General features: G+C 35.3%; 6 protein-coding genes across 10 annotated transcripts in view; 2 read left to right on the top strand and 4 right to left on the bottom strand.

The window, feature by feature from the left end:
- Positions 1-31,281: 31,281 nt before the first annotated feature.
- Positions 31,282-77,685, bottom strand: cnbd1 (cyclic nucleotide binding domain containing 1). Its single transcript, XM_079409796.1, has 13 exons — positions 77,595-77,685; positions 77,282-77,345; positions 77,041-77,142; positions 73,436-73,555; positions 56,582-56,727; positions 54,166-54,257; positions 53,350-53,487; positions 52,047-52,179; positions 39,103-39,209; positions 38,831-38,981; positions 38,556-38,623; positions 37,753-37,812; positions 31,282-33,082 (listed from the first exon to the last, which is right to left on the bottom strand). Exons 1-13 carry the CDS (start codon positions 77,641-77,643, stop codon positions 32,969-32,971), a joined length of 1,344 nt encoding a protein of 447 aa, XP_079265922.1. The 5' UTR covers positions 77,644-77,685; the 3' UTR covers positions 31,282-32,968.
- A 1,169-nt stretch (positions 77,686-78,854) lies between these two features.
- LOC306865314 (uncharacterized protein) lies at positions 78,855-101,337 on the top strand. Its single transcript, XM_079409863.1, has 34 exons — positions 78,855-79,001; positions 79,565-79,619; positions 79,891-80,014; positions 82,023-82,183; positions 82,290-82,640; positions 83,181-83,389; positions 83,573-83,623; positions 83,712-83,798; positions 83,943-84,007; positions 84,542-84,664; positions 85,486-85,627; positions 86,600-86,759; positions 86,853-86,950; positions 87,036-87,119; positions 87,189-87,307; positions 87,382-87,534; positions 88,006-88,165; positions 90,648-90,714; positions 91,086-91,221; positions 93,808-93,968; positions 94,385-94,684; positions 94,761-94,969; positions 95,073-95,123; positions 96,372-96,458; positions 96,869-96,933; positions 97,248-97,370; positions 97,557-97,698; positions 97,786-97,945; positions 98,351-98,448; positions 99,791-99,874; positions 99,976-100,094; positions 100,411-100,563; positions 100,669-100,822; positions 100,936-101,337. The coding sequence occupies exons 1-34, from the start codon at positions 78,894-78,896 to the stop codon at positions 100,960-100,962; spliced, it is 4,386 nt and encodes a 1,461-aa protein (XP_079265989.1). The 5' UTR covers positions 78,855-78,893; the 3' UTR covers positions 100,963-101,337.
- A 27-nt stretch (positions 101,338-101,364) lies between these two features.
- Positions 101,365-117,722, bottom strand: LOC306864733 (copine-3-like). The gene is made up of 16 exons (XM_079408932.1): positions 117,465-117,722; positions 112,699-112,839; positions 112,435-112,614; positions 112,266-112,340; positions 111,645-111,716; positions 111,484-111,564; positions 111,289-111,378; positions 109,421-109,519; positions 109,245-109,331; positions 109,096-109,155; positions 106,899-107,032; positions 106,757-106,811; positions 106,536-106,587; positions 106,323-106,456; positions 106,008-106,244; positions 101,365-102,838 (listed from the first exon to the last, which is right to left on the bottom strand). Exons 2-16 carry the CDS (start codon positions 112,828-112,830, stop codon positions 102,701-102,703), a joined length of 1,626 nt encoding a protein of 541 aa, XP_079265058.1. The 5' UTR covers positions 112,831-112,839; positions 117,465-117,722; the 3' UTR covers positions 101,365-102,700.
- Positions 117,723-117,931: 209 nt separating this feature from the next.
- On the bottom strand, positions 117,932-126,486 carry LOC306864732 (cAMP-responsive element modulator-like). 2 transcript variants are annotated; one of them, XM_079408931.1, is made up of 6 exons: positions 126,195-126,465; positions 125,797-125,854; positions 124,844-125,006; positions 124,223-124,369; positions 120,587-120,737; positions 117,932-119,185 (listed from the first exon to the last, which is right to left on the bottom strand). In XM_079408931.1, the coding sequence occupies exons 2-6, from the start codon at positions 125,848-125,850 to the stop codon at positions 119,041-119,043; spliced, it is 660 nt and encodes a 219-aa protein (XP_079265057.1). In that variant the 5' UTR covers positions 125,851-125,854; positions 126,195-126,465; the 3' UTR covers positions 117,932-119,040. The 2 variants fall into 2 exon arrangements, with proteins under 2 accessions (XP_079265057.1, XP_079265056.1); XM_079408930.1 differs by having other exon boundaries at positions 117,946-118,804; positions 126,195-126,486.
- A 317-nt stretch (positions 126,487-126,803) lies between these two features.
- LOC306865300 (myelin-associated neurite-outgrowth inhibitor-like) lies at positions 126,804-132,838 on the bottom strand. 3 transcript variants are annotated; one of them, XM_079409842.1, is made up of 7 exons: positions 132,687-132,838; positions 131,394-131,482; positions 131,175-131,252; positions 129,226-129,368; positions 128,936-129,140; positions 128,736-128,855; positions 126,804-127,916 (listed from the first exon to the last, which is right to left on the bottom strand). In XM_079409842.1, the coding sequence occupies exons 2-6, from the start codon at positions 131,461-131,463 to the stop codon at positions 128,746-128,748; spliced, it is 606 nt and encodes a 201-aa protein (XP_079265968.1). In that variant the 5' UTR covers positions 131,464-131,482; positions 132,687-132,838; the 3' UTR covers positions 126,804-127,916; positions 128,736-128,745. The 3 variants fall into 3 exon arrangements, with proteins under 3 accessions (XP_079265968.1, XP_079265969.1, XP_079265970.1); XM_079409843.1 differs by having other exon boundaries at positions 128,936-129,137; XM_079409844.1 differs by having other exon boundaries at positions 129,226-129,320; positions 132,687-132,822.
- A 1,634-nt stretch (positions 132,839-134,472) lies between these two features.
- The window catches only part of abcd3a (ATP-binding cassette, sub-family D (ALD), member 3a), a 9,538-nt gene continuing 2,090 nt past the window's right edge, over positions 134,473-141,920 (top strand). Inside the window, exons 1-20 of one of the 2 annotated variants that reach the window (XM_079408751.1) lie at positions 134,473-134,610; positions 134,995-135,028; positions 135,216-135,317; positions 136,439-136,527; positions 137,001-137,070; positions 137,332-137,429; positions 137,814-137,937; positions 138,029-138,085; positions 138,168-138,310; positions 138,398-138,467; positions 138,969-139,038; positions 139,126-139,223; positions 139,309-139,400; positions 139,502-139,593; positions 139,685-139,751; positions 139,836-139,899; positions 140,665-140,742; positions 140,844-140,909; positions 141,017-141,106; positions 141,252-141,371. In XM_079408751.1, coding sequence (XP_079264877.1) covers positions 134,501-134,610; positions 134,995-135,028; positions 135,216-135,317; positions 136,439-136,527; positions 137,001-137,070; positions 137,332-137,429; positions 137,814-137,937; positions 138,029-138,085; positions 138,168-138,310; positions 138,398-138,467; positions 138,969-139,038; positions 139,126-139,223; positions 139,309-139,400; positions 139,502-139,593; positions 139,685-139,751; positions 139,836-139,899; positions 140,665-140,742; positions 140,844-140,909; positions 141,017-141,106; positions 141,252-141,371 — 1,734 coding nt within the window. In that variant the 5' untranslated portion in view covers positions 134,473-134,500. The remainder of the gene's footprint in view (positions 134,611-134,994; positions 135,029-135,215; positions 135,318-136,438; positions 136,528-137,000; positions 137,071-137,331; positions 137,430-137,813; positions 137,938-138,028; positions 138,086-138,167; positions 138,311-138,397; positions 138,468-138,968; positions 139,039-139,125; positions 139,224-139,308; positions 139,401-139,501; positions 139,594-139,684; positions 139,752-139,835; positions 139,900-140,664; positions 140,743-140,843; positions 140,910-141,016; positions 141,107-141,251; positions 141,372-141,920) is intronic. The other variant, XM_079408752.1, reaches the window with a different exon arrangement.

Below are 141,920 nucleotides of genomic sequence, written 5' to 3'. Positions count from 1 at the left end.
AATTTTACCATGGGACTTCTATGTACAGTACATTTTGTAAGTGTTCTATCCTCTCTCTTTCTCACTGTGTATATGTGTGTATGTGCGCATTCGCATCTGAACGTTTCCCACAATCCCAGCCGATCAAACAAAAGTCAGCTTTGAACAGCTGAGAGGAAACGGCAATCATTAAATAATCCAGAAAATCGAGTATCATAAAGGTGGTGTGTATCATGTGGTTATATTTAGCTAGTATGATAAGAATCAGAGCATAAAATATGAGACGGCGGTGGGAAAAAGGCATTTAGAACTCGCCAACTGCAAAAGTAAACAGAGACAGCCGTGGCCCATGAACATTCTGATTGGCCGTCGGAGCGCTGGCATTGTGGATGAGGTCAGGCCGGGCATCCAACTGCCATCTAGGTTCCAATTCAAATCTAGCTCAGCAAAATGACTGCGGCCATGGTTACTGCAAGCATAACGGCTGAGATGAGAGATTAAAGCGGTAAATGATCCGAATTACTGTCTGTGACTGTTTTTTAAACGTTAATCACTCTAAACCGACCAGCAATGTTGATAATAGGGATGTGCGGAACTACATATTTTCAAATTCAAGAACTCGGTGGGTCGTCTGAATAACTAGTCAACTAGTTAGGATCAAATTTAAGGCCAAAAATATCTGATTGCATGTACACTACTATTCAAAAGTCTTGGGTTGGTAAGACTTTTTTGTGATGATTATGAAAGCTGTTTCTTCTGCTCACCAAGGCTGCATTTATATGATAGTGAAAACTCTAATATTGTGAAATAGTATTACATTTTAAAATAAATGTAATACTATTTAAATATATATTAAAATGTCATTTATTCCTGTGATGCAAAGCTGAATTTTCAGTATTACTGTAGTCTTCCGTGTCACATGATCCTTCAGAAATCTTTCCGATATGCTGATTCGCTGCTGCTCAAGAAACATTTCTTATTATTACCAATGCTTAAAACAGTTGTGCTGCTGAAACCATGAGATTTTGTTCCTGAATTCCTGAATTCTTCTGAAAAATTGTGACATTATGTTTTTACTGTCACTTTTGATCAAATTAATATGGAAGGCAGTTTCTGCCACTAAATAAATAAAAAATATAAAGGTAATTGCAACTTTTTAGCGTGCAATTCTGACTTTCTCAGAAAAGTCTGGATTGTGAGATTAAAAGTCGTACATTACATTTTTACAATTTGTTTAGTGTGTGGCGCAAAAAAAAAAAAAATGGAATTGTGAAATGTAAACGTAGGATTCTGAGAAAAGAAAAACGTCAGAATTGTGAGATTTAAACTCAAACTTGAGAGAAAAATTGGAATTACGAGTTTACATTTCACAATTTAGACTTTTTTCCTCAAAATTGCAAGAAACAAAGTCCAAATTATGAGATATAAACAGTTTTTTTATTCAGTGGTGTAAAAATAAATAAATAAAATAAATAATAAATAAATAAAACAAAACAAACCCTACACTTTTAAATGGCAGTGTACATAAATATAAAAATAATAATATTTCTAATATTAAATTAGTAAACTAATATATTCATCTGACTATAATTTTCTTAAAAGTGGTGAATTAGTTTTTTCGATGGAATCGGTGGAATGAATGCAACTAAAGACAATTCCTCAGAGAGAGCGTTTTATGCTGAAAATCTAATGATCAAGCCAAAGCTCAGTGTTCTAAACGTTCACTGTGAAGTTGTGTCTCTAAATTCATCCCCTTTAAACTGCAACAAAAATATTTATGCATAAAAAAGAAAAAAAAATCTACTATCTGACAAGTTGATCATAAACGGACGAGCGTGCGACGCATGTGTTAATTCACTAAGAAGCTAATCTGTCGTTGTGTTTGAACAGTGAGTCTGGTCTCTCTCTGAAAGTTTTGTGTCGAGCCGACAGAACTTGTGGTGCTAACTGGACCTACACTGGTGAGCGTCATCCTGTAATCTTTTGGTGCTGTTATTATTTTAGACATTATGGATTTACACTTGATTTGATGATGGTCCGTGCAGGAGTAATGTATTTGCGCTCATGTAGCACTAGTCGTGGTGGTGCATGGATTGGTAGTTTAGCGTGTTAAAGGCTCGCGTATATTTCCTGTGTGTTCTGTGAAGGCCTTAAGCTTCAGCTAAGTCAGGTGTCAAAGGTCGTGCCGCCCATCGGCTACATGTTGGTGCTAGACCCTGATTCATGTTTACAGTTTCTGTAACTTTAGCAAAGATGTGGTTTTCTGTTTGCTTTGCGACATGGTATCATTTATTCTCCAGACTAACGCCTCAGTTCCTCCAACTCATTTGCATCTGTGCTAATCTCAATCATCCTCATTGTCATGTGTATCGTCTTGCCATCCTTATTATGTTAAACGATTCCAAATGAAGGAAACAAACAAAGTCTGAAAAACATGTTTATACTTTTTTCATTCTGTCTGTAGCCCTGTATTTGTGATGTATTTTTTGACGATCCATTTCATTGATCAATAAACTCATTTGAACATATTTCCCCTGAGCGTTTTTGTGTACATCTACCTGTATCATCATCATGCATCCTCATTTTCACTCTTTTGTGGTTGATTCATTACGGATCATTCCAAGTCCAAACATCACTGTCTCTGAAAAAAAAAAAAAAAAAATACAGTAAATTAAATCAAAAAGACAATTGACAAATAAAATACACATAAAAAACTAGACTCAAAACTATAAAATACTTTATATGAGAAGTAGAAAATATTTGCATTCCAACAAAAATATTCACCAAAAAAGGAAATAAAAAAACTGAACTAAAACTAAAACAGATGAACTTTTTTAACACTAACTTTAAATACAAAAACAAATTGACAAATCAAATAGAAATAAAAACTCAGAAAGTATACAAAACGATAAATTCAGAAAGTATAAAATGTACAAACAAAAACGCTAAAATATTAATTTAAAAATATTTACACACACACAAAAAACTAAATATACAGAAACCTGAAACAAAACTAAAACAGATTAAAACGTACTATAACTGAACTAAATAAAAACAAACAGAAATAAAAACTAAATAAAAAATTCAAAACTATTTTATATGAGAATGTATTAAAAAACAACAAAAAATTGGCAAAAAAAATTGTATCAAACATATTTACATACACACAAAACAATACACAGAAACAAGAAAACTCTAAAACAAACTAAAACAGATTACAACATAAAACTAACTAGACTAAAAAAAGTTTTATAACGTATAAAATATGAATATAAAGCATTATCTCAAATAAATGCATTAAAAAATATGCGCACACACCCACACACTCAAAACTAATAATTCTGAATAAAGAAATTAAGGCAATAAGCCTTTAAAGATATTGTCAAATCATTTCCAGGGTATTTTTATGAAAACCTTCTATGTCGTAAAGCGATAGACTTAAATAGGCTGTAACTATGTTGCCATAATTACAAAGTCCTTTTAATTAAAGCACTTAGTGTTCTTTTAAGTAACATTATATATGAGATTTTTGCAAACATTGATTCATAAAGTCTTTATTAGTGTCTCCAGGCAGATGTGCATGGATGCAGCCCAGCTAGGAGCCACAACTGCAGTGAGAGCTCATTATCCTCATTAGTCAGACTGTGCTAAAGTGATTCGAACTGCAGGAAGAAATTAGCTCCATTTCACAGAATATTGACTTGCTCGTGGGGTTCATTCTACTCTCCATGCCTTACTGTCTTTTCTGAAATATCACACTATCGCTAAGAAACAGCAAACACCCACGCACACTATACCAACAGACAACATAACCTATAGACTCCAAACACAAACATAACATACAGGCTGTCAAACTCTTACCAAAAACTCAGTTTTTTGTTTGAATAGAATGAATCGCATGACCTACTACTTTTTCCGAAATATGCAGTACAATAAAGAGATTACTGTGTGGAATACTGCAATTCTGGAGTTCAAACAAATTGATCTCTTTAATTTCCAGATAAGTAATAATGTACTCATTATTTAGAGAGCCAAATGTTCAGACTTTTTTTTTTTTTACCAAACAGGATAAAAATGCAAAATAACCATTTTGAATCATTTCAGCAAAAACATTTGTTCACTGGCCCTTTTAGCAGGTTCCTTTATTTCACCAGTAGGTGGCGACAAGTGAATTTTGCGGTAGTTTTTAATGCCACAATTCTCTCACTGAATCATTTGTTAAAACGATTTGAAAACACTCCACATTTACGTACAAAACAAGTCTATAAAATGTATTTGTGTGATTAAAAATCTACCAAGACTCCAGAAAATGGGTTTAAACATCCTGCGAATGACAACAAAAACACTTAACTCAGTTTTCGTCGTGCGATTTGTTCGCTTAAAAGATTTGCGATAAAACACAGAATCATTCACAAATGGAAGTATTTAATGTCACTCTTGACAAGTTCAGATTTTTGAAACGGCAACCTGATCTCATGGCAATTCGCACATATTTTATGAGGTGGCCAATTCGTACAAATTCGTAAGACCTGGCTCATATGAATTCGTACATTTTGTGAAAAATCGTACGTGTTTTATAAGGTGGCAAATTCGTACGAATGTCCCCCCCTTACCCCACCCCTAAACCTACCCCTCACAGAAATCGTACAAGTGAGGACATGCGATTTGGTACAAATTAGCCACCTCATAAAATACGTACAAATTGGTCGTGAGTGTTGGAATTGCACACAATAAAACGTACGTAAAGTTTCCGATCTGAACCTGATGGTATTTTCATTCATATACTTCCCCTTTTTGTCATACCGGCTTCGTAGATTCAGTTATTATTTTAAATGTATTAATTAAAATATACCTTTATCCATGATCATGTTGCAGAATAAGTTTAATCCCTGCTAACAGGGAGCGTTCTCAGAATTTGGCTAACTGGCAAGGTTCCCTCAAACTTCTTTCCAGAAACGTCTTTCTGTTATCAGTGTAATAAGTTGTCTGTGTATTAAAAAAAAAATTCTCAAAATGTTATTAAATTAAAAATCACAAATACATAATTTATGCAAAATTATAAAATGGAATGTTCTCTTACAATTCACATAATGCAGGGAAAAGTTTTTAAAAACTGGACATTTTGAATAATCAGACAACATTCAGATACGTTTTATAGCTTATAATGGGAACATTAATAATGCAATTAATAGCACTCAATGCAGTCAGCATTTCTGAATAAAAGGCAGAATGATATTTCTGAATATTTTCACTCTTTGAACAAAGCTACTATCTCGTCCAAAAATAAGAAAGAAAACGAGTTTACAAATAACTTTCTTAAAAAACACAATGTAAGGAAGGAACAAAAAGATATCCAAAGCATAAAATAGCACTTTATATTACTTATTTAGTTATGTTAGTAAGTACATTAGTAGGGTTTTCAAACTTTTTGATCCCAGGGGTTCCCAAGTGAGAAAGTGTGAGGAAGAAAATAAGTATTGTAGATATGTTGTTTCCTGAATTAAATACTTGGCTTTTATATTGTAATTGTATTTGTATTGTATATTTACTAAAACAATATAGCTTAAAGGGAACAGTACCAAAAGATCTTAGAACATATTTTTGTTAGCTGAGATGAATATTTTCTCTATTATTTACTATAATTCTACATTCGTTCAGCAGTCAAGTCATTGCTTTCCCTAAACATGCATTAAAACAGAATCCACTCACTGATTCCCCCTTTAAGTTAAAACACAACAAGCATTTTGCACTCAATGACACCTTCTACATCTGAACATCCTAAATATCTGGTGACTTACTCAATGCATTAAAAAAGAAAACCTGATTAAACCAGTAACTGATTAGTCCATTCAGAGACTTGTGCAATATTGCATGTGGCCCTGCTAATGGTTCTAACCTTTGTTGTAGCTTTAATGATCAGCATTTAACTGAAGGCCTGCAGGCTGGAAACATGTTCTCTGGGAACTAATCAATACACGGCATGGTTCACTTGACGGCAAGACATTAATCAGCGGCACACAGCCAAACACAAATACTATATAATGGTGATGTTTTTAGTACTACATTTAATACCTACGTCAGCTGTCTTTCTAGAGAACCGGGCATGTGTTTCCAGGTACTGGGATTCTTCCTCCGTCTGTTTAACACATCCTGCCACATCCCCTCAGCTCCCACGAGTGATCATTTCTGCCTAATTTAACCTGCCACAGAGACGGTAGCTGCTGAAACATTTAGCTTACTTAGAACAGAGAGAGAGAGAGAGGGGAAGAATGAAAAAAGTGAGAATTATAGATGAATGAAAGGACAGAATACAAAGTAATACGAGTTTCAGGACCAATGAGGTGATCTAAAAGTACTAACAGAAATCAAGAACCCTCAAGCAGTTTCAAACTTGTGTGACCCTCTTTCTTCTATACATAAGGAGAATTTTGAGAATTTTGCCAACAACATATAAGACACTCACTGAAAAACGTACCTTAGATACATGTACTGTATCTGAGTCAGTTTCATCTTCAGCTGAAGTTCTCAGCAGGTGTGTTTCTCGTCATTTCCCTGATGGCTCTGAACCAACTGGGGGTAAAACACACAAAGAGTTCATGCACTTGTAAGTTCATGATCTCTAAACACTTTCCAAACATGTCAGAGGTGTTTTGGAAATAACTGGGCTGAGTGATCGCCTGTGGTTTCCAACCTGAAGGGACAAAAAAATGCTACAAGACAGCTGTTTAGTGTTTGAGGCTGCACTGCATGTGGGAAAAACATCAACATCTCATTCATCTTTATAATAATATTATTTAAAAATGATTTTTTTTTTTTTTTGTACTGCCGTAGAGTGTCTATACAGGCCCTAAACAGGTTAATACGTTTCACTTCTAATGCACAATATGCCCAGAGCTCTTATTGTATTTCAGATGAATCTCTCAGAAATATAATTTCCTTCACTGAAATTGAAGTGGAATGATAATTAATAACATGGCCGTCTGACAAAGCGTTACAATCTAATCTTCGGGAGATCAGCAGAACGAATGCGAAAGCAATTAATAGCACTCAATGGAGTCAGCATTTCCTTTGGTTTATAGCAGAGTAGAATAAAATTTCGAAATATTTTCACTCTTAGAACAGAGAAACAACTTAGAAAGCTATTGTAAACAAATAAAATAAATTAAATCTGTCCTCTGGAACACAGTTGGAAAACACACACACACACATACAGTGCCCTCCAAAAGTATTGGAACAGTAAAGACAAAAATGCTCTGTTGGCTGTGGAGTCAAATATGATTAAAAGATAAATATGAGACAAAACTACAGAATGTCATATTTTATTATTGGGTGATTCAACACATAGATGTTTTACCAGCTAAGAAGTTCAGCACTTTTAGAGTTTCATCCCTCTATCTGATGTGAGCATAAGTATTGAAACAGTTGCCTCACAGGTCTTTCTAAGTGATCAGCTGTGTCCTGTTGCATTAATTCTTCAGATATTAAAAGCAGGGAATGTGTCGTATCAGTTATATCCATTACTTCTGTATTCTGAATCTTGCATTCGATGATGACCCACACAAACCAGGATGAAGATGAGGGAGCTGACTTTGAGAGAAAAGCAAGAAATTTGGATGCTAAAAGAAAAGAGGAAGTCAGTTAGAGCTATAGCAAAAACAAAGGGCATGGAGAAATCAAGAGTTTGGAAACCACCAGCAACACCAGCAACCAACAACGACCTCATCGGCTGAGAAAACAAAAGTAGTTAGTAGTTGATGACAGACAAATAATAAAAGCTGTGAAAATGAATCCTAAAAGACATGTCTGTAAAATCACCAAAAACTTCCAGAAAGCTGGGGTGATGCTCTGACAATCTACTGTCCTCAGGAGACTTTGACACAGAATTACAGATGCTACACAGCAAGATGCAAACCTCTGACCGGCACCAAAAATAGAAAGGCAAGATTAGAGTTTGCAAAAAAGCACAAAGGTGAGCCAGAAGAGTTTTGGAACTGTGTTTATGGACCGATGAGACAAAGATGAACCTTTATCTAAGTGATGGGAAAGCAAAAATGTGGATAAAAAAGGGAACTGCAATGATCCCAAGCATACAGCCTCATCTGTAAAGCATGGTGGAGGTGGTGTCATGGTATGGGCATGCATGGCTGCCTCTGGAACAGACCCTCTCAACTGATCCCTGGGAAGTATTTGAACATGTAGGTAACAGTTTAGAAATGTCATAGCATTATATAGGCAATAACATTTCAAAGCAAGTACAATTTTACTGAAGTATACTGAAAAACTTCCTGGTTGTTAAATGCTTGTTGCACATACTCAGTCATTGCAAAAATGTCTCAGAGAAATTCTAGCATCAGTTGTTTGCAGATATGTGTTATCTAACACAATGACATTCATGTAATTTCAAGTGATGCTTAAGTGTTAAAATACTTGAACATTGGGTCATCGCCCTGTGCTTTATTTAGAAAAGATGAAAAAAATTAAATAAAGCAGAAAAATATTTTATGTACAAGGGATTTATTGAAGCTGACCTAGAACTCTTGATGCGCAATGGTCTGTGAAGGATCCATGGCTTCAGAAGTGGCTATACTTTTAAGCATATTAGTTCAAGGAGTGTAGAGATGACTCCAAAGACCTGGAGGGAACAAACAGTACTGACAGGATGTAGACTTTTCTTTAGCTGGTGATTTAAAAGTTTCAGGAGTATACATTTTGAAAATGCATGAATATAGAAAACCTATCCTTCAAAATGGTTACATAAGTTACATTAAACTCCAACTAACTACTTCAGAAAAGTCTATAAAATAGATCTGCATCAACAGACTATGGAAGATTGTCGCAGAAATAAATAAATGGCATTACAAAGTTTTATTTCACAATTCAGTTTTTTTAAGACTTAAGACTGCAAATAATAATAATTATTTTTTTTTTTTTATTATTATTATTGGAATTCTGACTGAATTCCAAATTCTGACCATTTTTCCTTCAGTTGCAAGGTTATATCTCCCAATTCAGACTTTTCTTAAAATTGCAAGTGTATATTTTACAATTCAGGCTCTTTAAATCTTAAAAATTCTTAAAAAAAGTTCATATCACACAATTCTGAGTTTATATCTGAGTTAGAATTGTGAGATAAAAACTCCCCTTTTTATCGAATGGTGGAAAGAAGCTTCCATAACAGACAGACACAATTCTGGTAATTATTTAATCATTTGAAATCTAGCAGTCAAGGCTACCACAGACTCGATGCTAATCCGTAGCCAGAAATATCCGTACAATTAGAGTCAGGGGAGCAGATACAGAGAGAGAAGACCTTGGAAGAGACAGCAATTAAAGGACAGAGAGAGAGAAAAATGATAGAGATGAAACTAAATGAGCAGTTTTAGACCTGTGGGGCACTAGACTGCTGTAACTCCTAATGAGCAAATCTCATCTGAGAGTCATGTGAACTCTTTATTCTGGAATGTATGGACATAAAGTAAATAGGCAGGGATAAAATTGATCACAGTATAAAAGAGGAGAGCGAACAGATGGATGGAATGCTTTTTAGGAACTCTTCCTTCCTGTTTTTTTTTTTTAACTTGCTGTGACACAATGTTTAATGGGACGTTTTTGCTGGGCGCAATGCTAATTATAGTACATAATCAACTGTGAATAAATGAACTACATTTTTATATTTTTGTGTAGGGAAAAAAAAAATGATGCCTACCCTATAAAAGCTGGCACTTGATGCTAAGGTGTTTGCCAGAGTGTTGCTATACAGTTTCTAGGGCATTCTGGGTGTTTTGGGAGGCATCTTACTGGGTTGAGTTAAAATACCCAGCCATCAAGTCTTTATGGCCCACCTTAACATGCATTTCATTTCCGGATAGTATGATGGTTTGTGTTTACATCTGCATTTAAAACACTTCTCACACAGAAATGCAAAAAGTCACTTATATATTAGCTAAAACACTGCATTAAATTAAGCAAGCATATCACAAGATCATAATTTCTGTTGTGTTTTACTACAATTAAAATTATAAGAGCAGAATAAAAATAAAAAGCTTTATAGATCCAAAATTTGGGGTCTGTAAGATTTTTAATATTTTATAAATATTAAGCAAATCCGCATTTGACCCTGGACCACAAAACCAGTCATAAGGTTCGATTTTTTTTTTTGCATCATCTGAAAGCAGAATAAATAAGCTTCATTGGTGTATGCTTTGTTTGATATGACAATATTTGGTCGAGATACAATTATTTGAAAATCTGGAATCTGAAGGTGCAAACAAATCTAAATATTAAGAAAATCGTCTAAGTTGTCCAAATGAAGCCCTTAGCTATGCATATTAGTAATCAAAAATTAAGTTTTGATACCTTTACAGTAGGAAATTTACTAAATATATTCATGGATCATGATCTTTACTTAATACCCTAATGATTTTTGGCATAAATACCTGTGCTACTTATGACTGTTTTTGTGGTCCAGGGTCACACACAAACACACAATAGACAGACAGACAGACAGACAGTCAGACAGACACAGACAGACAGACAGACAGACAGATCATCCCAGGGCTTTGTTCAAATCCTTAACCCCAAGTATGAGTAACTGTAATAGTGATTTTCCCAATAGTGCACGGATCATGTACTGTTTGCTCCTTGAGTTCACTGAGAATCCTTCAGAGGACCAGGATAAACACTGTATTAGCTGGAATGAGTTTTCTTTAGGATAATGTGATCAGTTAATTGCACCTCTTGTGAGCTCAAGCAAACGTTACATCATTGATTTTCAATGACAGCAGGGTGGATCTGGGACTCAATAGCATCATTTTGATGGTAGGGAGTAATTGTAAATTAAAATGGGACATTATCATGTTAATTTAATGAGACCTGGCCAGCAATCTCCTGTGATGCTCATGTAAATTACGTTAATACATCTACCCAGGCCGCCTGACGTTCAGACGAGCGGCTTAATTTATTTCTAATTTGTTTCACAACAGGAGAAAAAGACAATATCTCAGTCAAGACTTATTGTTTGGCTGTAGATGTGGGTCAAACTGAAACAGATTATGTTGATTGGAGCGCAGGGGCCTCTGATGGGGAATAAATGAGAGCTGGTCAGAGGGTAAAATGAGGGAGAAATTAAGTTGGCTTTTGATTTTCATGCTGTGAAGGTTGCAAAATTCTACTGTTGACTTTTCATTAACAATTCCCATAGCTAATGAAAAAAAAAACCTTGTGTTTAGTGGAAATATGGAAATATTACTGCTGTCAATTGTAATTTGTTGTATACCTGATTCCTGGTGTTCACGTTGGTGAACCAGATTCTCGAACAAGAAGGAACTGAACTGTTGTTCATCAGGATTATAAAGTTGATTAGGCCACAACACACAGAAACGTGAACTGGAATCTGAACTGAAACGATAGGAACAAAAAAATTACTATATTGCAATTCAGAAGAACTTACAGGAAATGCATTCTAGGGAATTCTAAATAAGATAAAATATATAAACTAAACAGAATTCTTATCCATCCATCCATCCATCCATCCATCCATCCATCTCTCTCTCTCTCTCTCTCTATCCATCCCATCCATCTCTCCATCTGTTTATCAATATATTTATAAATACAGCTTGGTTATTTTTAGAATATTTTCTAATTTTCCTTATTTTTCCACTCTAATTTTTCTAAATAAAGTCATGAGCAATTTTGCATTACGTATGACAGGCATCGCCAATTACCTCATGCAAATCAGAGCAGATAATGAACCACGCTAGGTAACGTTTATGGGGCACTGAGGAGCTGCGCTCTGATTGGCTGCGGCCTCTGAAGGCTTCTTCATCAGCCAAGTTGACTTCAGGTTGTCTTGTTGATCGGAAATACACTAATTGCAAGTTCTGAGAGGAAGGATGATAAATCAGGAAAGTGTTTCACACACATCAGACACCTGACAAGACGAGAAACGCAACAATGATCACAGGAAACACATTTTTCCACTGATTAAATAACTGTTTGCTTAGCAGCAGATGTGATAAGTCAGCACATTGTCCTCGACCTTGTCCCCCTGTCGGTGCTGATAAATATTAGTAAATTGTGTGGGAGTATCCTGACATATTTGTCAGTTTGTGGGAACACAGCATGTCCGATAAATAAGAATTGACTCAACGCCTCATTAGTCATTGATTAAATATATTAATAGAGTGACGAGCCTGTTTATCAATCAGACAATTTGCTGCTTTCTCTTTTCTGAAGTTCAATCATTATTGATTTACGTGTTTGTTTTTTAATTATTAAAGATATAATTCTTATTATTTGATCATAAAAACTCAAATAATCAATGGTTAAATAAAATTTTTAATAAAATACTTTATTATTATTTTAGTTCTTTATACTTTAAATGTTGATATCATAGTTATTAAAGGGCCCCTATTAAATGTAATGACATAAAAAAAAGATTGCACCTCTAAAGACCCCTCTGTCAAGCTCCTGAAGTTTGCAGACGACACCACACTGATCGGCCTCATCCAGGACGGTGACGAGTCTGCTTACAGACAGGAGGTTAAGGAGCTGGCTGTATGGTGCAGTCTTAACAACCTGGAGCTTAACACGCTCAAAACTGTGGAGATGATCATGGACTTCAGGAGAAACCCCCCTGCTCTCCCCCCACTCACCATCATGAACAGCACCGTGACTGCAGTGGAGTCATTCAGATTCCTGGGCACCACCATCTCTCAGGACCTGAAGTGGGATATTCACATTGACTCCATTGTCAGGAAGGCCCAACAGAGGTTGTACTTTCTTCGCCAGCTCAGTAAGTTCAATCTGCCACAGGACTTACTGAAAGAGTTCAACTCTGCCATCATTGAATCCATCCTCTGCACTTCAATAACTGTCTGGTTCAGCTCAGCTACCAAATCTGACCTCAGAAGACTATACTCTTTGATCTGTTACCGTCTGGTCGACGCTACAGAGCTCTGTGCACCAGAACGACCAGACATAGGAACAGTTTCTTCCCTCAGGCAATCCATCTCATGAACACTCAACAATAAACGTGGAACACACAACTATAATACATTATCCATTCACCACACTCACTTATTTTATCTTTATTTTCTCATTTCTAATTTGCACCTGACCTGTACATACATAGTTGTCTATATTATATATTGTGTTTTTGCTGCGTTGTACATTGCCTTTTGGTTAATTGTTGTTATTCTTTTATTATCTGTGTCCTGTCCTGTTGCTGTCTTTCTGTTGCACTGTGGAGCTTCTGTCACTACAACAAATTCCTTGTATGTGTAAACATACTTGGCCAATAAAGCTCATTCTGATTCTGATACATATATGTATATATATATATACACACACATATTTAAGAATATTCAGAATCATTAAAAAATGAATTGCTCAAAGGAGAAAATAAATGGAATTTATACTTTTCTGCACTACACATATTCAGCAATGGGTGGGTGTCAACTATACACCTGAAACACCTACAGTCACTGCTTCAGGGCTCATGTTCAAACTGTCTCTCAGCATCTGTAGCTACGGCCATCACAGTCAGTCATTTTAATTGACACTTGTTGCGTGTATAAAAAGGTCTAAATTGCTTCCCCCGAGATGCTGCCAAAGATGGATGATATCACTCTTACAATTATTAATTTAATTTGCTGATTTTCCCCATCAGTCAGCTTGTAGTTAATTAGCTTCAAGTCCCGTTGAGAGAAAGTACAAATCAGTTTTTAAAAAATCAGCTGCAAATGGGACAGCTGTCTGTTTCTGCATGCATATAGACCATCTCACTCACCGACACAAGCACACAGGAGAACGTTTCTCATTTCACACTGAATTTGCCACAGCAAATGAGAGCTTCAGAGATCAGCCACTGTAAGACAGCAGGTCAGAAAAGACTGAACAAAACTCATAAGATGAGGCCACAAACAGGTCATATGCAGTCATTCACTAACCCACTGCATACTACATACTGTGTCTAAACTAAAATTATGTGGTGACACTTTACAATAAGGTCCCATTTGTAAATATTAGTTAATGCATTAACTAAAATGAACTAACAATGAATATTATATTTTTACAGCACAATGACATACTCATGTTATATCATGAGAAATCGAATTGGCCTTGGTCTTGTGAAATAAAAGCACCAGATATACTATGAGAACATGATGCAACTTTCAGACGCAAAACCTGCAAACCCACAGCAAAATAGTGTTTATCTCAAAGAGAGTGTTTACTCAGAAGCAACAACAAAAAAGGGCATATTTAAGTCAGAGAAAGGATAGAAAATATTAATGAAAAACTAAATGATGCAATAAACTTGACTAATATGCAAATAAACTTTACCTCAGGAAGAAAAAGTGAAAGAAATGCGTGATATGACCCCAGTAACACACAAGCACAACCACATTTCTAACAATCCCAGAGCATAATTAAGCTGAAATTTCCAGAAGAACAAACTGCTGGCATGATTTTTGATCTCTTGACCTAGAAGGAGGTCACTTCAGTTCATGGAAAATTGTATTCTTTATATTTGTTTTATGTGAAATGTCTACAACAAATAACTTTGAACAATCTGAAAACTCTTCTAACTTAATTAATTTTTAAGGACATTTTCACTTAGGGGTGTACTCACTTTTGTGGCCAGCGGTTTAGACATTAATGGCTGTGTGTTGAGTTATTTTGAGGGGACAGCAAATTTACAATGTTATACAAGCTGTACACTCACTACTTTACATTGTAGCAAAGTGTCATTTCTTCAGTGTTGTCACATGAAAAGATATAATAAAATATTTACAAAAATGTGAGGGGTGTACTCACTTCTGTGAAATACTGTATATATATACAGTATATATATATTTTTTTTAAGTGAAATTTGAGGTGAAGTGACATTTTTTAAGGGTCAAGCACATATACACAGTACATAAATTACAACAAGCATGTGAATTAAAAAAAAAAACCCTGAATACATTATTTAATACATCTTAATACATTATGGTAATGCTATCTCTTTGAATGCATCTGAACAACAGTACAGAAATTTACTGATAAATCAAGAGAACTTCCAGAACTTTACAAAGATACCAACAAAAATAAACACTGTACTGATAAACAGAGAGACTACATGCTGTAACTACGTTTGCTTTGGTCTCTGCAGGCGGTCACATCAACACTGATGGCCCCCTTGAGAAGCATAATGATAATTCTTCAATAACTCAATCTTCATCAGCTTTACAAGAAACTCCCACATGACCCATTTTCCTGTACGCCTGTTCTGCACACCTCTGGATTCATTATCGTCCACCACTTACAAGCCTTTTGTGTTTCCAAATTTCCTCTAAAATCCCTCCGACACTCCCCTCGCCTCCCTCCACTTCCTTTCCGGCTACAGAAGGAAAGATAACTCAGCTCATGGAAGCAGGACGTTCCCAGTCGTGCGCTGTTGGCAGGCCAAAGAGACGGCAAACAGTCATCTGTGTTTGTGTGCACTACAGAAGCAGACAGAATGAACACATCGGCCAAGGCCCAACAATATTTTCCAAAGGAGATGATTTTGTTTTCGTTTTGTGGCCTCTGAACCATTTTGCTGAGTCAACAGAATGGGAGGATGGACACGCTGGCCCGGTTTGGAAGGTGTGATGTGGAAATGAGCAAGAAGAGAAAGATGAATAAAGAGAGGAACAAAGAAACAAAGGCGGTGTGGCGTTGTCAGACTGGAAAAGATGAGTCAAGCTGGGAAACGGGTCAAATGTTCCTGCAAATTAAACAAGGGAACTCCGGACAGACGTTCACTTTGACAACCTCACATAGTGCACAGGAAACATGGATAGTTCTTGGATACTTCTCTCACAGAGATATTGATCTGCGTTGATAAAATGATAATATATTAAAGTGCCCCATTTCGAATAGTGACTGTAGCTATATGTGAATGTAAATAATTTACTGTGCCAAAACTGCACAATAAAGTTATTGTCTCCAAAAAGAAAGAATCAACAGCCTAAACGAGTCATCAATAATTCTAATCGCTAATGCATTTGCATAATGCCCGCCTATGTTCTACATTGTCCGGTTGCAACAACTTGACCCGCCCTCAAATGCTGTAGCTTGTCCGTGTGGTTAAGTGAAGTGAAGTGAAGTGAAGTGAAGTGACATACTGCCAAGTATGGTGACCCATACTCGGAATTCGTGCTCTGCATTGAACCCATCCAACGTGCACACACACAGCAGTGAACACACACACACACACCGTGAACACACAGTTAACATCATATTGAGAAGACGATGTATCCAATGTTGTTAAAGTAAATTTGTTTCATTTTTGTAAGCGCAGGTCACACATGAACATTCAATTATTTTTGGAGTAATCAGTTTTTCCACAAGGTGGCGACACTGTCCTGGGCCATTGTTTTACAGTTGAAAACGAAACTAAAGAGAAGGAACAACAAAAACTAAATAGTGGAGACTGCAACAACAACAGACGCTTACATTGACAAGCACTCATTAGCGAAAGGCTATAGCCCAGCTTTGGTTTAAAAGAGTTCAAAAATATGTGTTATCGGCCATGTCTTATGGGGAAAAATAGAGCAGACACATGTGTCAAATGCCAGCGTTCGCATACAACATCAAATAGAGTATAGTTTGAAAGGCTATGCATTCAACTGTACGCATACAGAATTTTTTTTGTTACCGTCATTTTACTGATGACTGCTTTTCTAATCTCAAGGAGTTCAACGTGAGATTCATAAAACACTAGCTCTTGAAAGATGGCTTAGTTCCCAGTTTATTTGGACCAGCTTGCTCCACTGAATCACAACATGGCTGTAAGTATGATAAATGTTTATATTAAGTATGATAGACGTATGATAGATAGACAATACTAAGTATGATAGACTAAGTATGATAGACGTTTATATTTTCTATCGAGCATTCGAAATACAGAACTATGGCAATGGACGTATCATTTCCGACACGTACTGTACGTGGTAGACCAATCACAACAGACTGGGCCATCCGACCAATCAGAGCAGAGTAGGTTCACAGAAAGGAGGGGTTTAGAGAGAATCTTAGAACTGCTTTGAACGAATCGTTGGGAAATGAAGTAATATTAAACGTATATTTTGAGAAAACAAACGTGTTTTTGACCTTGCATACAAATAAACCTATTGTACGAGGTATATATTTATTACAGGGTGAAATTTTATCATCAGTTTCTGTGCCTTAATATTACATTTATATCAAAGTCTTCATAGTATAACCACATGCTGACCAATTGAGTTTAGCTCTCTCTAAATGCTTAAAGAAAAAACCTATATATCAGTAGACCTACTTTATTGCCGTATATCCTCAGTACAAACACCTTATCATGCGATGTGTTTCATCTCTTCACTACCGGCACAACAACGGCAAAATAAGTGGCAAAACACAATCAGTCAATGCGTAATAAGAGACAGCTCAGTTTATTGATTTTATAGATGGTTACCCAGTCAGAGGACAGTTTTAGATGTCATTAGCAACAAATAAATCATTAATTCAGACATAACAAACCCTTCTCTCAAGGGTGGGATTGCATGTCCTACTCAGAGAGCACATAGAAGGTGGTGGAGGGGCTTCTGGTGAAGGAAAGGTAGACTTCGAGGAAAAAACCTGGTACAGTATGAAATAAGCTTTGCTACAAAACCTAATAAGCTGCTTCACTGTAAGGCAGCTGCCTTCTAAGACAGCATCCTAACATGAAACAAAGCTAGTGACTGATTTTAAATGATCTATATTGGTACAACAACAAAAAGCACCACTCATGTGATGCACACAGGAGACTTGGCTCACAATTGGTGTAACTTTATACATTTATTGAATGTATGTATGTTCCACTAGGTTTTGGTGCATAGCAATGAAGTCTGATGATATTCCAACTTTACAAGATTTCTGAAAAGGAAAGCGTATTTAGTGTACATTTGCGTCCTGTAAGTGTCTCTGTAAGGTTTCTCAGAATGTGCCTGATTTGAAAATTACCTAGCAGAAACGTGATTGGTGCGAAAAGATGACAACATAACAGATGTTCTGATAAACATCAGAACATGTCACCTTGTGATACAGCAACAAATGCCAACTGATCCATATTTAAAACCTCAGTGAACCCTGAGGGCTTTTCTGTCTCTCAGCCTGGCGGATGCCTCGATGGCGCAGCCCATATGTGAGGTGGACAGCTGAACTCTTTACTCAAAACAATGGAGGTATCGATCATTTTGAACAAGTATAAAATATTCATGCACACCTGCTGACCTTAAGATGGAGAAATTAAAGCTCTGGGTTACTGCCGCTCTGACATTTGTAAGGCGCTTTATATTTAAAGTAATAGTTTAACCAAAAATGAACCATTTACTCACCATCAAGTTAGCCAAGATGTAGATTTAGTGGAGTTTGTTTCTTCATCAGAACAGATTTGGAGAAATTTAGCATTACATCACTTGCTCACAAATGGATCCTATGCAGTGAATGGGTGCCGTCAGAATAAGAGTCCAAACAGCTGATAAAAACATCATAATAATCCACAAGTAATCCACATGACTCCAGTCCATCAGTTAATGCCTTGTGAAGCAAACAAATCCATAATTTAAACCATTACTGCAGGCCAAAATAAAAGTCCATAATCCATAATAATGTTCCTTAGCTGGAAGCAATGGTGGATTATTGAGATGTTTTTATCAGCTGTTTGGACTCTCATTCTGACGGCACCCATTCACTGCAGAGGATCCATTGGTGAGCAAGCGATACTAAATTTCTCCAAATCTGTTTCCATGAAGAAACAAATTCATCTACATCTTGTATTACCTGAGGGTGAGAATTTTTTTAGCTAAATTTCATTTTTGGTTGAACTATTCCTCTAATGTGACTGTAAGCTGTTTTGACTCAGCATCTCCAACAGCCTGATGCGAGTCACAAAGAGTCGCAAGTTACGAGTCTAAATGAGTCAGGAGGACGATTTACAACAGGTGGTCTGTTTGTTTATGTGGGATTCATAGTCATGTCATGACAGGTTGGAAATACATGACTACATCGAGCACGTGAAAAAGTTCCAGCCTGTAGATGCACTTCATCAAGTGAGAGAGAAAGCGAGAAAAGGAAGGAAAAGTGGCAAAGACAGATATGGATGAAACTCAGCATGGTGAAATGTACACAATATCGTGCATTTCATTTCACGTCTTCCCTTCTTGATAAATGTCTCTCGCATACATTCGTCTCTTAAAGAGGGTGTAATGTTGTGGAACAAACCTTTACAGGCGGCACAAAGTGCCCAGTGCACTGTCTCTGGTATATCTGCTGGGGCTGGGTGGCAGATGGATTGATTGTCTGAATGCAACTGGCCAGCTGCTCGCAGACACCAGACGCTTTAAATCAACTTGATGCCCTCTGTCAGATTTCTGCCCTCATATTTGAAGCTCAAAATCAACCACGGAGCTGTAAAGATCTGCACTGCTGCCTATGAATGTGTTCATATGAGGTCAGCTGCAGAATTCTGAGAAAAAATACAGAATGATAAAAAAAAAGAAAAAGAAATCATTAGGTTGATGATCCAACAAGCTCAAGCAATATTTTCAATACATATCGAAAATTAGAAGCCAGCACAACTAGGGTGTAAACTTGAAATTTGAATGAAATATTGCTGCCTCTTTTTACTGTGAAGTCCAAACCTGATGACCAACATAAACTAATATAACACTATATTATACATATTTTCCATGTTTTGAAGTATCACTGTTATGGTTTTAAAAATTCTGAACTTACACTACAGTTCAAATGTTTGGGGTTGGTCTCTTATGCTCACCAAGGCTGCATGTATTTGTAAAATTAATTATACAGTAAAATCAGTAAAATTTTGAAATATTATTACAATTAAAAATAACTGTTTTCTATTTTAATATGTTTTAATATTTGCAATTTATTCCTGTGATGGTAAAGCTGCATTTTCAGCATCATTACTTCCATCTTCAGTGTCTTTTATGCTTAATAATTGTTTTTTTATATATATTTTTTGATATTTTTTATATTGTAAATTTTTCAGGATCCTTTGATTAACAGAAAGTTCAAAAGAACAGTATTTATTTGAAATAAAACATCATAAACATGATAAATTTCTCTTTCACTTTTAACTAATAATTCATCATCGCTGAATAAAAGTATTAATCTTATCTTTTTTGAAAATGTACTGAAAATTATAGCTTTGTTTTATTTAATAAAATAGCTTTATTTATTTAATAATCATTTTTTATGAATTAAACAGGGACAGTTCCTACATGAAAAATGATACATTTTACTTCTGTATGAATTTGGAAGGATGTCAAAACTACATAGAAAAACAGCATTTTAGAAGATAATGGCTTTGTTGCACATACCTACTTTTTACTGCATACTAATCAGTATAGTGAATACTATCCATCCATCCATTTATTCATTCATTCATTTATTGTGACATTTTTTGCTAAATGCTACAAAACATTTTTCGAAAGTCAACAGCAAACAATAATGGTTGTTATTGCTTCCAGTTCATTGATCACACTGGAAACTGACAAACACTTCTGGTTCCACACAGCACATTTTGGCAAATGTAATACATATTTATTGTATGCATGCAGAAAATGTTATACACTGTGCACAAAACAATACAGCATACTGCTAAAATAGTGTGACAGCATGCTATTTCTGATTGCAGGGTTTAAGGGTGATGTGTAGTATTTGAGGATAGCCTGTTGCGCATGATAGCAGTGCAGTGTGTGAAGTTAGTGGTTAGTGGGTTAGTACAGTGTGTGGAGTGCAGATGGCTTCATAACAGGAGGGTTAAAGGTTCTGGCAAAAGCGTGAGGAGTATAAGCTTTACAACGTCTCATATAAACTGGTACAGTATCTTATAAAGTCCATTCTTTTTCCTGTGAGATTTATAGATGGGATTTTATATCTCGCCAGATGTGCGTGGTTGTTTTAGAAGCGAGTGGTGCTGAGCACACAGATGAAAGCCAAAGATGAGCTCACTGACAGATCTGGATGTTAAAGAGAGGCAGGGTATAGAGCTCTGGCCCGGTTCAGCCCGTTGGGAGAGAGACAGAGAGTTGGATCTGTAACAGGTGGCTAATCTTCAATGTGCTTCGAGAGAGTAAAAAACATCACAGCGTTTCCCAAACATTTCACCTCGTACAACCCTAACTACAAAACACAATTATTCATTAGTCATTTTAATTTTCCTGCAAGCCAAGTTATTGTTTTTAAACCATGTAACTTCATCATAATTGTGGCAAAAGTAACTAACTTTACTAATAACTGTTTTATTTAAATTTAGTGATTTTATTCGAATTTATTCATATTTTCAATTAGCTGTTATAGTTATATTTTCAGTTTTTAGTTAATTCACAGTTTACATTTTTGTAATTGTGTTGTTTTTAATTCGTTTTTTTATATATTTCAATTTGTTAAAAATTACGTTTTAGTCATTTTAACTTGTTTACTTCAGTTAGTTGCCAACAATTGAAATTTCAGGTTTTTCATCAAATTTGTAAATATTATAATGGAATTGTATTTTTCCTGCAAGCCAAGTTCAGACATCTTATTGTTTGTTAGTTTGTTTTTTTAACCGTGTCATTTTGTCATAACTGTGGCAAAACTAGCTTCAATAATCATAACAAACATCTTGTTTGTGTATATATATATATATATATATATATATATATATATATATATATATACACACACACACACACACACACATATACACACAACCAAACCCCCCCCCCCCCCCCCCCCCAAACAAAAATGTCATTTAAAATAACATATGTATTATATTTAATTATAATTTATAATAAATATAATAAATTATCATTTAAAATAATAAGGATGCGTTATAATTGATGAAAAGTGATAGTAAAGATATTCATATTTTACAAAAGATTTCTATTTCTAAATAAATGCTGTTCTTTTGGACAATATTAAGCAGCAAAACAGTTTTTAACATTGATTTGACATATTTACCATTGAAATGAGCAGCAAAACAACATTTTACAATGATTTCTGAAAGATCATGTGACACTGCAGACTGGAATAATAATGTTGAAAATTCACATTTGCATCACAGAAATAAATTAGGCTACATTTGAAAATATATTTAAATAGAAACAGTTATTATAAGTTGTAATAATTCTCCAGAATATTACTGGTTTTACTGTATTTTTTATCAAACAAATGCAGCCTTGGTGAGCGTAAGATTCTTTCAAAAACATTTTGAACGGTATACCATCTAAAACAATTCTGAGGTAAAATGAGATTTTCAGGGTTGTAATTTGTGTTTCATATTTGTGAGCCTGATGTAAATTTGTACCCACTATTATGGAAAAACGACAGAAATTGTTTACCTAAATGGCTGCCAGCCTCCAGCCAATCACGGAAAGCATTCAAAGTGCTTCAAGGTCTTTTGCATTCAAAGTACTTCAAGGCCAATTGCAAACAAATACTGTATGTTTGCATTACGGAGCAATTTGTCCTTGGTTGCCATAGGGACAGCAGATCCCTGAGTCTCATGGATGACCTCATGCGATGCAGTGAATGGCAGAATTAGGTCAGAATTATTAGCACATGCTCTGGTCTCCTGACAGAGCCCTTAAAATGGCCTGGGACTCTGACAAGAGCTTCAGTACGGCATCCTTCAAGCTAGTTATGAATAATTACTGGACAGAACACCATTCTAGTTATCATTTATGAAGGTCTACATAAGAAATAAAGCCCAGAGAGGAGGAAAAAATAACACTAAAGACTAAAATAGCGGCAGCTGTGATGGTCTGACTGATTTGGAGAGTTAGTTTGTCAAACTCAATCAGTCCTCCTGCCAACATTTCAGTGGGCAAAAAGCATCTTTCTACATTGACGACCATTGAAATATATGTTTGACATATAAAACATGCATTCATTATATAAAATATAGGCTAAAACGCTAATTCATTCTTTGCCACTAGGTGCTGCTCAAAAATGCGTTAAATGAAATCGTCCAATCACCGCTGATTAGCGTCTCGCAAAGGAGGGGTTTGGAAAAATGAATCGTTGAGCAAAGTCGTTGAGCAAATAAGTTAAAAATAAATGCATATATAAGAAAATTAAAGTGTTTTTTGACCTTGAATGCATGTCAACCTGTTGTTGGGGACTTCCAAAACCAAAATATGAACTTTTCATAACCTTTCATGGGGCAGTCGTGGCCTAATAGATAGAGAGTTGGACTTGTAACCCGAAGGTCGCGAGTTCGAGGTGGGGGAGTGAATAACCAGCGTTCTCTCCACCTTCAATACCACGACTGAGGTGCCTTTGAGCAAGGCATCGAACCCCCAACTGCTCCGCAGCGTAAATAGCTGCCCACTGCTCTGGGTGTGTGTTCATGGTGTGTGTGTGCACTTGGATGAGTTAAATGCAGAGCACAAATTCTGAGTATGGACTGCCACACGTCACTTCACTTTAACCCATAATAGGGGCACTTTAATAAAAAAAGCAATACCAAACGGTGACGTCAAAACCGAGGTACGTACCGAACTATCATATTTGTGTACCGTTACACCCCTTGTAAATATACATGACTGTAACGCAAGAGAAAACTAGGAAACTCGGGTATTACAATTATTGATTTAATTGAGTTTCCAAGTTGGAAATAAGATTTGAGAAGCCGATCATTTGCAACAATTCTGAAAGACTGAAGGCAGCAAAAGTTTGTCTACCATCACAGAAAACTAAGTTAAGCGTCCGATTGGCTGACACACTCCAGCTAATCAAAAAACAGAAAACCTTTTTGTTATTTTATTATGCTTTTTGTTATTTTATATACAGGTCCTTTAAAAAAAATTAGCATATTGTGATAAAGTTCATTATTTTCTGTAATGTACTGATAAACATTAGACTTTCATATATTTTAGATTCATTTGTTTGATTAGACAGTCAAAATTTTTTTGAAAACTAATAAATAGTTCCAAAATTGTTGCAAAATAAAGTTATTTCAAATTTACTATTGAAATAATAACATTTATACATAATACTGACTCTGATTGCTAGCATATAAAACACATTTAGGCAAATGAGCTTTCCAAGGTTGAGATGTTATGCCTCTGATTGGCTTCAAAGCACTTCAAGGTCTTTATCTTTGGTCTTTCTATGAATCTAAACACCATCAGTCCACAAAAGAACAAACTGCGTGAGAGAAAAATGGAATTCTAGAAACATTCTCAGTGGTGAAGCACAGAGTTTGAAGGGAGGAGAGCATAGATGCCTTTTTCATTCTTGGAAAGCAATCCTTTATCACACCATTCCTCCTGCTTCTAACACCTGCGATGGTGGAATCTCCATGTCTCCATGCAATAATCATCCCCCAGCCCTCCTGAAGCTGGCCAGTGTCCAGACTCGCAACAGTGGCTAAGAGTAGACGAGCGTAAATGGAACATTGCTGGCAACTCATGATGAGCCGCACCTGGTGCCCATTGAGCCTCATCACCGTTGCCATAAATCCACTATTGTGACACTCCTCCAGTGAAACTACTGTGAGTGCATGAGGTGTACTTGAGGTTTTGGAGCAGATGATGATGATGATCATCATCTTCATCAGTTTCTAAATGTCATTAAACATTTAGAACAAACATTCTACTCATGCTATTATTGCAGCATGCATACTGCGCACAGTACACACATGTTAGTGTAGAAAACTATTTGCGTTTGTAGTATGCATCCAGAACAGTATAGTTTGCAAATTGTATAGACTGCTGTTAAGAATAGTACATATACAAAATCCTACAATGCAACGGGTTGGATTTTACATTGCATTTTTAATTTGATGAATTAAGCTATGTCATTTCTGCATCACTAGTGCCACCTATCAGAACTGCAGAATGAATGGCTTAATTACAGCTGTCTTTGCATATTAAGCTGCAATAGGAGACAGTGTTGAAGACCAAAAAAGTTACATACATCATTTCAGCCTCAACCTGATGGATTTGATTACACAGTCGGGGGGGGGGGGTACATATTGTTCATCCAGTTTTGTTGTGCTTTTTTGTTACTTACTATTATTTTTTATTTTTTATATATTTCTATATTACTTTAATTTTTCAGTTTTGGTTTTAGGAATTTAAGTATTTTAACTCATTTGATTAGTCTGAGACTTGGGAAAACGAATGCAAAGTAATCAGTTATAATATTTATTACTGAAATAAAATTTATATTGCATATCGTTCATGCAATTTTGTGTTATGTTTTTAGTTTAATTTTCTTGATATATTTCTAAATAGCTTTATTTCATGTTTTAGTTGTATTTTTACTACTTTACTTTTGATAGATTTGGGAAAACTGAATATAAAACAAATGCAAAATAATGATCTATTTCTAATAACATTTATATTGCATACCGTTCATAGTACACTTCATAGTAAATACATGCAATCACCTGTACACCACACTCACGTGCTTGTTAACATTAATTTGACATTTTAAAATGTCTTTTGGTGCTATAACCACTGTTGCTAACTAAAACTATTAAAAATGATTTTTCACACAATTGAAATGAAGCCGAAATTTCATTGCATTTTCATTCCCTCATTTAATATTTATGGATACAAGCTTTTGTTTCTATGCTTGTTCCTGTGGGATCTGCTCAATTCAAATGTACATTAAGAAAATATCTGCTGTGTAGATCATGCAGGCCTTTCAGGCTTTACGGGCACTCTTACCTGAATCATTGCTGGACACATGCCTTTAATAGAAGCAACATGAGGTAGTAATGAAGACCAGACATCTTCCTTCAGGAAAGAGCACCTGATCCATGAAGAAGTACAGAGTGACAAACTGTCCTGCCGACAAAAAGTCATGCGTCTGTCAGACTGGAGAGGGATGCTGTTACAAACATAGAACAGCTTCATATCAGAACACAGACAAAACACAGGAACTGTTCCCACAGTACAACTTTTCTTATGATAAAATATTCAATGTTACAAGCACAACTTACATAAACAACCGTAATCAGGACAATGTCATAAAAGTTTCTTTAAAACGTCTCTAAAAAAGTAAGCTTACCTGTGAAAAACTTGGTTTCAATTTTTATTTTTATTTTATTCATTTTTAATATTTCTATATAGCTATGTTTCTATTTCAGTTTTAGTAATTTTAGTATTTTAAGTTGTTTATCCAGGCGAAAAAAAAGTGCACTTCCCTTATGTACTTAACATGCTCTATTTTCACACACTTATTTTGTACTTAATATACTAAACATTATTCTTTAGTACTTCTTAGGATAATCTTAAGCACCCATCTTTCATATACTAGTGGGTTCAAGTGTACTACAAGTGGTAACTAAATAAATGTTAAATACAGAGATAGTATGGTATGTTGAAAGCACCTTTTAGTTCATATTCATGGTATCTCAAAATAGCACATTTAAGTACACATATATGTTCGTAAGATTCTCTTAAGAAATAATTTTTAGTATATTAAATACAAAAGTGAATCAAAATAGAGCACTTTAAGTACATTATGGAAGTGCACTTTTTTATTCGCCTGAGTACTTCAGTTAGTTACCAACACTTTTCATTTAATTAGAATTTTTCGAGTTTTTCATGTAATTTATCGGCGCAAAATGGAGTATTTTAGTTTTCGTAAACAATAACAACGCTTCAGTCAATTCTCTATGATATTTTGTCACAGTGTAAGCCTAAAGAAACAAACTTCATAAATCTAACCGCTTTAAAATAAAAAAGTAATATCATAACTCCCATTAATAACTTCCATAATGTACTTAAAGGGAAGTCATGGCCTAATGGTTACAGAGTCGGACTCGTAATGCAAAGGTTGCAGGTTCGAGTCTCGGGCCGGCAGGGATTGTAGGTGGGGGGAGTGAATGTCCAGCGCTCTCTCCACCCTCAATACCACGACTGAGGTGCCCTTGAGCAAGACACCGAACCCCCAACTGCTCCCTGGGCGCCGCAGCATAAATGGCTGCCCACTGCTCTGGGTGTGTGTTCACGGTGTGTGTGTGTTCACTGCTGTGTGTGTGCACGTTGGCTTTGGATATGGGTTAAACCATACTTGTCACCATACTTGGCCGTATGTCACTTCACTATTAATAAGCATCATGATTAGAGGTCTCATGGCGTGGGATGGTTTAATATTTGAGAATAGGCTTGTTTAAATCCCTAACCTTCAAAGTATGAGCAATAATAATATAATATAAAATAACAGCTCTCTTAACAAGTATAACTAATGAAGCTAAACAAAAAAAAGAGGAAATAATCAAATCAGATAGTTTTGATTGCTTCCAGCTAGGCATTTTAATATGACTGCACCAGTACACACAAGCTGAGGGATGTTTCCTAGGAACAAAATTAAGTTTGAGATTAAAGTATATTTCCAATGAAGAATCACCATTGAGTATATAAATGTAGGAAAAGAGCCAAGAGTGAAAGCAAATACTCCTTTATCTTTAGCTAATTCTACATTACTTTCCCCCTCCTCTTGCTATTTATTGACTCAGAGGGACAACAACAAATGTGTATGGAGAAAATTAACACAATGGCGGGTTATTAAGATTTTTGTTTTATTATTTTTTAATCCTTCAACGGATTTGATCAGTGGGGCCGCTGGTAAAGCAATATCTTTCTCTGTCCTTTTTTTCTAATTTGTAGGCCCTGGTGCATTAACCACTGCTTCTCATACAAGCTCCTAAATGACTGCCTGACTTTGCATTTCAGACTTGAACAAAGAAAATGTTGAATTGGGAACGTTTGTCTGCGACACAATGGCAATTCTACACCAACCCCGACCCATATTGCTCATAAAATGTGGCAGATTTCTCCTTCAAAGTACAGACATAGAAATTTTGAATAAACAAAGAGCTTAATGATCCCTCCAAGAAATTATTCTCTTTGAATATTGCATTTTGTGTGTTTATCAGTGGGCAAAAAGCTGTTTACATTCATCTTTTATTACAAGACATTTCTAATGGCGTGTGCCTTTTTACACAATTAATCAGATTTAGTTGGTTCAGTATCAGCCATAACCCATGATGTGCTGCTCTTTTGCATATTGTATGAGGGGGAGGGGCATTCACATTATAGAAAGTATCTGATTGGACAGAACTCTGTGTAGTGCAGGATGAGTCATCAGTATTTTCCCGGAAGAGACAGACAGGAAATTTTAAAGCATATATTCGCAAATAAAATAATTTTGTCAATATGTAGATTACACTAGCAAAATGACTTAACAGACTTTAACTACAAAGCAACTAAACTCTATTTTAGGGCATTTTAAACATCATGAAGATAAACTTTGTATTCTTTTAATGAGCTTAAATACAAACCAAAATGTTTTTGAAAAAAAAAGATTTTTTTTTAAGTCTCTTATACTCAACAATGCTGCATTTAATTGAATCAAAATTACAGTCATATTGTGAAATATTATTACAAAACTATTATATTTTAATATATTTTAAATAGTGCTGACAAACGATTAATCGCGATTAATCCAAAATGTTTATTTATTTATTTTGTATATATAAATACACACACATACAATATATATTTTAAAATATATTTACATGTATATACATTTATATTATTATGTTTTATATTATATATAAATATATTTGATATATAAACATAACATATTTTTCTAAAATATATACATGCATGTGTTTGTATTTACATATACATAATAAACACAGTACACACTCATATATTATGTTAACAAAAGCTTTTATTTTGGATGCGATTAATCACGATTAATCGTTTGACAGCACTCATTTTAAAACATTATTTATTCCTGTGATGGCAAAGCTGAATTTTTAGCAGCCATTCCAATAGCAAAAGCATTTATTTGAAATAGAATTTTGAAATGGCACTTTTGACCAATTTAATGCATCCTTGCTAAATGAAATTATTAAATTTTGTAAGTATTAAATTCTGAAAGTATTAAAAATATTACTGACCTTAAATTTTTGAATGGTGTAGTGTACAGCACTAAAATTTATATATATATATATATAAATACAATATTATTAAAAATGTTTAGACTGTTAATATTTTGTTAATTATTTATATATAGTTCATTTCTATTTCATTTTGAATAAAAGTAGGCTATATTATGACATCATTCAAGACTTTCCTACAAAGACTTCTTGCCTTTTCAAACTTTGATTTAAATGATAATTAGCACTGAGCTACAGTGCTATAAAGTAAAATCAATGCAGACTCTTATTATTATTTTTATTGACGTATAGGCTACGCTTCCAGATGTGTGAGCTAGAGACAGATGACGGCACATCAGAGGACCATAAACTGTGACAGAATCTAAAATTACAGGAAGTCTCAACCTTCCCCGATATGACGCGTATCGGGACATGATATGACCGGAACAGATGGGACTGAGTCATATGAAGAACAGTAATCAGCATCACAAAGTGGCCAACATTATTCATTTGCTTTCATTCATCTCCTTTCCAAAGGGACACAAAAGAAAGCCTTATATTGTCTTGAATCTGAACTGGTATAAAAAAAAAGAGAAAATACCACTGATTTGCGTTTGAAGAGAAACGAGATGCTAAACAATTCCTGACGACGTCATGTATTCAAAAATAATAAATGGCGTGAGACTTCTAGACATAGATGATAAGCATCTAATGGTCTGAGGAGGACTGGGAGGGCAGATGGATTTGCAGCGTCTCTGCTGTATTTGAATGTGACGTATTTGTGGTGATGGTGGAGGCAGCATGATGGATGTTCTGCAGGCTGCAGAGGTTTTGGTCTGGAGGGAGACAGGCACAGCGCCAGGATAATTGCATTGTTTATCCATTATTATTTCTGTTCATGTCAAGCAGAGGCAAAACAATGGTGGATGTCACCGGGTGTGTTCATGTGTCTGTGAAATATCAGCTTCCTGTTGTTTGGAAAACATTAATTATGAGGTCATGAGACCTGGGGTAAATGAAGGCGAACATTGTAAAACACCTACGGCACATTTACCAGTTCCTGTAGGGAGGATTTCTTCAACTTTTTAATGTGGTTTAGCATACGCAACTGTTTATAGAGAGGCTGGATCGCCTCTGCACTGGCATGGTACTTGCTTTTTGGATAAATAATGTTATGACAATACCATGTTTTTGGAGATTCGCCATGGTACTATCATGGATTTATACTGTATAATATGGAAATACTATGTTTTGGAGATTCAAAATGTAGTACCATGCCTTTTTGGACATATACTATGGCAATAACGTGTTTTAGAAATACAATATTTTGGAGATTACAGTAATATCTAGTGCTATCAAACGATTAATTGCATCCAAAAAGTTGTGTGTACTGTGTATATTTATGTATATATAAATACACACACATTCAGTATATATTTTAAAAATATTTACATTTATATACTATATAAATACTTTATATTATATATACATATATTTAATATATAAACATAACATATTTTTCTTAAATATATACACGCATGTGTGTGTATTTATATATACATAATAAACATAACCAGTACACTCACATATGTTAACAAAAACTTTTATTTTGGATGCGATTAATCGTTTGACAGCTATAGTATTATTATAGCTTTTTGAATATATACTATGGCAATGCCATGTTTCTGAAGATTTACCATGATAGTTCCATGGTGTTTTGGATAAATACAATGGCAATGCCGTTTTTTAGGGTTTGACAATGGCTTTTTGGAGATAAACTATGGAAATATTATGTTTTAGAAGATTTACCATGGTATTACTTACTCCAAGTTTAAATAAATTACTATGTACCATACCACAGTTTTGGGCATGATACTATGGAAATGCCATGGTTTTTGGACATGTCCCACAGTAATACATGTTTTTTATATATATTTACAATTAGTACCATAGGTACCATCCCTTACAAAAATGGTGACAGTAATACCATAATGTATTCCAAGGTAAGTTCAAAACTACCATTGTACTGCTACTGCGAATTTTCACAAAAACAAAGGTTACATACAACGCACTTACAAAAAGTATCATGGTACTACCATTGTATTCTTGGAAGTACCTTGGATTTCCATGAGTTCCAGGTCCAAAGGAAAGGTCAGAGGTCATCTGAAGCATGTCTGCAAAAACTTGTCCATCTCCAACATCTGTTCTCTGTGGAAGTCACGTGACCTTTTCCAAACAAATGAACTAAATGGAAAAATACGCCTATTCCACCTGCCAAAATATTGCCATGAACGTTCACCTGCTAGAGTAAAACCATGACTAAAGACTTGAAACGTTAAAACATTATGAACCAGTTTTAGTGTTTATTTCGTCTGCAGGTACTTAATAAAATTAAGCAGTCAGAAACTCAAACAAGGATGATCAAAACCAATCAATCAACCACAAACATTAGTCTACACTCAGTCACCAGATTACAGAAACCCCGCAAGGTCAGTCATCTAAGGTCGGACACAATCATTTAAGGACAGACGTAGACTAAATAAGAATTTGAGCTGTTTTCCTTCAGGAAACAGAGATTAGCCATCCCCAATGGGGGCAGTTAAAGTTCCTTGAACCTAAACAGACTTAAAATATTCTAGGCTTGGAGTTTCCGTACAGATTTATTAATTTAAGGCCTGTCAGATATGAGTTGACACAAGGCAGTTGCAACAGTATTTAGCTTAAGAGCTAAATCACCAAAGTTTATAGCATGCATGCGAGACATAGCAGTCTGGTTGATACGACAATAATTTAAGAGCATTTTGTTGTCTGTACTATATATGTTGATGTTAAAAATACAGTTTCCCTTACTTAAAGCTTGTTTGCAAATATTCACCCAAGTCTGACAGCACAATATGAAACTCACTCACATGCTTAAAGAATGGCAACTGACAAGCTTATTTGCACCTTTGTAACTGATGCGACTCTGACATGAGAAGAAGTGACAAGAAGAGCACAACGCTTCATATGAAAGGCTACAGGGAGTCAGTGATGTGGCTGGATATTTGTGGATTGGTGGCCACCCACAAGTTTGATTCACCCTTGGCTGGGCTAAGCAAACGCACCTGGGGATCATCCCGTTTTGTCGATCCAAGTGGGTTTAATTGCATCCTTCTGTTTCTGTATTTTCAATCCCTCTAGATAGCTGTGCACAGAAAAACCCTGCACACTGTCAAAACCTAAATGCTTTTAAAAAGGCAGAAGGTGAAGGATTATAATGCTGTGGTGAAGGAAATAAACCCCCTTCTCCTGTGTCTCTGGAGTGGGTGTCAGCCATGGGATCCAGAACACCACTTCCAACAAAAACACAAGATAACAGTTTGGACAGGTCTACATGTCTTCCCTGGGATTCAGAAGCCTGGCTTTCTTCATGAAGGCAGCAGATATGTTCAGAAATACATCATTTAGGGTTTGCATGAGTACTCATGTTTACTAGTTGACATGTTGCGATAATGGAGAGCATGAGAGAAATGAGAGTTCTGCTTTCACTGTCATTAACTTTCATTTTAATTTTCACTTTGTACAATTCAAAATATATTTGCAAATACATATTTTTAGGAAATTTCTCTCAAATATATATTTAAAAAAACTATAAATATGTAGGCAAATATACTTTTTTTCGAAATTTATTCTAAATGCATTTGCAAATACATATTTTTCTATTTTTTAATGTCTTAAGAAATGTATTTCAGACATATTTTCCAACACATTTGATCTGAAAGTATATGAAATTTCTCACTAAATTTATTCAAACTATATTAGCAAAATATTTTTCTTTTCATTTCTTGTGATATTTATTCTAAATACATTTGCAAACATATATGGAACTATGCAAAAGTGAAAATTCTATAAAAAATGTTTTGTATTCACTAATATTTATCCATTTTATAAAGAGAAATTCTCATCCTGCTTTATGAGTTGGCAGAACTAGTCGAGTAGCAACCCCTAATATGACTGCATTTGTATATGTGTGCATGTTTATCTGTCAAAAGTTCATATGGACTTCTTGGATTTCCCAGTTCCTCCTCTTGGTCCTCTGTTAAAAGCCCATTTGCCTCTTCCTGGGTGAACACCATTATAAAACAGAGCATCAGAAAGGATCTTCCTCTGAGGGAGAGAAAAAAATATATTTTTTAAATTTTTTATCAGCATCATGATTCTATAGCTTATGTATTACACTTTCACAAAACTTTGTCCATTTTAATCCCTTTGATAAGACAAACAGTATAGTTTGTGAAATGAGGCTTGTCAATCGTATCAACGATAATTAGAAGCACTTTAAATGAACAATATTCAGGAGGAACAATGTCTAATCATCTTAAAAAGGGCTGTAATTAAATCATTTTGGTCACTGTAAGAAAAAAGCCACACTTAATCAAATACCAGAACATTTTTTGAGAATGCCACTAATGTAACCAGAAGCATGATTAACAAATCATGGAGGAAAACCAAATTTCAACTGAATTTCTGTGGTGGTCAGAACTGGTTTATTCTGTCTAGTTCTTGAACCAATGCAGCCATGTTGTTTACCTACAAAATTGCTGTCAACTAGTTCAACAAGCTCAATTGTGAACACCAGCATAATAGCAAATGACAGCCACCATGAATGGTTACAGCATAGAAAACACTATTAAAGAACATGTTTGTAAAATGTATGCCCATGAAAAATTAATACATGCTAATTTTCTCAGATCCCAACTGAAAAACAGGTCAAATACACATTTCTACTTGTGGATATCAAGTTGACATGCTACTAAGTACTCAAACAAAAACTCTAGCATCTTTTAAAAAATTTGACGCCACTAACCTGTGATTATTTCGCAATCATATGAAATAATTTCATATTCATAATCAAGTGACTATTTCATCCTCAAAAGTACTCATTATATCAATCTTGTGCATTGTGAATGCCACTTTGTTTCTGGATGAATTGGAAAAGCAAAATTATGCTCTCTTAATAATACTGGAAGTTAAATAAGTCAATTAGAATGCAACTGACTTCAATGCAATGCACAATTTTTTTGTATCTAATATGCATTAGATGGTCTTAAACTAAGGTCACACTGACTCTAAGGTGTGTTTTAGGCCATTATTGCTTTTCTGATCATTGTATGGTGCCGTTTCCCCATTATTCTCTTTTCCTTATTGTTATTTCAGCAATGAAGTCTGAATGAAGTCCAACAACAGGAGTGTTTCTATTTTTCATCAGTATAATTTGCACAGTGCCATGTGTTTAGTATCAAGCCCATAAGTCATTTTAAAAACCTCTCGTCTGACACCCCTAAATACATGACACAGATTTACAGTGTCTGCTTGAAGACAAATGAGTCCGTCCAGAGAGAGACTGTTTACAAGCCGCCAGTGTTTATACATATTTTTTACATTATCTGACTATAATAGTAGTGTTTGCTTTATGCTACATAGCCAAAAAAGGTTAAACAAAAACATGCACATATTACACAGATGGTAAACACACACTCGCCTTGCCCTAAGGAGTCTGCATGATTTATGTTCTCTATTCATTAATATATGTCTTTTGTTTTCCTACACCTCACGTTTGAGTTCATTCAGAACACTCATTCATATTTATAAACAGAGACTCCAGAGGTACTTTGTGAGCATAATCCAAGAAAGGAGAAAATTAGAAAACTTTAAAGTGAGTACAGTATAGTACAACTTTTAAAAGTCCATTAAGGTCTTGCTCAAGCAATAGCTCATGTAAAATGTAAAATCTATTGTTTACTCACCCTCATGTTGCTTGTGTATATTTAAATATATTTAAATTACATAAATTGCTGCTAAACATTCTGTGTTCGTGTAGGCTTGATTCCATTAATGCCAAACACCATTGCTTCTCACAGAACCAAATGCAATGCATTTTAATTATATTTATTCATATAGGATTTTGTTTAAAATACTGTTCAAATGTTTGGGGTAAGTAAAAAAAAAAAAAAAAAAAAACTCAGCAAGGATGCATTAAATGTAACCAAAGTGACATTTACAATGTTTCGAGTTTGTAAAAAAAATAAAAAATCTCTATTCATCAAAAAAATCCTAAAAACATTTATCACTGTTTCCAGAAAAATATTAAGTAGCACAAATGTTTTCAACATTGACGATCACAAAAAAAAAAAAGTTTCTTGATCATTAAATCCATAGTTTTGCCATGAGAGGAATAAATTAAATTTCGAAATATATTAAAATAAAATAAAATGTTAAAATATTTATCATATTAATACTATAATCCTACATTAAAATATAATTAATGTTAAAATAAAACTTTTAAATATATTGAACATATATTAACAACAGAAATATTGTAAGATTATTTCACAATATTACTTTGTTTTTTTTACTGTATTACTGTAATAAAAGTAGCCTAGAAAAGACACTTCTTTCAAAATCACTGAAAAAAAAATCTTACAGACCTCAAATGTTTTAACGATATTGTGAGTGAGAATGAGATTTGAGAGCTATGTCAAAAGATAACTGAAAAAATTACTTCAATTTCTCCTCACACAAAGTGCACTTAAAACTAAATTAATAGACCTTTTTCACCAATGTTTAGAATAACAAAGAGAGAACTTAATGACAGAATTTAGAATTTTTGTCTGAACTTTCAACTTTTTCGGTTATCAGTCCAGTAATATTTGGAATAAGTATAATCAAATTAAATTTATTCACATTACTGAAGACTTGTACCCCCTTTACACTGTAATCAGATTATTCTAGCTGCTTTTGTGTCACATACACTTTGATTAATTCAAATATGATCTTAGCAGTTCAATAATCAACCGTATTTAACCCCCCCCCCCCCCCCCCCCCCCCTCTCTCTCTAAAATAGCTTATCTGTCAGATAAACCATTAAACTGAATAATCGCTGGCAGCTGAAGACCAGCCACTATTTACATTAACCTATTTTTCCAGGCTGGTACCCTTGATGGAAGCAAACCTCACTGGGAACAGATGATACAAGCTCCAAATCACATCGCAAAAACAGTTTGAAAAATGTGTACGTGTGTTTAATAAAGGGTGTGTTTCTGTTGGCCTAGTATATGCTGTTCGTTGTGTGTAATGATGAGAGAATGAGAAGCAGGTGTGAATGCGCAAGGGGCCAAGGGTGGGGTGAGGTCACATGACTCCAGAGAGTTTAGAAAGCCTGGATCTCATACAAAATCAGTGGAGTATGTACAGTACCATATGGAAGATACAAAGAATGGCTGCATCCTAAATCACATTCCATCTGTCCAAAAACATGAGATTTGGATTAGTATGTGCCAAATCATGGAGAAATATGAAAATGGTATGCTACCTGGATGACATATCATTGTGGTGTGAATCCTTTTTTGGACTAATATTGCCCACAAACCCTTGCACTACACCAACACGTCCTTTGTTTTCAACCAAGGTGCTGATACTGATGCAAAAAAACGCTATAACAACTACAGAATGATTTAAAAGTTATGAACCAGACTAACTGGCCTAAGCCAACCATCCAAACTCTAATAGTACTTCAGGTACACAGTATGTGAATTAGGATGCAGTCTGGCTCTCATGCAGAACCAGTCAAGGAGCATTTTCCACATGGGATATAAAGGTAATGACATTATACAGCGACACGAAGACACATTATTATGTGACACTGCAGCCTGTCAAGCACATAACCATAACTATAAAGCTACACCTGAACAAGTGCTCCCGATGGCACATACTGTGAGCGATACAGGCACATCTGAAAAACATTTATAGTGAGCTCTTCTGAGGATCACAGGGAAATGTTTACACACAAGCACAAAGCGCCAGTCTCTTCTTTTTATAAGCGCTGGGAGCTCCATACAGGACCACACACACTTAAGATCTGCACTAGATCTGCTTGCCAGAGAGGAATTTTTGAGTGTCACGATTAACGATATAGAACAGTTTTTCATTTATTTTGCAGCGGAAATGACTGTTTATATAGTAAATAACCACTTTGTAAGGCCTATTTTGGGATAATCTGATGAATTAAATACTTTACAGCTGACAGGTACTTCATCTCATTTAATTACCTTCTATTTTTTAATTGTAACTGGACGGATGCAAACCAAAAAATACAATTATTAATAACAAATGAATGACAGGTCTGGCATTAGTGCAAAAACAGATTCAAATTATGTAATACTTGCAACAACTATGCAAACTACCATATAAAATGGATAGTTTTAATTTGAAATGTATTAATTTGGCATCTCAGCATCATGTTATACACCTTAATAACAAGTTTTACTTCTCTTGACTTGTGTCTTAGTTTTTGTTTTCGTACATGTTTTTTTTATGCTGTCATGTGTACATAAAGAAGTCCTGCTCATTTTTGCTGTGTGAAAATGCCTACCAAGTTATAAAGACATAGCAAAATCTCTACTGTATATACCGTCAAAATGTGCAGAGGATAGAGCCAGTCTGGGAAGTGTTTTTACCAAAGAGAACTGGACTATAACATATCAGAGCATGTGGGTGCTATCATGCTTGGCAAACTGGCATGTGAACACAGAGTCTGGAGTCTCTGAGAACAAAGTCAAAGTTGAACGGGTGGCTGGGAGTAAGAACAGCTTACGCATCTCATGAACTCACTGCTTGATTTCTTTTTCTTTTCTTTTTTTTTGGAGAGTGTTCCAGAAGGGTTTGGCACTATAATTCACTCTGTTGGTCATTCTCCACGGACAACACACACCCAGAAGGAGGACACACAACATATTATGGGTTAAAGGGTCAGAAAGAAAGAAGAATGAGAGAACAACCTTCTCAAGTTCCCATTTCTTCATCCTCTCCTGTGTCAGGAACTCCTTCAAGACTTCCTCCTGCACAAAGAAAAACAGACATGTGAAACAAAAGCAGCAAACAGTCCTCAAGGTGAAACAACCTTGTGTCTGCAACTTGCATTTTATGGACCAAGCTGGAAGAACATTTCATTTCCCAGAAAGCTCTAACACTGCAGTTTATTTTTAATGAGCCCATTGTGTTGTTGTGTTGGACTAACAAAATTACTGTGTTGTGTGACTATGTTCAATTCCTTTTAGGGATATTAAAATAACCAATATTAAAATTCTGGCTAGCCAGAAAACAATATATCTATATACACTTATTTTTGCTAAAAAAAAAATAATTCAATAAATTGAAATATATTATACATTAAATATTATTCATAATTAAATAAATATTTTCATATTTTTTATATTATTTGATTAACATTATTTTATTATCTATAACAATAAAACAAATAACAATAATAATAATGAAAATAAAATAAAATAGTTATTACTATTCATATTTCCAATTTCCAATAAAAATATATGTGTAATATCAGCTGTTAACTGATATGGTACTGATATAATGCATCCCTAAATTATCAATTGTTTTAATTATTGTTTAATGATAATAATAACAATAATAATAATTATTATTATTATTATTAAAATAATAATAATAATAGGTATTGTTATTGATATCATCATCATCATCATTATTATTATTATTATTAAATTCTTTGCTCAACGCTGCTCATAAAGGTCTTTCAAACATTGAAGTTTTCCTTTTATCTTACCTCATTGAGATTTCCACACATTGGGTGAGCAGTTTGCAGTATAAGAGAAGTGGTCACTGAGTCCAGTCCTGTGCATGGGTTTAAAAAAAAAATCTCATTCAGATACACAGCAGAATACAAAACAAATGCTTTAAATGAGCTGGACACTCAGTGTGTGTTATATGTGAGTATGTGTGTTCATGTAAGGTCAGTCTAAAGCTATTACCTCTTGAGGTGTAATGTCATGGTGATCCTGCTCTGTGCAGGTAGTAAGCAGTAAAGTGTAAGCGTCTGACCTTTAAGGCATTCTGGTTGAATGATTCCACCATGAACTTCTGTGGCAGTGATAACAGTACAAGGGGACGGCTGGTTCAGTAGGATGCTGACCTCTCCAAACGACTGCTTTGGACCCAGCTTACCAACCATCACAAATCTGATCCTGCAGCCCTGCAATTCACAAACACTAAACACTATCTACACTACCATTTCTGACAAATAAAAAAGCAGTAAAATAAGAATATGTACGCTCTGACATTTCTTTTCAACGTATGATTGCTTGTCCTGATACCTTCTTGTCAACAGGTTTTATCAATGATCCCACATCCTGAAGGATGTTACATTCGCCACGTCCAATGAAGGCCACAAATGGACAGATCTTTCCCTCCTTCACCAACACTGTAAATACAGGTTTAAGAATTGGATTAGGAAGGAAACTGAAAACTGAAATTACCATTAAAACTGCAACCAACATTACTTTCACATACTGTATGTACAGTACACTGCCATTCAAATATTTAGGGTTGTTAAAATTTGTAAAAATGTTTTTGAAAGAAGTGAGGGAAAAAAGGTGTAAAAACATTAATAATTTGAAATGTTATTACACTTTTAAAAACTATTTAGAATTTTAATATTTTAAAATGTAATTTATTCCCACAATGGAAAAGCAAAATTGTCAGTAGTTTGTTTGTGAAAATTGTAATACATTATGTTTGGATTCTTTGATTAACAGAAAGTTCAAAAGAACAGCATTATGTCAAATAAAAATAATATTATAAAGTATTTCATTTCTTCCAAAAAAAAATTCAAACTTTTAAACAGCATTGTAGATGTGAAAAAGAAGGATTGTATTATAAAGTATCTTACTTAATTACTGGATTGAACCAAAATCAATATTTATAGAAAACCAAAAATAAAGATAAAATAATAAATATCAAGTCAAGTCAAGTCAAGTCGAGCTTTATTGTCATTCCGCTACATGTGGGGACATACAGTGGAACGAAATGTCGTGCCTTGCAGGACCGCGGTGCTACATAAATACAGACACACAACAATGAAGTAAAAAACACTATAAACCTATACACAACTAACTTACTGACAGATTTTAACTATAAGTATACTATATATAAATATTTACCCTATACAAATTAAAAAAAATAAAAGATAAAAAATACTAACTATACAAATGCTTAACATAAATACTGTACATGTGCAAAGAGAAACATTTTGAGTCAAGCAGCTGGTTGGGGAACAGTGCAGGATGATTTGTAGTGCATGAGCATGTAAACATACATATATTGCTGAGTCTTTTGTGGGATTGTGTACACGCAGCAGTGTGTGTAAAGTGTCTAGTGCACATAGAGGAGAGTGTGTTACTACAGGTGGTTTGTACAGGCCCACTCACCTGTGTGTAGCACACTTCGAATTGCAAAAAAAAGTTTCATACAGTTTTTTTCTTTGGTGTGGTAAGGTTGGGGGGTGGTCCATGTTTCAGGAGGTAGGGGTTTGCATGGGGTTTCAGAGGAAGGCGGGGTGATTTGAGATCAGGGCTCTCACAGCCTGGGGGAAAAAGCTGTTGAGCAGTCTGGCGGAGTGGGCTCTGATGCGTCGGTACTGTCTTCCTGATGGTAGGAGCTGGAAGCGACTGTGGGAGGGATGGGTGGAGTCCTTCACGATGCTGTTGGTTTTTCTGGAGCATCGTGTAAGGAAAATGTCCAGGATGGAGGGAAGAGGGGCAACGATGATCTTTGCAGCTGTGTTCACTGTCCGCTGGAGTGTCTTGCGGTCAGCAGCACTGCAGTTCCCATACCAGACAATGATGCAGCTGGTCAGCACACTCTCAATGGTGCCCCTGTAGAATGTGGTGAGGATGGGTAGAGGGAGACTTGCTCTTTTCAGCAGGCGGAGAAAGTGTAGGCGCTGTTGTGACTTTTTGGAGAGTGACATGGTGTTGGTGGTCCAGGTGAGATCCTCTGTGATGTGTACCCCCAGGAATTTAGTGCTGCTGACTCTCTCCACAGTCGAGCTGTCGATGGTCAGTGGGGGGTGGTCAACGGAGTTTCTCCTGAAGTCTATTACAACCTCCTTTGTCTTCCCCACATTGAGGGACAGGTTGTTTGTGCCACACCATTCAGCCAGCTGTGCCACTTCCTCTCTGTAGTGCGTTTCATCGTTGTTGCTGATGAGACCTAACACTGTTGTGTCATCAGCAAACTTGATGATGTGGTTGGAGCTGAACTTGGCAGTGCAGTTGTGGGTCAGCAGCGTGAAGAGCAGCGGGCTGAGCACACAGCCTTGTGGGGCACCTGTGCTCAGTGTGGTAGTGCTCGAGGTGTTGTAGCCGACACGGACTGACTGAGGTCTTCTGGTTAGAAAGTCCAGGATCCAATTACAAAGGGAGTTGTTAAGGCCCAGCAGGTTTAGTTTATTTATGAGCTGTTGTGGGATTATTGTGTTGAATGCCGAGCTGAAGTCAATGAACAGCATTCTAACATAGGAGTCTTTATTTTCTAGGTGGGTAAGAGCCAGGTGGAGGGTGGAGGGTGGAGGAAACTGCATCGTCCGTAGAGCGGTTTGGACGGTATGCAAACTGGAGCGGGTCGAGTGTGTTGGGGAGGCTGGTTTTGATGTTGTGCATGACTAGCCTCTCAAAGCACTTCATCATGATTGCAGTCAGTGCTATGGGACGGTAGTCTTTTGGCCAGGACACAGGGGATTTCACAGGTGATTTCTTTGAAATATTGAATGGTGATAACTGTATGCTATTTGGTGAAATAAACATACAATATAATGAGATTAATAATAATAATATTAATAAAACTTATTTACATGCAATTCCTTTTGTGTGTAGAAATCAGTACACTAATATTTCATTCCAAACTCTGTTTATATAAATCAATGTTTCAATTGTTTGTCGCTCATTGCATCAGGTGGCACGCAAAAGCAAGGCATTCCCCGCCATAATAAATGCATCTGCATGTAGACCAGAAGTGACCCAGGCAGGAGAGAATGAGAAAAAAAGATGTGGACTGTTTACGACAAAAGTAATCTATGTTTTGGCAGCAGCCCCAAAAGCGGTGGATTATTTCTTATTGTGACAAACCTGAGGTTGGTTTGTGGAGTTGAGGATTAAATTGATTTACAGTGAGCCTTTAACATCAGGGGGAAACACTGTATATCAGCCTTGACAGGTAAATCCCATCTCTGTGAAGCAGCGAGCGGGACAAGCAGAGTCCATTTGTCTGGCCGGTGACAGAAGCCAGGCCTCCACTTCAGAAGAGTTAGAGGCAAGAGGAAGCAGTGTTTCAAAAGCCAGTTTTAATCTCATCTCTCACACTCTCCCTCTTTTTGGAGCAAAACTGTTGTTACTATATTATTCGCCTGCTCCGCATGTCTTCGCAAGCCATTTAAAAGCAAATGTCTGGATCACTTGGGAAATCACAGTAGGCTCTGGTACACGTCGTTTGTCTTCTTAGATGAACACGCCGCAGTCACGCCTCCTCCCACAGGGCATTAACATCCAGAGTTCTGCATTTCTGTACTGCACAACACAATTAGAGTCGTGGGACAGCATCAAAATGTTACTCTCATGTAACGATACTCTTCCAACGGTAGATTTTCAATAGAAATATTACTTTAAAAATCCCATAGTGATTAGAACCAAAATATAGAATTTTAATAAAAACAATGCAAATTGTTTAACGGCCTGTGAGAACTATTCATAGTGTTTGTTTTTTCTTAGTTCACTATCAATGGCCCATATAGCCTGTGAATTCATTGACTGTTTACTATGCATCAGATCTACAATCCAGTTCTATGCATTTTCTATGCAAGTCCCCCTTCAGCCACTAATTTTATCCCTTAAAACTCATGTTTGACAAATCTTTGGCAGGGTTTCTGCAGGTTTTATGAAGGTACATTTAATTTAAAAAATACTTTTCAAGACTTTTTAAGACTAAGTGAAGAAATTTTAAGGAATAGATGAATATATTACATACATACAGTAAACTGCCGTTGAAAGATTTGGGCTTAAGATTTTTAAAATGTCTTTGAAAGAAAAGAAGAAAATTATTTTCAATTTTAAAATGTAATTTAAAATGTAATTTATTCCTGGGTCCCACTTTATATTAGGTGGCCTTAACTACTGTGTACTTACATGTAAATTAATAATTTGGTACAATGCACTTATTGTGTACATACATGTTTTTAAATTGTACTAATACTTTTAAAAATACCTACATCTATTTACATCCGTAATTAATTTCTATAATTACATAGTTGGCCCATCCTTTACACCTTAACCCACCCTTAAACCGACCCATACCACCAAACCTGCCCCTAACCTTACCCGTATCCCACCTCAATAGCAGCAGAAGTGTTTTGCAATACAATATGACCACAATAAGTACATTGTACTTATTTTTTGATGCAAGTACATAGTAGTTAAGGCCACCTAATATAAAGTGTGATCTATTCCTGTGATATCAACACTAAATTTTCAGCAGTTTGTTTGCACAAATTTTTTTTTTTATTTTCAGGATTCTTCGATAAATAGAAAGTAAGAAAAAAAAACATTATTTATAATAAAAATAACATATTTAATACATTAATTTCTTTTTAAAAATAGAATGGAACACAATACGTCAATATGATCTCTAAATGTAAATGTCTTGCATAAGCAAAAGCAAAAACTTCCAAAAGATACCCATTATTTTATTTATTTTTTACAACAAAAAAAAAAGAGATAAATTATACGGCTTAAATCGTTCTGTTCCCAAACACTAAAATATGGAAAATGGAAATTGCAAAAAACTGCTGTTCTTGTTCAGTAATTAATTTATCCTGTTTTCCAGTGCAAAATATTTAAAGACTCTTAAATAAAGATACAATTAATGAAAAGGTGACATAAAATAAGTGTTTTATAAGAAACTGATGTGAGTTTATGATTAAAACAAGAAAATATCTACCAATGAGCTAAGAAAGTCAACTTGATCCAAAGAGAAAACAAGTTTTTATTCCCCACTGGCAGATATTTTCTCTTGTTTTAAACAAACTCACTTAATTTTGTACAATTTCATATGTTCAGTTTGCATCTCAAGTAGCTGCACCTTGATTTAAGGATGTTTACATATTTGCATTGGAAAACAAAAAAATCTTCATGTATACCTTATGAATTTAAGACTTTCTATTCTTATAAGATATTTTTAGGCCTTAATTTGTGGAAGGGCGCTTTACGCTTTTAAGACTTACAGAACCCCTGGATAATCAGAATGATGCATTTAAATGTTTATTTCCTGTGAAAATTCCTTCTTACCTTATAGTGGCTTGAATATAACTCTACTCTCTTATCTCATTTAGTACATGCAGAACCACGAATATGCAAACTAGTCCCGCCTACCATCAATCACCTGCTCCACTTTCACACTCTTAAATGAAGTAGGAAACACTTCACAATGACAAGTGCCAATATCGGATTACTTCAGCCATATATGTTAGAACCAGAAACTGAATCTAAAGAAGAAGAGGAAGAACGAATAATACAGGGTTGAGTACAAGTCTGTGTATCAGAATGGTAATGCACATGAACGAGACGTCTGCAATGGAATGGGGAGAAAAAAATGCAAGGTCTTGAGATATGTTTTTTAAAAGATGAACTTATTTTAACTTAGAAGTCATTGTTTGAGACGCTGCAAAAGACTGGAGAGGGAAGCACAATGGTTAAAGATGTCCATCTAGCAAGTTTACATGGAAAAGAAAAATGGAAAAGTAGCAAAGTGGAATGAAAATAAATCATTGTGTGTGAATCAGCCCTAAAAGTATAGGGAAAACATATATATACAAACTACTATCAAAAATTCATTAAGGCACTGAAGACTTGAGTAATGACTGCTGAAAATTCAGTTTTGCATCACGTGAATAAACTACATTTTAAAATATATTCAAATAGAAAACAGATATTGTTTTTATTGTAGTTTTTACACCCTATGATTAAAGCTGAAGCCAATGGCAGAAGATCTCAATTAAAGAAAGAAATGAATTTGTGTTCTGGGTGGTTAAATGTTTTTTTTTTTTTTTTTTTTTTTTTTTTTTTTTTTTTTTTTTTTTTTTTTTTTGGCCTGTCAGTAACACAGATAACACATGACAGTACGTATGTGTAGTTATGCTATCATCATTCACAGCCTTTTTTTTTTTTTTTTTTTTTATATTATTTATTTTTTATTAATTAATTAAATTTTATATACCCTTTTATTTAACCATACTATGACCGACAAGACCAGGGGACAGAGGAAACAAGAGAGAGAAAAAAAAAAAAAAAAAAAAAAAAAAAAAAAAAAAATTATAATAATAATAATAATAAAAAAAAAATAATAATTATAATTATAATGATAATAATAAAAATAATAATAATAATAAAAAAAAAAATAAAATAAAAAAAAAAAAAAAATTATGGATAAAGTCAACAGAGAAGGGGGAGAGAGAGAGAGGAAAAAACAAGACAAAAAAAAAACAAAAAAAAAAAACAGACAATTTGCTTCGATACCTGCTGACAAAAAGAGAAAACAACAGAAGACACAACATCAGAGAAACTGCAGCAACAACCAACATCTGTATGAATCACAATAAATTCTAAATGTTAAATGTTATTGAGCAACACGCATAACTAATATTACAAAATAAGTTTTGAAGCAACAGCAGATCAGAACAATGTGTGTCAGTGAGCACCCGTTTTTACACCAATGTGAATGCTTGAGTGTACACCTGTGTGTGTGAGCGCGCTTGTGTTCATAAGGTTCCTCCATGTAAATGTTTAATAGTGTGTGTGTGGGGAACAACAGCCCCATCCCGCAAGGCATGAAGCAGGCATGGAAGAGACCCAGGCCCCAAACATCCGGAGGCCCCCCAGGGCACGGGACCCCCAGGGGAACCACCGCAGGGACAACTGCGGCCCCCACCCAGAAAAGGGCAGAGGAGAGCCCGAAGGTGGGACATCCGACAGCCACAGTGTAGACACCCCAGGGTGCCGTGGCGGCAAGCCCGCAGGCTCCGCCGGCAGCCGACCACACCAGGGCAGACCGAGCCCTGGGCCCGGAGATCCAAGGGCCCCCCACCCCCCAACCGGGGCCCAGCAAGGCCAGTAGGGCCAGGCCCCGCCAAGCGACCGCCGAGAGTGGGCCAGCGCTCACCCGAGCATCCTACCCCGGCGCGAGAAACCACCAATGCACCGGCGGCATCCTCCACCGGCAGGGCATGGTGGTGGGGTGGGGGTCGACTGAGATGATGAGTGAGGTGGAGTCTAAGGCCCGACCTGACACATAGACGTAGACGAACAAGCACACATATACACAAGCATACGTTCCCACCCTCAAGCACGCAACGAATATTCTCACCCTCGCCCCACATGTAGACACACAAAAATGGACATGGTACCCACACTCACACTCCCTATATGCACTCTATACTCCTAGATCCAGGCACCACCACCCCCAGAGGGGTAATCAGCGCCCGATCCCGGAGCTGAACCCCCTTCGCTCTGGCGTGGGGACAGGAAGACCACCCCGGTCCCCGCAGCAGCAGAGAAGACCACCAGCCCAGACCCCGACCGGGCGGCCAGCTCATCCTCGCAGCCCCCGGCCCCGGACAGAGAACAGAGAACAGGGGTGTGAGAAAAAAAAAAAAGACCCCATGCTTCACCTCACCCGCTCAAATGTAGTGTTGGTGTGTGTTGTTCTAAGGTGCTTTAAAACAGGGGTGCTTTAAAACAGGGGAGGGGCACCCTCCACAAGCTTGTGTCAGCTCGTCCCCTCCCTAGAGCCCTCAATGTCTATGTGCAACTTAAAATTGATTAAATGTTGGTTGGTTGGTTGGTTGGTTGGGTGGTTAAATGTTACCATAAACATTGACGCCATATTCTGTCTGGCTGGGTGGGCCAAACGGTAACAGATCAGTAAACTTCTGCTCAGATAATCAAAAACAGTCATGCTGGACTGGATATTTGGACTGCAAGTCCAGCCATGGAACATGATAGAAATTAAGATGGCTCGAAAAACCTGGACCAGACTGGATTCATAGCTTAGGGGTGGCAGTCCAGGCCAGAGTGAATGAGAACAGGACAGCTGTGGACGCGGGGTGACTCAGGCCAGCGCTGGAGACAACAGGCTTTTGTTTGGCATAATCCTGCTGGAGAACAGAAGATATTTGAGTTTACAGCTCGTGTCTCTGGAGGAGCAAACTGAGACATCTTGAGTAGCCCACAGACTGGTGAACTAATGGAGCAGGGACTTCACTTCTGATCTTCAGTGACATGTTTGGAGAAATAGAAAAAGACTGGAGAAGGAGGGAGAATGACAACTGAGACCTTTCTTACAATGCGCCAAAATCAGATGATGCAACTGTAATTAGTGTAGAGATGCATCAACAAACATCTGTTCACACTGTACCCATCATGCCCATTAAATGTTCCTCTCTGGATCATCTATAATGACCTCTTTACATACTGTGGTGCCCTAATATGACTCAAAATGATTCACACTATTTTATTAACTTGTTTCCAGAAAAATATGTTAATATCTTTAAAACGAGACATATTTCCTATACAGAAAAAAATGATGTACGATGACAAATAATTCTGAACAATATAATAAATTTTATATAGTTTTTATATAAATGTATTACGCAGCAATGCATGCATATGTATTAATTTTATCATAAAAAAGAATTGAATACTTTTATTCAGCAAAAACACATGACAGTAAAGGCATTTAAAATGTTACAAAAGATTTCTATTTCAAATAAATGCTGTTTCTATTTTTCAAAAAATCCTGAAAAATGTATTGTTTCCAGAAATATATTAAGCAGCAAAAGGATCATGTGACACTGAAGACTGGAGTAATGATGCTGAAAATTATATTTTATAATATATTTAAATATATGAAGCTATTTTAAGTTGTAATAATATTTTATAATATTACAGTTTTTAACTTAATAAAAAATGTCTTGGTGCGTAATGGAAAGGAGAGTGTTAATGGTTTGAAGTTTACAGCTAAGGACAGCCGAAGGGAAGTGCAGTGGTCTCTGGATCAAGGCTGCTGGGTTATGCATCACGGTCAGGAGGAAGTTCAAATGAGGACCTTGGCTTTGGTGAGGCAGGGCGGTCACGGGTTGTTAGGAGGTCAAGTTTGGTCTGTAAGAAGTCATACAAAGGGAAAAGCCATCAGGATTTTCCTCTTCTTACTAATCTCCGAATTGGGACTGGAGCTAACACTCAATGAACTCAATCTTCACATGAGTTATCGTCATTCTCACACCTGTTAGTCGTGTTCACATGTTGTGCTACTATCCAAGGTCCTGAACAGTGTGCAATGTAAGCATAGTAGGCATGACTTCACAATACGCCATCACCTCCAAACACACACATGCTGGGTTTCCATGTTTTATGGGGAAATTCCATGAGCGTAAAGGTTTTTATACTGTACAAACACTGTATTTTCTATCCACTTACACTAACCCTAAACCTACCCATCACACAAAATTTTGCTATTTTAGATTTTCAAAAAAGATCATTCTGTATGATTTATAAGCTTATTTCCTCATGGAGACCTCACAAGGTCAAAATTTACTGGTATTACTATACTTGTGGGGGCATTTGGTCCCCATAATGTAGGAAATACCAGGACCACACACACACACACAACATCACACAAGACTCTACAAACAGTGCCTCCATTGAACTTTAAACATACCTTAATTTGTGAAATAAACTAAAAGAAATACTAAAATATTAAATATTACTAAAGAATGGCTCATACCACACAAGTGCATTGTAGTATGATGACAAATATGTTTATTTTAGGGCTATCAGTGTAACAGAATTTAGTATGTTTGATTACAAATAAATATAGAAAACTAATGCAATAAATATTAAAAAAAGATTTTAATAATATTATTCTACAAAATGTAAAACAAATAGAAAATTATTAATATTAATATAAAAATATAACAGTTTTCTGTTTTAAAATGTTTTAAAACTTGGCATGAGACAATGACGAATAATGAGGCATAAAGCAACACCCAAAAATGTCAATGTATTAAATTCTAGAGCCACTTTTTAAAGTCTGTCAATTAATTACTCATCTGCCACAACAATGTCTTTGAATTATATTCATTTTAGGCTTTTCTCAGCGAATATTGACATGCCATTATTCTCAGTTATTTTATTTAATAAATCAGCACGTATTTATTTAAGATTAATCTGTAATCAATTGACAGCCCTAGTGTATTCTATTTCCCAAAAGACTTGTTTTATGCCAACTGTCTATGATTATGACGGCTGTTGGAGGAATACAGCGTTTCCTGATGAAGTTGGTTCAAGAATAGCCACCCCTCCGCCATCTGAAATGATCAGGGCTCTCGCCCCATCCATCAGCTGTCGGCTGCACACTCAGATAAGAGCCAATCAATCTCCTCTCCCACACACCTGTCTGTCTCTCTAATCACATCTCGTTCCATAGGTCTCTCTCTCCGTCTCTCTGATAAAGAGCAGCTATGATATGAGAGCCTAACCCTCAGCCGAGCCGCATAAACTGTCAGCACTCATACATACACCAGGTTTTCATTCTGCAAAGATCGAAACACCAGCGCCGTCACATTGGGTCTCGTTTACTAATAGCTGTGCAAGTAATCAAAATGCAATATAGACTAGTGTCTGTGAATATCAAGCCACAAAAATACCATTTAAATATAAATCCTGCATGTTCTGCATGTCTGTGTTCGTTTACTACACACATACTGAAGCGCACATAACATTCACTGAATTTTCATCCTCTGCGGTCTCATTAACACACAAACATAATCTCTAGAACTGCTCTGAGAGTCACTCCATGAGCATTTACCGCTTCTTTTGAGAAAAACTATCGTCATGTCATATTCAAACAGAAACAGAAAGATTTTCACAGCAACCCGTCAAAATGTAATTTTGGCTTAACTTGAAGAAACTGTGACAGAAATATATTAATGTAATGTTATTTCATAAATTAATTATTTATGAAATCAATAAATTAGAGATGCTTTTGATTATTAAAATGTAATGAAATCATTCAAATGGAATCCAGAAAATAATGGAAAACACAGAATTTGATAAAAAGATTACATTACATATATTTTAGGGGTGTCTACTTAACACAACATATAAGATATATATATATATATTAGGGCTTTCAACGTTAACGCGTTAACGCATACGATTATTCAAAAAAATTTAACGCGTTAATATTTTTTAACTCAAATTAATCATTTGATAAGGTTTGACCCCAACTTCTTGCCGTCATCGCAGCGCGGAAGGTAATCATTGTCTGTGTCCCAATGTGCACACTATTCATCCTAAATTCTATGTGATATTAGTAATTTTCAATACTATTTAGGGCAGATAGGGTGGATATATGCACATTGGGACGCAGGGATTGTGTGATTATGAGGTGCCGGACTCGACAAAAGTGAAGCGAACGCAGAGAGAGAGAGCGAGTGTGTCCGAGAGACAGAGAGAGAGAGTGACAGTGCGTGAGAGATATGTATACTCATGTGATAAGGGTACAGCGAACCAGTATTGCCAGGGTTGCGGTTTTCCTGCACAATTGGGCTATTTTGAAAATACAGTCGTGGGAAAAAATACAGAGCCGTGGGTTGCGCTTTTTTGGGCTACTTTTATAATGTACTGCGGCCGCCCAAAGTATACACATGTGATCGCAAAAGGAAGTTAAATATTACTAACACTCGATGGTGGTTTAAATAAGTTCTGAGTAAAAGTGTACTATTAATCTCATAAATTGTCTTATGTATCATGATGCTAATGTTAGCCTCTAATGCAGCTGCAGAACAGGTCCAATTCTTCTCCATAATGCATTTTATCCTATACTTCATGTAAGGTCGCAAGAAAATGTTTTGTTGTATTTATTTAGAAATACTTTTATAATAGTTGGGTAAATGTGTACTGGGATTGAAGAGATGTGGCTTGGTAAAGGTTTTATTGCCAGTATAAAAGATGATAACAGCTGAATTAAAACAAAAGAATAATAAGGATTATGGTGGAGATGTGAAAGGTTCTGTTTCCTTAAACTAGTTTGTCATGCATTCCTTTATTTCACCACATTTACAGGTAATCAATTAATGTGATTAATCGTGATTAATCACAGTCCAGGACTGTGATTAACGCGATTACATTTTTTAATCGATTGACAGCACACATATATATATATATATATATATATATATATACTGTATATTAAATATTACATATAAAAATTAATAAGTATATTATAGATATATGTTAATTTAAAATATATAAGAGTCAGGCAATAAATCATTTAAAGAGTCAGATTTTCAAATGTGTGGTTTCGGACGACATATCTAAATTTTGAACACATGTCAGTGAACTAATCTACAAACCATTTTTGTATTTAATTGTTCACACATGTTCGAAGATCTGGTCTAGCATGGATTGATCTCACTTAAAAGTGTCTTTAAAGAAAACAGATTGACTTAAAAGCCGAAGCCTTTCATTAAAGAGGAAGATACGAATGAAGACGTATAATTGGAGGGAGGATGGAGATAATGGGATACAGCCACGGAAGAGTAGAGATTCCAGCAACTAAATAAAGATTTCAGCCATGATAGCTGATCTCCGCCCAATATCTCAGCGCAACCACAGCACACCATATGCCCGCCTGTCAGCTCCAGAACAGGAAGTGAGATTGAACAGGCTAAAAGGGTAGTCACACCAGACTTTGTGTTCAATTCAGTTCCATTCATGTCCATAAAAAAGAGAACACCTGTCTTTCCCAGCACACTAAAGCTCAACATTAGTGAAATCAGAGCTGCAAACTCAATTTGAGCAATAGTCGTTGGACACTACTGCAATGACACACACATAAACATATGCACCTAAATGAATATCTAGGCTTCAATATTTCCCAAATGAGGTGTAAAAGCAGCCGTCCTGGTAATTAAAGTCAGCTGTGCGGGTAATGGAGCAGCTTGTATTTTTCTCTAATCATATTCGAGTGCTCTCCACCCATAAACACATTTATTTAGGGGCAAACGTGTTGAGTGTCGCACTAAGTGAGGAAAACCATTATGCCGTCCAGGTGCTAAGAATCAGTTAACGGAACAAAACTAAACTAAAGTGCACGAGACGCTGCCATGAGTCATTGTGACAACACATATTCAATCAAGACACCCACTTACCTTGATTAGCAGGGAATGTTTTTAGCTGCATGCCTTCGACCAGGTGGTTGATGGAAAGCTTTGGCCAGTGAAGGTACAGCTGGCAGCCCTGGATCAAAGACGCTTTAACTTCATGGTCCTGTGCCAGGATGTCCTACAAATAACAAGAGGATATTGTCTTATTGATGGAATCACTTTAGGACACCAAGGAAAGGATGCAAAATATATTTGAACAATATTGGATTTGGCCGGTAGCAGATTGTTTTGTTTTTTGTTTCGGTTAATAGCCAGTAATTCAGAATTTAATTGTGCATATTCGTTTCCTCTGCTTTGTTTAGATGATCATTCTAGCATCTAATGCTCAGAGTTAATCCTAATATTAATAACTTATAATAATAGTAAACTATTAATATTAGGATTGGGATTGTTATAATATTACACATTAATTTTATTGTTAATAAAAAAACATTTATATTCAATATTAATCATTTAGATTATCTTATCATCTAATCCTCAGAGTTAATCCTAATAATATTTTATTGTTAGTAAAGTATTAAAGTATTAATATTAAGATTACATTATTATAATGTTAAATATGAATACATTATATTCTCAATAAATGTATTAATGAATATTAATATTAAATATTAATATGATTATGTTGTCATATAATTCTCAGATTTAATCCTAATATAAATAATGTATTAATATAATAATTTATTAAAATGATGATTAAATAATTTTAATATTAAATGTGTTAATAAAACATGAATACATATAAATATTAAATAGTATATTATATAGTCCTAATAATAATAAATTACTGATAATAAATTAATAAAGATTAAATTATTACCATATTAAATTCTAATAAACTATATTGTTAATAAATGTTACATATTAACATTATTAATTAACATTGTCATCCAATGCTCAAAGTTAATCTTAACATTAATAATTTGTTATTAGTAAAATTATTAAAATTAAGATTAGATTATTATAGTAATATGATATATTCATATTACACAAATCATCACTGTAAAATGTAATCTTTAGCAAATCTCAAAATGAGCATTTATTTTTTATTTTTTACTGTGCAGTATAATGTTGCGATGCCTCACTTGCAGCACTTAAAATAACTAATTTTAGTGTTTTATTTTTCATTTATTTGGGCAAAATATTACAGAATTTTATTACTGGTCATTTATCATTTATCAGATATAACATGAAAACAATTACAGGCCAGAATATAAAGTATTGGTGTGTCTCTAGTCTGCAAAGTACATTTCACTTTTGTGTTACATGAAGCATCACATTTCTGCACCTTTTTTAGCTTCTCATAGCCAGACCGAGATATTTTGAGAATCTCGCAGGTCTCGAGTGTCACTACACACTGGATGATGGCACCTCCATCTACTGCATTTACAGGTTCACAGAATCCAAATGAACCTCCAGCTGCAATCTAGATCAACAAAGACACCAAATACAGTACACTGCATGAAAACCTTTGAAAATGTTGTGTTCAAGAGTCCAGAATTCAGAGCCATCGTTAAAATGCTGTATTTACTTATGACCCTGCGCTACTTCACTATTGGATGTAACACTTGAATAGATATTTATATTCTTCAGTGGGATGGAACAAATTGCCACATTACAATGAACTCTTTTTTAAAGAAACGGTTGAATAATGCACTTAACTATTCTACAAAATTCTTAAGTAATATAGGCCTATTGTGAAAAACTGTGACCACTATGTCAACAATAAGTGAAATTATGTTAAGTGGAAGTAGTTTAAATATAAATTAATTAATTAACAATTCATTCATATTCATTTACCAAGTCAACCCAAAGGATTCACTCTAAAGAACGATAAAAACATTGACAGCCAATCAACATTCAAGTGTGCACAACAAAATCCAGCAGTGTCCTTAATCATCAATCATGTGGATGCTAATATAGTTATCATTATAGTTTTCATTCTTGCTGTGAACGGGTCTTAATTGTACATTAGAAAAGATCGAAAGAGATTATGCTCGTCAGAAACAATTGCCAAGGTAGGAATGTTAATGTTTTTAATGTTAGGCAAAGCAAAAGGCCAATTTAAACTCAACAACAGTTAAGGAAGTAGCATCATTTATACCGTAGAGACTGTCTGATCCTCTTTAAGGGTTTCATGGTTGAACGGTTTCACTGAGCCCTTCAGAACGAGGTAAAATCCATTATGTCCGAAAACTGTAATCAGAGAAACAGAAGAAGAGATAGTTACGCTTCAGCTGTTTCAGCTCAAAACGCTTGACCCCATTATGCAGGTGGGCAAGAGACTCACTATTAAATCTTATGGCTGTTTCTGTTATGTAGAGAAACAAATGCAGTTTCCAATGACCTGGAATACAGTTATTTATGGAAGCAGAATCTGCTTCCATAGTTATTGTTAACTAAAACTATTAAAACTACTTTTATAAAAAATTCAATTAGAAAGGTTGCATTGGCAGGTGACATTGAACAAAACTCATAACTAATAAAAATGACAAAACCACATGCCTAAATTATTGAAACTTCAACAAAAAAGTCATTTGAAATATTACTATATACACTTTAATAGTATATACTGTAAATAATGCTGAAAACACTGGAATACGGGACCGATTTTATGCTTTTTTATGTACTTTTGATTTTATACTGAATATATAACTTTTTGGAGCTTGACAGTATTCAAAAGTGTGATCAAGACAGTTTGCACAAATGCAGATTTTAAGAAGGGAAAAAAAGTGAAAAGTTAATAATGACATTTTTATTTTTTGATGGCCCATTCCTTGTAAAAAGCACTATACTCTTCATATTTCTTTGATAAAAACATCCCCCAAACAAGCTTACGCTTTCTCATATACATATATATACACACACATATACATATATCACCTTCTTTTAAGGAATTTTCACACACAATATGAAATGAGCTGTATATATTTCAGTCATATCTATATCTTCAGACAAATAAATCACCTTGACACAATGATCTGAATGAGATGAAAACTACTCTCTGAAAGCAAACCCTCTATACACTAGTAAAAACACTCCACAACATCTCTCACACGCAAACTTTTCAGTCTGGCGCAGACGCCTATCAACAGCAAATCCCAGTGTTTATGTTCTGTAATCATCTGCAGCTAAAACTTGCGTCCATAACGAAGCCCTTCCCCCCTCCATCTGTGACATACAACACACCACAGCCATTACTGCCCTAGACGAATCAATAAAGAAATCTTCATCTCCAAAACACCAGACGTTTGCAAAATGGTAACCATCGGTGTGGAGACACAGATTCATGCTTTCATCAAATTGTCTTTCCTTTATGTTTTTGCTTAGTGGCCCTGAAAGAATACGTGGCTGTTATTGAGCACAGATTAGCAGACGAATGAACACATCGATAGAAAATCACGCATGCCAGGTTGGGCTCTCAACCTTTTAGAAACACATCCAAACACTTGACAATATTCACAGGCGAGACTGAAAGATGATGCCAATGAAAGATGTGTTCAATTTGTCTCGATAGATTGTGTTGCATGAGGCCACTGATATATAATATACGAACTAACTGTTTTGGATGAGAGAATCTTCTTCTTTGGGGATTGAGCCAAATGTTTGCAAGGCTCTGGATCAGAAAAAGACAATGAAGTATACTGTTTATGAAGCCTATACTGTATATATTATAAGCACTATTATGTTCTCATTTGTGGATAAACTGTTCTGAAGCTGATAAACCTGCTGAACTAGAAATAGTAAGCTTTTAAAGAAGCCCAATTCAGTTGCGGAGTGTTTTTATGGATGATTTCCATCTTCCATCGTGCAAAAACACAAATGGTGGATGAAAAATTAGTTATATGAACTACTTTTATGATAAATTAATGATGCTGCTTTGTCCTTCAACTCCATCAAACTGAAAATAATGGCTAGAATGTTCTTAAAAAAATACTTTATGCACTTCTACAGTACATAAATGCAGTCATATGGGTTTTGAATTTTCATTATAAGGTAAACTATCAGTTTGGAAAACAAAAAATGAAAACATGTAAAAAATGTACTCACCTCTGGTTATTCAAGATGTAGATGAGTTGCTTCTTCAAACAGATTTGAAGAAATGTAGCATTAGATCACTTGCTCACCAATGGATCCACTGCAGTGAATGGGTGCCGTCAGAATGAGAGTCCAAACAGCTGATAAACACATCACAATAATGCACACGACTCCAGTCCATCAACTGCTGTCTTGCGAGTTATTAAAAAATAAATCCATCATAAAGACATTTTAACTTTAACCATAGCTTCTGCAATATTATGGTTAGAGGCACCCATTCACTTCACTGCAGAGGATCCATTGGTGAGAAAGTGGTGTAATGCTACATTTCTCCAAATCTGTTCTGATGAAGAAACAAACTCATCTACATTTTTGATGGCATAAATTTAAACAAAAAAATTGGGTGAACTATTCCTTTAAGAGCGTATGTGTTCTATTCCTTTAAGAGTGTGACTGTGTGTGTGTGTGTGTATATATCTTACTGATCTGTCCGCGTTCCCAGGTCTCGACGGTGGTGACGGTACTAATCTGTCTCAGCTCCTGCAAGCCCAGCTGCGAGGTCAGACTGTGGACTCCCTTCAGTAGTTTATAAATGACATGATGCTCTGACTGGGATCTCTCAATAGGGCTGCAAAACACACAAAGAATCACAAATTCATTTTTCAGGAGTCTAAACAGCAAACTCTATTCAGTGGGTGCCCACACCTATGTTGGGGAAGCTACTCGTTATTTATAGCATTTCAAATACAGACAAACTACCCTTTGATGAAGTATCTAACTGCTTTCAAGCTACTTAAAGGAAACAGTTCACCCAAAAGTGAAAAGTCTGTCATCACTTACTCACCCTTGTGTCGTTTCAAACATATATAAGTTTATTTCTTCTGTTGAGCACTAAAGAAGATATTTTGAAGAATCTCGGTAACCAAACAGTTGATGGTAGCCATTGACTTCCATGGTATTTTTTTCAATACTATTGAAGTCAATGGCTACCATCAACTGTTTGGTTAGCCACATTCTTTAAAATATATTTTGTGTTCAGCAGAAGAACAGAATTCATACAGGTTTGGATCAACATGAGGGTGTATAAATTATGATAGAATTATAATTTTTTGGTGAACTATACCTATACACTGTAAAAAAAAAAAAATTGGGCAAACTTAAAAGTTTAAGGCAACCAGCTTCAGCAGATTTTTTGAGTTTTCTTAACTTCTTGTTTTAAGTTTATAAAAAAAAGTTGAGAAATTTCCTAAAAGAATAAGTTGAGAAAACTCAAAATTCTGCTGAAGCTGGTTGCCTTAAACTTTTAAGTTTGCCCAAATTTTATTTCATTTTTTTTACAGTGTATAAGGCATTTTAAACTTATTTTGGCAACTAGAGCCGTACTTATCTGTCCAGAGATAATGTATTTTTATTTTATATAAAATAAAATAAAGAATTTCTGTATAAAATAATTTTTTATTTTTTATAAAATAATAAATTAAAATAGAATACATTCTTTAAAATACAATTTTAATTAATTAATAATTAAAAAATTAAATATACATCTATAAACAAAGTTGTTTAATTTATTGGAACCAGTCTATTGAGATGAATGGACTAAAAGTAAAATTTAAAATTTAAATTATATATAAATAAAATAGTCCAGATTAATTAGCTGACTAGTTAGTAGGCCATAGTGACACTGATGCTTATATGCTTTGTCTCCTGATAGGCTTGGTGAGTAGTTAACTAGCAGCAGCTACTAGTGACCATACAGCGATCTGGCGACCTGCAGCTACTTAATTGCACCTTCAGAGTCTATTAAATACATTCTTTAAAAGACTCTAGGATAAACTGGCTCAAAATCTAATCTCATCTGCATTAAAGTAAGTGTGTGTCCTAGACAAACCCCCTGCAACCCAAACAAAAAACTCTTAATCTTTTTACACCCTCACTTTCCTACAGGCACCATCTCAGATAATGAAACCTGAACACTTGCTATTAAGAAACCCCTCTGCAGCGTGTTATGTTTAAAGCTAATTCTTAAGGGAAAACGAGCGTCTTAGAGTGTGATGATGATGGTATTAGTGTGGTGTCTAGTTCCATGGGCATCCGAGAGATAAAAACTCAAGAGCAATAGCCGGGGAGGAGTTTAGCCATCAAGAGCACACTACTGCCAGAGTGAGTGAGTAATCACAATGCCGATAGACTGTGTGCACATGAGTTTGCTTATGCTAGATGAAGGTCATATCCATCAATCAATCCTTTGTGGGTGTCTGCTTGTGCTTGTGGGTTCGGTAAATCAGTGTCAGTCTCAAAAAAGCTGGCTTTAGACAGGCAAAAAGAATAAAAGCTCTCAAACAATACCAGAATATTCCATCTCTGAAGTATGATTGACATCCATCAGCCTTTCTATTCCAATGCTTCAACAACAACAAGAAAAAAAGGAACCTGTTTTGTTATTCCTATCCACACACACACTTTTATTGCTATAATTTTCTTAATAACTAAATTGTTTTTGTTAGATTTCTTATCCTAATATCACAATTATGTGATTTTGTTCATAACTGCGCATCCAAAAAAAAAAAAAATTCACAATTTGATTCTGATTCGATATATATCAAGTATATCAAGTACAGTACATGGCAAATTTCCTCAAGGAATAAGAAATCTCTCAACTAATGCTGTAAAATATAGCCTGCATATGAGTCAGCTGGTACTACGTTATTATAATTTTGACGGTTAAAATTGACTGATTTGTATACAAACGTCTAATTTTATTATAATAACGTTAGAAATACATAATTATATTTCAACTCCAGTTAGTTTTTTTAAATATAAACATTTAAATGGTGCTATCAAAAAAACTTGACAGATTTATTTAAACATAAATGAAACACTGAAGAACAGTAAAAAAATGATAATGAATATGTTATATGGTGCACATATTTGGCAAAATGCTCATCTCTAGAGTTCATTTCACTAGCTGACTAACAAGTTGTACTCTTCCTTTTAAGTTACCTTTGTATGTTTATTCATGTTTTCTCATGCTGAAACTGGTATTAAAGCAGAGAAGAATGAAAAATGAACACAGTTGGAAATCTGAGACTTTGTTTCATATAAAAACTAACAAAGCCCAAAGCTTATTTCAATTTATTGGATGGGAGATGCGCTACAATGTTCCGTTGATTAACTGAAAACAGCCTCGACTAATAGATTCTTGCAATTTATGAATTGATATAATTCTGTAAATAGAGAAACGATTCAAATCGGGAAATCTATATTTTTACCCAGCCCTAATTACAGGTATTTCATATTTTTTTCTAGTGAACGTTTTTTAAATAAAATACAATTTTGTTTTATAAAAATGTAGGTGTTTTTCTGTGTTTGCAATATCACTTTTGTAAAAAACAATTTAGCTAACAAAAATAACCTTATCTAGAAAGTGGCAACATTTTTGTTGGGCCAATGACAGCAATAACATGAGTGAATATTAGTAATGGATTTGAGGAATTCTGTAATATCTTATGCTATCAGCTGATCTGCTTCACTTGTTAATATTATCAAAATTTTAGTGCTGTCAAACAATTAATCGCGATTAATCACATCCAAAATAAAGGTTTTCGTTTACATAATATATGTGTGTGTACTGTGTATATTTATTATGCACACACACATCCATAGATTTAAGAAAAATAAGTTATGCTTTTATATTAAATATATTTATATAGATAAATTCTATGAAAATAAATATATACATGTAAATATTTTCAAAATGTATGTGTGTGTATTTATATATACATAATATATGTGTGTACTTTGCATATTTATTATGTAAACAAAAACTATTTTGGATGTGATTAATCGCGATTAATCGTTTGACAGCACTACAAAATTTCAAAAGTTATAAGTCTATAAGTTCATAAGTCTAGCTCTTATATCCATCCTATTAGAATTACTAAAGTTATATTGTCATATTTCTGAAAGTCTGTTTACTTTTATATAGAAATACTTGCTAAAATTACTATATAAGCATATTCATTTTGTGCTGAACAAAAGAAATTACTCACCAAAGAGTCTCCAAACATTTCAGATGCTTTTTACACCTACATTTTCCATCTTTGATACACTCCAGACTACAAATCAATAAACTCAAATGCATTCACAGTAAAACACTCCACAGATGGCAGAGCTTAGTCCTAATAGCATTAGCAGAGATGCACAAGCATGAGTTTACAATTTACAGGAACGTCTAGCACACAGTTTGGCAGTCTTAATTTCAGGGTTCACAAAACATCCTCTGTGCACCAAGTTTGCAATTCCCCATCCTCCTGCCAAAGCGCTACGCGGATAAAAAGAAACACATTATGCCGTTAAGATAATGGGATATCATCTTTTACACTGTAGGTCATTTCTGGGGTGAGAGTGCAACTGCCTTTTAAAAGATACAATTAGCAGTAACATCATCTATCTATCTATGGATAGGAATGAGACAAGGTTGAACATTTAAGGTCATTATGAGTCATGATGGGAACATTAGATTCTCATGGTTTCTACAGAATATTCACATTCAAAAGATGTTACCTAATTAGTTTTTATTTAACAAGAATTACAAAGACATGTCCATGACTTAAAAAGTCAAAAACGGTAAGATAAAGAGAATTTTTGGCAGAAACATGCTTCCATAATTTCCTTATTTTAAATTAGAAATAAAAATTTCAGCTTTACATACAGCATCCATAATAATCCACAAAAATGCAGCTGATACTAAAAATGACTGTGAAACAATCATATGATTAAAAGCCATGTGGGAGTTTTTTTTTTTACCACCAGCCATTGAGATTTTTTTAAAGCCATTTTTATTTTTCCAGTTCAAATATACAGAATAATTTACTTTAGGCATCAAACCAAAGCCATAGGCCTTGTAAATCAAATCAGATTTCTCTTTGATTGTGAGTCTGAGAAAACTGAAGCCTAACCAATCAGATATGAACCTCGCCAGTTTTTCTTTCATCTCTTCTTTAAATTGGTTCAACAAAAGTGCATTATTACTAAACAACAGCATTTCAAGTTAAAGGCCAAACTGAACCTGAAAACCATTTTTGTGTCGAAATTTTGCTAACTGGTGACTTTGAAATAGAAGCTGACTAGGGAATGAACTCTGGCTTAATTCCAGGATTCTCGCTGACATTTCCATATACTTCCATTAATTATGAATTATCTGTAGATAATAATAATTGCAAGCTTTAATCCCCCCATAAGATTCTAATTATCTGGAAGGAATTTATCGCCAACTGAATGAAGAAAAAAACTGAATTATAACTTTTTTTGTGAAATTGCGGTACACACAGAGCCTGTGGTGTGGAATAAAAACGGAAGAAGTGAAGGAAAAGAAAATGCAGGAAAGAGGTGAGAAAGTGAAGAAAACTGAATTTCCAAAAGAGTCCCATTCTACAAAATAAGTGTCATTTGCATGCGTAAAAAAAAGATCTACACAACCAATAGTTGGTGCTCACTTTTACAACATTAATAAAGTCATTCACATCACCACAAATACAGTAATTTCCTTCAATAATGTTAATGCATTTTTGCCATCTGCATTAGAAAATATGCCCATTGTGATGAAAGCAAAAGCTAGCAATTATTCTTTACACTTTCAATATCAGTTAGCTGGGATTATTTTAGTTATTTTAGAAGTTGTGTCCCCAAATTTAACATCATCAAGACTGCTACAATAACAATTTTCCCTTTTTGAAGTAATAAATTAGTTTAAATAAGAATGTGGGTTTGCAGAAATATCAGCCTTATAAACTTTGACATGTTAAACTGCAAAAGACATTGTGAAAACATATAATTATATCCTGACATGTATTAAAACTTAATGCACAATGCAAATTATTAACACTTAAACTCATGATTTATCTCATACAGTGATTATAATCAAACTATGAATTGAACCCGTTTCATAAAATAAACCATTTTGTTTCAAAGTGAAGATTGAACAACAACAAACTCAACAAAACAAAGAGAAAACCAGTGTCACAATGATCCCACAGCAAAGACGCTCTCATTTCACCTCCCATGAGGAGGGTTAAGGACCGTTCTCCGTGTTTGTGCTGCTCAGTTTGTGAGACAATTACTGAGAGTCAGAGAGGTTTCAGCGGCCAGCCGCTTTCTGTGAGCAGTTTTCACAGGTCTGTCGGACAGCGAGAGGCTTTGTCTTTCAACAAATAACTGTAATGGTCCTTATCTGCAGAGCGGGCCGCCTTTACAACACTATCTTATCAGCCACCAAATACTTTCCTGCAAACTATCTCCAGAGGATGCACCAGGAAAATTGCCACTAAACCAAGAGCAGCCACTGACATAAATCACAGAGAAAGAGGTACATCGATAAGGGCTATCTCAAAGTTAAAGCCACAAAGCTGTTTTGGGGTCAGAATGGCCAGCAAACTTAATTCAAATTCTAAGTGCCACTTTCCTTTGAAGAAACCTTCTCCGGGTAATCAATTCAACCTGAACGCGCAAATCTCATTGCTGATAACCTCCACTGTCTTTCCTTAAATTATCTGCAGCACTTTTCTTGAGCTCAAGCAAAACAGGAGGGAAAAAAGTCAAGTTAGCATTTAGAAACAAAATGATTTCGCTGTTCTTTTCATCCCTTTTATCCCACCAAGAAAGTCGGAATAGACAAGCTCTGTAAAAGCCAACAATGATACGGACGTTGCCATAGCTGCTTTATCAGAAACGTCCAATGCCGCATCCATCATGCACTGCCTTACAGTCTAATATCTTCTCCACTGATAAAAACCAGAAAGATTTCCACCCAAAAAGGAAAATTTACTTCAAATGTACTCAACCTCAGGCCATCCCAGATGTCGATGAGTTTGCTCACCACTGGATTCTTTGCAGTGAATGTGTGCCGTCCAAACAGCTGATAAAATCATCACAATAATCCACAAGTAATCCACACCACTCCAGTCCATCAATTACTGTCTTTTGAAATGAAAGCTGCATTTGTAATACTGTAAATCCATCAAGACGTTTGAACTTCAAACAAGCTTTCTATCTGTAATATTGCTTTCTCTAGTGAAAAAAGCATCTCATCTGAATCAGGAGAGAAATATGCCCAGATCAAGCACTGTTTAAAAGCAAAAACAGTTCTAAACAAATATCAGTGGATTTTGATGTCAGAGGACAACAGGGGATAGACTTTTTCACTAGACGAAGCGTTATTATTATGGACTGGTATTTTGGCCAGACGCAAAGCAAAAGTTTACAGTAAAAATTCCTTAATGAGGGATTTGCTTCTTTTAAATGCGCAGCTTTTTGCTTCACAAGACATTAATTGATGGAATGGAGTCGTGTAGATTACTTGTGGATTATTGTGATTGTTTTTATCAGCTGTTTGAACTCTCATTCTGACGGCACCCATTCACTGCAGAGGATCCATTCGTGAGCAAGTGATAATGCTACATTTCTACAAAAATCTGCTTCGATGAAGAAACAAACTCATCTACATCTTATAAGATCTCAGAGTGAGTAAATTTCCAGCAAACATTCATTTTTGGATCAACTAAGAGAGAAGATATTACTAAAAACATTGGACCCCATTGATTTTCATTATATAAAACAAGATTTAAAAACAAAAAAACACTGTGTAAATAATTATTTGTTTGGTTGAACTATCACTTTAACCTCAAACTGATTCACTAGCAGATACACCCGTACTGGTTGTCATACTGTAGTTCAACCAAAATTCATTCATTCAGCCTAACTAAGACTAACTCACCCTCATGTCGTTCCAAACCCGTAAGACCTTCGTTCATCTTCAGAACACAAATTAAGATATTTTTGATGAAATCTGAGATGTCACATGGACTATTTTAACAATGTCCTTACTATCGCTCTGGGACTTGAATGTGGTAGTTGTTATGCTGTCTATGCAGGGTCAGAAAACTTGTGGATTTCATCAAAAATATCTTAAATTGTGTTCCGAAGGTCTTACGGGTTTAGAACGACATGAGGGTGAGTAATTAATGACAGAAATTACATTTTTGAGTGAACTATCCCTTTAAATAGCCTGTTGGGGACACTGCTAGTGAACAAAATAGGAGGACTGTTAAGTTTGAGAGAATTAAACAAGTACAGTTGTTATACCATTTAGTAGGATCTCTGCGATTTTACTTAATTGAAATCCTCCAAACCTAGCTCGGCTGGCATGGATGTGTGAGAGAGAAAGAAAAGAAGGGATCTGTTTCCTCACATGTAGCAGCTGTAAGAAGTCTCAGTTCTGCAGCTGGTTCTGAGGTTCTCCTGCTAACAGCCAAAGAGTCCCGAATCCTGACAAAACAGAGCTCAAGCACAAATTATAACTGTCAGAACTGTTAACTAAGACTCCTCAGCCAACACGTGTGTATGTCATCAAAACTGGGAACGATTTTGGACCAAAACACCACTCTGTGAAAACAAAACCCTTTCACACGCCTAGCAGGAGATTCTGCTAAATGGAAAAACTTAAATCGTTGTGTAAGAAAAACAAAACAAAACACATTTTCTGATTTGATACAGCGACTCGTAAACATTTCGGGCACAGTGAGGCGGTTTGTCAGAGGCACCCTGTAGGGATCAATCATTCGTCTAAGTTTCTGCTATAAAACCGTATTATAAAGCAAAGACACTGAAATAAGTCTGCAGATTTCTGCTTTGCTTTTGTTTGGGCCAATTGCTCACCAACAATTCCCCAAGTAAAATGTTATTATATAAAGGTTGCTCTTTCATAGCTCGTAAACTTTCACTTGCTGGTAAAAAAGAAAAAATAATAAATACATACATAATAGTAGCAATAATTGTTTTGTCAGGTAAACAAAAGCATCTATATTAATTGGTTTGATTCTAGTTTATATATATATATATATATATATATATATATATATATATATACATACAATATTATCAAATTTATTAATAGTTTGCAGTCTTCTCATTTTCTATTTTCAGTTTATTTATTTTTTTACATTTTAGAAGTTTTAATAATTTTGTTAGGTGCTTTTGTGGTTTTATTAGTTTTATTTTCTTTTATTTCTATACAGCATTCATATTTAATTCCGTTTTAGTCATTTTAGTATCTTGCAAATCTGATAACAAAACATTTTAGATCAAATATAAAACCTCTGACCTTTAATTGCAGACTTTGGTGTATCAGGCTCAAATTTGAAAACAGTTGGAATATGTTGTTGACATCTTTTATGAAACCATTGAGAAAACAAGATATTTCTCAGCAGAAAAATCTGAGAAGCAAAAGACTTGAGTAAAACTCTCCATTTGCTCTCCATTTAAGCTCACTGATGTTTCAAAGAAACAATAGAGAGTAAATAGATCTTATTTGTATGCTTTCTTTTCTACAAGCTGCACTGTTGACATGAAAACAAGAGTCAAGCCAATAACAACCAAGAAACAAACACTCAAAATACCTGGTTTAGATTAAACCTAGTTAAGTCAATGAGTTCATTTATTCAGCTTTGGGACAAATAAATCATTTAGGTGTTTGTGTTTTCTGTTCTCAAGCCTGACAACAAGAGAGTCTGGTCCAAAACACCAAGCCTTGATTGACCTGCCCAGAAGTGGACTTTCCCTTCTTCCCAATCCCATTCAACTTCTCCAACAATGATGATGAAGTTTCCACTGCAGCTGTTGTTATATTCAGAGTTGCTCTGGTAAGAAACCTCACTCCTCCAGTAAAGAGATTTACCAGTGCACTTATCCCCTGACTCCATCACTCAGAACCGTCAGCGATAACATTTGCGAACAGCACCTGATCCTGGTCATATTTCCAGAAAAAACCCCAGTCTGGTTAATGTCTCTCTGGCTCTCCTTTCCCACAGTGAAGAGAAATCCTGAGTGTTTCTAGTTTGGTAATGTCCAAAAATATTAAACATCTGATCATAAATGTCTTCTGAAGGAAAAATCTGATCCACAGCAATGGATCATGAGCTTTATAATCCCAAAGTGAGAAGAAATTATTTTCTGGCACAGGTAGAAAAACAATTCACTACCAGACTACAGGGTCTGGACTTTTAACAAACCATGTTGCAAAAATCAGTTTAAAGGTGCAGTATGTAATATTGATGGCTAGCAGTGGAAGTGGTTACTGGGGTCTAAATTCAAAATATTGGAGATAGTTGTTTCTCCCACCCGCTTTTTTCAGACTCGACGCTCACGTGGGTTGCCAGATTGAGGACATGTAACAGAAACGAGCACAATTGATAATAAAAGGTCACGAGCCTTACACACTGCAAGTTAATGAGTTGATTTATCCACGTTTTAATATGCCTATGGTCACTGAGATTTTTAGATGGATGCCAAGACTTTTTATGTCGGGTAAAATCTGTGATCTCTCACTCATTTCAATGGCTGCAATAGGCTGTATTTTACACCACCCAAATACTATTGGGTAGACTGGCAGTGGGAGGATTCACACAGTCCAAAACAAAAACAAACATTCCGACATGGAACACACAATTTGAAAGTAGGCTGTAACATTGTTTTTCGGAGTATGTGACAAATATGTGAACTTAGCATGCTTCCTAAATTTCTGCAAACATATGGCATTTTTATGCTTTAGTACAATCCCAAAAAAAATTCATACAGCACCTCTATGCTCAAAAAACATACTTTTGCCAAGACGACACACCAGAAACCATTGGACTGAAATAATGCCTGTTGATTTAATACAACAAAAGTCCATTGAGCACTAAGGACCTTTAAATAGACATATATTATATACACCACAAATGAGAAAGTAATCCTTATTTAAAAAGAAATTATAAAAAAGGTGAATTGAAATATCACCACTGCGTGAGAAGTAGTGAATATACAAAAGAGGTACAAAGTTTAGGATTTTTTTCCATCTTCATTTGGCCTCCTCACACACTCAACAGCCATCATCAGCTGTTACCATGACAACATCTTAAACAGCAAATACATCAGTGGTTTAGAGCTGTAGGCTGATAGGGAACCCGGCCAATCATAAGCCCCAGAGCTTTCCAAATGATCTAAACTTTAAGAAAACACCATAAAACTATGATATACACAACTGAACTGTACTGGATGATAATCACACCCATTGGCTGAATATATAGATGGTGACAGATGTTAAATTGTGGTTTGAAATGTTAATATGTGAAAAACTGTGTTCATCATTGAGTATGCTTATGTATATCTATCTGTCTATCTACCTGTATATACAGTATATATATATATATATATATATATATATATATATATATATATATATATATATATATATATATATATATATATACATAATGCAGTTCCACATAAATATAATAGTAATAATAGATAAGCTACATATTATTAAATAAATATATTTTTATTATTATGTCTTATGGAACCATATAAGGTACTAATAAATTATAATAAGTTTCCTATTATTATACTTTATTATTTTTGAACTTTTTGAATTTGGAGAGTATCCGCTGGACGCAAACCACATAACATTCAGATTGAACCACTGATGGCAGATGGACTATTTTGATGATGTCGTTCATACTTTTCTGGGCCTTGAAAGTGTTATTTACTTGGCAGTCACAAGCCTCCCGGGTTTTCATCCAAAATATCTTAAACTGTGTTCCGAAGACGAATGTAATTAATGACAAAATTCATTTTGGGTTTGAGTAACCCTTTAAGAGTCTTCATTTTCTCCCAACATCTGAGCTGCTGTGGATTAATAATTTTTCAATGTAATGCGCCTCAAAATATACTTAAATATGTGTATCACTGCAGACTCCTTTGTGAATGTCATGTCGTTATAGTGCTTAGCGTTTTAACCGTATTTCTGTGCGTACATTAAGTATTTTTAAATGATCAGCGCCACGCTTGTGAGATTAGTTTGCGCCGTTCATAGAGCGAGATTCATTCGGTAGCGCAGCTCGGTCAATTGATCCGTGCCGATGACAGGTCAGAGCAGCGCGAGCTTTGTAACATTGCGCTGTTTCGTCCCATTTCAGTGCATTTGGCTTCCCATATGTACAGCTAAACACCGGTTCTCTCACTCTCAGTTATGTTGTTTCTACCAGCTGTTTATTGCTGTAGATATGCAATGCAGAGAGATGTATATGCGACACCATCTTCTGGAGACAGGAATATGCAGCTCATTTGCATTTAAAGGGATACACACTCCAAAACAGCTCTTTTTTTAGACACACCCCAAAAATGTCATTTTCCAACTGTTATAATAAATGATCTTTTGGGTATTTGGGGCTGAAACTTCACAGACACATTCTGGGGACACACAAGACCAATATTACATCTTGTAAAAAGGGGCATAATAGGTGCCCTTTAATTTAATAGTTTTTTAAGTCTTAATTTTCATTCATAATACATTACTGTTTGTATATAATTATAAATGTAAAAAATAAAATGTACCTAGAGTAATAATTGCTGTGAACATATTGTTCATTGTTAGTTCATGATACACAATGCACTGGTAGAACTATTTAAACCTTGTATAAAATAGTATTGTTATATATATATATATATATATATATATATAACTGTCCTTTATAATTGGAATAGCACTATGTTTCCAAATGTTGCCATATATATACACGCTCATATATGCCCTGATTATAGTTTCAGGTAACATTGAAAAGTTTTCTGGGTCAAAGTGTGTTTCTCTGTCCAGCACACATCCCCAGGAAACACAGGAGGAGGATTGTGGGAAAGGGTGAAGTCTTGAGGAGGGGTCAGAGCCTTGAAACACAGAGCAAAATAAATACATGAACTATAACAAAAATACAGTCAGAAAGTGCACACAAAGCAGGTTGTGCTGGCGGGCTTCCTTCATTAAATAAGCTGAACGTCTTACGCTGGTCCTCCCCCCATCACTGCCCTGCTCTGACTGTTACAATGGCCTCCTGGATGTGGAGCTACATGGGCGAAGCCAGCGCGGGGGGAAGCCAAGCACTTCCTGCCCCCAGAGCTGGCAGAGAGACAAGCTCTCACGGGAACAGTGTGCAAGAGCAGGAAGTGTGTGTGTACATGTGTGTGTGTGTGTGTGTGTGTGTGTATGTGTTGCCAGCACAGTTGGTCCAGCTCCCTATGAGACCTGGATGGGGAAAACTGGCTTTATGACAAGAGCAGATGTAAAGACACACTAGACAACAAACCCATATAGGTTAGTGTATGTACACACACCAGGTCACCGGATGACCTTCAGATGGGTTTAAAATGTACTTAGAAGAGGTGCGCAATGACACTGAGGTGCAAATGATAATTACAAATTAAAGTCTGCATTACAGTCAACACAAAACGCAGTCTGAAATCTGACATATCAAAGAGGATAATCAACATTCAAGGAGATTTATAATTAAGAAAGCTACTCACATTCACACCCTGAAATTAAGCGATTTGAAATCTGCCATCTTTGCTCACGGGCACTCAGTTCCACATCTAAGTTGTTATGAGACTAATCAACTGAGGTGCAATTGTCAAGTGACTAATCACTTTGGAACCACCAGAAGATTACATCATGACAAAATTGTAATGGTTGATGGCACCATAACGAATGAATACATTTCCAAACCCTTCACTAGTAACTATCACTAGCTGTGATGTCAAATAAAAAAAAAATACAAAGAAGTCAAGCTATTAAATATATTAATGTTCATTTATTAATTATAAATGCTAACAAAGATAGATCAGCATCATTACTCCAGTCTTTAGTCACATGATCCTTCAGAAATCATTCTAATATGCTGATTTGCTGCTCAAGAAACATTTCTTATTATCAATTCTGAAGAAGCATCCAGTTCAGTAGTTACAAATTAATTGTTTTTTCAAGAATCTTTAATTAATAGAAAGTTCAGCATTTATGTGAAATAGAAATAATTACTATTTAAAAAAAATTGAAATAATAAAGACATTATAAATGTCTTTACTGTCACTTTTGATCAATTTAATATTTCCTTTTTTAATAAAAGTATTAACTACTTTTTTAAATCTTACTCCTTACTTTTAAAAGGTAGTGTATCATGGTTTACACACAAAAAATAAGCAGCACAACTTTTGGTCAACATTGGTAATAAGAAGAAAGGTTTTAATCAAAAATATGTCAGTGACAGTTACATGTGGCCAAGTATGGTTACCCATACTCGGAATTTGTGCTCTGCATTTAACCCATCCAAAGTGCACAAAGACAGCAGTGAACACACACACACCCAGCGGGAGCTCGGTGCCTTGCTCAAGGGCACCTCAGTCGTGATATTGAGAGTGGAGAGAGCGCTGTACATTCACTCCCCCCACCTAAAATTTCTGCAGGACCTGAGACTCGAACTCGCAACCTTTAGGTTACAGGTCCGACTCTCTAACCATTAGGCCACGTCTTCCCTGTAAAATATAGTAATAATATAGTAAAATATAGTAAAAATGGCAATATTGTGAAATTAAAATGTTTCATCCTCCCAAAAAAATGAAATGCAACCATCGGCAAAACTTACTATTAACAAAGTGCTTGCTAGTTTGCTTGCTTGAAAAAATATGGCCACTGGGTCCAAATGATGTAGTTATGATATCTACCAGCAGGGGCTGACTTTGAAACAGGATGAGAATGCCACATCCTGGCCCTTGATTCCATCCATCTGGGATGGATTGGATTGTGGCCATGAAACGAGAGTGTTGAAATGTAAGGGCATATCATTCAAAATCAAAGCATGTTATTGCCTTTTCATTGAAAGACGAGGTTTTTTTCTTTTTAGAATAACATGCACTAAAGAGCCATAACATACAATGTGACCAGCGATGCGCTTTAAAAGAAAAAAAGTAAGAGGATAAATTTTGATTTCATGTTGACTTTAAACCATATCAGCGTTTTGTTTACCTTTAAAACAAACCCTAGGGCCCTCATTCGTCATTTGATCGTGATTCCTATCAAACTGCCGAGTGTCTATTGCTGTGGGCTTGCAATTTTTTACCCTTTCTAATCTCATTTCCACATGGCTGAGATTCTTCCACAATACAGTTCGCTGAATGTCACAAGACAGAACCTCGCAGGGACGAGACGATTCCGTCTCCCAAATCGAATAAAATTGTGACCTATTTCTCTTATCCAGCTCACATCTTTCAAACAAATTCCCCCGGTGGCAATTGGCATCCACGACCCAGATATCTGGAGACTGAGCTGGGAGGGAAAAAACACGTGAAGACATGAAAAAGCATTAAAAACCATCTACAAGGGCATCGCAAAGCCCCGTAGGTAATGTCACTACAAATGCAGAACGGGTATCACAGGAAGTTCTCCTTCGAGCTGCCCATGCATGAAGCTGTCTGTACGTGATCCATGTTACTCAGCTGTAATATGGCACATTAAAGCACAAATGTTCCCTTGTTATAACTAAGCATGCAAAGCACATCAAAGTAGTGAAGCAATCCAGGAGAAATGCTTTGCCATCTGCCTCCATTAACTCCGCCTAAGGCACAGTCCATCTATCACATACTGAGTGCTCGGTATTCACTCTAATTATGTTCTACCATGGTGCACTGGTGCAAGCTTCTCCTACGGGATGGTGGTGCTTGCTAATGCTTAAAGATTTCAAAAGTCTTATGTATTAAACTTTGGCACATTAAACTGATAACAAAGTGTCAGAAAATACTTTTACACTGTTGCAAAATATTTGCATTTCTTTTCAACATTCTATTAACATCAACATTCTATCAAAGAATCCTGAAATAAAACGCATTACATTTTCCACAAAAATATTAAGCAGCACAAGTGTTTTCAAAAATTATAAGACATTTTTCTTGAGCTGCAAATTAGCATATTAGAATAATTTCTGAAGGATTTTGTGATACTGGAGTAATGATGCTGAAAATTCAGCTTTGCATCACAGGAATAAATTAAATTTAAAAATGTATTAAAATAGAAAACAGTTTTTTAATTCATAATAATATTTTATAATATTACAGTTTTTTCTTTTCTTTTTTTTTTTCTTTTTATTGATTTATTTTTTTAAATGCAGCCTTGGTGAGAATTCAAAACACTAAACAAAATCTTACCAACCACAAAATTTTGAATGATAGTGTAAAAAAAAATAAAAAAATAAATAAAAAGAGGAATCTGTGCCATACACCGTATAGTGAGCAAAATAGGCTTGGGGTTAAGATTACTCCACAGAACATATAAAAATCTAGCTCATATTAATTTTTCACACCAACTGTGCTCCAATCCTGCACTGAAAGATCTCCATATCCTCTTTCTTGCGTCTCTAGTGTCTATCTGTCCTACAAAGCTCAAGAACAACCAATAAAAAACAGATGAATTATCCCTGGGAAATTCAGTGGATGAATGAGGGAGATTATATCACAAGGAACGATATCCAAACACCTACAAGCAACATATAAGAGGAGGAAATAATATTTGGAGATTTCAATCCGACAGTCCCGTGCCGCTCAACACGGGAGCTAAAGAAAGCTATATTGTTCTCTCTCTCTCCCACTCGACGATTCTCACATTAATGAACTGTGACAGCAGGAAAGTAAAACAGGGCCTATCGATATGAATTAAGATAACACTGAGATAGCGACTGAGAGGGCAGGAGATTAGTTCTATTCTCTATTATGTTCTTAATGAAGTGTTACCAGATGTCATTCAACAGTGAATTCTCAGAGCGTCCTCCTCATTTTTATGAAAGCTATGAGTTTAATTTGCCACAGTTTTCATACGGCTAAAACTAATTAAAACTGTGTCACTTTAAATATTAACCAAAGAAATTCTGAGATGCATGTAGCCCTGAGCAGGAATAAGTCATGATTGTTTGACATGCTGAAAAGGTGCTACACTGCCCTCTGTTGGTAGATGGAAACACTAGATGTTGAACAGTCAGATTTTAAAGAGATTTAGATTTTACAGTCAATTTTATTATGTTATAAATTACAAATAGATAAAACAGTGCCAGTCGTAATGCATATGGATGTTTTCAATTCTCATCTGTAATGCAGTAATGAGAACTGTTCTGTCTGGACATATTTTTCTATTAAAATCAGCATAAATTAAAAGCAATGGTACCATTTAAAGTACATATTTTGTTTCACATTATGAACGTGAGATTTTTTTTGCGTGAAAGTAATGAGAAGTGCAGGAGGAAATGTGCTCATTTAAATGAGCTTTTGATTTTGGGGAGAAATCTGACCTGTTTGATAGATTTAATGAGATTCTCCCAACAGATTCAAATCAGGCCTGACGAACTGTATAAATGTGTGGTTTATATCAGTCATTTTGTATCATCAATATGTCCAGAGGGCCTTTAAACTACCCACAAAGAACACTTAGTCATACTCACAATTTCTTAAGGGCTTTGATCACATGATTCATGAGTGATTCCTGAGCCAGTTTTCCATGTGGCTGATGTCTACTGACCTCTTGGACGGACTCATATACTCTCAGCTTCACTGGAGGTTGGCTGCCAAGAGGAATAGAAAAGATCAGATGATTCTCGTAAAGTTTATATCCATCATTTGACAATTCCAAAGTTTGTGTTGCTGAATCAGAATGCAATAAATGAGGATATTCATGATGAAATGTAGTTTATCACTTTTGGACTGCAAGAAATAAAAAAAAGGGATGTTGCATTATACTGTAAGTGATTGCATGACCAGAAGAAAATATCTTAAAGGAATAGTTCACTCAAAAAATGAACATTTGCTGAAATTGACTTGTCCTTTGGCCATCCACTATATAGATGAGTTTGTTTCTTCATCAAAATGGATTGGGGGAAATTTAGCATTACATCACTTGCTCACCAATGGATCCTCTGCAGTGAATGGGTGCCGTCAGAATCCAAACAGCTGATAAACACATCAAAATAATAGGCAAGTAATACACACGACTCCAGTACATCAATTAACATGTCTTGTCAAGTGAAAAGCTGTGTTTATAATAAACACATTTATCATTAAGATGTTTTTAGGGTCAAATCAGAACACCAGTCCATAATTCATAATAACACTTTATGTGGAAATAGTCGATCCCCTGTTGTCCTCTCACATCTAAACCATTAACATATTTGTTAAGAACTGATTTGAATTGTTTTTGTTCGTAAAAATGCTTGATCTGTGCATATTACTCAGGACTATTTTAGCCGGAAGCAACAGTTTGAAGTTAAAAACGACTTGATGGATTTGTTCCATACAAACACACAGGTTTTTATTTCACACGTGGATTATTGTGATGTTTTTATCAGCTGTTTGAATTCTCATTCTGACGGCACCCATTCACTGCAGAGGATCCACTGGTTTGCAAGTGATGTAATGCTAAATTTCTCTAAATCTGTTCCAATGAAGAAAAACTCATCTTGGATGGCCTGAGGATGTGTAAATTTCAATAAAATTCCATTTTTGGGTGAACTATTCCTTTAAGAAACAAATTTATTTAATCATTATTGATGATAAAAAAACTTTATATAAAATCTTCGGCCTAAATGTTTGAGATTTATTTTGTAGACGAATATATAGTGAATATAAGGCTGTGTTTTCAATCCTGGTCCTGGGGACCCACTGCTCTGCACATTTTATATGTTTCCCTTATCTGACACGCTCAGTTAAGTTCATGGATCTCTCCTAACGAGCTGATGATCTGAATCAGGTGTGTTAAATAAGGAAGACATACAAAATGTGCAGAGCAGTGGGTCCCGAGGACCAGGATTGAAAACCACCAGCCTAAGGTGTATACTATGTTCAAATATAAAACGTAATTTCCATACTTCAACTGGTGTGAATTCATAGTTTTAATGACCTTATTATTATTATAAAATGTGGGAAAAGTAACAATAAAGAATGAGTGTGTCCAAATTTTGATTGATAGTGTAGCCACATTAAGCAGTGCATTCAATCAGAATTACCTTAACCACAGTCCTTTTTCATTTTAACCAATCCTTAAATAACCCTTCTTTGTGAGCGCTATTCAAGACACTCGATTCCTACTGGGAGCAGATCTATATTCCAGCCAATTAGAGCCATGACTCATATGTCACTACCCACAAGAACATTCATTTTTGCTGCTCCAGCAGGCTGTTGAGAGGACTGTAAACATTACTCAGAACATCTCTGAGTGGGACTACAGTGGGATTGAAATGACTGACAGGTCCTCAGTTTCTGCATCACGCCTCTGCAGGGGCGAAGCCCACATGTCTTTTATAAAACACTTCCTGTTTGTGACTTTCACTCGACAAGATGTGACTTTCTAAATAGGCACAAAGGCAATTTTTAGAATATTGACGCAGGTTTGACATAAAGGCTAAATTTTTTTATTTAAAACTAAAATGCTGCTATTTTGAACTTTCTATTCCTCAAAGAATCTTGAAAAAAGTATCCTGGTTTAGGGTTATTATAGTTAACAAAAATAAAATCCATAATTTAAAAAAAATTACTTGTTAAATAATATTTAATATTTAGTAAAATAAATATTTTAATATATATTGTTAGAATATTGACGAAGGTTTGACATAAAGGCTAAAACTGCTCCAGCACACTCTTATTATCAAAGTAACAGTACAATACAGTTTTTTGTTTTGTTATAGAGGTAAAAATAACAGTAATATTACAAATGAATTTTGATGCAGAGGCCTGCTGAAAGCACCTTCGCCTTTGATTTTAATATACACAATTGTTCTAAAGTTTGAGCTCTGTCATTTTTTATTCAGTAAGGATGTATTAAATGTATCAAAAGTGACAGTGAATACATTTATAATGTTACAAAACATTTTTATTTAAAACTAAAATGCTGCTATTTTGAACTTTCTATTCCTCAAAGAATCTTGAAAAAAGTATCCTGGTTTAGGGTTATTACAGTTAACAAAAATAAAATCTATAATTAAAAAAAAATAACTTGTTAAATAATGTTTAATATTTAGTAAAATAAATAATATTTTAATAATATAAAAAAATATATATAATTTTATTTTTTAACATTTGTAGCATTTCTTGTTTACATTTAGTTTAACATGATGTACTAAAATAACTAGAACTGAAATTTTAAATTAAAATGTCAATTTTAAATGCAAGTGACCAATGTATGTTTGTGTGTGTTTCTTAAATAATTGTATATTGCATGTTTTTTCTTATGTGTATTTATATGTTGGTGATGTACTGTGAAGCCAGAGACAATTTTCCACAACATGGATAATAAAGTAAATAAAAATGACAAACACAACAAAATGACTAAACCTTAAACTAAAACGAACAGGAAGGGAGTATATACAATATACATTATATATATTTTTGTATATATATACAAAAAATCTAATTCAAAATATTAGCACAAACTATCATGGTATCTCAAAGACACTAAAATTACACAGTCCTGGTTTCCTAACTATATTAAGCAGATTTTATATTAAACTGTAATACTATTTTACAATATTACTGTATTCTTAATCAAATAAATTCAGCCTGGGTGTGAGAACCAGTGCTTTACATGCATTCAGTTTGAATATCAAATAGTTTAAGGGACATTACAAACAAACCCTGAATCAAATAATTTACTTTACAACACCTAAAAGTATGTTATAAACTGATTACATTACATTTGAACTATATACATGTTTCCTTTATTTGGTAATCGGATCTAATTCTGAGCTTTACTGAGTTTACATTGCTACAGCGTTTACTAAGTTTTGCAGCTTAATAAACTACTTCTCAGAGTAAGAGGATTACACCATTACCTGAAACTGATCACAAACAGCTCACCAAAACTAAGCAGACAAGACTTGCACTTTATTTTAGACAGAATTCCTAGGAATGTAGCAATTCTGCTCCATGATGTCTGCCCTACAGACTTAAATGAAAAACGTACCCTTTTCCTTTAACTAGTGGTCTGATCCCATACACACTGTGATTACTAATTAGCACTGTGTGTAATGTTTCAATAATGAAAGAAGTAGTTACTCACATCCTAGCCTTAAGTTGTATTCTGGGTAAAGATGTCTGAGGGTGCAGGAATATTTCTTGATAAAGTTTCATGAATTTTTTATGGGCCTCTTCAGAACTGATACTGTGAAGCAAAGCAATTACACATTTTCATTTTTATTATCATCTTGTTTTTAAAATGGAATATTAAAACACTAGTTCAACAAGTTCAAAGGCAACTGAAACATTCAGGAATAATAACAAAAAATAATGACCATTTCTACCTTTCATTTAGCTGGGTTAGCTGTGCCAGCTGAGTATAGTCAATGTCTGCAAGTCTTTGCTCAGCTGTGCAAAAAGCAGAAAGTTTAGCAGATCAGTAACATCTAATTGTAAACAAATTTTACAGAGCTAGAAACATTCAGTAAAGTAAAAATGTGACAAGCAGCCTCTCCTCGGTCTGTACTATGCAGAATGGAACACCCTTCTTGTCATTTACAAAAGCGAGCCAACAGCTACAATGTAAACAATATATGATATGTATAACACAACTGACTCCATACATTATTAACATGTTTATTTGAAATGTCTCTGTACCTGAATGTCGGTATCGGCGCATGGCTGTAAAAGCAGCAAATGATAACATGAGGGTTCATTGCAAGAGTGAGAAATATCACGTGACTGGAGTGCAAATGATTGTTTGGCCTGTTTCATGGCAACAGTAATGTACTCGTATTACAGACAGCAAAATGTTATCGTGTTAAAAGATCATTAATATAGCGTGATTATTAATATTATTGGAATTAGAAATCGCGAAATAGCCTACAAAGCTCACAGCAATGTTATATTAACAACTCATATTTAGCAAGTTAAAGTTGTATATACAATTACAATACAGTTAAAAAAATAGAAAGTGAGAAATATTGGCTTGAAATAAAATTAAAACTCAAATAAAACAAATCTACATAAAAAGCACACCATTAAAATGTTTCAAAATAAAAATGACAAAAGCGCATTCAATTGTTAAAGCACAAAAAATGACTAAAATTTAATTTAGAATTAAAATGAAAATAAAATAAACGCTAATTCAAAAAAATTAATAACAACTAACCTTAATAGAATATGAATAATAATTTGCCCAATAAGAAATGACCAGCAACTCATGATAAAGATCTACTCTATTCTTGTCTGACCCGGTTTAACCACTGAAACAAAAATATAAAATTAACATGGCTTTGAATTTTAAAAGGGAAAATGTGCAGAATAAAGAGATGGAAGGTCTGTAAGATCAAAGACGTCTTTTCTACTTCTTGTTAACCTCATCTGTTCCCAGTGAAACCACAACAGTAAATCTCCTCAGCTGAACTAAAAGCTTATAAGGTTTAATTAAGTAAGTGGTCCACTGCTCCATACGAGCCGAATTAATCCAGCAGAACAGCTCACAGATCCACCAGAGAAATCTACTCAGAGCTCAATGACAAACTACATGGAGATTTAGAAACGCTGTGAACGCTATACAAACATGTGAATCAAACTTTACACATTTATGGTTTATACTGACCAGAAACAAGCACTTTAACTTCTTTTGTTTATTTGTCAACACATTACATGTTTTCTAACTTCTATATAAAATGATATAATAGTTGTGCAGCAATGAAATATTAATATCTATATCAAATCTGTTGCTGTAGGTGTGTTTTGAACTCACTCTGCAGTTGACAGACACTGTGATGAATTGCGGGCTGAACTCACTTCTGAGGTCTGTTTGTAGATGGGTATTAGTGGTCTAAAAGTGCTAATTGCATCAGGCAGCAACATTAGCAGGACTGGAGTCGTGGTCACACAAGAAGGATAAACACAACAGAGATCTTCTCAGACACTGCCTGCCACTGAGCCATGTTCAGCAAGCTGAAGAAGATCATCGGGGGTCCAACTGTGGGTCCCACCCCGGCCTCGGCCTCTAGGTCGGCCCCTGCACCGGCTCCTGCTCCGGCCCCTGCAAAGGTAGGTACAAGTGACTCATAATGCACTTTATTACAATTTCTGCTGATTTTTATCTTGTAATAAATTAAAAATGTTTTGCTAAAATGTAGTAAACATTTTAGCTATCATTTTAACTTAGCTAAGAATACTAATATGCTTTTTTTAAATATGTCTTTATAATTTTTATTTCAATTTTAGATTTAGTTATTTTAGTACAGTTAAACTAAATGAAAGCAGAAGCATAGCAGAAGTTTTTTTATGGCTTAAGTTTTTTTTTTTACATTAAAAGGTTAGTTAAAAAGTTCATTAAAATGCATAATTGAATATTTAGCCCCAAAATAATGTTAAATACTTCATATCACTCATTATATGCTTCATATCTTAAAAAACATGTAAAGGACAAGCAGTGTTCTTCTAACATCATTTAAAAATGTAAAAGCTAAAGCTAAAGGCTTGAGTAATTTAAAATAGACAATTTAGCTCAACAATCTATAAATAATAGAAGCCATCGTGCGTCATTTATGAGAATGTTTTTATAAATGCAAAAGCGCTCTGGGATAATGATTAATCTCTGCACCCGGCAGGAAGAAAAACCTGCAGACAAGGAAAATGAAGACAAGAAAGATGATGAAGGCCCTGGTAAGTCATCTGTTATCATTGTAATTATCCACTAAATGATCTCATCATTCATTGTGTAAGCACCTGCAGAAGATATTTTCCAGATGAGAGGCATTTGAAATAATTCTCACAGTCTGTCACAGGTTGCTTGCAGTAGTGTTTGTTATGGGATCAGTAGCATGTGATGGTCAGTAAGCTGCTTCAGGGGTCACTCCTCCATCTGTGACCCAAATCTTCCTTCAGTTGGGAATCATAAAGAAAAATAACTTTTAAATAACTATTTTCTTCATAGCCCCAGCGCTGGCTCCAGAACCAGCAGCACCAGCCTCAAAACCAGAACCAGCAGCACCAGAACTGGCCCCCAAACCAGAGGAGAAACCTGCAGACCCGGCCAATGGCCAGCCACCTGCTGAAGGGTAAAATTAATACCATTTTTATCTGACAAATCAGGTTGCAATTGGTCATATATATCAGCAAGAAAATAAATAGGATTGAGATTGATTTTATGTTGACTTTATTAAATACTTGTTTGTGCTATAAGTGCCAAGAGAAAGTCCTAATGTCCTGAGTGTGATTGATAAGCTTTAATTAATCTTGGCTAATCAAATACACTCTCATTGTCTTGGAAAGGACTCACAGTAAGTGACAGAACAGCGTGTGAGTAAGTCATCAGTGCAAACATTGTACATCAGATCCAAGACTGTGCAGCAGAGACCTGGAAGATTATGAGACAAGGAGCTGAGAGCAAGATTACAAGATTTACAGTGTGTTTGATATAAGAAGATCCCTGGAGCTACTTAAGTTTAGAAAACAAAAATAAAACCATCACCAACAGTGGAAGAATGCCAGAGTAGTTTTATGAAGGATATGATCCTCAAAATATATTCACATTCACTGGAGCAGAGTTTTAAATGAATTGAATTGAATTGAATTTGACAAGACAATCCTTCTGTTTATTTGAAGGACAGTGCAATATGTATCATGTAAAGTATTTTGCACTAATAACACTAACATGTAGGCCTACTTACTCAAAACAAAAGGACTGGGTCTTCACTTACACTTGTAATGAGCCGTCATGACCAGCACAGGTCAGCATATACAAGCAGAATTCAGATCAACAGTTTCAGCTCTTGTAAAAATAGTTACAGGTAATTTCAAGTTTTTTAGTATGAACAAGCAAAAGTCGTGTTTACACGGATCCAATGAATAGCCTACCCGGGGCAACGTAAAAATACCTACTAAAAAGCATTTAGACCGCTTTACAGCTCAAATACACATTTTGTTCATTAAAAAATAATAAAAACACGTTTTACCACAAATATTAGTATTATAAGTAGTAAATGAAACTGTATATAAGACGACCGGCGTTTACATTATCAACCTTATCACATATGATTTAGACAACTTTAGCGCTTAAATAACTTTCTTTCTTTTTTTATGGCAGAATTATTATAAGGACTGCTATAAAAGCACAGTCTGTATATATTTCTCCTTTTAAACCTTCCACAATACCTTGCCCCATAGACTTCCAGTGTGTTACTGTATTGTTTACAGACTGAGGTACAGCTTGAAATTACAGCTTTTGTTCATTGTTACAATTAGCCTATTGGAAAATGTATTTTAATGTGGATTATATTATATGCAATATATGTTTCTTTAAAGTTTATGGAAGTTGAGGATTTCAAATCCCAGATAGCAGACCAACACTGAATCTACACTGAATCATGTCATCACCTTGCTATCTGGGATGCCATTTTATTAAGTGAAATATTACTACAGTGGTGGCCAAGTAAGATTATTAGAACACTAGTATTATTTTCACCAGATACAAATGTTTTTAAGTCAGTTATTTATATCTTTTACTGTAAAGTGTCAGTAGGAAATATGTTTACATTTCCAAACATTAATTTTGCCATTAATTGTAATCCAGTGAGATTTTTGTTTGCATGCATAAGGAGTCTGACAACAGCGAGTGCTCCACACAGAGATCTGATCTGATCATCATCATCCAGTCTGTCTGGAATGACATCAAGAAACTGAGACAGACTAAATCCAGAAGAACTGTGGCAACATCTCCAAGATCCTTCAAGATACCTACCTGCAAAGCTACAGGACTATTAAAAGTTTTAGGCACTTGTGTAAAAATGCTGTAAAATGAGGATGCTGTCAAAAATAATGTCATAAATAGATTTAACTTCTATTAAATATAATTAAATCAACATTTGGTGTGACCATGCTTTGCGTTTAAAGCAGCTTTTGCCCTAGGTGCACTTGCGCATAGTTTCTCAGGTAGCTTTGCAGGTAGGTTTCTTGAAGCATCTTGCAGAAGCTGGTGAAAATAGTGTTCTAATCATTTTGGCCATCACTGTATATGTTTAATAATATTGATTTTACCTTGTGTTATTCTCTATCTGATTGTTATAGTGAGGAGGCCCTTTCCCCTGAGTCCCGGCCCATTGTGATAAGTAAGCATTTTGATTCTCAACTGATTGAGATTGTTCAGCATTACCGGCAACGGACTGAACAGTTTAAAGAAAAGGTCATTGACCCCTATGCATCCTCTCCAGAGCGCAGCCCTCCAGTCAGTGAGTACAAATCAATCCATGCTTCTGCAATTAATGACCACTACAGCTGAAATATGTAAATATGACAAGACAGTCACCAGTAAGAAGTGTTTTGTGTTTGTTCCAGCGCCCGTCCTGAGAAAAGATGACTACTTGAAATTGGTGGAGGAGCGGAAACGAAAAGAAGAGGAGGACAAGAAAAGAAAAGAGGAGGAGGAGAAGAAAAAGAAAGAGGAGGCAGAGAGAAAAAAGAAAGAGGAGGAAGAAAAGAAGAAGAAAGAGGAGGAGGAGAAGAAAAAAGCAGACAAGCCTGGGGAAAAGAAAGAGGAAAAAAAGGAGGAGAAAAAAGATGACAAGACAGACACAGAGCAGAAGTCCATCTGCCCAAAAATGAAGTGCACCTGTGTAGATTTCCTGCTGAAGCCCATCGAGGACAGAATGGACAAAAGACTGGGCACCTCCATCGATCCGTTCACAGGTTACATTTCCAAATATGCTTACGTCTGAATATGCATACATACAGAGTTCTGGCCTGAAACTCTAGTTGCTGCAGTCCGATAGGTCTAACTCATTCTGACCTAATTACATCATTATCACATGGCACAGCTGATTGGTTTTCTTCTGCATTAGTAGCCAATGAGCTCACTGCTCAGTATTCAAATACCTGGCTTGTGTATGTTGTAGCAGTTTGGCAGCGCACTTCAGAAACCCTCCAACTTCCCCAGCTCCACCTGTATAGATCTGCTACGAGGTGATTCATGTATGCTATAGGGGGTTATTTAATGTATGTTATATGTGCAGCAGCAGTATTTCCTACATGCTCATAGCAGCATGTTGTGGATGTATTGGCAGTAGCAAGTCTCGGTGTTTGCTCTGCCACAGCAGCAGCGTAGCAGATCTATTCTGCCAAGACCAAATACATTAACATTGTACATTACCATACCAATCCCTCTGAAAGTTAAATAAAATTACCACGTTTCTATGCTTTCTTCTGCTTTTTTCTTGTGATTTTCAACAGACCGCAGGTATATTGCTTGGCTAAGCTTGGTGACCATTGCCTTCAACTATAACCTGTGGTTCATACCGGTCCGTATGGCCTTCCCATATCATGACCCCGCGGTCATTCCTATGTGGTTTACCTTGGACATCATTGCTGACATCATCTATGTCATTGACATAATAGTTTTCCAGCCACGACTGCAGTTCTGTAAAGGGGGTGACATCATTGTAAGAAAAAAAATTATGTTTAACAAAATGATTCATTGACAGTTTCATTTTCTGTTTGCACAGTAAAATATCTTTATATGCTAAAGTTTAATATGTATTGCCCCATAGACTTCTACTGTATGTTCTATTATTAAATTCTAATACTATTAATGATTACCTCTCATTTTCACAATTTTATTTCAGTATGACAGAGTTGTGATTAAAAAGAAATATCGAGAATCGTCAAGGTTTCAGGTACTGCAGATATTTCAGTTGACTTTCATCTTCCAAATAGCATTTTATCCCCCAATATAAAGCCATGAAATATTTCCTGTCCTTTCAGAATGATGTTCTATCCGTCCTGCCTTTGGACCTGTTATATTTCCCGTTTGGATTCAAGTCCTTCTTCAGGATCAATCGTATGATGAAGGTAATGAACACTGCAGTTTCTATAAACACCTGTGTTTTGGCAGGAGTCGTGATTGGCTATGAGATGCTGATGCATAATCATTCATGAGCTGATGATATTTTTGAATTTGCCTTAACCTTGTTTTGTTTATGTTTTCTTCTTAAGTTTGAAAGTTTTTTTGAGTTCAGTGACCGTCTTGAAGGTATCATGACCAAAGCGTACATCTGGAGGTTTGTAAGCAATGCTTTACTAGTTAAAAGTTGATCTGGATGGCTGGTTCTATAAGGGATGGGCAAAAAATCTGAATTTATCAATTAACAGCTTTTCAATTGAGTTGCAACCCCACAGGAATTTAAATGTTGTTTGGCTTAATTATGAGCATTCAAAATTTGAGTATTCTGGAAAATGCATTCATCCTACATGGTCCAAAAAAGTTCATTTTTAAATGTAACATATAAATAATGTCCACATTTCCATAGGCAAATTTCTTTGATTTCTTTGATTCTACATGCTCAATTTTGAATTGCCATTCTACGTCCGGTTCATTATCCCAATTTAAACTCAGGAATTGCAGATTTAAAAGACATTTTAATTCAGCTCTGGATTCCATTTTTTAGTTGCTTGTGATTTTTGATTATTATTATTATTCCTATTTACTCACAAATAGCAATTTCTACCTGCTAAAATATTTTGAAGTGTGACATAACTAGAAAAAAACACTGTTATAAATCATTGTAACCATAACTCTCCTTTGTTTTTTAAAGAGTAATTCGCACTATTGGATACCTGATGTTTATTCTCCATCTCAACGCATGTCTTTACTACGTGGCATCTCACTACCAGGGGATTGGCACAACCAAATGGGTGTACAGCGGAGAAGGCAGCGCGTATGTAATTCCATCTACCTTTCAGATGCTTTCAGATTTGATTATTTTTGTAAAGGTGAAGTACACTGTAAAAAAAGACCTCCCAACTCAAAATTTTCTAGTGACTGATTACATCTAAATTTTTCCATTGGCTCAACATATTATTTCTCATTGAGCCAATGTTAACAGACTGTTGCCACAATTGATAGCAGAAATTACAATTTGGCCAATGGAAAAGTTTAGATGTAATCAGTCACTAGACAATTTTGAGTTGTAAGGTCTGCATTTTTTTACAGTGTTATATCATTTCTACGCCATTGGCAGCACCAAACAGAATTGTAATGTAATGTATTTTTTTTCCTGTATTTTTTTTCTTCCATTCACAGTTCAAGTTTAACAAAAAAAAAAAATTGGTAGTTTAAATTAGTATTGAAGGTTTTGGATTTTTTTTTCATATTCTCATAGCTACCTGAGGTGTTTCTTCTATGCGGAGAAATCCCTTCTGATGATCGCAGAACTTCCTTTCCCTGAGACCATGTTCGGTCAGATCTTTCAGATGACCAACTATTTTTTTGGTGCCCTGTTTTTGTCCATCATTCTTGGCCAGGTAGACGTTTTGTCTCCAAAGTTTTTGTCTCTAAAGCTTATGCTCCTGAAGCGTTTGGTGGGTTTTGGCTCAGTTTGGATTTTTTTCCCCGCTTGGCTTTCTTGCTTGGCCTTGGCTTTGCTCAGTGTTTTGATGTCTGCTGTTTTGATGCTGTAATGTGTTTGAATCTTCAGTAAGGACTGAAGGATGTTTTTATTCATTACATTCTGAATTTTTGTCTTTTTCTCTTTCTCAGGTACTTGCGCAGTTACTATTTTGCCGTGCGGACTCTGATCAACATTGGTGGTCTGCCTGAGCCTTATACAGTCTTTGAAATCACCTTTCAGTTAGCAAACTTTTTTGTTGGTGTCTTTGTCTTCTCAAGTTTGATTGGACAGGTACATGATGTGATGATGTAAACATCATGAGCTCCTCCCCCTAATCCCAGACAGCCAATCGTATCATAGATCTCATCCAGTTCTCCTGTCAGTAACCATGTTGATTTATTGTAATGGGGCACCTATTGTTTAAGAATATAAGATGTGTCACGTACTTCTTTACTAGATGTTACAGATTATATTGAGATCATTTCTCATATTTTTTTTTTTTTTCAATTATTTATTTATTCAGCTTATATTGGAAATATAATTGTGTAGGCCCATTTATGCTATTTTTACATTTTAATTACTTTTGCTGTCATCTAACAGTAGTTTAAAGTTAATCAGTGTTTTATTTTGAATTTATTCAGAAAAAGTAGTAATATCAGCCATTTTTCAGTTATCAGCAATAACATAAAAATAATTATTGGTTTATCAATATCGGCATCATTTTAATATCGGTGCAAAAAACAATAATGTTACAACACTAATAAATGTAATCTTTAATAAATCCCATAATAAATATACATTTTCATGCTGTACAGTATAATATAGTGATGCCTAAATTCACTTGTAGCATTTAAAATGGTTCATTTTGGTTTTTATTGTTTTATTTTGAATTTATTTAGACCAAATAGTATACAATTTTAGTCTTGGCCATTTATCAGTTATGGGCCAGAATTTTAATAATGGTGCAAAACATAAATAAATAGATAAATAAATAAAAAGCAATAATTATTGTATTACAATGTTAAATGGATTCTTTAACAAATCTCAAAATGAATATCCATTTTCTTGCTGTACAGTATAATGTGTTAATTTTATATAAAAAATAGTATTTTTTCAAAATATAATTTAAAAAGTATAGAATTTTAATATCGGCCATTTATCATTTACTGGTTTTAACATGAAATTATCATCAGTTTTTCAGTATCATCCAGAATCATCATAATGGTGCATCCTTAGCAGATATATAAATCTTTGATTTTACAGATGAGAGATGTTATTGGAGCTGCTACTGCTGGCCAGACGTACTTCCGTGCATCTATGGATGCTTGTGTGTCATACATGGTGACAAACCACATCCCCAGGCTGGTTCAGACCAGAGTGCGGACCTGGTACAACTACACCTGGGACTCCCAGGGCATGCTGGGTAAAAATTAAGTTCTCATGTAAAATATAAAAATATCTGAAATGAATATCAGTGACATCAGGGTCTTGCTGATTAAGGTTTGGCTTCTTTCAGATGAGTCGGAGCTTCTAGAACAGATGCCTCTGGTGATGAGAACAGCCATCGCTGTGGACATAAACCTTGTTACTTTCCAAAAGATCGACTTATTTAAGGTGGGCTTGATTTAGAGAAGGAAACAAACAGTGGTGAGCTGTGCATCATCAGCTGGCTGATGCTTCTGTGTTTTTTTCCTCGCAGGGCTGTGACAACCAGATGCTTGTGGACATGTTATTGAGGCTAAAGTCCATTGTGTATTTGCCTGGAGACTTTGTGTGCAAGAAGGTGAGTTATATTGTCTTTTATTTATAGACACCAAGCACATCAGGTCTTCACTCTCCTGCTTCTCCGCAGGGTGACATTGGAAAGGAAATGTACATCATTAAGGCCGGAGAGGTGCAGGTCATTGGTGGGCCGGACAATAAGATTGTGTTTGTGACTCTGAAGGCAGGCTGTGTGTTCGGAGAGATCAGGTGAGCTATCTAAATGACAATCTGCCTTTAGAACTACACGTCATGAATTAACTTGTGTTTATAATCCACCCCAGTTTGCTACAGTCTTCAGCCAATGGAGGAAACAGAAGAACCGCTAATGTAGCGGCACATGGGTTCGCCAACCTCTTCGTACTGGATAAGAAAGACCTCAATGACATCCTGATTCACTACCCAGAGTCTCAGAAAGTGCTGGCCAGGAAGGGACGGTGAGTTTTGTCACATGATTCTTTCAGTCAGACATTCATATAGATGCACCTACAGTGAGCAGTGAGAAAATTATTTTTTTTTCCCAATAAACTAAATATCTAAATCTAAATATCGTTAAGAACAAGACTTGGGAAGGCAGTAAGGCATTAACTCACTTAACTGTGTTAGATTTTTCTAATGGGGTAAGAAAATAAACCCACCGTAAGCCTTAATATTTACTCACTCAGCTTCTGAAGTAAATGTCTTGTTTTAAACAATTTTTATTGAATAGGAAGGCAAAAATACTGATTAAGAAAGTGTTTCATTTTAGCGAACTGATTTGTTTAGATGGTTCTTTTAATGAACCTGTTCACTTACCAATTCACTGATTATTTGAATCATCACTTACTGTACACATGGTCTTGAGCCCTACTCCTCCTCACTAACCTACAATAGGGAAATCTAAAATACTGGTTAACACCATTTCACAGGAAACTGCTGAAAGCCAAGGGTCCACCTCCTGCTGCTAAAGCTGACGAGGAAAAGAAGAAAGGACTGGCTATGTTCGGACAAAAACCTCCCACTCCCAAACTTTTGCGTGCCTTTGCTGGAGGAGCATTTACCAAAAAAGGATTTATTGACAGACTTAGGGTAAGGAATTCTAAGATATATTACAGCATCCAGTACCGTTTAAAATGTTGGGGCCAGTACATGTTTTGTTCTTACTGTTTTTGAAAATAATTTATGGTTTTATTCAGCGTGGATTCATTCAATTAATCAACAGTGACAGTGAAAACATATATTTTTTACAAAAGATTTCTATTTCAAACAAATGCTGTTCATTTCAACTTTCTATTTAACAAAGAATATTAAAATACGTATCATGGTTTCCTCTATATTAAGCAGCACAACTGTTTTAAACATTGATAATAATATTAATAAAGGTTTCTTGTGCAGCAAAACAGCATATTAGAATGATTTCTGAAGGATCATGTGACACTGAAGACTGGAGTAATGATGCTGAAAATTCAGCTTTGATCACAGGAATAAATTACGTTTTAAAATAAATAAATAAAATAGAAAAAAATGTAATTGTATTAAAAGATTTAAAAAAATATTTCACAATATTACTCTTTACTTTTAGTGTAAAAGAGATTTCTTTTTTAAAACATTTTTTAAAACCCCAAAGGTTTTAGTGGTACTGTATATTGAATAAAACATTGAACTTTAGATGTATAATGCAACATTATATTATTACAAAAAAGATGGTTCAAAAAGAGTAAATTTTTCTTTATATTTTTCTTTTCCAGACTGCCGCTACATCAGAACGTCAATAATCACATGAAATACATTAAATGTGTCTCTTAGAATATTTAATTCCCTTTAAAATAACCTACATATTTTAAATGTAAAACCTACATTTTTTCCTTGCTAACTGCAGTACTTGCCAATTAATGAATCATATTACCAATAATACATGCATTATTTGATTGAATTTGTTTCAATTCCTTCTAAAACAGTATGATTGTAGATCTATTTTGTACTGAGACTTAAATAAAAGACATGTTTTGTAATTGCATAGTACAGTGAACATCATTTCTGACACTACTGAGTTTTATCTATGCTTGAGAGTTAACGTAGCCTTCATGCTCTCAGCTAAGGACTGGTAGTTGAGTCAATCTGCCGTGGGATCTCACAGTTAATCTCTTTAGTCTGGCAGGGACATTGAGAGTATTAATTAACTAAGTGGTCCTTCTAAATGTGGACCCACAGCACAAACAGAGCAGAAATAGCTCGCAGCTCCAGTATAGCCCACAAATGCTCTATTAAAGTGCTGTCTGGCATACTTTGAGTAATCAAATGTGAGTCAATAATGCGGCAAATATCTCCCATATCAGTCAAAAAGCAGTGCAGATTTGGTTTTACAAATAGAAATGGGCCTTTGCAGCTCACCCTATAATGCAGTTTTAATAGAAGGATTGTGATTGGTTGACTGAAAGTGAGAAGGCCAGTGATAGGTCAGTCAAACTGTGGTGAACGCCAGGAAAAGGGCCGTTCCTAAGAGGGAATTAATAGAGCTCTAAGAATTAATTGAAGCAGGTTGGAGTTCACACATCAGCGACAGGTGGATAAGGAGCGTGGAGGAATAAATCTGGATGGGATCGCGTGCCCGCTCGAGACAGTGCAGCCATGTTTAGCACCTTGAAAACTCTTTTTCGGCCCAAAACTGTGGCCACAGTAGCTCAGAACCCTGGACCTCCGACACCAGCGCCGTCACCTTCACCTGCACCTGCCCCAGCACCTGCTCCTCCGACAAAGGTACGACCACCTGGCTTTAGCACAAATAAATGTATCTTGGTTTACTGGAAAGCCAGCTCAAAGAATAAGCTATTTAAATAAACTATGTGAATTTAAATAGTTAATAATAGCTAATAATGTTTTTGACATTTATGTGGGAATGGAAGGATCCATAGACATTTGTACATGTTAAAAGAGCAAGTAATTTCTTAGAGACTGTGACATAATTACTCTTTAAAAGGGAAATTGTCTCTGGTACTTTTTAAATTAGTCTGAAATATATATTAAACATATAAATATCCATCATCTGACGCCCTAAATAACTATTGATAATTAAATAAATATAAATAATATATTACATTATAGTATATGGTAGTTGAGGAATCAAATTATGTTTACATGTATTTATGCTCTAAATATTGTTAATATATAAAACCATTACTGTATGCCAGCATGTCTGTAGTAATGCCCGCAACTGTTGTTTTAGTATTATTGATATACTATATATTTTCTGTTTTCACTTTAATTTGAAAGTTTTAGTAATTTTGTTATTTTTGCCGTTTTAATTTGTTTAGTTATTTTAGCTCTTCAATTTAAAGTAAACACAAATTAGAACTGTTGCAGCTAGCTGGATTTTTTTTGTTTGTTTGTTTTTGTCTTTTAAATGTTTTCAAGTATATTATATTTGCATGTCTTACTCGTTGTCAGCTGATGCAGCCTTTCACTGAGTGTAAAACAGCTTATTACACACCTCTCATTCGTTCAAACATCACTGCTATAAACTGGAGATGTGTTGTGATAAAGAAAGAAAGAAAAACATTTTCGGTGTTAACAGGAGGAAAATGCAGATGCAAAGAAAGATGAAGAAAAAAAAGAAGAGAAAAAGGAGGAAAAGCCCGCCGGTGAGTCTTCATCCATCTTCATTTCATGAGATGATGTTCCATTAAGGGAAACTGCAATTCTCAGTGAACATTTTTAAGAGGGACAGTATCCATCTGGAATCCTGGAGACATTCTCATTTGAAGAGTTGGATGAAAAAGCATAATTGACCCCTTGCTAAAGTACTTTATTAATTAACAGCATGTCAGGAGAAGCTGAAGCTAAACCTATTAAAACTTAAAACAGTGTTAAGGTCCCCATGCACATAAACTGTTAATAATTATAGATTTTTTTTTCTGTTCACAGTTTGTCTATAATTATGTGCTAATCCATAAATGAGCAAATCATATTATCCCAAAAATAACTAATTCTGACCTGTGTTTCTTATAAGCAGTTCCTGCACCAGCTCCAGCTCCAGCTCCAGCTCCAGCTCCAGCACCAGCTTCAGCACCTGCACCTGCTCCAGAGCCCCCTAAGCCAGATGCCAAACCAGCAGATCCAGCCAATCCCGGAGAAACAGCTGCAGAGGGGTAAGAGTTTAGACTGCCTGTAAATATTCTCATTGTATGTAGTGTACTATACTGAAAGACTTTAGAGTCCGTGGTTTTCAAATTGGGGTCCAGAAGCTAGTGCTGTCAAACGATTAATCGCGATTAATCGCATCCAAAATAAAAGTTTTTGTTTACATAATATATGTGTGTGTACTGTGTATATTTATTATGTATATATAAATACAAACACATGCATGTATATATTTTAGAAAAATATGTTATGTTTATATATCAAATATATTTATATATAATCTAAAAAATAATAATATAAATATATTCATGTATATATTTTCACATATATATATATATATATATATATATATACTGTATGTGTGTATTTATATATACATAAATAAACACAGTAAACACGCATATATTATGTAAACAAAAACTTTTATTTTGGATGCAATTAATCGCGATTAATCATTTGACAGCACTACCAGAAGCCACAAAAGCTGACAAAAAAGGTTTAGAGGAAAAAATAGACAAAACAATTATAAATAATAATACATTTTGAGAAATAATCATTTTAAATTATTATTATTATTATTATTATTAAATATTCTATACAAAATACATATTACTATAAATTAGATATTGTTGTCTTTTATAACATCACAACTAGTATTTTAAGTAGTATTTAACTAGTATTTTTGAGTAAATAAATAAATACAGAAATATTGCTGATTATAATATGAATATAATAAATAATATATGTATTTATAATAATTCTAGTAATAATGTAATATATGTATTTATTTAAATAGATATAAATAAATTCATATTGATTATAAAAAATAAATATTAACATTTACCGAATTTAAAATTTTTGCCTAATAATATCACACTTAGCATTTTCTTTATACACACTATGAATGCAAATCTGCTTTTTATATTTTAGGAATGGGTACGGGGATCATCATATTTGCAGATCCTTGGCAGCAGAAAGTTTAAATAGTTCAATTATAGTGACTTTGCCCATTCATGTTATTGTTGGTTTGGATGGATCAGATCTTTGCTGTCATCTTCCACACAGTGAAGTTCAGCGTGTGACTCCAAAAGTAGCTGAAAGTAGATTAGGGGATCTGCTGTATTTGTGACTTAAGAAGATCACAAGAACATCCTCACGTGCAAACATGAGTTTCTATTTTCTGTTATATTTTTCTTTGTGTCAGTATCAAGCTAACTCTATACTGATTTCAGCAAACCATGCTAGGCAGTCATCATTTTCCAATTGTTATATGTGCTGAATGCAATGATACTAATGTCTGCTGTAAGACTAAATTGAGTACTAAATTCACCACATGGGCCCATTTTAGCTGATAAACAATAAACAAGACAGCACCAGCTGGAAAAGAGGAACAAATGTGAGTGTTTCAGGACAGTCCTTATCTTAACTCAACAGTCGTGCAGCCATTTAAGGCCATGATTTGACACAAAAGCAGAGTTGCTCTGATTACAATTATTATAAATAGACCAGGTACAGGTTTACACTGTCTAGTGCTGAGCATGTAGTGACTGAACAAGGTGTCGTCTGAGTTCAGCTGCTGAACTTCCTCTGAAATCAGATCAAGTCTTGGATGTGAGATTTGTGTTTGCTGTAGCTGTGAAAGATCTGCAAAGCTTTGTCAAGTTTCCCTCTTTTGGAATAATACTCTGTATGTTTACATACCTAGACCAGTTCAGAGTTCATAATTCTCAATATCACCACATAACAAATTTATTTATAACACGCATAATTATACAACTACTATGAGCATATCCCGGACACATATATTACACTTACATTAATTATGTACTATATAGCAAATCTCAAATGCTTTATTTTAATATTGTCAAAAAATGTAAAATCTATTATCGGCCAGTGATATATTAAAAGTTGGATGTATAGTACATTCTACTTTACCTGCGTACATGGTATATTCACATAAAGCTATACCATATAACAAATCTTTCTGAGTGTTCAAAATGTCAAGTTTTGAAAAATGTTTTAAAAACTTGCTTTTTGGGGGGGGGGGGCATGTTAAGGGAACATTCCATTTTGTAAGCATTATGGAAACATTCAACTAAAAACATTCCATGAATGGTGTATAAATAACACTTTTATTTTAAATGCATGGGAACATTATTAAAGACCAGATAACTCTGAACAAACATTCTCTCAATGTTATTGGAAGGATGTTTGTTCATAACTTTGAGAGCATAATGTTTCGAGAATGTTCCCTGTAAGCTAGGACTATAAGGAATGAAGATATAAAGATATTATAAACATCAACATCTTGCTTTTCTGTAATGTTGCTTTGAAACAATGAGTACTGTGAGTACTGAGTATTTAAGTGCTATACAAATTAATTTCACTTGACTTGAATATTCTTGATTAATCGAACTTTGACTTTCATTTCTGCCTCAGGTTTAGAACAGGAAAACAGAACTTCCTCAGGACCTTCTGTAGTCTAAATCTACTACCACCACCATTACTACTACAACTTCTAGTACTGTTACTACTACTAGTGATTTTTTTTTTACATAATTGCGCCCACTTTCCTATGTGTCTTTTTCACGTAGTGAGGATGCACCATCACCACCAACTCCACCCATCGTCATCAACAGATACTGTGACGACCAGCTACGAGACATTGTGAAGAAACTACGGGAGAGGACGGAGCTTTTCAAGGAGAAAGTCATAGACCCCTACTCCTCATCCCCAGAGCACAGCCCACCTGTCAGTGAGTACTACAAACACATCCAAAGTCCCTCTGAACACTGCTGTTTAATGGATAAGATATATCAATACTGTAATCTAGGAGGTGTTTCTCATTTTTTGTTCCTCAAGGACTAATCTTAACGTTTTTAACGGTTTGACTCATTTACCCTGCTGAAAGAACCAGGTCATTCTAGTTTAAGGTGGTCAAGGTGGTTTTTGGAAAATATAGCTGGTTTGTTGCTGTCTACCAGATCAAAACCAGCAGCTAGTTCTTCTTATCAACCATCTACATCAGCTTGGACCATCTAATGACTATAAATTACCAATTTTATCCAAGCAACAAAACATGAAAAACTAGCCCCCACCTGGATTTTCCAGCAGGGAATCCATTCATCTGTTTGTACTCTTCTAAACTTTAGTCTAATTGTTGATATCCAGCACCGGTTTACCGAAAGGAAGACTGGATCAGAAAGCAGGAAGTGGAGAGAATAAAACGAGAAGAGGCCGAGCAGAAGAAAAAAGAGGAGGATGCTAAGAAAGCAGTGGCGAAGAAAGAAAAAGAGGAGAAAGAAAAGAAAGAGAAAGAGGAAAAGCTAAAAGCCGAGAAGGAAAAGGCCGATAAGGAGGCGGCTGAAGCCATCTGCCCAAAAATTAAATGCACATGCATAGACACACTTCTCAAACCTTTCGAAGACAAGATGGATTCATATTTGGGGACAACTATTGACCCTTTCACAGGTAGGACACTATGAGAACTGAAGATGCCTCTTGAAGTATAAAACATTGGTCTAAACATGTTTGTTCTTCTTTCCAGATCGGCGGTATATTAAATGGCTGAGTGTCGTCTCAGTCGCTTTTAACTACAATGTTTGGCTGGCCACGGCACGTTTGTGTTTCCCGTACCACACGCCTGTGACCATCCCCTACTGGATCTTTTTTGACATCCTGGCAGACCTTGTGAACATTATAGATATCACCATGTTTCAGCCGCGCTTACAGTTTGTGAAAGCAGGAGACATCATAGTAAGTGAATCTTGGTGTATTAAGATAATACATTAAACACTTACACTTTTGGAATTGTGACAGTAGGACGTCCACTCAAAAGCCTACAAATTTGTTTCCTCAGAAAGACAGAATAATGGCAAAACAGAGGTACAGAGAATCTGCCAGATTTCAGGTGTGTACAATCTATATATACAGTTGTGCTCATAAGTTTACATACCCCTTTCAGAATGTGCAAAATGTTAATAATTGAAACAAAATAAGAGGGATCATGAACATTGCATGTTATTTTTTATTTAGTACTGTCCTGAATAAGATATTTCACATAACATATGTTTCATACACTCCTCAAGACTTTAGAATTTATAAAAATGACCCCATTCAAAAGTTAACATACCCTTGAATCATATTACTATGTGTCATGTCCTGGATGATCCACGACTGTTTTTATATTTTGTGATATTTGTTCATGAGTCCCTTGTTGGTCCAGCAGTTCAACTGCCTGCTGTTCTTCAGAAAAATCCTCCAGCTCCTGCACAACTTTGTTTTTCCAGCATCTTCTGCATATTTGAACCCTTTCCAATGTTGACTGTACGATTTTGAAATCCATCTTTTAATACTGAGGACAACTGAGGGACTCATGCATAACTATTACAAAACGTGAAAACACTGATGCTCAAGAAGGCAACACAATGCATTAAGAGCCGGGAGGTGAAAACTTTTTGAATTTGATGATCAGGGCAAATTGTACTTATTTTGTCTTCTGGGAAGTATTTATGTAGCTTCTGAAGTCCAGTGCTAAATGAAAAAATATGATCGTTAAACAAAATGAGAAGAATTTACACATCCCCCGGCTCTTAATGCATTGTGTTGCCTTCTTGAGTATCACTAAATTTTTTTCACGTTTTGTAGTTGTGTTTGAGTCCCTCAGTTGTCCTCAGTGTGAAAATATGGATCTCAAAATCATAAGGTCACTTTTGGAGAGGGTTCAAATATGCAGAAGATGCTGGAAAACCAAAGTTGTGCAGGAGCTGGAGGATTTTTCTGAAGAACAGCGGGCAGTTGAACTGCTCAGGACCAACAGGAGACACATGAACAAAATATAAAAACAGTAGTGGGTCATCCAGGAAATGGCAAATAGTATTAAGATTCAAGGGTATGTAGACTTTTGAATGTGGTCATTTTTATAAATTCAGTTATTATTTTGTCTTGTGGAGTACATCTGTTATGTGAAATAGCTCATTCAGGACAGTACTAAATAAAAAATAACATGCAATGTTCATGAACCCTCTTATTTTGTTTCAATTGTTAGCATTTTGCACATTCTGCAAGGGGTATGTAAACTTATGAGCACAACTGTAAATAGTTTGTAAATATATGTAATATATGTACTTTATTTTATCATGATATTTTCTCTCAACAGACAGATCTGATAAGCATCATACCATTTGACTTGCTGTGTTTACACTTTGGGTTTACATCAATCTTTAGGATGAACAGGTTTTTGCGGGTCAGTTACTCAGCTATTCCAGCCAAAACTGTTTTCTTTCATTCTGATGTGTTTTTTTTTTGTTGTTGTTGCTGTTGTTTTTTTACAAGGGTTATTTTAGTATTATGTATATAAAATATGCTATTATTTTATATTTATTTTAGCTTTATTTTTATTTTTTTATTTCTATTTGGGTTTATTTTATTTCAGTTTTAGTTTTATTTTAAAAGTTTCCCAAACTTTTTTTTTCAGTTAGTTGCTAAGGCAACATGTCTAATTTAGTTTTTTTCTAATATTTGTTTTAGCTTTTTCAATTAATGAAAATTATTTTTAATAGTTTTAGTTGTGTTGCTTTGTACAGCTGGTTCTTGCTATCCAAGATGTGGGATAATGAGCTCTGTTTAATGTGCATATTCCTTCTTTCTTTTTAGTATCAATCATTTTTTGAGTTCAGCGATCGTCTGGAAAGCGTCATGGCTAAGGCGTATATATGGAGGTATCTGTGATTTCTATATGCTAATCTACTTTTCTGAGTGGCTTAGCATGTTGCTAGGTGGTTGCTTGATCTCAATACTCTGATATTTTGGTCTTTGGATATGGTTTAAGTGAATATGGGATTTTTTTGCCTGTGTTATCACCCACCAGGTGAAAATTAAAAGTCTAACCACTTAAAGTCATAGCATACCACTCCTCAACAAGCTGGACAGTTTGAGGTATCATGATGAGGAAATAGCAAGGGTTAGGGATGGGTTTAAATCCATATCTGCATGTATGAGCAATAATAAAACTGGTCATGCTGGGTTTTTTCAGAGTTGGCCGCACTACTGGATATCTGCTCTACTGTCTCCATTTAAACTCCTGCCTTTACTATGTAGCATCAGAATACGAGGGGCTGGGCAGCACTAAATGGACATATGATGGAAAAGGAAATGCGTATGAACTTTTTTTCCCCCCTTTGTCGGTATTTCAAATTGTTCATAAATACTAGCTATTAATAAATTTAATTATTGATAATTATTATTTAAATTTTTATAATTTACACTTGAAAATAAAAAAATAAACACAATCAAAATAAAATATCTATAAATAAATATCGTAATTTTGTCTTTTTTTTCCAAGGTATCTCCGCTGTTATTATTTTGCCACCCGTACTCTGATCACCATCGGAGGTCTCCCCGAGCCCATTACACTCTTTGAGATCGTCTTCCAGCTGGTCAACTTCTTCACAGGAGTCTTTGTCTTCTCTAGCTTGATTGGACAAGTAAATAAATTAATATATATAATTAATTAATCACGATTATATAGAATAATAACTTCACACCATTGATCAAAATCTGTTTAAACCCAGATGAGAGATGTTATTGGAGCAGCTACAGCGGGTCAGACCTACTTCCGTGCTTCTATGGACGCCTGTGTGGCGTATATGAACACCTACACCATCCCAAAACTGGTGCAGAACAGAGTACGCACCTGGTACAACTACACCTGGGACTCCCAGGGCATGCTGGGTAAGAGCTGTAATTTCTAATTGAAGTGCTCAATTAATACAACTAGTTTTGGACTGATAGGGAAGTGGAAGGGATGTGTGGCCAAGTATGGTGACCCATTCTCGGAATTTGTGCTCTGCATTTAACCCATCCAATGCTGCGGCGCCCAGGGAGCAGTTGGGGGCTCTGCCTTGCTCAGGGGTCTCACCTCAGTCGTGGTATTGAAGGTGGAGAGAGTGTTGGTTATTCACTCCCCCCATCTACAATCCCTGCCGGACCCGAGACTCAAACCCCCTTCGGGTTACAAGTCCAACTATCTATCCATTAGGCCACGACTGCCCCTATAGTTCATACACTTACCATAAATCTAAATTGATGCTAATTTCTATGGATCAGATGCAACAACATCTCTTTTTTTTTCTGCAGATGAATCGGAGTTATTAGAAAAAATGCCTCTGGTGATGAGAACAGCCATAGCTGTTGACATCAACCTTGCTACCTTCCAGAAGATCGACCTCTTCAAGGTAAAATTGAATATTGTCAGTAAAATAATGACAAAACAGCATTCAGCTAATAATAAGGTTCTATCCACCTTATTTTTCAACGTGGAAGTAAGCCGTTTTCTGTGAATGTGCGAGACTTCCGGTTCATTAGCCGCCGTAGGGAAATAACGAGAAGAATAACAAAGTGCAGTAAAGAATCGAATTGTTTGAGCTACAAACCAGTGTGTTCATAATTAAGATAATACATTAAAATAATATGGTAAGAAACACCAGTTTGCAATATCAAGCAGCAAAACAAGCAGTTTTGTACAGCCAAAAATAGCTGGAAGAGGATGTTTATGATTCTTACGCATTTTGTTCATCATGATAATATTCACAAATTAACACAACTGTTATGAAATACAATATTCAGAAGGAAAAAACTAAACGTTGATTATAATCAAACTACACCACATTCAAATCACAGTTGCATTAAGCTTCGGTTCTGACAACTCTTTCAGTCTTTAGTTAAATTATTTTCCCTGAAATTTCGAGTTAGAATAGTTTGCAAGAGCTAAACACAGATAAGCTGTGAATGTAACTAGTGAGTAGATTTATCTGTTTGGTGTGATGACGTTTAATGTCCCTGACAATCTGATGAAATCTGCTTGTTAACAACTGCCTCTTTAAAGATAAATAAAAGCTTAAAAAACACCACAGGCCTTTTTTGTGACCCTGGACCACAAAACCAGTCACAAGTAGCACAGGTATATTTGTAGCAATAGCCAACAATACATTGTATGGGTCAAAATTATTGATTTTTCTTTTATGCCAAAAAAAATCATTAGGATATTAAGTAAAGATCATGTTCCATGAAGATATTTAGTAAATGTCCAACTGTAAATATATCAAAATTTTAAAGGTGATTTTTTTTTTCAATATTTCGATTTTTTTTTGCACCCTCAGATTCCAGATTTTCAAATAGTTGTATCTCAGCCAAATATTGTCCTATCAAACCATAATCAATGGAAAGCTTATTTATTCAGCTTTCAGATGATGTATAAATCTCAATTTAAAAAAAAAATGACCCTTACGACCCTTATGGTCCAGGGCCACGTATCAGAAAGTTAACTAAAAAAAAACAATGACTAGGACAATGGAACCAGAATTGTGAAGATGCTCATTTCCAAGTTTTGCCCTCAGAAATCATCATCCCTGCTGCAATCTATAATAAAAACATGTGAAAGAAAACACCTCTACTGCTCCCTACTGGTGGCAACTATCTCTGCATGATAGAATGATCAAAAAGTATGAAAGAAATAGAAAACAAGTGAGGAGTTAATTTTTATTTCATGTTTATGCTATTTCAAACATATTTTTCTAGGGCTGTGACAACCAGATGCTTGTGGACATGTTACTACGTCTGAAATCCATTGTGTACTTGCCAGGAGACTTTGTGTGCAAGAAGGTGAGAACATCAAATATAATCATCCATGTATCTGATATGTTGATTGAATGTAGTAATTCAATCAGTAATCATGGGCAAATGTCTTCCATCGCTTCATGCAGGGTGACATTGGGAGAGAAATGTATATTATTAAAGCTGGAGCGGTGCAGGTCATCGGGGGACCGGACAATACGATTGTGTTCGTGACTCTAAAGGCAGGCTGTGTGTTTGGAGAGATCAGGTACTATACTGTTCAAAAGTTTGGGGTCTGTAAAATGTTTTATGTTTTTAAAAGAAGAATCTAACAGAGGCTGCATTTATTTGATCAAAAATACTGTAATATTGTCAAATATTATTACAATTTAATTTATAATATTTTTTACATTTTATTTACTCCTGTGATGACAAAGCTGAATCTTTTGTATAGATGTCTTTACTGTCACTTCTGATCAATTTAATGCATTCCTACTGAATAAAAAATTACTGACTAAACTTTATGATGAAAACAAGAATGTCTAATAAAAAGTTTCTAAAACAAAAACTCCATTTATTTTCAGTCTCTTACAGTCGGCAAAAGATGGAGGCAACAGAAGAACAGCAAACGTTGCTGCTCACGGATTCGCCAACCTTTTTGTACTGGATAAGAAAGATCTCAATGACATCCTGGTCCATTACCCCGAGTCTCAGAAAGTGCTGGCCAGGAAGGGACGGTGAGTCAAAGGGTCACGGTCATGCAACATGCACTGTTTCTTCAAGAACAAATTTAATAGATAAATGCAGTAGCTACAATAAAGGATGATTCATTCTCTGCACAGGAAACTGATGAAGGCCAAAGGCAAAGCTGCTCCTGTCAAAGATGAAGGAGAAAAGAAGAAGGGATTGGCAATGTTCGGACAAAAACCACCCACTCCCAAAATGTTACGTGCTTTTGGAGGCTTTGGGAAAGGAGGATTACTGGAGAAACTCAAGGTGTGTGTGATGATCTGATGAGTGGAATAATGGGGCAAACACACATAGATTAAACATTTGCATACAAATAGTTGAGAGAGCTGAAATAACAATAACACTTCTCTTTCCTGCAGGCTCAAGCAGCAGAAAAAAAGAATTGAAAATTCTATCCATCCATCCACATACATCACTTGCGACTTATCTAAAACATCTATTAATCCATCCACCCATCTAACCATTTATTTGTTGGTTATATCCATTGATCAATTACATCCATCCATCCATTGCATCGTCTATCTTTAACATCCCCATTCCATCTATTTTACCATCCATCCATTCATTCATTCAGAGCTACAGAAATATGATTAAAACTGTAAATACTGACTGTATGTTTCTGATTTGTAGTTGGTTTAGTGAAAGATTCTTTTCAACTATAATTTTGATCTTATTACCCAATCTGCTCAGCACTTTAGGCAGTATCACAGTGGATGGGTTTCCTGGCCTTTGCGTATTGTAAATGGGTCAATGTTTTTCATAAAATAAAAATAAAATATTTAATAAGTAGTTTCATTGTCATCTTCATTTATTGCATCTTAACATTGCAAAAAATAAAAAATAAACAATCCACTTTTTGGTGTTTTATTTATTATATGTGAAACAAGGCATGCTACAGGCACTCAGATGCAAGACATATCAGCAACTGCTGAGCAGACACATTACATTATTATGATACTGTATCTTATGAAACAAAAATAGTTTTATTTAATTTGCATTTAAGATATTCCTCTCAACGAGCTGTTACAGACATTTTGATTAAATGTAAAACAAACTAAGCTTAATTTGCATCAGTTAACAGTTAATACTGATCCAAAAAGCTGATTACCTTTGCATATTATTATTACTACTGTATTTATGCATAGTGCATTCAGGCACATAACAGGATGACTGACCCATCCAGACGTCAGTATCAATGGCTTTCAACTGTACAGACTGAGATCTGAGCACCATTCCTCAGTGCCTTCAGCTTTATGTGCATTATGATCAAAAATAAAACTTGGCAATGTAAAAAGTTGCCACATGATTTCCAAAGAATTAAATCAAACATAATGCACAATTTTTTTTATCCACCTTATTCTTGTTGTAAAAGCAAGCGCAGCCATTTGCCATTTTTATGGGAGTGGCTTCCGGTGCCATCCGCTTTCAGCTATTTTTAGCTGTACAAAACAGCTCATTACCTTATTATAATGCATTATCATAATTATGAGCACACTGATTCGTAGAGCAGTTTTACCATTTACTGCACTTTTTTATTCTCGTTATTTCCCCACAGCAGCTAATGAACCAGAAGTCTCACCCATAGGCTTACTTGCGCATTGAAGAATAAAGTGGATAGGAACTGCAAACGATCAGACACATCAATGTGATCAATTTGAAATAATGCATTAGATATATGAAGAAATGGCTTTGTGAGGCACGGATTAAAAAAAACATATATAGATATAAAAATATAAGATGTAAAAAATGATAATGACATTAAAAGTTAATGAGATAACGCTGACTGTAAACAATTTCCGAAGTAGTTAGCGGGAATGACACTGGAGAAAAAAAAAATGCTCCCTCTCAAATTTTTTTTTTCAATAACTGGTCATTTAGAGTAGGATACTTGAGTCCAAACAAGCTCTATAATAGACCATTGCAAGGTCATTTGGCAGAAAAAAACATGTAAATACATATAAAATTATTTTTAAAAAGTAAAAAAATGAATAACTGAAATTTAAACCAGAACAAACCACATGCATCTAGTGGTATATCGCTTTAAGAAGGACTAAACCTAGATAAGCAGGTTGACGATGTCCAGTTGTGGAGCTGTATGCGGTATGAAGGAAGTTAACAGGTCCTTCAGTTCTGTGTCGGTCCTTTTGGAGCCTCCACTGGAGCGTTTGACTTCGGAGGCAGGAGCTTCATCATGTTAAAGAAAGTGACGACCTGACCAGGAACCTCCGCCAGAACACACTTAGCCAGCTCCTCTTTAGGAGACTACAGAGAGAGAGAAAAGGTTAGGCAACATATTTCTGACTTTGAGCAGCAGAAGAAGGTTGGAGATGGCGAGAGAGGTTAAGCATCATAGTGTTAGTTACAAGACAACATAAACCGTATTCTGCGATCATGTCATATCATCAGCTAATATTATACTATTAGAATATTATGAACATTTGGGACTAGAACACTTGATCACTGTGAAAAAGAGTTTTAACAGTTTTATTACCTATAATTTTTAGATAATATAATTTATAATAATATAGTTTATATAATTTATATCTTATACATTATATAATATTCATATAATTATAAAATAATTTATAAAAATAATAATAATGATACTATGTATCATAGCAAAAAAAAAATTTATAATAAGTTTTTAGACTGTTATGGTTTGGGACATTAGCAATTTTATTATTTATATAGTATATTTATATAGTATGTATTAATATTTTTACTTTTCATGTTAATTTTAGTTTTAGTATTTCTGTTATGCACTTTTTATCATTTTTATGCCCTACTGTAAATTTTGACCAGTTTTGACAATGTAATATATGCTATATGTTTTGAACATTTGGATGTCTTCCACTTGATCATTGTGACAAATGACAGTTTTTAGCAGTTATGTTGGCCTGACTATAATTTTTAGATAATATAACATTTATAATAATAATCTAGATTATATAATTTAAATCATATACATTATATAACTATACATTATACTCATAAAATTATTTATAATAATAAAATATACCAAAGCACAAATGATGCATAATAAGTTATTAGACAAAGTTATGGTTTGGGACAGTAGCAGTTTTATTATCTATATAATATTATATTTATATCATACGGTGTTTTTTATATTTATATTTACATATTAATATTTTGAATTAGCTTTTATTTTTAATATTTCTTTATGCACTCATCATTTTTAATATATATTTTTTTATTTAAATTTCATTTATTTTTATTTCAGTTTTAGTAACTAGCATTTATTTTAGGTAGTTGCCATTGCAAAATTTCATTTTTTTTAAATCTAAAATTTCTATTTCAGCCTAATTTCAATTAACAATTTTTAATAGTTTTACTTTTAGTAATAGTCAAAAATAATTTAAATCAATAACTCGAAGAATTAACACTATTAAACCAATAAACCAAAATATGGTTTAATATTGTATAAATAAAAGCTAGCTAGCCACTGACTAAACAGAAATGGATCCATTTGTCCTATTATGAGCGTTGCCACAGAAACAAATACTTTTAGAGTCCAAGGACTTCAGTTTCATAATTCAGATATGACAAAGGCAGCATAAATTCATCATGCTTTAGAAAAACCCCGTTTTGAGTTTCAACACCATTCAACATCTTCCTTTACCTCAGTTTGTGATGCCATTTTATGGCAGATATGGCATCCATGACTACTAATCCTGCAAAAATGATAGCTACCTCCAATAAAACAGATGAATATGACTGCTGTGACAGCTGAATGCTTTGTGAAGCGGTAATGTGCATTAAATCATCCAGACAGGCACATGACAGAGGGTGCAGATAAAGAAGACAACCCTACATGTTCATGTCTATGATTGTTTTGGCTCATGCGGAGGTGCCAGGTTTATATATTTGAAGTAGGATGTGACTTGTTGTGGTAATCTGTGTCCTGTCCTGTTGCTGTCTTTCTGTTGCACTGTGGAGCTTCTGTCACTACAACAAATTCCTTGTATGTGTAAACATACTTGGCCAATAAAGCTCATTCTGATTCTAATTCTGCCAGTACACATTGGACAAGCATTTCCCTGGGCGCCTGAAATGGACACAAAGGCACAGTTGAGACGCTACAAGCCATAACGTGGTAGATATATGGGACTAAAACATTATAAATATAAGTTTGAGTTGTTTTAGTGTCTACTGGCATAAACAATTCTGAAAAGGGTTGGGAAATTGTCCCATAAAAATAAAAAAATAAGAGAATAAAATGACGTTTGGTTTGTTAAGAGATTTCGCATGTTCATTAAGGCTCATTCACAGCAAGTGCGATAACTATAAAGATAACTATGTTAGAGTTCACATAAATGTACGCCCTTTACTCGCAGATGCGTGTTGAACACCGTTAACGCTGCAACCAAATCTATAGCACCAATCATCAGAGCAACAGGTGGACTCTGATTCCCAAACAAATGACTCTGGAACTGGTCATTTTTGGTGAATCAGAAACATACAGCGTGACCAGCGTAATCCAAATAATTCCTGAACAAATGACTCTTACAAGATGGTTATTTTAAAATGAATGAAAAACGTACAGTGTGACCAGTATAAACAAAACGATTCACGAACAAATGACTGTTATAAGCTGATTATTTTTAAGTGATTCAAAAACAAAGCGTGACCAGTGTAATCTAAATAAATGACTCCCATGAGCAGGTTCTTAGTGAATCAATCACTTTTCAATCACTATATACATTTATTCGTGAGATGGAAATTAGTGGTTACTGATTGCTTATTCACATCTAATGAATGAATGAAATTTGTTCCCTCATCTTTTGTTTGAATGTGTTATGTAACACACAATTATATCTATGCTACTCTTAAAACACAATTTCATTCATTCAGGCCGTGATACTTTCTGCAAGAATGGTTGCTATGGGGTGGAAGATTTCTGGTAAACTCCCAGAAACTTTCCAAAAGTTATAGGTATTATATACCGGTATATATATATATATATATATATATATACAGAAAAATATAAACATTCTTTCCTCAAAAGAACTAAAAGAATCATCAAATGAACTGTTAAGGAACCTAATTGTTAAGAGGATTTGAACTAAACTAAATCAATAATTGCAATCCCCATCCCCAATTTTTTTGACCTCCATGAACATGCAAATAAAATGTTTGAAATAAACATATAGCCCTCATATATGTTTATATCAATGAAAATAAACACATAAACAAACATGAATGATACTCCAATTAGTTCTTAGGCTTTTTTTTCCTCAAAATGGCTGTAAAACTACTACAGTATGCAGAAAAACTAAATAATAGAAAGCAAATTAAGATTTTAGAAAGCACCTAGAGCTAGAAGAGATAGGCCCCATAAAGGAAAAAGCCAAAGCATGAGCAAGCCCAAATTAGCTGTGTACTAAACTCCTCGGACTGGTTTTTCACTCACGTTCTGGAACTTTCTGAAAGGCACAAACTGCACAATGTCGCGTACGGCCGGTTCTCCTGTGATAGACTTCAGGCGCCCGTCATCTCCGTCCAGAATCTCCATATCTGTGAAGTCGGCTTTGCCTACGCCCACAATGATGATTGACATGGGCAAGCGGGAGGCGGCGACTATTGCTCCACGCGTCTGGTCCATGTCCGTGATCACTCCGTCTGTGATGATCAGCAGCACAAAGTATTGCTGAAACAGATAGGGGGCGGAGTCAGGAAGACATACAGCCTCAGTGTGTAAAATATTTGGGTTTGGGTTGAATCTCACCGACGCTGTGTTCTGCTGTAAAGCCTGCTGTGCAAAACGAGCCATGTGGTTAATAATGGGAGCGAAGTTCGTAGGCCCGCAAAGTTTGACCTGAGGAAGGCACATCCTGTAGGCCTCCACCACACCCTCCACACCTATACGAAGAGAAATACAACTTCCTGTTTATACACATAATTTCCGTGCAGGGGTTGAAAGACTGATATTGTAATATACCTGCACAGAATGGATTTGCGGGATTGAAGTTGAGAGGAAACTCATGAGACACCTGGAAAAAACAACAATAGTAAACTGAGGCTTTTGGGAGATTGTCACAGTAACAACAGCAGATATTTGTTTGTTTATTTGGATCCCCATTAGCCACTACGAAGGTAGTGGCTATTCTTCCTGGGGTCCAACAAGTAAAAAACTAAATTACATAATTTCATTTCATTTACCTGCCATGAAGGTGGAATCTGGGCGCCAAATCCAAACGCAGGAAACATTTTGTCACTGGAGGATATTAAAGAAAGAATTAGATCGGTATTTTTTTTATTTGATAGTATCGTGAATAAATATATATTGCTGGTGTACTTGTACCTGTCATAGTCCTGGACCACGAGGCCAACTGACCAGATTGCTGAGAGATATTCATTCACACCTTGAGGACTGATGTAATGTAAAGAATCAGGTGACTTGGGGTTACCATTTGACCCTGTAAAGTCTATGCCCACCTGGAAGAGAAGAAAGATGTGAAGCACATGAGTAACCATGCTTCAACATGAAGAAATATAATTCATAGAGACATAATATAAGCAGTATAATTCTATGTATGTCTGTCTTTTTATATATCATAACTAAAATAATAAATATATCATTTACATTAAAATCTAAAAATGCATTTTATTATTGTTGTTTTTATAAATAATACATTCATATTATTTTTATAATATATATATTATAAAATATTGTTCCAACATAAATGAATTTAATTAATAGAGACATAATATATGCAAACAAAATCCTAAATAATAATATAAAAATTATTTATATTAAAATATAAAAATGTATTTATTATTGGCTATTATTGACTATGCTCCAACATGAAGGAATTTATTTATTTTATAGATACATAATACATCAACATTATTGCGATAAACAAACAAATACAGAAATTAAGTCTAGAGAAGAGCATTTTGAGAAATATTAGACTATATACTTAATTATATTTGACTTGTTACCTGTTAGTGATGTGTTTAAATAAACCTTTTACGAAACAAGTTATGGCAGCCACTGAGTAAATGATTATATTTCGACAACAAATGGTAATTGTATAATTTAGAAGTAAATTCAAAAACGGCATTATGTGCAATTTACATGTTTGCATAGGCAACTCGTTTTTCATTTGAATGTTGGTTATTATAGTTAAAAATAAATAGTAATTGAATATAAGTATAATAGTTGAATAAAACGAAAAGAAAAGACTATTTCATGTGAGTGCGGATCATGGTTTTGTATAATAAGTGATTTAATGGATCAACGCACTGAAAGATCAAGTGACGAAAGAGCGCGGTGCAAACAACTTTTGTGGTTCAATTTATGCTCCTACTGAGTGCTGTTGATAAAAAAAAATAACTATTGTCGGAACTATTACACGGAAATGACATAGGAATTGCCTAAATCCCATGATTTGCATTACATAGATAAACTTAACTGATCTAATCATGGCCACACTTTCTATGAACTCAGTAGGCCTATGCATAATATTATATACACATTATATTCACATTTGTCAAGGGTTATAAAGCATTCAGAATTCCTCATGATTGACTTAAACCTAAATAATATTCTAGATTTGGCATATATCTGTTTCTGTAGGGTGACCATACGTGCCATTTTTCCCGGACGCGTCCTGAATAAATTTGCTGAATGCAGAATAAACTGTATTTTCCTTCGCTAAAACCTGCCAATCTAAAGGAAACGCCGTGTATAGCGCCTGAGGTCATTTGTGAATTAGCAGGCATAGTCTAAATAAAACAATTTGCAACTGCTACTATTATTACACTTTTATACAAAACTTTGTATTATGCTTGTTATAGAGTGCGTGACGTCAAGTGCACGGTTGTCACGGCGACCGTCGCAGCCCTAGGTAGCAGCCTCAGAGACTCAGAGTAGAAGAAAAGCTTAATGCACCAAAATATTGAGATAGCCTTAATGAAAACCTAGTCCAGAGCATTCAGAACCTCAGACTGGGCAGAAGGTTTACCTTCCAACAGGACAATGACCCTAAACACACAGCAAGAGTCAATTATAGACAACTCTGTGAATGTCTTTGAGTGGCCCAGTCACAGCCTGAGCTTGAACCCAATCAAATATTTCTGGAGAAACCTGAAAATGTGCATCTGCCCCATCCAACCTGACAAAGCTTGAGAGGTGAAGAGGTGTGAAGAATGGCAGATAACTGCCAAATGCTAATGAGCAAAGCTTGTCGCATCAAAAAAAAAAGACTTGAGACTGTAAAGGTGCTTCAGCTAAATATTTAGTTCAGGGTATGAATACTTATGCAATGTACTTATTTCAGTTTTTTATATTAAATAAATTTACGAATCTGTGACAGTTCTGTTTTTGCTCTGTCAATCTAGTGTATGGAGTATAGAAAAGTAATTTAAAGCAGTTTAACATAAGGCTGCCACATAAAATGTGTATGAATACTTTTGCAAGGCACTGGATGGATGGATGGATATTTACTTTTATTCTTTTTGTGTGGAAAAAAAATTAAAAATAGTTAATGACTTACAGTGAAATTTATCTGGCAGCCTCCCATGATGTAGTCCAGAAAGGTGTATTCCCTGGTAATCTGAGACAGCAAACACAATCATGTCTAGAAATGTTTGCATTGGGTTTAATACTAAATGTTGAGAATAAAGTGTGTTTATGTGACAGTACCTGACAAACTTTCACACTCACGACTCCAGAGTTCTTATAATTTTTCTTCTTCTGTTTCTTTTTACTGTTTATGCACTCAAACTCAGCCTGCAGGACACAAATCAGCTTCTTTAGTTCAGAAACATTGACACATTCATCAGGTAATGAAATCAAAAGTGCTTAGAGGGTCATCTCACCGGAGCGCTGCGGGACCCCTCTTGCAGACGCTTCATATTGGTCTCAAAATTTCCTATCAAATCATGAGATCCATCGTTGTCATAATCGTAACATTCAATCTAAAGAGGATTGAAAATACAGCATGAAATGATCTGAAGTGAATAAGATTGGAGGGTAAAATGAGATTGGAGGAGAATTTAGAGAGATCATGCAAAAAGTCCATCAAATGAAGAACCATAGCACAGGTCTACTGGTCTCTTCATTCAAAAATTAGTAAGACACCACCAGAACAGCACACCAAACAGGATATCTCTAAATGAATGAACAGATGAAAGATGTTGGACGCCCTGCCACGTTCCATAAGGTTAGATACAGTATATGAAGAAACAGGTCAAAGAATATTCTAGCAGCAGTGTGTTCTCTGAATCCTTCACTAGGACAGCGAGTCTTTCTGAGAAAATAGAATTATTTGAAATACAGTAATTAACAGTATTCTAAACTCTAAATAATTACATTTAAATCTTTATGGAATAATAAATTTGTACTCCATGACATTACTGAAATACAGTAATTAACAGTATTCTGAGCTTAGTTATTTATTTGATTTACAATAACTCTGTTTAATATGTAATACAATAAATAAAAATATATCATTTAAAATAAAATAAAAATTAATTACAATGAATTATAGTAAATTCAAAAATTACTATTTATTTATTTTTAATTATTATTTTAATAACATAATTTATATGTTTATGTTAAATTTTTATTAATGCTATCAAAAGATTAAATGCGATTAATCGCATCCAAAATAAAAGTTTTTGTTTACATAATATGTGTGTGTACTGTGTATATTTATTATGTATATATATATATATATATATATATATAAATATAAATACACACACATACAGTATATATTTTGAAAATATTTACATGTATATGTTTATATTTATATAATTTATATTATATATAAATATTTTAAATGTATAAACTTAACATATTTTTCTTAAATATATACATGCATGTGTGTGTATTTCTATATACATAATAAATATACACAGCACACACACATTATGTAAACAAAAACTTTCATTTTGGATGCGATTAATCGTTTGGCAGCATTAATTTTTATATATTCTATTAAATTAACTGGCAAATTTGCATGCCACTTTCATCATTATTACATTTCAACAATTTATAAGAATTGAAATATTTGAATTCTAGATACATCATGCTTTTACTGCTTATACATGCTTTTTTCCCCACATGGCTTTATCCAAAATAATGGGGCTGGACAGAAAGTCCCCCCAATTTGTGTTCAACACCATTATTTCCCCTTTAGCCTTTTTATTTCACATTTCATTCTTTATTTTCACAACAATCTGAAACTATTTGGTTATGGTTCCTTTAAAGTTCAGATTTAACCTTTCAAATGAAATTGTAAGGTTTTAAACTTCACAGATTCAAACGCCACTGTTTCCTGAGAACGACCCAACTAGCTAAAGACTTCGACACATGAAAAGGGTTGAAATGACGTCATTCAGGAAACAACAGTTGGACAGAATAGCTCTATACTGATCTATGAAGGGCAAACCAGCAGCTATTCAGTGACACACACATTTATAAATGAAACAGCCGTTCTGATGAAAAATACCTGCTCTTTTCCCGACAGTCAGTTTCCCTTTAAGATGCTTTTCCAAGAAAAATCACAAAGTCATGAACACTGATTGTAAGCCACCAAACACCCTCTGACTGGCAAGCCAAAGCAAAGCCAGAGTTTTACAGCCTCATCAGTCAATTACGGATGGTTAATCCATGACACTTATGTTAGCAAGAGAGTTTTTTAATGTAATTTTAATTCGCAACCAGCAAAAGCAGACTCTACCTTGATTGGTTTCTCCATTTCTCCTGCACAGAGAGACCGTAGAGGGATTTTAAAAGGCCTCCAGCAAGGATTCAAGTTATTCTTCACCACCTGGTATGAAAGATAAGCATTAACATTCACAATAAACATTAACAACAACCACTCAGAGGGTTAATACTCCACATCTACATATAAACACACAACACAACAACGCACCTCAGTCCTGTGAGCAAGCTGCCAGCCTGTTTCCGTCTGCCTGTAAAATTCCAGGTAGGGGTCTGATTTTCCAAAGTAATCCTGCAAATAAACTCACATTTAGACACTGAATGCATTTTACAGTTTACAGCAAATTCACAAACTCACGTCTCATGTCTTACCTTATTGTCCAGTTTTCTGGCCTCCATCTCAAAATTCACAACTCTGCTGTCCTTGATTTCCTCTGCACTGATCTGAAGTGAATATAAACACACAAATATTTGCTGTTTGTATATGTTGCAACTGTTTTATTGAGTAAGTACATATTAAATTGATAAAAAAGTGACAGTAGGCGTTTTTAAATATTTCTATTTCAAAATAAATGTTTTTTTAATCTAGTCATCAAAGAATCCTGAAAAAAATTGCATCTCTGTTTCAACAAAAATATTAACTAGCACAACTGTTTTTTGAATATTAATAATAATAAATGTTGCTTAAGCAGCAAATTAGCATATTAGAAAGAATGATTTCTGAAAGATCATGTGCACTAAGGACTGAAGTAAGGATGCTGAAAAAAGCAGTTATTTTAAATTGTAATAATATTTCTTAATATTACTGATTTTACTGTATTTTTTGACTAAATAAATGCAGCCTTGGTATCTGTATTATAAATTAAAACAGTCCACCATCAATTATATCCACAATAAGCTGATGTTCTTTATGTCACAACAACTTTATGGAAAAATATTGTTCTCTAGCAACCACATCTAGAGTAAACATAATGAAATATCATGGACATTCACCGTAATCGTTCCCTTTCCTGCAGGTTTCTTGTTCTTCAGCACCAAAGGTCTCGTCAGCTTACTACTGGAAACAATCTATGTAGAAATAAAATAAAAAAACACATCAGACAATGTCACGGAGGAAAATTGACTTCAAAACATGGCTGTTTAGGATCTTTGGTTGTCTCACCTGACCCAACGAGCACTCGAACTCTCCCAGGAAGTCGTCATCGCTCAAATCGACGCTTTTATTGTCAATATCGTAAAGGCCGAATCTGAGTTTCTGAACAACCTCAAAGTAGTAATCGACAACAAACTTCTTGGCAAATTTTGGGCTTAAGCAGTTCTTAACCCTCTCAGTGCGATCGACCTATGAAACAAAACATTCAGATTGCTAAATATGCCTAAGCATTCACATAGATATTTGAACTACTTGCACAACACGTGACCTGACCTCAAACCACTGGTTTCCTGATGTGTTCATGAGCAGGACACACAGCGGGTCAGATTTGGACCCCACATCCTTGTCCAGCAGGTTTTCACAGGAGACTGTCAGCTCCACCTTGGTTACACACGACGTTGCCATTGGACCGATCTGTTTACACGGAAACATTACATGGAAACTTGGTGAATGTGCCATGAGAACTGAAAGCTTTTGAAATAACAGCATTTTCTATGCCACAAACTTGTAGATAGTCATAGGAACAATCCAGTGGTTTCTGTATTTCCCTTTGTGCTTGATAACATTGCATGATGTGGCCTCTGTGGGCCAAACTGCAATATATATATGATTGACTTAATTTCTTAGGGTTAGTTGTTAGCACCTAGACATGTACTGGTTGAAAACACTGTGCCAGAGTAAGTTCTAGTTTCCCACGCTACGTATTTGTTTAATTAGCCTAACTTGTCAGAACACATTCTGATTGAATCAGACCGGTTTTGTATCTAAAGAACGACAATGTGTTTAGTTTAGAATCAATAATGGATTAAATTAGTGTTGCTGATGTCGTTTCATTTTAAATAGTTGTATATTAAGAACTAATAATGGTGACTAGCATTCACTCTGCTCAAATAAATTCATAGCAGACTCTGATTTAGGTCATATCTCATTTGTACTCTACAATGTTGCTTATTTGTTTTTTTTCAAAGCCCATTTTATTTAAATTAACAATTGGAAACAACACTATTTTGCAAATCTTAAGTCAACTTGCAACTAGTTACAACATAACTGTTCACACAGATTACTCAAGTCTCTATAAGGCAAATCATGCATTTAAATTATGTTGTGTATGAAAGTATATTGAGTAGGAAACATACATGAATAATATATTCAGCATATTAAGGTTGCACTGTAAGACTCATTTATTAGCAGAGCTGTTTTATTTAGACAATATGTAGACTATTTTTTCTACATTATATATTTTTTCCTACAATACAATTTTAACTATATTTCTTGCTGCAACTTTGTAATAATAATGGTAACACTTATTAGTTGCATTAACTAAAATGAGCAATACATTTGTTACAGTACTTATTAATCTCATTAATTTTAGTTCATGTTATCTCAGGTTCTTTAAATAATTTTAGCAGATACAACTTTTGATTTGAATAATGTATTAGTAACATTAACTGAGTGCAATGCATTTTTCAGAAGTATTTTTCATTGTTAGTAACTAATGTGAACAAATGAACTGTGCATGATGCGACAGCAGCCATATTGCGCCAGAACGCCCACCACACACCAGCTAAATAATGTTCTATTCAATAGTACAATAAAAGATTGTTTTCAAGAATACAATCATTTATTTCAGAGATATAAAAAAATATAATCTCAAGTAAGTGTATTTTTCCTTACCTCTCAGGTAGAGTAAGGTAGGCGGTAGTATGTTTCCAATACATTCTTGTTCTCTCTCAACAATGCTTTAACATAACACGCATACTACCCCTTCTGCCCTGTGTATCATCATCTTTACTGTATTTGTGCTGAGCAGTCTTTTGGGTGGCTCACCAATGTAATAGATTTGTCTAATATAAATAATTAAGTATGCTTGACCAAAACTTTTGGGGGAGAAGAATTTATTGAAGATGGTAGTGTAGCAGTTCTTCAATAGCGATGTTAGCATGTCTTCCTTCAAACAATCTTAACCCTTGTATGAATCCTAGCTTCTCCCAAAGTGCTGACTGTGGGATATAACTGTATACCTGAAGACAAAAGGGCTAGAAACAATACTGTTAGGACCTTCCCGCTGGAGATGCTGCAATCTACAAGACGTTCCTGAGGAATGCTGTTCCTTTGTTATTCTAATGGTATGGACCATTTGGTTCACACCTTTATAGACACAGTTATATTATTTCTTTCACAGAATGACCACCTGAACTTTAACCAATCTGGTTTCAGCAGCGACCATTCAACTGAGACTGCTTTGCTGTCGGTCATTGTAGCCCTGCAGATAGTGAAAGCTGATTCCAAATCATCAGTTCTTATTCTGCTGGATCTATCTGAATATTGAATATTATCACACAGGTAGGTCTTTCAGAGTTTCCTGGGGAGGAGAGCTATCCAAAGAACATCAACTGGCCACAGGGTTTCCTTGGGGATCAGTTCTTCACCATATACACTACATCACTGGGACCCATTATACAAGCACATGGTTTCTCCAACAAAATTCTACCATTGATGACACACAGCTCTATCATTCATTTCAACCAGACAATCCAATAGTAGCTGCATGGATCTCAGGCTGCCTGACAAACATCTCGGCATGGATGAAAGACCATCACCTGCAGCTCAGCCTGGCAAAGACTGAGCTTCTCGTTTTCGCTGCCACTCAGACTCTACAGCATGATTTCATCATCATGCTAGGTTCATCAAAAATTATTTTTTGGTGACCAACTGACCTTCAAGGACCTTATTGTAAAGACAGCTCGATCATGCATGTTTGCATTGCACAATCAGGAGGATCAGCCCATTCAGACTATTGCAATGCTCTTCTAGCTGGACTTCCATCATGTGCAAACAAACTTCGACAAATGTTTCAGAATGCAGTGGTATGACTGGTCTCCCATGAACCCAAAAGGGCCCACTTCACACCTCTCTTTATCTCCCTGCACTGGCTACCGGTTGTGGCTCGCATCAAGTTCAAGACATTGATGTCTGCGTACAGAATAGCCACAGGTTCAGCACCCTCCTACTTCCTCCTCACTCTTACAAATCTACATCCCCTCCATAAGCCTGAGATCTGTAAGTAAGTGATGCCTTGTGGTAACATCACAGAGAGGCATTTTCCTTTTTGGTGAAATGATCATCCAACACTTGCAGTAATTAACAGAACACCCGACACGTTATCTGACAGCAACACTAATTTAATCCTATACCCGACCCATTTGATATAAAAACTGCAACCCGAACCACACCTGCATTCAATCTCCTACATGAGGTAGAAAAAACTCATTAAAACTTCAATTCAAATTTTGAAGAGATTAAATACAGAAAGCAAGCAAAAAGCACCCCCTTTAATATAATCACTACAGCTGTCAATCAGTGGCAGCGTGATTGGCTACATTGCTCAGTGTGTACTGGACTGAGTTGAAATAGTCTTGGTTATTGGACCTGCAACCCACCCATGCTTGTCACCGTCCAGCCTGCACATAAATATTATTCCACCGGTTTCATCAAATATTAGCGGTTCACCTGCATATACCCGCCCGCATTCAGGACTCTGGCTTCCCCCTTGTGGACAACATAATAGACAAGAGTGATTGTAAATTAAATTTACATGAAATTTCATTCTACATCTTCAGAGATTTCATTGTAATCCTTCTCATAAAGTCACTAAATTAAGCATTAAATGTTCACCTGATTGGACTTTGGTAAATGCTGTGATACTGTGATGCTCATTGCTGATTTCACCATTAACTCTTCACTTGAACAGTTTATGTTGTTGTGTATGATATCATTGTAATCCTTGACCATCAAAACATAGGGGTAGACATCACCTTTTCTGTGTTATCATGTTTGGTTCAGGAGATATGACACAAAATACATCATTTGGTTATGGCGGAAAGTAAAATGGTTTTGATTTCTGAAAATGTTTAGGGCCGCAAACTATACAAGTGTACCAAATTTCATTTTTTTCACATATCACCTGGACTATAACCAGTTATACTTTGTACTATGCATATAATCACAATAAAATAATGTTTTAGTATATAATCTTACTTTAAGAGTGAATTATATAGTAGTGTGATTGATAGGTGGTGTTTTCGTGCAGAAGGGTGTGTGTGCTTGAACAGAATGAGCTGTAGGCTACAGTAATTTAAACAAAAACCTTGAGCATGAGAGAAGGTGAATGAGGAGTCACTGTGCGAGTCTGTGTGGGAGGAACAATGGAGGCTCTTGAATGGAAAACTTGACTTAATATCAGTGCTGTCATAACATGTCAGATCTCACCACTGATCATAGATTTCTAAGACGTTTAATAGGTGGTTACTAAATGAAATGGCATTTATTGAAGTTATTTACCCATACTGAAAGTAGGGTAGTATCAAATGGTAGTAGAACATCAACAATAGTATATCAACATAGATGAGAGAAGCAGAATTCAATAATTCAATAATAAATCTAGCCTACATGCTATAAAAACCTGTTGTTGTTTTTTTTTTGCATTTATGAAACATATGTGACCCTGGACCACAAAACCAGTCATAAGTAGCACGGGTATATTTGTAGCAAAGCCAACATTACATTATATGGGTCAAAATGATCGATTTTTCTTTTATGTCAAAAATCATTGGGATATTAACTAAAGATCATGCTCCGTGAAGATATTTTGTTAATTTCCTACCATAAATATATCAAAACTTCATTTTTGATTAGTAATATGCATTGCTAAGGCCTTCAGTTGGACAACTTTAAATGCGATTTTCTCAATATTTTTTTTTTTTTTGCACCCTGATTCCAGATTTTAAAATAGTTGTATCTCAGCAAATTATTGTCCTATCATAACAAAACAAAAACAATGTCCTATCCTAAAGCTTATTTATTCAGCTTTCAGATGATGCACGTCTCAATTTTAAAAAATTGACCCTTATGACTGGTGGTCCAGGGTCACACGTGTGTTACGCTTTACTTCCATAGCTATGGAAATAATTGCATCAACTACAATAACACTGTAAGGTAAGGATTTCGATTTTATGCCATTAAAAGTATGAATACTTTACCTTGAGTCGTTAGTAGTTGGTGTACGACTGCGTAAATGTGTTACTAGTTTCGGTTTAGTCTGGTTTATTTTTCCTGGTGTTTCAGTCTCCTCGATGTTGGGAAGCTTTCTGATAGAAATGTTGTTAGAAATAACAAGCGAGTCCCTAAAATCTAATGTAAAGCGTCTATTTTGATCCGTTTTTGAGGGTGTCAGGCCGTTGCGTCGCCCCTCGGACAGTATACTGCGCATGCGCAGTCGATTAGGAAACTACTCTGACAAACACAGCTAGTGGGAGTGTCTCTACACACAGATACAAAGATTTGTTTTTGGCTGTTAAATTGTATCTGTAAAATTTATCTTGAACATTTCGAAATTATTTGTTAAAATCCATTACTTAAATTAACATATGGTTAATCTAAACTATTCTTTAATGTTTTATGTTTTAATAACCCGACTTGCTTTGTTCCTTGAGTAATCGTAAGAAATCAAAATACACCATTTAATGTGCTAAAATGCTAAGACGTTATTATTCTATTAGTCCAAATGTCTTAAAAGTGAGCATGAAATACACAGAACATTTAAAAGTAATTCTATTACAAAAAAAGTTACAGTGATTAATAACTGCACTGTGAAACATTTCCAAACAGATCTCTCAACATAAAAAGCAACAACAAAACGCCATTAAATGGAGAACTAGATAAATTTATTTAAACAAAAGCTAAAGATAAACATAAAACTGTGCTGATAGTCTCAATGGAAACTGAAGGACTGTGCCACTTGAATAAACACCAGGAAGGATTCAAGAATATATATTTGTTACAAACAATATTTCATTTTTGTTATATTTGGTGTATTTAGTCACATTTTTTTAACTGAACTTTGGATTAATATGCCATAAACAAAAAACACTTCATCTATTCAACACATATCTGTTTATCCTATATTACAGTAAGTATATACAGTAGCTATATTCATATCAGTTTTGGAGCTGGTGTGTTTGTGAATGACTCATATAAGCAGTCCTTTAATATTAAATTAAATATTTCTCTTAAAGTAGATACAGGAAATATTTGAAATATATAATCCAATTGTCAATATAAAATCTTCAAAAAAAGCCTAATGAGAATAGGCAGTGCTGGTCTACTGTTCAGTTTTCACAGAAGATATAAAACACACATATGACAACAATAATTTACAGTAAAACAGAATCAAATTGAATTGGACTGTCCAGCGCAAATTTGCCTTAGACTGTCCAGCTCTTCTGTCATTTTCTGCTTCTGGTTTTCAATGACGGCGATGCGCATCTCTAAGCTCCGCACATAGTCCTTCTTCCTGCGTCTGTACTCTTTGGCCGCCGTCCTGCAAAAGCACAAGCAACACGGGCAACACACCACATTGACTGGCTCTGGAGCACTCGGGCCTCCAGCGTACACACATGCACACGTCACCATCTTTCGCACACTGGACGACACACAACCATGCAGCTGTCACCTTATACGATTATTATTACGAGCGGTGGCTAGACCTTACGTGAAAAGTGTGTTTGCTCTGTAAACGGTATAGTCTGTCGTGTTTTGGTTTGCAATGGACTGTTGTTATTCGGTTTTGTGACAGTATAGGTCTTTAAGAGCCTTGAGTTCTTCAATAAGTGTCTTGTTTTGTTTTTCAAGCACGGTGACTCGGTTCTCGAGACATTTGACATATTCTTTCTTCTTCCGCCGACATTCCCGGGCAGCTTCCCTGGAAGCAACAACAGAGAAGCTCTGTGAACGTGAATACTGTACATCTTACATTGTGTTTACAGATTCCACTTCATGCAAGTCAGAACTGCAGAGCATCGTCGTGGCAAGCTTGTAAAAGCAAGTCCAAACCAGGAAAACTTGGGTTGTGAATAGGTGTTTTTTGAGTTGCATGTATAACGCAAGTGATTCCACAGGCTTGATTTTTCCATTCTAAGCATCGTCATGAAACAAAGAAAGCTTTTAGCACACGCTCCACACACTGAGACATAATTTTCATACTCAAGCACGATGCAGTGAAAGGCTACAAGCAAAGAAAAGAAGCCTTTGACCTCATCAGAAGTTGAAAGCAGACAAGTGGCTGCAACTGAAGAACATGTAAGGCCTCAGGTGCAGAAAAAACTGAGGAAAAGACCACGCAACACACCATGATGGACTGCAATGAGCTGCTATAATGATTTCATGCTCTTAGGCTAATGATACACGGGGCAACTTTTTGAGCAATTTTGCCAGGCAACTTCTATTGAGCAATGTTGCTTGGGCATTTTCCCTTTGAGAATAGGTAACACATTTCTATCTGGATATTTTAGATCGGTCGTGGGCCCTGTGTCTCACCTGGTTGCATGTTGACGGCAACATTGCTCAAAAAGTTGCCCAGAGTATCATCATCCTTAGGCTACAGAATGCAGTGGTAAGGCTATGTTCACACTTGGCGTCTTTTTTGAAGCTGCCAGCATCTGTTTTACATCATAATCCTATGGAGTAAACCGTGTTTTCAAAAAAGCCCTGAGTGCTTTTTAAAACGCCACCACCGGCGTCTTTTTCTGCAGCTCAGAGTGTCTTTTCAAGTTGAAAAAAGTTCAGCTTTTCTGAAAGAAAAAAAAAACGCCCTACGTCAATCCCCTTTTTGACAGCGAGTGGCGAGTCGTTTCCATAACAATAAAAACAACAAGAAAAAAGGAGAAGATAGCCGGTAGACAGATTGTACTAGTTTCGGAGCATAAGTTGTATGATATGAGTACAAAACTCTATCTAGTCTAAAATATGCCGCAAACCGTGCATCATCCAACCGGAGCTCCTGGACTAAATTGTTGGAAGCACCATACAGTTTCCTTCCCCGTATAATGTTGCGCTCCCACAAACCTCGTTGTGAACCGACATTACCCTCCCTACTATTCAAAAGCCAATGTTAACTTCAAAAGCCGACATTTCTGCAGCACACAGCGCTAGGCTAGCGTTGCAGCTGTTGTTATAGCAACAAAAGCCGCCCTCGGCTGCTATTTGTAACCAAAACACTGCCAGCTTTTTATTTAACTAAAAAAGCACACTCGTCAACTTTTTCTTGTCAAAAAAGACACCAAGTGTGAACGCCCTAATTCTGGAATGGACAGCTGGGCATTACCTGTTTTTCATCAGTCGGAGTTCCCTCTTACGTGATGCTTCCTCAGTCAGATGCTGAGGGCTTGGCAGAGAGCCGGGTGAGCCGTCCATTGCCTGGGAAAGGCCAGATGCAGGAGAGGCAATCTGATACGCAGACATACCTCCAGTGGTGGCTGCAAAAACACACCAACATTAGTTTACAGTGGAAAAGTTCCCAATATTTCAAAGACATTATTTTACATTATTAACAGTTACTGCATATTTTGTGTTTCCATCACAGGTAAGAAGGATTTTTCTGCTGGCCCAGTCAGGCCAGTAATTCAGATTTGTTCATTTTCAGAATATTTTCATTGACCTTACCACAAAAAATATTTCAATATTTATCATTTTCTGTAAATTGTACAGTAACTGTTCTTTACAAAAGAATAAAACTGTTTAACCACCTAGCACAAAACACTCTCACAATGATCCCAGATCATCATTTCTGTAAGCCCCACATCTGCAATATTTAATCAGTGAAAGGAAGTGTGATAATGTGGTTATTGCTATGGCTGTTTTGGGTGTTATAGCCATGCTATGATAGAACAACATTTTTCAAACAATACATTTAAAAAAAGGAAGTGTCTAAAAGCTTTTTGGTGCCAATAGACTAAGTAAGTAAGTAAGTAAAGAAAGAAACATTATACTACAACAATAGAGTAGAGTTAACATTATACTACAACAAAAACAACTAACTATTTTTCAGGACATTTACTGAAAGCATTTCTCCTATTTCCCATACCATGCTCTACAAAATTCCAGATTTTCGAGAATGAGTGAAAACCCTGGCAGTTTCCAATAAACATGTCATGAGGCAGAGATGAATGACTTAATGCCTTTGACTTCTAACTATTACTGAAACTAGTATTTCCTTTTTCTATATTGAAGGACCAGCCTGGAATTTTGAGATTAATTTCCAGTCCCAGGTGTTTTGGACTGAGCCCCAATATGAACATAATATAAAAATAATTTTATGTTTACTGCTTTCTGAAACATACTAAAACTGCTGGTAAACTAATTTTTTGGACAATTATACTCTGAAATTAGTTGGCTACTTTGTTAAAATCCACCACATAACACAATTACACACTTCACAAGCAAAGTAGTGGTGACATTTAGACGTCATTGTGGTTGAGAGTCAGAAACATATCATCAGAATCTCAAATTACATCGATATTTGTCTCAAATTTCAAATAAGAATGTATCATAATGCATATGCATAAATATAATAGAATTTATAAATAAATTATAAATATTTATTATAAATAAAATTAAACAGATTGCAAAAGATTATACTGACACAGAGTTCATTCTGAAGTCTGATGCCATGAGTCCATGAATATCACCATGTTACTAAACAGGCCTAAAGATAAACTGAATCAAACGTCTGCAAGGACCAAAGGCGGGGAATTACTCCCCACTGGAGATCAGCAATCACACTGTGTGACCTCAGAGTATGTCACACTGGTAGATTATACACAGATCTACTCGTAGTGTGTTTGTAAACTGGACTGCACACCAATAAGAGCTCCAACATACAGTATTTGTGCAGGGTGAAACGCTCTTATGAAAAAAAAAAAGATTCAATTTCCCCCAGTAGCAACAAACTATGTGGTCACAGTTACAAAACGGTGTTGCTAAAGTTCTTACTTTTTGATCTCTCTTCATTGAAACAAGTTAAATCATTTTACAAAGCTCCATGAACAATGGAAAAAAAAATGCACAGCATTATTTCTTTAAATGTGTCTTATTCTCTTTCTCTTTGTCTCCTTGGAGACTGCAGCGTATTATAAGAGATGATTAATCTGGTAGTCTTGCTCTCGCAAAAGGAGCTGCCTGTAATCACAGCATGACTCTGAACTGACGTCAATGTACATCTTATTTGCCGTTCAGCATTTACATTTCCCTGCTGGTGTCCAATTCCAGGAAACAACATGACGTCAGCTGCACTGTGAGTGGGCAGAGCATTCACGCGCTTCAGAGAGAGAGAGAGAGCGACAGAGGTGCTGAAAGAAACGAGTGAGAGCTACAGAGGAACTCAAAAGGAAGCAAAAAATGTGAACATTTAATTCTTTCAGCCTGTTGCATGCTGCAGAGATGATTCATCGCAAGAAAATAATGAGAGAACAGATTTGACACAAATCGTATACCGTTTTCTCAGTACAATCTCTGTCTCTACCAAAACTTCAAAGTTTTGTTTGAGCATTTGAAATGCTGTTTGTCCGTTCATGTTCTCTGAACACAGTCGGTTGAAATTTAAAATGACCCAGTCAATTTCAAAAACAGCCAAACTAAACTGAGATATTAAAGCAAGTTCCCCACCTGCTGAAAACCACATAAGAATGACAGAACACAGCGGACGTACCTGATTCTGTCTCATCTCCAGTCACAGCCATGTATAGTAAGCTGAAAGCTTGTCTTTCTCTCTCTGCTATCAGAATGCAATGCTGCCCAAACCACAAGCTAAGCGTGCAGTCACTGTCAGGGCCATTGACATCACTATGACATCATTAGACTCCTGATGTCAGTAACGCAGTGGCTAGCGGAGCCAACCCTCCCTCTCCCCACCCCCCTCTGCTGTCATTCACACATCAGACAGAGTGCAAGACCAAAGCAAGCTACAGAAGGCCGTTTTTATGCTTAAAAGCTGTCTATGTGTAGGACTGTCCTTAGATTTTCTTTTGATTTCAACAAAAAGAAGATGCATTATTTTTGGAGTCTTTAAATTTAAAAAACAAATCAGCTTCCTGGTAGGCTGCAAATTGCATGAAAACGGTCAGGAACATATATGGATCACTTTTAACTCTAAAATAAAAAGAAAGAAATTACACTATACTATTCAAAATGTTTTTTTAATACCAATTAATATTTTCATCAAAGAATCCTGACAAAAAAATGCATCACTGTTTTCCCAAAAATATTAAGTGGCACAACTGTTTCCAACATTAATAATAAGAAATGTTTCTTGACCAGCAAATCATCATATTAGAATGACTTCTGAAGGATCATGTGACACTGAAGACTGGAGTAATGATGCTAAAAATTGAGTATTGCATCACAGAAATAAATTACATTTTAGAATATATTCATATAGAAAACTGTTTTTTTAAATACTTAAATTATTAATAATTTAAATCTAATTATTAATATTAACTGTATTTTGCATTAAATAAATGCAGCCTTGGTGTGCATAAACTTTTTTCTGAAACATTCAAAATTGTATTGAGTCTAAATGATTAAACGGAAGTGTATATATATAAAAAAATGAAGACAATTTTTTAGGAACATTAAGATTTTTTTTTTTTTAATTGGCATTTCATGCATTTTGCACGTTTTCTTCACCAGAATTCCTTTACTGCAATGAACAAATATTTCATTGCTATGTTATTATCATGAAAACAATGTCAAATGCAAACTTAAATAATCCTAATGGTTCTAATGTCTTATTTTGGGTGGCCAAGACATGTTCTAATGAGAATCAGCCATGTGTTTATTGTTACGTCTATGAGCTTATTTATTTAACGTGGATTTTAAAAATTCTTAGGTTTTTACTTTTATATGGTATTATTTCAAATGAGAGTATAATCCAAATGAACGAGTCAAATGGTGATGTCATTACCTTGGCCCTTATCTTCAGATACAATGTAAGTGCCATTGCTGGAGTGGACAGCATACTGCATTATGGGAGACCCAGACCAGGGAGTGAAGGTATCATATCTCTGCTGGCAGGGGATAAACTGGACACCGCCACTCTGGCTGACAGAGACTTAAAAGTAATAAAACAAAAGTCATATGAGGACAAGCCTGTGCACTTCATACTTTTGATTTTGCCAGAGACAATAATGTTTATACAAGTTTGGTTTCACCTACAGTGGCCTCAAAAATTATTTCACAAAAAGTGTTTTGCTATTTTTAAATGACAAAACAATAGATATATTGTTTAAAATTACACAAAAAGTATTTGAACACCTTATTGTCAAACGCCAGTGAAACTCAAGGCAAAATTCCTTAAAAAAAAAAAATCACAGATAACCAGCTGATTAAAAAGTCAAAAATCAGAAAAGCTCAGAAAAGTAATGTTAGTTTAGTATAATTTATGTGGGGATGCCATTTGGTTTGATATTTTATTATAGAATGCAATGGCATTTATACATTTTTAAGAATGACTTGAGCATGCACAAGCATCTGAATAGTTTTTGAGGCCACAGTACATGTGAAATATGTATTTGAAACGCCTCACTGAAAGGGCCTGCATTGCTATTGTTGAAAATATTTCTTGCGGATGTCTCAGCATCCAACTTCTGTTTTGCATCTTCATCGTTTGGAGAGTGACCAAGATGTGTACTGGTTGAAGAGTCAGGTAGATCCCCTTTTGTGTTCTCTTTGCAAATTACTAATGGTGCCTGAGGAAAAATCAAAAGACAGGTTTTGATTATTAAGAGAATAGCTCACCAAAAAATACGTTTTGCCTGAAATGTATTTACCCTCAGGCCATCCACGATGTAAATGAGTTTGGATAAATTTTGCATTACCTGCTCACCAATGGATCCTCTGCAGTGAATGGGTGCAATCAAAATGAGAGTCCAAACAGCTGATAAAAACATTACAATAATCCACATGACTCCAGTCCATCAACTGACATCTTTTGAAGTGTAGCTGTGTGTTTGTAAGAAACAAATCCACTGACTTGAGTTGTGTTGTATATTGTTGTAAAGTTTTTATCAGCTGTTTGGACTCTCATTCTGATCACTGCAGAGGATCCATTTGTAAGCAAGTGATGTCATGCTAAATTTCTCCAGTTCTGATGAATAAACTTATCTACACCTTGGATGGCCGGGCGGTGAGTAAATTTCCTTCAATATAGGCCTTTTCTGATTTCTTAACCCACCATATAAATATAGGATTAGCCAGGCTAATTTAACCTACATACAAGAAAGACCTTATTATTATTTTGTGATGAATACCCTACAGTAATCAGTGAGGTTTAGATCTCTCTCACACACACACACTGTCTTAGTCACCCTGAGGCACTACATAATTGTACGAATCACTGCCAAGCTGTTCAGAGGAGACTGTGCACTACTATAAATGATCAATTGAGTTTTAATGGGAACCCCTGTGACCAGAGGCAGTGTGTTTCAGACCCATTTGCAGCAAAGAGAGTGACATGTAAGTTAAGCTAGTAAATTTTACCTGTTCATATTCTGCAGACTGAGTGATTGGTTGACTTGCATCACCTGCATCCATACTCCTTTAAACCAAAGAGATTAAAAAATTATAAAATCCCTCTTTCCCTCTATATCATTGTTATCTTTTATATAAACAACGAGCAACGAGATTTAGCTACACACAGATAAATGTTTAAATAATCTAAATATTTCGTATATTTTAAGGTGTGAGGAGTATATATTTAATGTTTAAAGTGGCTAGGTTGTGTGCTGGAATATTGTTTTTTAAAGATATCATTAGCTCTGTCACAACAACAAATACGAAATGCGATCTAAATGCTTTAAAAGGAACTCAAGGGACAGCAAAGTTAACGTAATCGTTGAATGTGGACACTAATATTGTCGTTTTAACCATTTTCTTACCTTATTTTTTAAAAGAGAAGTGTTGAAAATGTAGTTTGACCGAGGCTACACGATGAGGCGAGCGGTTAGGTTTGTAACGGTCAGTTTACTACTGAGCGCGAGCCGCGAGGCTCGAGCGAGCGTTTAAATGTTTGGAACGGACTCGCGCGCAGTATGATATCACCTGTAGTGTAGTAGGCATACTACGATTTTAGGAATTTAAACTATTATATTATTTACCTTCATAAACAACATCTACGGTTAGAATAGAATGTCAAAGAAATTATTCGGCATTTGGCGACATCCAGTGATTGAAGTTGGAATAGAATTTATGTTGCTGTCACTGTTATTATGAAAATTAAATCAGAAAGGTAATCAATAAGAATTACATATTTAAGCTTATACAACTTTTAAATCAGTAAAAACAAAGACATTGTGGCATGGGCTTTTGTCATTTCTTGCACTTAATCTCAAATTCCATTTATTAGTAAATTATTTTTAAAAAATCTTAATTTCAGACTGATTTGTTTGAAAAAAGCCATTTGAAAATAGTTTTCTATGACTGTTGGATCCTTAATTGGTTTATATCAAAAAATGAAACTAGACTATTTATTATTGTATTTATTTTTTGGTCTTTCTTGAAAATACAAAACAAAAACACATTAAATGTTACAAAACATTCTTTAACCGAAGTGACATAGGCAATGTATAAAGTAAAAAGACAATACAATTCAGTCAGTTACGGTGTAATATTGACGTAACAAGCGATGTTTGGGTCAGTAATAACAACACAAATTCACCTCCTCAAATGTAACCAGTAGTGTTATCAAATCAACTCAATTGAGTTTCCTTTTTTTCTTTTTTACCACATCGACAATTTACCATTAAAAATGTCACAGCTCGCTGCGATTCCAATGTTAATCTTTCAGACTTTTAAAAGTTAAGAAAACCAAACCAGAGGTACACAAATGAGTTAGCATGCTCTCAGCACCAATACAGCTCAATCAACCAATTTATGTACACACACAGGCAATTAGTGCAACAATTAACTGCAGCGAGAGCATGTAGAGTGATAAAACTTATCAACTAAAAACAGGCATATGAAGCGGAGGCACAAACCCATCATGGCACGGCAACAACAAACACACCGTCACCCAGAGAAGACAAATACCCAAATTAAAACCAGGAAAAATAACAAAAATGTTGCTTTTTAAATGCTAACATTATTAATATTTTGTATGAAAGAACAATTAAGACATTGCATTTAATATACAGTTGTTTTTCCCCATCCCTTTGGATTTTTGCTTGAAATAACTGCTGATGGTTTTGCATCGGTCATAGCTGGTAGAATAAGATAGCGCTGTTGTTGGTTTTTTTTGCTTCTTTTTTCCTCTTTTAAATATATACATGCATTCAATAGGTAATCCAATACAACTAAATCCAACTCCCTTCTGGTTTCACCAATTAAAGAGTTAGCTAAAAACTGCAAGACAGTCCACACAACACAATTCAGCATGAAGAGCTTGTCTGGTCTTCGGCCGTGAGATATGTTGCAGAATGAGTGAAGGATGGGGAAGTAGTAATGGAGCCGGACTGGGAAGATGCACTTTCCTTTCGTCTGCCAACTGGAGTCGGATTCACATTATGTTTGGAAGGAAGAGCAACTGGCTGATAACACTTGTAGTGTCAGCTCCAATTGTACAAATACTGGACAGTGAGAATGCATATCTACCATCTTTTGACCTGAAGACAACAAAAAGACAATTATTCACACAGGGACCAACAAAATCAGATTATATTTGTGAGAATAAATACAGTAAAGGTGCGGTCACAGTGTAGTGATGCATGAAGTCACTTTCAAACCAAGCATCTTGCTGATGATCAATGCAGTATATTTGCATTGATCATCAGATATATCTGACTTTCTGTCAGTCAATGCAGCAAATTTGTGTGATCAACCGAACCCAATACAAAATCTGCATGGGTAAATGTATCACACTTATGCAAAATTACAGACTGCATAGATTCCTATGAAAGTGACAATTTAGTGAAATTTTCTATAATCAATAGAATAGTTTCTACTATCAATATAATCATTTATATGTCCACAGCATACACATAGTGATGCATGAAGTCACATTTAAACCAAGCATTTTCAGCAAATTCATAATTATCCCAAATTGAATTTTTTTTTGTGGGCAAAAAATTTCTATTGTCAAGTGTAACGACATATGAAGTAACTTTTGAATCAAACATCTTTCTGCCAGTCAATGCAGCAAATTTGCATGACCAACTAAATCTGATATGAAATCTGCATGGGTAATAACGTATATATACAAAATAATGTAGCTATGTATAAAGTTAGTTTCATCTTTCTGTCAGCAATTTTTCATGACCAATTAAACCGAATGCGAAATCTGCATGAGGAGATCTTTTGTCCTTGCATGAAATTCCCAAAATTCTCCTATGGGAATATCTCGTAGACTCCTATTGACTGGATCTCACCTGGGAAAATTTACAACAGTAAATATGAGAGCTGACAAATGTGGAATTTGCACTTACAGTGTCATGTTCACCACTGCGGGGGAACGTAACTGTAGGTGGGAGTGGCAGGCTGGCGGTACGTGGGCATTGAAGGGTGGGGCGCGACTGGGGTTGGAGAGTGAGTAGTTAACAATGTCCCTGAGGAGAAAAAAAAATGCATTTTTACTATTTCCTCTTGAACTGTATGAATTTCAGTGGATTATTTGGATGAGACTCACCAGCTGACATCGCCATGGTGGTGCCTCCTACCATGCCCATGGTGGTGCCTCCTACCATGCCCATGGTTACTCCGTTAGGGCGGGGCGGGGGAATGGTAGGGGCATACATGGCCGCTGGCATGCCATTGGGCTGGACCACCGTTGTATGATGAATGACATGCGGCGGCGCTGCGTAAAGGGGCTGTGTGTAGTAAGTGCCTTGCTGCTATGGAAAAAACATTCAATATTTTAACAAAATGCAGGTTTGACATTATTTACGTTTCATAATCTCCAGATTTATGTTGCTTTACCTGTGCATAGGGGTTCTGTTGGGAGTAGGGACTTCTCACGGGGTAGACTGCAGCAGGGTAGGGATTGGGTGATGAGGAATAGGGGGGTACAGCACCTGTTGTTGGGGAGCAGGACATTTTGAAAGAGGTCCCGGGAGCATAACCTGTAGAGATGACATTAAATTTGAAGAAAATTAAAGGGGTCATATGATGCGATTTCAAGTTTTCCTTTCTCTTTGGAGTGTTACAAGCTGTTTGTGCATAGATAAGATCCATGAAGTTGCAAAGACTAAAGTCTCAAAACCAAAGAGATATTCTTTATAAAAGTTAAGACTCTGCTACGCCCCCCTAAAATGGCTCATTCAAACACACCCCCACATGTCTACGTCACGATGTGGAAATATTTGCGTAATGCCACCCAAAAGGGCACACAAAGAAAGAAGGCGTGTTTCAGTAACCGCAGTATAGTGTTGATGCAGCTGTGTCATGGAGACGCTGTGTTTCTAGGTGAAAGCAAAATAACTTTATTTGGCCTTTTGAAAGCAGATGCATTTAGGAATCATTAAGATTACTTACAACAGAACAGCACAAGCCAGATGTTCGAATTTGTGCAACGCCTTTTATGGACGACAGTTTCGTGAACCTAGGAGAGGAGGTAATTCTGACTTTGCTATGACAATCTGGCGCTTCTGAATCAGCGACTGCAAGTATGTTTTGTTATTAGTTTATGTATTTGCTATTGACTGTTCAAACGTGGAGTTTTGCGCAGTGTAGAGTAACGCGTTGTATGTGTGTGTGAGAGAGGGGGGGGGGGGGGTCACATCACAGTGGAGTCAGCTTTCTTAGCCGCAGCTTGTGTGCAAATACATATGAGCATCATCACTGGGTCTGTCACCAGACACTCGATGGTAAAACTAAGGACATTATTAACAGTCTTTATATTTACTTTGAAAGCTGAAGCTCGCGATTATGGTAAGGGGGGTTACATTTCCGATGCGTGCTTGTAGTGTTGGGCCAATCAAAATGCACTGGGTCAATTGGCCAATCAGAGCAGACTACACTTGTCAGAAGAAGGGGCTTTGTAGAAAACGACGTTTGAGAGAGGCGGGGCATAGAGGACCTACAATAATGTACAGTATTTGAAAAATAATGTGTTTTTTGCATGTCAACATATTCTGTTACATCAAATACACAAAATAATGATCTTTAAAATAGCATCATATATGACCCCTTTAAGCAATAATCTATTTTGCTAGCAATGCTTCTAAAAAGTGAGCATCACATCAAAATTGACCTTGTGGGAAAACAATTACTGGATAAAATAAGTACAACCCTATATTTTTCAAGGACATCTAGTTTTATCTGGAAATATGCAAGATTCCAAAGGCAAAATGGATAGTTAATGTCATGTCAAGTTGGCTTTATAGGAATAGTCCACCCAAAAATGAAAATCCCATCATCACTTACTCACTTTCATGTCGATCAAAAATCTGTACGACATACTTTCTTCTGCGGAACACAAAAGATGATATTTTGAAGAATGTTTGTAATCAAATTAACTTCCAGAGTATGGACTAACAAAACAATGGAAACCGAAAATGTTTGGTTACCAACATTCTTCAAAATATCTTCTATTATGTTCTGCAGAAGGGAAAAAAAAAACATCATACAGTTTTGGTACGACTTAAGGGTGAGTAAATGACAGAATTGTCATTTTTGGGTGGACTATGCCTTTAAGACATACTGATGAGTTCAGGCACAAAAATGCTGAAGGAAAATACTGAAAATTAAAAACAATGTGAGCTGTAACCCAAGAACAGCACTGTCTAGCTTCTTAAAACATGTTAAAAATCAAAAACCTCAGGATATATTTTTTGGCTGACTGAAGAAGATCCATGTAACAAAATATGTTTTGGCTTCGTGGAAACTGAAAAACACAGGGGGAAAAAAAGAGTTTGGGCTTCCCTTACCTGTGGGAAAGGCTGGATTAGCGCCAGGGTACATGCCGGGGGAGTATGCTGGAGCTGCATAACCCACAGGAAATCCCGCTGTGCAGGAGGAAAAAATAATCACAGCAATTAACAATAACAGCAAAGACATTGTGCTGGAACTTAATTGCATATGGTGTGATAACTCCAGACACTTCCTATCGATTGCATGCAAGTGAGTCAGAGCTCATCTCTGGTTACCTGGGTATCCTATTCCTTTAGGGTTGGCATAAGGAACCCCTGATGATGCAGGGCTATAAACAGGGTTCATGATGTTTATCTTTCAGCACCTTTGAAGAATAGGACAGAAGACGACATAACATTCAACTAAACCATGACCTACAAGACAGTTGTATTGTGCATTGCTTTTCTTTGGAAAAAAAATACAGTTATGTGTGTATATTAATTTATAATAGATCCTTAAAGTAAGTTTCTACTTGGTGCAAAAAAAAATAGCTTTTTATTTTTTTAAATGCACAAACGGACCAATAATTGGTTTGACTGTTATTTTTACATTTCTATTTATTCAAACCTTTTTAAAAAGTTTACAGATGCCATATGCTAAAGATTCAAATTCAATGTGCATTCAACAAGGAAAAACAGTGCACGTCACTTTTTTAAATAATTGACTTTTTGATTGATAATGTGTTTTTTTAATCAAAGTAGCCTAAGGATAAATTAATGGTTATTGCAGTATATAATAATTACTATTGCACATTTTAAATAATCAGTATAGGTCAGGATAAAGAAAAGTGGGGAAAAAATGCAATGCAGTTTTATCAGTCATGTCCTCAAGACCTCAAGTCACACTCTACATCACCTGTCAATCAAAATCGATGTGCGGGAACACAAAGCCGTTAACTGCATTGCATGAGTTCAGTAACATGCAAAATGGCAAATCCTGTGTTACGCAATGATTTATCAAGAAAAACGTCGAGTTTAACAATAAGAACCCTTTAAGGCGCATGCTGATGTCAGATGCAACGTGTTTCTGCTCGTACTGGTTGAGTGCATCCGATTTATGAGATTTAAAACATGCAGTTTACGCATCTAAATATAATCCAATGCAATTGAGAAAAACAATCAGATACAAAGCAAATGCGCATAAACGCACTGCATTCAGTATCCTCTGAAAAACAAGTAACGTTATGGCTTTTAATTAGCCTGAGGTCCCGATTGTAAACTGACTCTACCGGTCGGCCAATTAATATTTTACATGCATGCATAAAACAAGAGCTTATTGCACCACTGCATAAGACGACCGTGCTTTGATGCTCAAACACATCATAATAATAACAGACGTGACATTGTGCACGCAGGATGCAGCGCAGCGGCTCGGTGTTACAGGCCAACAGCAGCATCTCGCATCCCACTTTATCCCAATTCACTAACTGTTACATGTCCCACTCCTCCATCCATCCCCCAGACAAAACCCCCCTCAGATGGGCAGCTAAAGCGATGCATCTCAACCGGACAGTGGCTGTGGGTACATACGGTCGCGGGGGTTTTTGTAGCGGGCGAATAATCCAGTATTTCGCTCGTATCTGATGATGTTGTCTGTCTCGCGCTCTTGCGTCGGCTGCAAACGAAACGATCAGCACAGCGAGCCCTGGCAGCACCGTGCGTCACTTCCTCCTTTGCAAGAAGCGGAAGGGAACGTATTTAAATCGGGTGGCAGTGAGCGCAGCGAGGACTTTTGATTAAAAATAAGAATTTTCTGACTGTTGTTAATTGGTGTTTTTGTATGTTTAAGCAATAATAAAAAAAAAAAAAAAAAATATATATATATATATATATATATATATATATATATATATATATATATATATATATATGTATATATAAACTTTTGATTAAAAACTGTCATTTAAAAGCTCATTTGAAACTTCTATTTTGATTAAATGTATGTTGCAATTCCAGGAAAAAAAACTTTTTTCCAGCTAAATAGACACAATAAAATAAGACTATGCTAAAAAAAAAAATTTAATTAAATAAAAAATTTAAAATTTTATATATAAGGCAAAAAAAGGCCTTGCAAGAACAACAGCTGAACTGTTATTGTAGTAGTGTTTTATTATGTTTCTATTTTTTTTTTTTTTTTTAAATGTTATCTTATAAAAGTATGAGAGCAATATTAAAAACGAGGTGCATTTTAATCTTATAATTCTATTGGTTAAATTTTACACACATTTATGTAAATTTTCAAACAAAATACCAATTTTCAAAGAAATAGAAAGCTATATGTATTATTCAGTTTATACTAAAGCTGAATACTGTTAGTTTATGCTCTCTTTTCATTCATTCATTCATTCATTCATTTATAATTCTACATTTTATTTAACATTTTTATATTTACACATACACACACAGATATATATATATATATATATATATATATATATATATATATATAATAAAAGTTTAAAAAGTTATAAATAAAAGTTTTTGTTTATATAATATATGTGTGCTGTGTATATTTATATGTAAATACAAACACATGCATGTATATATTTAAGAAAAATATGCTATGTTTATATATTAAATATATTTATATATAATATAAAATATAAGAATATAAATATATGAATGTATTTCCAAAATGTATGCTGTATGTGAGTGTATGTATATATGCATAATAAATATACACAGTACACACACATATATTAAATAAAACTTTTATTTTGGATGCGATTAATCGTTTGACAGCACTAATATATATTTATAGCATTGCTGTATTTTTAGTAGTAGTATTTTATTATTTTAAACACTAGGGGGAACTATAGAGAAAGTTGTAAAGGGGACAATTGTGTTATAAGGCAGTCTGATAAAGTGCATAAAAATATTTCATTTATAAATAATAAAAGTGTTAATTGTTTTACAGGCTTTTTTATTTAAAATGCGTTTGTTTGTTTATTTTTATTGAACAATATCAATTTACAAACTCAAATAGGGAACAATAAATTGCCTATTACAAAATATACACTTTTCCAATCACATATATCTCTGCATACAATAACAACAAACAAAATAAACATTCTTTAAACATTTCAGAGGGGTTGCAAGAAGAGAGAGAGAAATACAGGTACAAAATCTTACCAAACTTAAAAGGAAACAGACTCATACATGGTTTTGTGTGGTTTCTAAAGGGTTAATAAACACAGAGCAGGTCCACGATGATGGTGTGATGATGAGGTCATGAGTACGGAACCCTCTCTCTCTCTCACTCTCTCTCTCTCTATCTCGCTCTATCACTCTCTCTCTTCCGGGTTTGAGTGCGTCGCTGTTCTCCGGCTGTCTCTGTAGGAAACATGGCGGCCGTCAGTAAGTACTTGACAGCGAAGAACTCCGCTGTAGCTGGCGGTATCCTACTCGTTTTATACTTCCTAAAGCAGAGACGAAGATCCGCTGGACTGAACAGGTATGTGAAAACACATAAAGTACCTAATGCATGAAATCAGATCACAAATGAAGTTTAGTGTCAGAGTGACCCCGGTTTAACTACAGCAAAATGAGCCCTGACCAACATTATGGCCATGTGTCAAAATCTATGGAGCTGTCCAGTGTACAGTAGGTAGGTTTTGAGACACATCCTATATCATGTAATACAGTCTGTATCATCCATATGAAGTTTATTGAACATGTTTGTTGCAGTCTCACTGTCCAACAATGGACTCATTCATAAAAGGACAGTGCTGTTGGATAAATGTTGCCACAGTTTGCATTCAAACTTTCTATTGCATCAAGCATATGACAGAAAAACTGCAATATTTATGTAATGCTTCATATTTATCATCCTCAACAGGAAGAAGGGTTCTTCAAATGGTCTGAACAGTGAGGTAAGAGAAATGTATCGATTGATCTCTGCATGAATGAACTGATAAAAACTGTATACACAGAATGCAGTGTAAGTTGCTGTAATGTAATATGTAAGGTGCAATCTTGACTATTTAGTTAAAGATCTGACTGGGACTATATTTCATGATTTTCCTTTGACTTTCAACACTTCTTGTGTTTTAAAACCAGCAGAAAGATGGCAAGAAAGAGAGAGCTGCTGTGGACAAGCTCTTTTTTATCCGGATCTCACGGATCGTCAGGATTATGGTGCCGGGATTCTTCAGCAAAGAGGTGAGGATTGGCTTCATGAAAGTTCTCGCTGAAACAGGGAGTTGGGTGAGGCATGAATTGAAGGTTTCCCTTTTTTTTCAATAGTCAATTACCTTTACTTTATGACTTTATGTCATAGCCAAGAACATGATTTTGTACTTGGTGTTGCTATTTAGAGCATAATTTCTTGTGCATTTTTAATTAAACATTATGCATTTTATACACTACCATTTAAATTTCTGGGGTCACTAAATTTTTTATATATATAAATTATTTTAATTCAAGAGCTGATAAAATGTAAAAACTGTAACTTGAATGCAATGTAAGTCGCTTTGGATAAAAGCGTCTGCTAAATGCATAAAAATGTTTAAAAAAAAATGTAAATTCAGCAATGAATTAAATTGATTAAAAAAAAGTTACAGTAAGACTTTTACATTGTTGCAAAAAAAATGCACTATTCTTTTTAACTTTCTATTTATCAAAGAAATTTCCACAAAACTATTAAGCAGCACAACTGTTTTCAGCATTGATAATAATATTTGTTTAGCAGAAAGTCAGCATATTGGAATGATTTCCGTGACAGTGAAGACTGGAGTAATGATGCTTCTGGAGACTTCTGTCAGCCGAGAAGTTGACTGAGTGCAAAGCGATAGTGAAGAGCAGAAGCAGGAGACGAAGTGATGCTAAAAAGGAGCAGAGTTAATTGAATAGTCTTAGTTGTGTATGTTTCAATGCTGAGACTTCGTCTGAAAAACACAAATTCAACAAATATTGGATTACTAAACAACATCCCATAAACCTTGAGTTTCCATAAACATTCCCTTGTATCTCTTATTCATGAAGACAAACAGCCCTTGAAACCACACAGTCATAAGATTAAAATGGAAAAATAATATATAAAAAACAACTATAATATAATATAAATGACTAATCAATGAAATGGGTATATAAATGACTATAATGATTATTATAAATGATTAAATTGAATAATATAAATGAATGAATGTGTGGTTGCTCTCTTGAAGCAAAACACACTTGCATTTGAGGATCCTCAGATCCTTCATTGTGTATCTGCTAATTAAAAGCGAAGCATTTCAGCTCATTATTGTTTTTCACATTTATTTATTTTTTGTACGTCACAGACATGGTACCTGCTCCTGATCGCAGTGATGCTTGTGACTCGGACATATTGCGATGTCTGGATGATTCAGAACGGCACTATGATTGAAAGGTAGTATATGGATCTAGATCTCAAACTATTACACTTTGCAAAGACGCCAAGCACCCAGTTAAATATTGATTTCATGTGATTTGATTGTATTTTTGACATTTTAACAGTGGAATCATTAGCAGAGATATCAAACTATTCAAGAGGCACTTTTATTCCTACCTGACTGTCATTCCTGGGGTAATTTACTGTGTCTTCGTGTGCTGTGAAAACTAATGTATTGTTACAGATGTGTCATGTGATTTACATCACTGAACCAGTCCATTGTGTTTCCTCACATGCTCACCTCTCAGATCTCCTCTGGTCTGCAGTTTAAATGCACATTTGTGTTTTGTTAATGTGTGCTTCCTCAAAAATCATTTGCATTAATTTTATTCATGCACATGAAGGACAGGCCAGCGGGATGAGTGTTTATTCGCTTCTGTATTAACTCTGACCATGTTTGCATGTGTTTGTGTGCATGTTATGGTTTGCAGTGCAATCATTGGTCGGTCCACTAAAGGTTTCAAGAAGTACTTATTCAACTTTATCACGGCCATGCCAGTTGTAAGTCTCTGCTTTTATCAAAGTTGGTAGTAATTGTTAATAGTCAGAGGAGTTCTGAGAATGTTAACTGTCTAAACTATGAAATTAAAACTGCTTCCAAGTAACCACATTAAGCAAACAACCAAACTAATATATGCTTCCTGTTTACATAGAAACATCTCTAGAACACATTCATTTAATATCAGTAAGAAAGCAGAATTGTTTGAAGTTGTTGCTATGAAAACATTCAGATTTGTAAATGGTTGCATCTCAATCTTTCAGATCGCCCTGGTGAACAGCTTCCTGAAGTTGGGCCTGAATGAACTGAAGCTGTGCTTTCGCGTGAGACTTACCAAACATCTCTACGATGAGTACCTGAAGTAAGGCCCATCACTGCCATGACATTATTCCAATTCAAATATTCTTCACGTATAATGTGCTTAAATACAAATGATTATGCATTGACATTCAAATTCTGATTAATGGCTGATATTAAAATTCAAAATAATTTTGTGTGAAAAGTTAGTTATTTTGCATTTAAATTTTTAGTCTTAAAAAATAATAGCTGAGCAGAAAGGTAATTTTAATGAAAATATTAAAATGTAACCGATAACCGATATGGTATGAACCAGATTGTTCAACAGAAGTGACATTTTTTTCTTTCTGAGTGAGGAAAAAAAAGTTAATTTGTTGTGAAATGTGATTCTTTCTAAAGAGAAAATGTAAAAGTCTAGTTACTAATGTCACTATCTTTGGGTTCATAGGGGATATACATACTACAAAATGGGAAACCTGGATAACCGCATTGCTAATGCAGATCAGCTGCTGACACAGGATGTGGAAAGGTTCTGTAACAGTGTGGTGGATCTTTACTCCAACCTCAGCAAGGTACGACACCACTTTGTTCAAAATACCCATTCTACTTTCCCAGTATATTTCCCGGCATTTGCTTAGTTCTATTTGCTTTTCTGACCTCCAGCCCCTGTTGGATATCGGTTTATACATTTTCAAATTGACAACAGCAATCGGTGCTCAGGTGAGAGTGCAAGACATTGGGAAAATCTACTGTAGATCAATGCCATTGGACGTTTTGAGGATCTTTTGGTCTCTTTGTACAGGGTCCTTCAACTATGATGGCCTACCTGCTGATCTCCGGCCTCTTCCTGACCCGTCTGCGCAGGCCGATCGGAAAGATGACAGTGACCGAACAGAAGTACGAAGGAGAATACCGATACGTCAACTCTCGTCTCATCACAAACAGGTGACTCGTGTTGTATCTATTTTTGTACTATAATTTAATTTTTCTCAAATTTTGATGCATACTCAAATGTTTTTATTTCCTTCCCAGTGAAGAGATCGCCTTCTACAATGGAAATGTAAGGGAGAAACAGACAATTCATTCAACCTTCAAGAAACTGGTGAGTATATGACTGTACAAATCACAAATCACGCAGGTACTGGGCTACTCCGTAGCCATACCTACCCGAACCAGTCTAAAATAGTCAGAATATAAACACTTATAATAGGTGTCAGGACAAGCCAAAAATACGGTTTGGAAAATTGATTCATGGTGTACTCGCTCATTATAAAAATTTTGTACATTTTGAACACAAATCGCAAGTGAATTTAGGCTTTGCAGCATTATAATGTACATTATGACAAATTAATATTTATTTTGATTACATTCAACAGTGTTATTCAATTATTAGTATGTCTTTTTAATCAATTTTGTGGCAAAGGTAATCTAAAAACGTAATAATAGTAGATTAAATCAAAAGTAATTAAAGTATTAAAGGTAATAAAAATACATGTGCATACACAATTAAATATCCAATACGCTAATATTGGCTAGTAATCTATAACATACAGGTTTGCATCTTGATATCAGAGTTTGTTAGCTGATCTGAGTTTGTTTGCAGGTCGATCATCTGCACAATTTCATCTTCTTCCGTTTCTCCATGGGAATGGTAGATAGCATTATTGCCAAGTGTAAGAGAATGTTTCATTGTCTTCTGTAAATAAAATATACATGATCAGGGGAAGTAAAAGATGACTAATTGTGCTGTCTTGTTCCAGATTTCGCTACCGTTGTTGGGTATTTAGTCGTCAGTCGTCCTTTCCTTGATTTATCTCATCCTCGACATCTGACCAGCTCACATGCTGAACTGCTGGAGGTAAAACTTCACTCCCGATTATTCCTAGTTAGTGGCTATCACTTGTTTTCACATTGCATTTAAATCTTGACATGTCCTCCTGCAGGACTACTACCAGAGCGGCCGTATGCTGCTGCGTATGTCACAAGCGTTGGGCAGAATCGTCCTTGCAGGCAGAGAAATGACGCGACTGTCAGGGTAAAAGTTCACATCCTCATCACATTGCACCATGGTTACTTGCCATTTAATTCAAACTTGGTACATTTGATGCTATAAAATGACTTTGTTTTTCCCTTCAGCTTCACCGCTCGCATCACTGAGCTCATGAGGGTCCTGAAAGAGCTGAATTCTGGGAAATACGAACGCACCATGGTGTCTCAGTCAGAGAAGGGTGAGCTTCAAAGACTCTTGAAGTCCAAAACAAACTTCAAAGAGCCATGTAATTGATTTTAATAGATTTTTTCATGTTTTTTTATAAACAGATGCTTCAGAAAAGCTCACACTGATACCTGGAAGTGGAAGAATCATCAATGTAGACAATATCATCAAGTAAGAGCAGCTTCCTTCAGTCCTTTATCGCAGATCGAGTGCTTCACTGTTAGGAGAAACTTTTCAAATGTAATTTCTCATCAGGTTCGATCACACGCCCCTGGCTACCCCTAATGGAGACATTCTGATCAGAGATCTGTGTTTCGAGGTGTGTTTCACATTATTTCTACAAATCGGATGCAAGTATAGTGGAAGTTAATGAAACAAAACAATACTGACCCTTACGTATTTGCACCTTTCACACATTTTTGCATCTCAAAGTTTTCTGATTTGCAACTTTGATGGTTTTAGCATTTTCAAAATTGCAACGTTATATCTCGCAATTGTGACTTTGTTTTTCATTATTGCAACTAATTCTTATATTGTGATTTTTTTTTTTTATTTATTTTTTTTTTTTTTATATCTCTCATGTACAACTTTTTCTCGTAATTGCATCTCTATATCTAAAATTTGCGACTAATATTTGTTTCTCACTATTGTGGACTTGCTTCTCGGATTTACAACTTCTTTCGCAATTGCAACTTTCTCATATTTGCAACTGTATAATATGGAATCCAATTTCTGCCACCTGAATAAAAAATGTAAAAAGGTAATTGTGACTTTTTATCTCACAATTCTGACTGTATTTCTCACAATTGCGAGTATGTATACCCAAAAATATTATTTTTTATTTTTTTATTTTTTTTTAAGCCAGTGATGGAAACGTGCTTGCATAGTACTGTATATTTCATGATTGACTTTAAATCTTGCAACTGCAAATCGTAGCGTTTTATTTTTAAACTTTATTTCACAATAACCTTAACCTTAACCTTACTTTTTAGTCAGGGATGGAAACAGGCTTCCATTTCTGTTAGAGTAATGTTTGTACTATTAATGTGCGTGTGCTCATCATATTGTGCATTGCTCTTTAAAGGTGAAATCCGGAGCCAATGTTTTGGTGTGTGGTCCCAACGGGTGCGGAAAGAGTTCACTTTTCCGGGTTCTTGGAGAGGTGAGAACTTCTGTGTTACTCCAACTGAAATTCTGCCTTTGTTTTTGGGTTCTTTGTGAAAATTCTTCAATTTTATCTGCTAAATAACTGGCTCTCTCTAGTTATGGCCGCTGTTTGGTGGGAGTTTGACGAAACCAGAGAGGGGGAAGCTCTTCTACGTCCCTCAGGTGAAACTTTAACCAGATTTTTGTTGAACAAAACCCACTTTATCCAAGGCAGAGCATCTGAATGGTCCACAACAGCTGAATAACTTGCCTTTTTTGGCTGTTTTCAGAGGCCTTACATGACCCTTGGCTCATTGAGGGATCAGGTGATCTACCCAGACACCCATGAGGACCAAATGAAGAAAGGCATCTCTGACCAGGTACTATAAATTAGTTTGTTTGTTTTTTATCTGAAATGTTCTAAAAACCCTTTAACATGTGCAGATCCACTTATATTTATTTCATAATAATCCATTTTCATTCCATCCACTGTTTTTTTTTTTTTTTTTTTTCTCCCCGCGGCAGGTGCTGAAGGAATACCTGGATAATGTTCAGTTAGGACACATTTTGGAGAGAGAGGGGTCGTGGGACATTGTTCAGGACTGGATGGATGTGCTCAGTGGAGGAGAGAAGCAGAGAATGGCGGTAAACAGACATTATTAACAACCGCAAAGAAAGTCCCATACATGTACAGTAATGCAAAATGACTTCCAGTAACTGGGGCAGTTCTCATGGGACAAGCAGAAGTCAGTGGCACTGATAAGGGCTACATTGTCTTGTTAGCATCCTGTTTTTGAACCACTTCACCACAATATATGTTAAAACCCAGATCTTTTACAATGCCATTGCACATCTGCAGTTAGACTGTCAGATAATCTTGGAATCATCAGAATTACCGTAGTTATATGAAAACAAATTAGAGATTTCCCATCCATGGGCTCAAAACAAATTCTATTTAATTTGTCATTTGTTTTCAATAGTTTTGTGGATTTTAAATGACATTACAGCAGTCAAGTGGGAGAGGTCAGAGTTTTTCTAATATGTATAAAGAGATCTTTGGATCTACAATAATTCCAGTAATGCTGAAATGACGTTCCTAACCTGATAAAAAAACAGGTATTGGTTCATAAAACCCTGATATCATCCATTTTATTTTGTGCTTTCCAGCCGAAGTGAGTGACACTGCACTTTATA

This window comes from Barbus barbus (genome assembly GCF_936440315.1).
Source record: "Barbus barbus genome assembly, chromosome: 46".
Lineage (NCBI taxonomy): Eukaryota > Metazoa > Chordata > Actinopteri > Cypriniformes > Cyprinidae > Barbus > Barbus barbus.
The sequence above is the reverse complement of the archived record's forward strand: the minus strand, read 5'-3'. Positions and strand labels throughout refer to the sequence as shown.

Coding starts and splice junctions, on each gene's coding strand:
- cnbd1 (XM_079409796.1), bottom strand. CDS start 77,643: ATGTTATCATTTGCTGCTTTTACAGCCATGCGCCGATACCGACATTCA. Junction 73,556..77,040: donor ATACAACTTAAGGCTAGGAT/GTGAGTAACTAC, acceptor TCCTCTTGGCAG/CCAACCTCCAGTGAAGCTGA. Junction 38,982..39,102: donor TAAAACCTGTTGACAAGAAG/GTATCAGGACAA, acceptor TGTGAATTGCAG/GGCTGCAGGATCAGATTTGT.
- LOC306865314 (XM_079409863.1), top strand. CDS start 78,894: ATGTTCAGCAAGCTGAAGAAGATCATCGGGGGTCCAACTGTGGGTCCC. Junction 87,308..87,381: donor TGTGTGTTCGGAGAGATCAG/GTGAGCTATCTA, acceptor AATCCACCCCAG/TTTGCTACAGTCTTCAGCCA. Junction 94,970..95,072: donor TGAAAGCAGGAGACATCATA/GTAAGTGAATCT, acceptor TTGTTTCCTCAG/AAAGACAGAATAATGGCAAA.
- LOC306864733 (XM_079408932.1), bottom strand. CDS start 112,830: ATGGCAACGTCGTGTGTAACCAAGGTGGAGCTGACAGTCTCCTGTGAA. Junction 109,156..109,244: donor TGAGTGTGAAAGTTTGTCAG/GTACTGTCACAT, acceptor TTGCTGTCTCAG/ATTACCAGGGAATACACCTT. Junction 106,812..106,898: donor GTGGTCCAGGACTATGACAG/GTACAAGTACAC, acceptor AATATCCTCCAG/TGACAAAATGTTTCCTGCGT.
- LOC306864732 (XM_079408930.1), bottom strand. CDS start 125,850: ATGGATGCAGGTGATGCAAGTCAACCAATCACTCAGTCTGCAGAATAT. Junction 124,370..124,843: donor TAGCAATGCAGGCCCTTTCA/GTGAGGCGTTTC, acceptor ATTACTTTTAAG/TCTCTGTCAGCCAGAGTGGC. Junction 118,805..120,586: donor CTCCGACTGATGAAAAACAG/GTAATGCCCAGC, acceptor GTGCTTTTGCAG/GACGGCGGCCAAAGAGTACA.
- LOC306865300 (XM_079409842.1), bottom strand. CDS start 131,463: ATGAACCCTGTTTATAGCCCTGCATCATCAGGGGTTCCTTATGCCAAC. Junction 129,369..131,174: donor TAATCCAGCCTTTCCCACAG/GTAAGGGAAGCC, acceptor TCATCTCTACAG/GTTATGCTCCCGGGACCTCT. Junction 128,856..128,935: donor CACCATGGCGATGTCAGCTG/GTGAGTCTCATC, acceptor TTTTCTCCTCAG/GGACATTGTTAACTACTCAC.